The sequence below is a fragment of the Pyxicephalus adspersus genome, chromosome 3 (assembly GCF_032062135.1).
Source record: "Pyxicephalus adspersus chromosome 3, UCB_Pads_2.0, whole genome shotgun sequence".
NCBI classification, from domain to species: domain Eukaryota; kingdom Metazoa; phylum Chordata; class Amphibia; order Anura; family Pyxicephalidae; genus Pyxicephalus; species Pyxicephalus adspersus.
Window position 1 is genome coordinate 87,338,612 of NC_092860.1, and position 134,545 is coordinate 87,473,156.

The window sequence follows — 134,545 nt, forward strand, 5'->3', positions numbered from 1 at the left end:
GATAATCTGTTCTTTTATCAACTTCATTTTGTTTGAACACTGTCCATACCCGAAATTACTTGTGAGTGATTGAATCATAACAGAAACAATGACTTCATGGTTGCTAACATACCAGCTGCTTTAATTTTGGCTGTAGGTAATACCAAAGTAATCTTCATTGTCCTTGAAGCTTGGCTTGGCTGCAAAGGGCAAACAAACAAAAACAACCAGTAGTCACTACATACAGTATGTCGGTACATTCAATTTATTTTACCACTATTGTACACAAAACAAAGCTGGAAGGTCGACAGAAACTCATGTTCCTGCCAGCTACACAGTAAAAATTGAATGCAATGTGCAAGTTAGTTAGAATAAGGCTATTATGTTAGGGGAAACACAGAGACCTGTTTACTGCAAATTTGAATGCATCCCCTTTCACAAATTATCAGCATTTATTCTGCTACATGGATACCAGCCCACATGGCCTTCTGCATTAGGTTGATGCTTTGAATAAGGTCCACACAAATCATTGGGTCTGATACTGGTGATGTCTAGGAGGGGGTGCCAGCAAGTGGGGTAGGTAACCTTCTCTTTTTGGTAAATGATGATGAATAGAATTACCAAATTTTGCTCTTATGGAATTTACCTTGGAATTTAAAAACACATACACAGCATTTCTGAAAATAGTAGAATACACTGCTGTTATTGGGTAGAAATGTTCTTCTTTTAGGTAAAATAGGAAAATTGCTAAAAAGGCGTGGAGAGCCAGGTCATAAACCTTGTATGCTTCAGTACTGGTAGGTAAGGGAAATAAGGAACACTGCTCATTTTACCCAACTATGAATTGTTTTTATGTTCCCAGGAATTTCTGAGATACACATCACTGCCTATATTTAGTCTCCAACTCTTGATTTAGGCAAAGAGAATTAAAAGGGATTAAAGAATGGATAAGTGATGATCCTTTTTTGCAGAGCAAACTAATGGTGGTGTTACATGACTGATGTTGCACTCTTTCCTTTAACATTCTTTGTCTGCATTTCCCATGCTTTAGTGATAAATCTAAAATCAGATAAACATGTGCCAGAATAAGAATAACCCTCTAAGTGTGATAAAAAAGAAAGGAGACAGTGATTCTTTTTTAGAAAATATATAATTCTGCAAAAATATATAATTTTCTTAGGACACTTATTCTCCCTGATTATCATTTCACAAATGGACAACTATTCACAATCTTTGGATTATTTCATTTTGAATTTGTCTGTGTAGAAAACATTGTGATAGTTAATGAAAAAAAAAATCACATTTTTAGATGGCTCACATCACTGCTGTGTGGTTTGACAGCCCAAAACCAATGTTTAGCTCTTAGTTGGTTCAATAATCTGCTGGATGTTTATTTCTTGGTTACTGAATTTGTGGGATCACTTCTGTGGTCCATCCACCTGTGATGATAAATACTGAGAATAATTCTGCACCATGCAGGAATGAATTTAGATTAATAAATATCATGAATGTGCAGGGACATGCAGGCAATCAAATAAAGGAAAATGAGCCTAGAATTTAAGGATATTTGTTCTTTTTGACTGATTTAATTACAGGAGTAATATTACTGACAGCTCTCTCCTAAACTTTATTATAGATACAGTAAATTAAGTTAGCAAAAGTAAGGTAAAAAAGGACCTAGCAAAATCAGAGAAAATACCAGCTATGAAATAATTTACTTTCCAGAGAAGCCCAGACCATGTGACTCATTACTTAATTTAGTTTTCAACATACATTTTAAGGAAATTAAGGATATTCTAGGTTATTTGCAGTTGTTCTAGTTCAGTATTTGCAAGGCACGACCTCTAATCTTCTCAAAGAAACATTGGTAGAACAATGTAATTTAGTACGTAGCTTATTTTATCTTCTCATGTTTCTCACACTAAAAATAGGGCTGTCAACAAGCTGAAGTTGTGTCATGGTTATCACAAGCTCCTGCAGAACAATAATACCACAAATCATCTACAGAATTTGTCATGCATTGTAGCTAACTTCACAGTAATATGAAACTGTCTACTGTTTTTTTTTTGCGATATACAATACCTCATTTTATATAAATATATATATATATATATATATATATCTTGCCCCTACTCTCTAAGTAGGTCTAGCCCAACCCTTGATTGCTATACTTTTTTAGTTCCTGCTTTGGCCTGTGGCATTGTTTACATTCCTCAGCCAGCTTTTTGATCCAAAACCCCCATTTGAAGAGTTCAAGACAGATAGTAGTTAAAGTCCATTTATCATACTTACTTAGTTTATTTTAAGTGGAAATAAACTGTATCCAAGCAGTATCGTAAATGATCCACCCTTTGTCTTCATTTTCTCCTGAAAAATAGAAGTGAGCTGTTATTGTGTTCCCTTTACACTAAAGACCAGAAATGGCTGTTCTTCTTCATTAAGCTATTTTTCTGTGGTTGGAATGGATAGATCGAAACAGCATGGGTTCAAAACACTGATATGCATGACTGTTGGGTGGAAAGGTTTGGCAACTGGATGCAACACAAATGGCTGTAGAAAGAAAAACCCTGGTGACAACTCGCCGGAGGCACAGTTTTTAAAGAACTTTTTTTAATGAATATAATAGGAAATTAATAGAGAAGATAAATATGTTAAATTTTTAGCAAGTTGCTGGTTTAAGTAATTTTGTATGCATACCAATACAAACTCATTCTGAAGATCAACACCTGTAAAACCTATAAAGAGTAATAAATTGTGAAACAATTCAGTAACAAGTGGCTGTTATGCTAAATTCACATTGGAGACATATATAATAATGCTTTAATTGTAAATAAAATTTTTAAGATTTTGTAGAAAAGTATTTCTTTGCAGTACCTGTGTCTGTTGAAGTGACAGGGATAAATGAATTTTGGAATCTGTTGGATGAAGATTTTGTATTGTGGGACCTCAGCTTCAGGGCAGCTGTGTAAAGATTTGAAATTAGTTTGTATTTGGTGTAGTAAATTATTGATCAGTGTAAAAGCCAGACATCTAAGGAAATATTTAATTAAAACTTTTGATATACAGGGACAGGTCCCACCATGGCTATCAGAGGGTCAGTATGTGTGCATCCTGAGGTTTTGTTGCTGTGTTTGTGTTTAACCCATTAACTCTGAAAACAATGCCCTGTTCCCACTGTGTCTCTGTATAGAGCTGGCCATCTTGGTAGAGGCAGGGCTTTTGCTTCCATATGTCAGAGCCTCCAGCAGGAACCACAGTAAGCAGCATAAACAAAACTTAAACAAAAATGAAATGCATTAGTCATATGTTACCAAAACTGGATGTTATACTACAGGCATTGGTATTAAATAAGAACAGACAACATGTAACTTTTACCAAATGGTACTAAAGAGCTGGCCGCTTTATATTGTATCATAAAAAAGAAAGGAAGAGCATAGTCACCAATGCCCTGCTAAGGAATAAACAAATCTTTACAGAGATCTGAGCAGACTGAACATAAAAATCATGAAAAGGAGGGAAGAGAATAAAGAAAGAATCAGAGAAGAGTCAACCAGAGAAGAAAGAGGTGAGGGGGCTGTGGAGCAGTTCTATCTATGGAGCTGCAATGGGACCAGACTTTGGTGGTGTATGCCCCAGCAATTAGATGGTCAAAAGAAACCAAAGTCCCGAAGAAATCAATACAAAATTAGGGATTCACAAATTTTATTTAATGTAGATACTGAATAATTTAATACAGCCAACACTTTTTAATTAAAAAGATACCTATACCAAAATATCTTATGTTTCACTTGAGTGACCCTGGGTGGTTGCAGAGCTCTAAGCTCTGGCTAGCACCTGTTGAGCTACTGTAAAAATAAACACAAGCAATTGAAATTCAGTTGCCATACAATTCGATGGTTTAATATTCAGGAGAGCCGCTTTGAAAAAAGAATTTACCCCGAGTTTAGCTAATTTCATTATGTTTTTATTTTTTTTTGCCGGCTAGTCAAATCAGTGTATTTTGGAACTGTTTACCTGGACCTGTGTACCTAACTTGGTATATCTTGTGCTATCCTCATTCCTACCATGGTGTTTCTTTTGACCTTGTCTGTGGATTCATAAACTATACTTTGACCTCTGTATTCTGATGACTATTTTTCCACTACTTAGGTATGTTTACATTTTATTAGATTCAAGTCATTTTGTTCTACTTTTCTCCTCAGTTGTCCATTCATTGAGTAGATAGTTACTGTATAATGTATCATTTAGTTTGAATAATATTTATGAATACTAAGTATTTTTAAATGTAAAAGCAGTACATGTAAAAATAATTATTATTACAAATTTTACTACCTGTTCCCACCTCCCAGCCGCATGGTCCCGCCCCCCAACCAAGCGCTCACGTTTACACGCCAGGGACGCAGATACCGGCCAGGCATCACCAGGTTACACAGATACTCTGCCGGAATTGCCAGGGGAAGAAGATGCTGGACATCACTGGAGGGCGCCGCGGGCACCACTGGAGGATGCTGCTGGAACTGGGGAACCAGGTAGGACTTTTAAACTCCCTGGCAATTCTGTCCCAAGTGTGGCTTGGGGTTACCGCTTTAGTTCAAATATAATCCACCAATAATGTACACACACTAGATATGATCGTTTGAACGATGCAGTAAGTGACATGTACAGGAGAAAGTGTACTGCAGAACTATCCAGGATCACTGAATGACCGTACTCACAATAGACAGCGAACGATTGTCGCACAATCAGATCCGATGGGGCGGTCGATTGTTTCCTCGTTCGTTGTCGTTGTTGACCAGTCATTGTGCATTTTTTTTGGTAATGATTATCGGCCGATCAGTCATTTATCATTCATTTCCAACGATAATTATTGCACATGTGTATGTAGCCAAAGGATGGTCTTAATGGCTGATAAGCAGGCATTAAAAAACAGCTCTGCATATTTCCCAGTGCAAGAATTTGTATCTAAAACACCCTAAATTTTAGATATTCTTAGGTGCTCACAACGTTGAGTAAAGATATTGCCAGGCAACTCTGAGATTACGACATTGTATTCATGTAGCCACTTGATCTGCATTTAAGTTTGGATGAACTGTACATAGCTTTATAAAACTACAAACCTAGGATAATACACATTTTTAAGATAAAATAAATATGATCATCAATTTCCTTCTCCCTAAGCAAACTTTAGGTTTCCATATTTTTATTACAGTCTAATTATATAAATCAATAATAAATATATATTTTGTGGGCAGTTTACTGGAAGATTATTTACAACGTTAAAAAAAAAAACATATCATATGTTCAGTTTAAGTAGTTTGGGTGTTGATAACCAAAAGTTCAAAAGCATAAATGAACTCAGATACTCTGAGATTTTCTCCAGGGAATAGCCTTCTGCACGCATTTGTCCATTTTCTGGAAATTGATTTTCTGTGATAATCATGTAATCTCATTTATATGCTTTGGGAATTGGAAACATACACTTTTTTATTTAGGCTACAGAGGATCCTCAATAGTTTAATCAGTGTAGTAAGAACTGATTAGTAAGTAACCCCAAACCATATTGCTAAGAAAACATCTAAACAAGAAGAATGTGTTTTTTGTGCAGACTAGTTCAGTGGAGGAGTGATAATCGAACAGCAGTATGTTCTGGGAGGGGTATGCCCATGGGGCATTATTTTTTTCAGAGCTGACACTAAATCCCTTCTTCCTGGTTTCTGACAGCTTGGGAGGAAACTACTGACAGATTTGAAGCACAGCACAAATTGAGCATTCCATGAGTTGAAAGTGAGAGATTATAATAGTTTCCAGAGAATGGTAGTGTTCTATGGCTGCAAGAGGCCATAAGATCTTAGAATGGTTGGACCAAAAATGTCAGACCTACTTTGTTTTCAATATAAATTGTGTAAATTTATAATGTAAAGTGTTTTTGTATCATTTTTTCTTTGCACAAATGTCATATTGTTTTAAGTAGTATGTAAAACTTACCAGTAAACGTTTGATATTTTCTAACTTTTGATCTGTTTAATGCAAAAAAAATACCAGTCAACAATACCAGAAATTCTAAGCGCCTTTTGTCTTGTGCGCAGTTCATGTGTTAATATAATAAGTCTATTCAACTCCCTTATTTGTTAGGAATACATAATAATTAGTCTCAATATTGTGAAGAATAAGGGGGGTAAGTTAGCAAAAGAAAACTGATCAAGGAGGACCCCTCTCAGTCCACAGAAATGCCATGTGTTGCCAAGTCACAACAGGACTTGGCAACACATAGGACTGTACATGCTATGTCTTTTAATGGATAAAACTCAGGAGTTGTGTATGTATTGCATTTTTTTATTTTGCCCTGACACACACTTTAAATAACATTCTGATGTATTTTGTTAATGCATGTCATTCAAAAACCAAAAATTATTCTTAACTAACAATCATTTGGCACTCTGTTTTTATAAATACCCCGATCCATGTTCTTTTGTTATATAAGTTGACAAATGGACAAGAATAAGAGCTAGAGGCACATACAGCCATTTGCAACTCAAGCACAAAGTCTAGTAATCCCACTGATTGGCCTTCAGGTGATCAAAATTCCTTCTGAATGATTAATGATTATTAGTCTGTGACACAAAAGTTGTCTGTGACAACTCAATCTATGAACTAAAAGAGTGCATAAGTTTTCAGCAGCAAAACTCAAACACAAATATTTAATAAATTGCAGTTTGGTATTCTATTTCTGGATTTTGAACTGTATTTTATCCCATTGATCTTACATACTTCCTGCCCTAGGGGTGACAATGCTCACTATACACTACATCTATGGAGGAGCAGCATTGTCACCCTAGGCTGCTCAATTCCATTTGTGTAGTAAGCTGATATGCTGATGCTTGCACATTCATCCTGTGTCCATAGAATGAGATTGAGAAGGAAATGGCCCCATGTCATCAATAATTAAACTGATGAATGAACAGAAATCTGTTGGGAGAAGAAGCTGACGGGTGAAGAGAAAAAAATTAGAGGATGAAAATGTAAAAACAGATGTTTAAAAGATAACTTTAAAAAGATTGTTATTTAGGCAGGGATTTCCAGACGTGATCTACTTTGTTTCTCACTTGCTAAGTGTTTGCTCCTAATAAACTCACATTGTTGAATTAGATGTTGGTGGGAGGAACTACTTCTCCGAGAGAAATTAAGAGATTGATACTTCTGGAAGTACCAGCGGCAGAAGCTTTGGGGGACAACTTCTTTGCGTTGAAGCAACAGGGGAGGGTGACCATTTTGTTTTTTGTTTCTGTACAGCAAGAAAAAATATGCAGTAACTGAACATTTGCTACATAGTTACTATAATAAAAATAAAGGATCTCACTTCCAAACTTCCATATATGATAGCCTGGGAAAGGGACTTGGACAAATTCAGGGAATTAGAGGAGTGGACAGCTCACAATATTTCCAAGCATTCCCCCCAATGCAAACCTGATTGAGATGAACTACAAGGTTATGTTGTGCTGGTATCTTGTCCCTACCAAAATAGCCAAATGTTTCCCTGGTTTTCCTCCCCTTTGTTTCAGGGGCTGTGGAGATATTGGTCACATGAAGCACATCTGGTGGTCCTGCCCGGTGGCACAACGATTATGGTATAACGAAGGTTCTTAACCTTCCAACATCTGTCCCTTAGTCCGGATTGGGCTTTTTTGAGTAAAATTTAGATGTCATTACCTAAATATACGAAAAAAAATTGCTAATATATGTTTCTGGAGGCCTGAATTACCATGGCTAGAGCATTGAAATTTCCTTCAATACCGATGGCTCCTTTATCAAATAAATTAAATTGGATATTGGTAAATGATAAAGCCTTCGATGTATAGTCAAAGATACTCCATACACATTTGAGTTTACCTGAGATCCATGGATCGCCCATTGTTCCTCAGCACAACTTCCATCCTGATGTGGATACCTCCTCCTTAAACATACCCCCCCCCCCCCCCCCCCCGATGTTCTTTCTGCTTTTAGCAGAAATATTTAAATGTCAAAGGATCAAGTACTGCCACATGACTGATTTACCCTTTTATTCTGTGCTCACGTGATGTTATATCAAAAGCTAGCTATACTTTGTGTTTGTACCTTTTATTGTTTGATTGTAGTTATTTGTTTATTTGTTGTGTGTAAAATTCACATTTTCCAAATAAAAATGTATTGAAATAAAAATAAAGGAGGGGGAGGATGTCATAAATGCCTATAAAGAATAATCTGCAATGACAAAGCACAGAAGAACATTTCTGAAATTTCATGACATCAGCTTGTGGTGCAAAGGTGGTGGTTGTCTTTTTTATATTTATTCTAATTCCCAATATAGAACGTAAGTATGCATATAAGAACAATATATGTAAAGTTAGCGACGTAAAACAGATAAAAGAATTGTCATTTAGGAAACATAAATAGCTGCTAGCTATTTTACATGGTAAAACACTAGGCATACCACGCATATTTTTCATATTATTGGTGTTGTTCTATTTTTTGTTCTTTGTTTATTTTTCCAAATACCATTCTAAATATGAAGACTGTGTTTAATGGGGATGAAAGACTAAACATAGAGGAGAAATTGTGTATACAAAACAAAAACAGCACTGCAAAAATATACCCGTTCCAAGACAGAGGACTCTTTAAAAAGATTTTGAATTTGAAATTCACTAAACTTTGATAGATAACGTTCCAGGTCAATGGATTTTTAATGGTAGTGATTGATTTCTCCACAAGGGATTTTTTGGTGAATGTTAAATTCACAACTTTATAAATAAACTCAATAATGTTTCTAGAAATACTTTTCTACAAAATTGAAATCATCTAGCACACAGGAAACCTTTATTGTTTTGTTAAAAAATGATAGAGGTGTTAAATCATCAATTTGGAGACATTCTATCACAAAGTTATATTTTGATGCAGTCACAATTATCTATGCCTACATTTGAAATCTTTTTCCAAGAACCCAGTACATGGTTTTGTTGAATTCTTTATCATGATGTCCCCATGTCACAGATTGGTTGTAAGCCTTTCTGTTATTATTGGCAGGAATTGTAGTCTCAAGATGCAGTCAAACTAAATTGGTCAAGGTTTTGGAAAGTACTTCTTCAAAAACGTTTGGGTTTTTGAATTGTGCTGCAGGTCATTCCCATGTAGCCTACCTTGGGTTTCTTCAGTTGGTGTCAGCTTACAGACTATGATATTGCTAAAATATGTGGGAAGATCAAAGAGTGTAAACAGTAAGAGGAATGTACATGACATTTAGACAGAAGGCAGGGGCTTTTGACGAAAAGATGAGCAACAGGAACCAGAAGATAAGATGAAGTTGTAATTAGGCCAACAGTCAAAATCTAAAAAAACGGAAGAGAACTCACAAGAACTCACAAGAACCTGTGTAAATATTTTGCTTAGATATTATCCCAGTGCACCAAACAGACTTTTTAACGTAAGTGTAGCATGGTGCAAGTGTGTACTAATAAAATAAACCTGACCTAAGAGAAATATGTATGCTACCACTGCTGACCTCCTTTCAAACATTTCAGTTGCCAGGCTGCTCTGGTGGATTATTACTTTTAGAGTGAAATTCACATCACATCAATTAAGCCGTAGAGAAGCTGAGAGTAGATATGGCAGTGTTAAATAGAAAAAAGTACATTTGATCACTGAAAAGGTAATGACATTTTGGCACAAAGTCCTCTTACTCTTCCCAAGAGTCATCAGTTTGGTGTTGTAGCAATGCAACAAGCTGCAAACTTATCCATTGGGATGGTGTTTCCCAGGATTTAGGATGATCAGTTCTGTTTGGTTTGCAGGCTTCTTAAAATTTTGCCCACTTTGTAGGTGGATAGCGGTTAACATAAGTTAAGATGATTTCATGTGATTTATGGTGCTTAAATCTTAAATGAAATCTTAAAAGATTGTTGGCCTAATGAGGTAATAAAGTTCAAAATCCATTTTTATTGAAGCCACAATAAAGGGGAACAAGCCAAAACTTGTCAGGTCTTTCATCATTCTAGTTGTTTATAGTATACATTTTTGGGAGAGGTTAAGTTGGGCATATAACATTCCAATGATATCTAGGGTTACATGATGTTGTTACAAGTACATGGCACAGTCCTATAGAGTGTGGTACCCTAACGTTAACATAGACATACTCCCTAGCTACCATTTAATACCCACTCAAATTGCCACATGCGTATTGCAGATCAGTGATATGAAAAACACTGAAGCTGCTGGATTAGAATGAGCACCTGATAACTAACATTTTCAGAAAGAGGTCAGCAATGAAAGCTTTCATATTTTTATAGTAAAATAGGAGTGCAATTGCTGTATACCTACAAGTCAATGTAACTAAAGTCTCACAAAGGAAAACCATATTTGTCAAAACATTTGACAACCATTTTTTATGATGGGAAAGAGAGAGACAAAATGTAATATAAGCAAAGAAAACACTCCTATTGAGCCCTAAGTAGACCAACATAAGTTCACACAGACTGAAAAGAGGGATAATGGTGAGCTGCAGCATATTATTCATTGTCAGACAGAAAGCAAGCTGTGACTTGCAGGTACAGACCAGTGGGAGTTACAGGTCATTGAAAACAAAGCTGAATATCAAACATTCAAGGTAACACTGAAAATATTTTGAAGAATAATAAACAGAAAAACATAGAAGGAAGGATCAGTGCCCAGGTCAGAAAACTTGTTAGCTTCAACAGGATACATATCAGACTGCATGAAAAACCCAGATTTTCTAAATATATTTTAATAATATCTGTATGTCTGTAAATCACAGAGACCCTGGCATATATGGAAATTGGCTTATGTATGCTTTGCTTTGTATACTACTGCCATACCCTTCACACTCTCCAGCAAATGCTACTGCCCCCAAACACCTTTCAACAGCATTGCTTATTTGCAGCATATAACGCCCCATTTTCATCATATACCTATTCTGCACATGGCAAGGGTAGCTCCCCTTTAACTTTCCCCACCCGCTAAACATTTCCAACCTAAACCTTTATTTTTTTCACTTAACCCCCCCCCCCACTACTCTTACCCCCAAACTCTCACCCCCCCCCACCCCCATTACTTACCAGCCCCCCCCCCCCCCTCCTCAAAAACACACAGACACCTGCTTGGGATTAAAATGGCTGGCAAGCAGCTGTTTATTTAACAATGATAAAACTTCTTTATTAAACCATAAACAACCAATAATATAACTTTATTTAAATAACATATATTAACATGAACAAACATATAAATGAACAAAACGTTATCAAAATATTAACATACCACTACCATTTTCAGATTTGTTAACATATAAAACTTTCCTTATTTACTTATAAATAACTGTAAACCAAACCTCTATTTAATATTTCCAAAAATAACTCCAGTTTTACCCACAAGGCTGCAGGTCGAGGAAAAGTAAAGTCCGCTCCACCAAATGTAATTCACCATTTTGTACCACACTGGCCCTTAGCCGCCCAGCACTGCCTCAGGGGCCCCACCATAATACCATTAATGGGCACCCTACCACTGGGTTGCCCTTTCAAAATTGACCAATAGGACTCCTACCCTCCTAGACCACAACCGCCACAGCGCTCAGGCCAGTTAACTCATGCCTGAGCGCTCCTCCACACCCGAAAAGCTCGCTGCACCCCATCTTCATACTGCTCACTTCCATACCCTGCACACGTATCCCCTATAAATACTCCCTACTACCCTATCCTCCACACTTCTCCACTACACATACTGCCCACTGCCCTATCCTCCACACTTTTTTTTTCAATGATTTTTATTGGTTTTACAATTTTTCAACAAACAACCAATACAAAAGTACAAAACAATAAAGTACACAGAACATATACAATGTTACACGGGGATCAAATAAGACATGTCATGTCCAGACTCCAAACAACCCGAGTCCAGAATCATGATACAATATTTCGGTGTAGCGCCCTGGGGACCCCTATGAACCAATGTGCTAGAGTTTACAGAGCTTGAGAAAAAGAAAACTTGACCTAACAATGGGGCCTGTCTTTGCCTTGATCTAGGACCTCCACTATTTTTTTCTACACATACTGCCTGCTGCCCTATCATTCACACTCCTCACACTGACCACTGCCCCATCCTCCACACTTACTTCCTGTACATACTACCCAGTTTCTCTCCACACTTCTTCTCAGGACACACTGCTCACTTCCCTATTCTCCACACTCCTCTCCTACACATAATTGTCATACCCTTCATACTTATCCCCTGTACATACTGCCCTCTGCCCTATCCTCCACATTTCCATTCTCATTATACTGCCCATTTTCATTCCCTCTATACTCCTCCACTTTGAATTCTGTCTTGCATTATACCCTCTGCATATACTACCCAGTAAGACACTTATACGCAGCACTTTACAAAGTCTATAGTCATATCATTAGTTGTACTCAAAGAAGCTCAAAGTCTAATGCCCCTACTATAGTCATATGTCATTACCACTGTCTAAGGACAGTTTGGGGGGAAGCCATTTACCCTAACTGCATGTTTTTTGAGATGTGGGAGGAAACTGGAGTACCCGGAGGAGTCCCACACAGACAGCGGGAGAACCTACAAACTGTTAGGGGGCTAACCACTGCTTAAGATGGTACAGATCCCCCTATATAATGCTAACCACTGTGCCTACTGCGCTATCAGATTTTTGTTACAAATATATTAACATTTAGCAGGAGTTTTTGTATCTTACATAAGCCGCTTGATGCCAAAGCCCACAGCACGAATTTGTGTTACCTTCTAGAATGGGGCAGTTGCAAAACGTAAGCTAAGTATAAGCAGATCTGGTACCCAGCAAAGAAACAAACAGCATAGGGTTTATGTTCCCTCAACACATGTACTAGTCTGTGTGTACTTTTATGACCATAGTAGGAACATTAAATTGTATCTAGTTGAATAAATACCAGCCCCAGTCACCTGTATAACATACACCAATAGCTCAATGCTCAGTGTTTCATGTGACCATGGCAGTGGACAGTATTCTCTTATGTTTGTGTTTCTCAACATGAGGAAACCCTTGAAATAACTTTTAGGTTTTCAGGGAACCCCCTATATTATTATTATTATAATTATTATTAATAATAATAAACAGTATTTATATAGCGCCAACATATTACGCAGTGCTGTACAATAAATAGGGGTTGCAAATGACAGACAAATACAGACCGTGACACAGGAGGAGGGGAGGACCCTGCCCAGAAGAGCTTACAATCTAGGAGGTGGGGTAAGTAACACACAATAGGAGGGGAGACATGAGGTAGTGGGAAGTAGTGAGAGTTTCAAAAAAAAAAGAAGACCCCCTTTATTATTACTATATCCACAGCTCATAGTATATTGATGTGATGGAGTGGTCATTAGGAAGAATGCCTCTTACATTGCTGGCCAAAGATAGAAAGGCCAAAAAAAATGATTGGTGTTACATAAACTGACCTGCGAATCACAATTTGCTTATTGCTCAGGGAACCTCTAGCGAAATCTGGAGGAACCGTGGTTGGGAAACCAGGCTGATATCTCCCATCCTATTGTGTGTTACTTCCCCCACCTCCTAGATTGTAAACTGTTCTGGGCAGGGTCCTCTCCTCCTGTGTCACTGTCTGTATCTGTCTGTCATTTGCAACCCCTATTTAATGTACAGCGCTGCGTAATATGTTGCCGCTATATAAATATTGTTTAATAATAATAATAATCAATTACATGCAAAAGTATAACTCTGAAACCTGGGAGTCAGTTTTGTGTCCATTTCTGTATTATGCGGTCAAAGTGAATCACCTGGCTTGCAAACTATTTCAGTCTGTGGTTAAATCTTTGTTGAACAGGTGCAGATATCTTATTTTATCGTGTGTTTTATGTATCAATCAGTGTCCTGTATGTGTTGTATTATATATATATATATATATATATATATATTTATATATATACATATCCCGTACGTGTTGTATTACATATCACTGATAATACGCAATGACAGTGGGCTGTACAGGCAGACATTAGTGCCAGTCCCTGTGTATGTTTTATAACATGTATTGATCAGTGTCCTGTATGTGTTGTATTACATATATATATATATATATATATATATATATATATATTTATGGGGGGGGGGGCTGTGTGTCCCCTATCACTGTTAATACACGGTGACAGTGGGCTGTACAGGCAGACATTAGAGTCAGTCCCTGTGCAGGGGGCAGCAGGCATGCACAGACATTGTACCTAGAGAGAGGCGTCGCCTGCCCCAGGTTCCTTGCACCCTCCCTGTCAGCACTATGCCGCCCTCTTTTCCCTGGGAGGGGTTAGTGGACAGTCCCTGCGTGAGGTAGACAGAGGAAGAGAACACCCAAGAGAGCAGCTCTCATATAAAATACACAGGCGGAAGTTGTATTGGAGAGAGAAGGCTGGTGTTGTGTGGAGAGCTTTGTGAAGTTGCAGTGCCCGGCACACAGGTCCTGTTACAGGTGGGTGCTGTACCCTGGTACCAGGTGTCAGGTGGGTGCTGTACCAGGTGTCAGGGGAAGGGTGGCCGCTCATACATTTCACACACAACTTCTACTAAGTACAGCTCGGGCTGGGAGTGCCGCCTGTGCTAGCACCGTGCAGGCATTAGGGGCACTTTGTTACACTGGGGGCTGATGATTGATTAGTCCAGGGGGGTTATGGGTAAAGGACAAAGATCTGCACCCAGCCTGCACAGACATCACAGGGAATTGCACCGAAACTTCCCCTCCCTTTGCCTTATCACTGAGTCATCCATGGAGATAATAGCTTGCTAATAATATCTGAGACTAATACATACTACTGCATGTACTTCTCATACTTATCCCATGATTGCTTATAAAGAATGTGCATCTAATTTACAGCTTTGTGATGTCAGCCAATCACTTTCATAGGTTGAAGATAAAACTGATCGGATTGGATAAAACATTTTGTAACCAGTGTGTAGTGACAGCAGTTCATTGTGTTTCCTTTATTTAATAAACTCTTAGGATGATGATTGGATTACAGCGGACAAATGTTGATCGTTTTGATGCATGATCGCATGATGGTACATTGGTATATGTAGGAGTTATATTAGAGTTTAAGGAATATAACTCTTAGTACGCTGAAACAAATAAATAGTTCACGTCTTAATGGATTTATAACTGTTTGATTATTTGCAGAGGCTAAACAAAATTAAGCCTCAGACAAATCTGTTTTTTCCTAACCCCTTAATGATCTATCCTTGTATGTCAGTGTTGATGTAAGATTTCATTCTTCAAATCACAACATTTCATTTTGGATTGGGAGATCTTGAGTCCCTGACAAGTGAATATTACTGTATGTGTCTCCTTTATTTTTATGGGCAGTTTCCCTCAGAACAGGAAGTGATGGGAAATCACTCCTTTAGGGACAGATGTTAGGACCCTTGTACACCTGTGATGTGAAACCTTGCAATTTGCTGTTCCGGATTGTTCAGCATGGTGCCGCTCTGCGCCCAGGTGTGGCAAACCGCAGCCCAGGTAATCAGATGCACAGGGCTAAAATAGGAAACACGTGGCCAGAAAGGACTTCCCCTCTTGTCATAGATTTATGTGTTCTAGCTGGCTGGGACCCCTCCCTAATTCGCCTAATATATAAGTGAAAAATGTACCTCCAAATGTTAACATTACAATTGTGCTTTCCCCTTTTTTTGGTGTTTGCAGCACCCCAGCAAGGATGATGTCCCCACCCTTTTGTGTACAGGCTTATAAAATGCCGGGCAGGGAAATCTTGTCAGATGTTCTTGCAATGGACTGGACAGGAGATTTGCCTGCCCTGAAAAGATCATTGCTCAGTTAGTTCTTGAAGAGCAGTCAGTAGTTGGAATTTGCCAAGGCAGAAGAAATGGCATCATTGTCAGGATGAAGCATTTCTTAAGGACCCTTTCCCATCTGCAGTGTTGCTGTATAAAGATTTCACGGCATGCCCGGCATGCAAGTGGGTACCTGCGATGTGGCTTACCTACCATGCCAAGGTGGTTACCTTTCTGCCTTTGAAACGCATTTGTGTGCAATTTGTTTTTCTCTTTAGCACACTGCTGCTGTGCACCCAGGTACAGCGAGCCACACCACAGGTAACCACCTTGACATACAGTAACACAAATCTTTATACAGAAACTGAATGGCCAAAAGTAACTTGTGATTTTGAGAACAGTGCCATGATCTGCTGCAGCTGCATGCAAAAAAGATTCCCAACTGCTCCCATTCACTTGACTGGAAGAAGTTGAAACCATAGTTGCATCAATGGTAGATCTGAAATACCACCAAGTCTCCTCTCTTCCATTGATGACACCACAACATTGTCATTTTTCTAGAAGTTGACAAGTTGAGACCTGTATGTGGACAGAGCCAAGAACAGCACAGTCTGCTGGATCTCTGAACCAGCATCTCAATCTGGGACAAAGACTGTAGCATCCTTCGTACTATAATTAGATACATGGATATGTCACCCTTACACATTTCTTACTGTACATACAAACTATTTCTGATGTTAGGTCTTTAAGGCAGCATACTATAAACCCTACCATATACAGAGTTGACCATAAGTACAAAAAGTCCAGATTTGGATGGCTCTGCTCACCGCTCTAATAAAAAGAATAAGTATATTTATTGTAAAAATGCACGTCTCCTTCTTTTAGAAGGCTATTACTGTACTCCAGTGTAAATATGACTTTTTAATCTAATGTCTTGCTGCAGATGAATCCACACATTGTTATTGACTGGCTGGCTCTCACTCATTTAGCCCGTCGCAAACAGCCAGAGATTTTTCAATGACTTCCTCTGACTGGCAACATTATTTTTCTTTAATTGTGCTTGCAGTGCTGAGCTGGAACTTTGGCTTCAGAAAGGAAGTTCCACACATAATGTTACAGGCAGCTTTGTGATATCTAGCAGAAGGGGAAATGTGCGTGCTTTTTAATTGGCAGCAAAATCAGTGGGCGATGGAAAGGAGTCAAAAGGGCAACAGACATGACAGATGAAAATTTCTTCCTTTTTACCTCTGTAAACATTTGGAATGTGGTAGCCTAAAGAGACAATTCATAACAGGTGTGGTGTTTTAGGATTTTCTTTAAAAAGTTTTACAATTTTTATTCTAACTTTATGTATGGTGTTTATGGCATGGCAAAGAAAAGGACCGGAGTCTGTGTTAGAATGCAGTGAAAGGCTACGTTCCAAAGTGTCTGCCTTTTTGTGTGCACTTTTTTTTTCCTCTCTAGTAGCACTTTCTCCTATTTTATAGCTTAACAGCCCATATAATATATGTTGAATGCAGACAGACAGTGAAGGGCAGATAATGGGTGTGTTTGGTTTCATAATACTTTGGCAAAAAATGACTGGGATTAAACTTTATTAACCCCATAGTCACAAAGGTATGTGATAGTTCTATTTTGGATTCTTTTTATGTTACGTTTAGGCGTTGTGCTGAGCATTAGAATATTTGCAGTTACAGTTTGTTCTGATAGAAATGAATGTTAAAGGAGTTGCTTATTGGTTTTAGTTTACTGCTTTTCCTGATCAAGGATCAGGCATCCAAAATTGTATTCTGGGGACATAACCACATAACACATATTTATCAAAAGGTTTTTTTTTAGGGGGAGATAGCTGATTTGAGCTTCCTTGTCTCCACCCCCACCTATTGTGGTCATTTTTATGGATTCCAGTTTTTACTTTCGTGGTATTTTTATATTACGTTATGGCGACTTGCACTTTAGCAGTTGAAGCATACAAAGGTTGAGGGTAGCACCCTAAACTCATAAATGGGTAGAAACTGTCAGAAATTCTAACAAGAAGCTTGTACTGTTAAAATGTTCTATTTCTGAAAGAAGTTGGGGTCTGTTTTGGCCCATAAAAGATAAAATACAATAAAAAATATTTTGTTTTTTAAATTTAAGGGACAGAACAGTTGTGATTTTTATTCTAATGTTCATGTTCCTCACCTAGTTTCCATGTCCCCTACATTCATGTATTCTTTTTCTGCCTGACATTCTATGATCCCACACTATAATATGATGGGCTCATCCTCTTATTTACCCCTTTTTTGTTGTTTTTAGGATATCTTCTTGGCCAAGAAAAGATTGGTTTATGACAGACACTTGGCATTTTACAACTTTCCTATGATCCAAACTATTACAGCATGCTGGAAAGACATATATCAATAATTGATAATACATGTTGAATTAGACAACGTCTCCCAAAAATGAGGACATGTCACAGGGTCCACTCTTCCACTAGTGGTGCAAGACCACACAGCAACATCATACAGGAGAGCCTTCAACTAGTCTTTGGGGAATTGCTCCTTTCTGCCCCTGAATGCTACAAAATTTCTATTGTGAGCATCAGGACGATGATGTTGCTGGCCTCGCTAACAAGGGTCTGGAAAAGGATTTCTTATTAAAGCAGATGAAAAAATTTTGAGAGTCAGGATTGCCTATGTGGCTTGGCCTTCGGTTGTTCAAACTTTTCTAAGTAACAACAACTTTATGCCTTCACATTTGTTTGTAAGGCTTATTCAAAGGCCAGATTTAACCTATGATTCAACCTATTTAGGAATTCTAAAATGGATCTCCTCACTGTTTTTTGTATTTTTATACAAATGCAGTGGGGAATACTTAGAACAGGTTTTCTTGGGCTGCCTATATCTGTGCTGAATAGTTCCTGTATTGGTGACTTCTATAACAGGCAATTGAAATTGGCAATACAATCTGGCAACGTTTCTAATACTTTTTTGCATTTTATGCAAAACATACAAATAAAATATATAGTCTGGAATTCCACTGTGACATTTGTGGCTGTGGAACACTGTCATGGACTTAAAGGTTGGGTATGGGATTTTGGATTTCATGCCCATACTTTAAAAGATGGAGGAAAATAAATATGAAATCCAAGTGAATATTGTTTGGATATAAAAGCATGTCTGGTTTAATCATCCTCATGGCTCAAATATAGTACCAAGTTTCAGAGACTGCATTCTGTGTTTTCCTTATTCTTTTATGTCAGTCTTGGCCTACTGTATTATTGGATTTGTGTTTTTGTTTCTATCAGTTTAAAAGAACTGCTGGCAGTATTTTATTAAATATGATTAGCCAACACGCTCACAGTAGCTTTCATAGTACATGAGAAACCACAAGAATCCCTTAGTGCCTAGCGTTACGTCTTCACATTACAAACTAGAGCTGAAGGGAACAGAATAGAGTTACAGTAAGAATATACTGTTCTGTGAGCTGCATATTTGGGTTTGCTTGTGGAAAATACGTTTTAGGAGATATGTGCAAACTCTTAATCTTTGTAGAAAGCACGATTACATTTGTATTCATCCCGAATGTCAGTCAAAGCTGAATGGGTGCCTTTATGTGCAAGAAAAGTAGTTTTAAGGTGGATTTAAATGTAATTCCTTAGCAGTTGCAGAAGAAAAGGTAAGCGTACATGAGTTTATTGTGTGGAAACAGGGTGTGGATATTGGTTATGCTAAAGTGTAGGGATCTCCGCTAAAGCAAATATGTGAAAAGTGGTTTTCTTGTTTGCCAATTATATGTATATTTTGCTCAAATTCTAAGAATTACAGTTTTATATTTGGGTCACAGAGCACTTCCAGGTTTCAGAATCTGTTTGCTTTTTACATTCATGCTACCCTTGCACAACACACACAGGTATCTGTGCCTTTACCTGGAACTGTACCTGCGTATTTAGTTCTGGAAAAAGAAACCCTGTGTCTGGGCATTGTCAATGGGGATGAATTTGTGTGATCCATCCAAAAGTTGCTAGGGGATTTTAAAATTAAAATAATTTTCAATTGTCCCTTTTAGTTAAAAAGGTTGAGAAAGGCTGCTCTGAAGATATGCACAGTAAAAACACCCTAAATCTTAGTGTGTGGCACAAGAAATAATCACCTACATACTCCATTTGGTTCCCTTGACTGTACCATTTTCCCTGTGTGAGCATTGCAAGCTAGACTTGCAGATACAAAACTGCTCTTCCACCTAGGCAGCGATGTGGATATCCAAAGAGGTATCTCTTCAGTTGTAAATACAGGAAGAGAAAAGACCTGTTGCTGGGTTGTCACATAAGCGGCACGGTGGCTCAGGGGTTAGCACTCCAGCCTTTGCAGCACTAGGTCCCAGGTTCGATCCCCAGCCAGGACATTATCTGCATGGAGTTTGCAGGTTCTCCCCGTGTCTGCGTGGGTTTCCTCCGGGTACTCCGGTTTCCTCCCACATCCCAAAAACATGCAGTTAGGTTCATTGGCTTCTCCCTAACAATTGACCTTAGACTACATTAATCACATATGACTATGGTAGGGACATTAGATTGTGAGCTCCTTTGAGGGACAGTTAGTGACATGACTCTGGACTTTGTACAGCGCTGCGTAATATGATGGCGCTATAGAAATACTGTGTAATAATAATAATAAGCAGGGCTATAATCAAAAAAAACTAATCATTTTGGTTTGGTTTTTATTTTTTCCCCAGCCACATTATAAACAGGAGGAGGATGACAGGGAGATTTTTCGTTTTTCTGTAGATGAGCTTCAAAAAACACCCTCCATAGCTGTGTAGGTACTGTGGGGAAATTCATATTGATAATTGACAACAAAACCACTAAAATCCAGCTCCTGTCCCAAGTTTAGAGGGCAAAAACTTTAAATGTAAACAAATTGCAGGTATTTCTAAGTTGTAAGAAGCTGACTGAAACCTGGCTTCAGTCATTTTTAAGTATGAACTACTTTACATTGCATGCACCTAGATGAGCCACTATGAACCTGGTTTAAAGCCCATTTACCGCATTGTAAAACATTTATTTATAGTCTGTGGGTGAAAGTGAACTTTAAAATATTGCAGATTTTTTTTCTTTTTACTTATGTTCATTTTAACTAGAGCAGGCTAGGTCCTCTTTTAATCCAAGTTGAGTTTTTATCCCTAGCCCCCACTGTGTGTCCTACTGAAGTTGACTGTTTTGGAGATTCAGGAACTGATAATGCTACACAAAGGGGCAAACGTGTCACACGAGTTAGTGGTCCCCAGCCCCACCTGCAGTAGTTACCCCATGTTTATAATAGGTTTGGCTGTGTTGGAAATCCCCTACCCAAAAACCCAGCCACATAATTGATAAAAAAAAGTACATCCAGGAGTTCTGGTAAAGAAGCCATAGACATTGTGTAGCAGCCAGACTGTACAAACCTAACCATTAAAGGCATCTCCATAAACATACATGCTTCAGGTAGTGTTTTCTTGTGCTTATAGAGCACAATAAATCGGAAGACAACCAGGATTATTTTAGTGGTAAAACAATAATAATCTGATCAGCTGATCAGTTGTTAGCTCTTGGCTATAGTTTGTCATGGGAAGTTTAGGAAAATTTGATCAGGTGCTGATGCATACAATAATTTCCCAACCTGACAACAATCAGGTGAATCTGGAGGCAACTTATGTTGATGGATGTACTAATACTAAATAAAGTAACATTTAGTCTTCACAATATCTTTTTTTATTCCAAGGTAAAGCTTCTGAAACCATTACAAGCGCACTAAACATGGACTGTTCATTTAGCATGGTAATGTCTTTGATACAGCTACAGCATCAAACCTTATTCAAGTGCCACTTTTTATCTACGCTTCTCTCATTACCCGTCTAAATTTATCCATCCCCTAAAATATTTTGTCTTTATTTAGGTGTGCACTTAACATTTGTATTAATGGCACTTGAGAAGATTATTTTGGAGTACCCTAATTTTGTTGGCAGGACATCCTATTTTCCTGGACCAGACCCCTTGCAGTCACGGTGCCATGTGTATATTTTTTTTCATTGCCTAGCTTCAAGCATACAGAAGCAATGAAGGCATAACATATCCACTGAAGGAAGTTTCAGACAAAAGAACATTTTTAAAAGGAATTTGGAAAGGACTGTAGATGCTTGAATAATGGCATGTGTTTGGAAGACAGTGGGGAAAATAGTAAAATTGCAGTAATTTAATGTCTTGTAAACTAGTTTTTGGATGGGATATAAGGAGCATTCCGGCTACTGTTGTCAGCTGACATAACACAGTGGTTTCATACAGACATTGCTGCGATAGGCTGTGGTCTATTGGATGAGGATTCTAGTAAATAAAATGTGGTAAAGGTAGGAAACATGCTGTGAGAATAAAATACTATAAACAGTTTTGTTAATGTGTGAAATTCTGGGAATGCATGTTAATGGGAGGGAGTTTATTTATTTTAATTAGTCAGAAGTGATTTTCTCTGTCTGCAGAGCAGAACTTCCTGGATCGCAGACAATGCTGGCGTTGGCTTTGGATGCAGGGCTTCCTGCATCCAGAATATACGTTCTGTGCTAATTACCGTTAGGCTCCTTGAACATAAAAAAGATGCTTTGTTAATGCATCTTTCTCCCTGGTGCCAGCACCATAGATCACATAAGTTTTTGTCTAAATACAGTGTAGATTTATCCTAATGGTTTGACTACTTGGGGGAAGTCCTAAACAAATATACGCACAGAGAAGTGTTGTGACCCCATATGTGGACATGTTTGTTTCTCATGGATGTCTTGCTAAACATTGAAAAGGGTGTAATAATGGCAGCCTCAGAACCTGCACTTTTCAGTACAAATAACCAATGACAATTCTCTTATTTTCCAGATTGCTTAAAATCTGAAATTTTACTTTATAAGTTGTACAGTTTGTGCTCTTGTTACTGATTCACTGCACACATTAGTAGTATTGCAGTGTTAATTAAAAGAAAAACTACAGTGAGTGAATTGGAGCCTTGCTCCTTGCTTGACTTGACCACCAATTTAGTGGTCCGTGACGTCCAAAAGGTTGGGGACCACTGACCTAGACAAATATTTTTTAAGCTTACTGTACTTGTCCCCCCACTATTGATTGGATTTTAGTTTCTTCAATCCCCAATGGTCAGCATCATGGGCACATTACAAAAGAGACCCAGTAAAAATAAATAAAAAAATGTCTTATATAAGGACTTCAGTAGCCTGCTGATGAAGGCAAAATTATTAATATTATTAATAATATTAATAAACAGGATTTATATAGCGCCAACATATTATGCAGTGCTATACATTAAATAGGGGCTGCAAATGACAGACCGATACAGACAGTGACACGGGGAGGAGGAGAGACCCCTGCCCGAAGAGCTTACAAAAATGCAAGCAAATTGAAATTCAAGATGTCAGCAGCAAAAAAAGGTGCTTATGGGAATTGCACAAGGGTTTCTGCCATGTGCACCTCAAAAGGCCAGGCCTTTAAAGGTTAACTAAGCCTTGAGATTAATTAATCTTTTCATGTTTATTTGGCAGTGGGTGGCTATATGCAGACCTAATGTTGCATGCAACATTTGGACTGTGCATTACCATTTACTTCAGTGGTTTTCCCTGATACTTCCTCCCAAATTCCACACTAAAACGGGTGCTGAATTAAGCACTCTAGTGGTATAATCTTTGGGGGAGCCTACTAACACTGCAATTGTACTGTATGGTGTTCACCTCACACCGTTGGACGTTAATATTACATTTTATTGCTTTTTATTTTAATAATAATGTACATTTTATTGATTGCCTGTTAATTTAGGGTTTAAAGGAAGGAATCAGTAAAAAAAATATCACAAATGTAGCTTTAACTGTACATAACATAAAGCCCCCGAAATCTTTGTAATCTTTGTAGAAGCAGAAATAGACATTATCATGTTACCACATAGGCATTTATGTAGGGCAGAAAATAAATAGATATCACATAACCTATAACTTATTTTTTGGGTGCGCTGATCTGGAAAACTGTAGAGCCAAAGAATGAAAATAGAAACAGGTTGTCGGCAGCCTAATACAGAATGGCGTTTTACTGGAAGAGTTCAGTTCCCAGCTCTCGGCACGGCACCTGCTGTAATAATCCTCTCTGCAGGTGGAGTCCGGGGTCGGTTTCCTGCAGCTTGGGACAACATCTGCAATCTCACAGCAGGACACCAACTGTCTAATGGCCAGCTGGCAATATATTCTTATTAGTAACCCTTCCAACCCTAGTATGTGCAAATAAAATATACCAACTTTTATATTAACGGAGAAGTTCAGTTATTGGCCCTGATGAAGGTTGCAGTTTACTTTTGGAAATTGGAGCCTTGTCATCTTCCTGTAAAACCCATACCTGCTGTTTGATCATTGCAAGTGGAGAAATTGAGTTTTCAGAATGCCAAATACTGCTGTAGACAGCCATAGTGTGGAAGGAATTACCAGAATTTTCTCCTGACTCTGCGATGCCCCTAAATGCTGATGCAGAGGTAGGGACAACAGTAAGTGTCTAACGCATGCAGATTTTGTGGGTTAGGAATATACATGTCAGTGCTCAACCCAGAATTTTTTTTAAGCCGGGTGGGAAGAAATTGTAGGTGGGTGGCAGCCCCTGTATTGTGACCAAACTTTTTAATAACCACCCAAAAACAACCTGGTGGGTGCTGAAAAGTGCCAGGTGGTGCACCCAGCTAAAAGAGCCCGGGGAGAACCCTGCATGTGTAATTCAGTGTCTTAGCATTAAAGATCGTTCAACAGTCAGATCATTTCCTGTCATCCCACACACTGCCATCTGCAATCTTGTTAGCTGTACATTTCTCATACTTGAACAAGCCATAAGAGTATTTTTGTTTGTTTTATAAGCATATGTTTTGTTTAGGAGTCTGTGTTTATTTTTGTATTTATTTATTTATTTTTTTTACTTTTGAGGTATGCTAAAATATTTATAGCGGCATTTCCAGCTATCCAGCAGGAATTTTTGCAAAATAAAAAATACAGAGGAACCAACACCACACTGTTTTTTTTCTGTTCTTGCATATCCTTTATCAAATAATATCACCATAAAAACCAAAAGTTTTTTTTCCCTGGAATCCTATTGTATTAGAAAGCTGTGAAGCAGAGATTACATTTATTGGTATTGGTGGTGAATCGGTTATAGATCATATCTATTGCTTTATGGCAAAGCAGCAATATAGCACCTTGACCTTCCCACTGTGAGAGATTTTTAGCATAGTGTAGATATAGTTCTTTGTATAAACCAACTAAGAAGCCTGAAAATATATGTACATGTTTGTAGACTGTGTAGCCTACAGTCTGCCTGATTAGATATCATTGGAATGGACCAATAAAGTAAACCTGTACTTTGTCCTTTAAAGGAATCTTTAATAATTTTCTATGGCCTACCACTTCACCAAAACAATTTGCTGTTTAGATGGTAAAACAGTAAACCAAGACGTAGTTACATAATTTGTCAGGTTGAAAAAAAACAGGTTTAAAGAGTTCAAACCACAAAGAAAATTTTAAAAATGCATAGTGGAAAACATGCTTATACTATGTATGCACAGTTGATAGCAGGCAGAAAAACCTATTACAGAGCATGGTTTTATTTATTCCAACAAGGGAAAAATTATTACCTGATTCCCTTAAGCTTATGAGATATTCAACAGTTTCTGTTGTCTTTCCTTATAAAATGACCCTGATACATTCTATGCATCTCGGACATGCATCCAGCTTTTTGGTGAACTGGTGCCCAAAACTAGACTGCATATTCCAGATGCGTTCTGACTAATGCTTTGTACAAGGACATGATTATGTTTTGGCCTCTGGAGTCTGCATCTCTTTAAAGTATTTTACTTTATTTAGGAATTGCAGCTTGCCATTACATTCTACTATTAACTTTATGATCTACTAAAACATCCAGATCCTTCTCCATTTTTGACTCCACCCAAACGTATTCTCCCTAGACACAGTATGAAGCATGCATGTTGTTGGGCTCCTAATGCATAACTTTACATTTCTCAATAATAAATACCATTACCCACTTGGGAGTCCAAAAATGGTGCAAACAAGTCAGCTTGTAGAAAATAGACATCTTGTAAGGTATTCCATTAGTTTGGTGTCATCTGCAAACACAGAAACGTTTCCTTTTAATCCCAAACTAACTAAATATTTAAGTAAGCGTGTTTATATTAAATCCCAAGGTACACTACTAAAAGCCGTAGATCATTTATAGTATGAACCAATTACTCAGCACTCTCTTAAGCCAGTTCTCTCCACATTTACTGGCTGAATTTTCTATAGACCTGAATTTAGAGATTTCCCATCTGCAGGGTACTGTAAAAATGCTTTTGCAAAGTCCAAGTATACTATATCAACCGATACTCTACTGTCTGTGTTTACTTCCTCATACCAAAAGAGAGAGGATTTGTTTGACTTTGGTCTTTAGACAACTTTCTTATAACTGCATTGTCAGCATGTGTCCTCAGTCTTCTGGGAATTCATAGTCCCTTTTTGAGCCTGGGATATCTGAAGCTGACATCTTCAGCTCTCCAGAGAATGATGGCATTTATAATCTGCTGCAATAGTTGCTACAGTTTGATTAGGTTATTTGGAGTAGTCTTTATTTTTATCTAATACAGCTGATGTGGTTACCTGCTTCAGTAGACTATAATTTACGGATGCTTTAAAGTGGAACTAAACTCTACTCTAAACTTCAAATTAAAAATTGGGACCAAGTAGGACGATACCAAAAAAAAAAATAAAACTTGATTACTACTTATTAAAAACATTCACCTGGCCCCATTCATCATGGGTAACATCATCTTCTTTTGTCTCCTCTTCCTGGTTTTCATCTTTGGCCATGATTGGCTTGGGCAAGATAACGTAATGCCTGTAAATGCACATGAGAGTTCAATTAGTTCCAGCAGCTACAGAGGAAGCCTGGATGCTTTGGGTATCCCGACATCTTAGGCATCGGCAAGTCAGCATTTTTTTGACAGAATAAGACAGCGATCATACTTATTGCAGAAGGAACATGACCTATCCCTTTCTGCAATAATGCCCTTCCTGATACTAAATTTTCAAATTTTGTGCAGTACAACTTATACACCAACCTACTCCTAGCCTGTGATTGGACAGGAAAAGCTGCACCTGGGGAGGTAATGACTCTGCCCCCTCTTCCTCTAAGCCTGATCACACTGTGCAAATCAATATAGTTTTGCTCAGATTTTATAACCTTTGCTCGTGTATGTACGGCTACATTCAGGCATTTATGCTGTTACTAGATACTGTACTTTTTTTATGCTAGTTGATTATAATGCAATTCATCTGTTATTAGTCTCTGTCTATATTATTATGCAAAATGTATTTTTATTGTATTTGTTTTTTCCTGACCCTTACTCTATTTTATCTTGTAGGTTGCATACTATTCTGAAAATTTTGCTTATCCTTCTATAAACCTCAACTAAAATGAGCAACTACAGTGTATCTCTGGTTGGCCCAGCTCCCTGGGGCTTCAGACTTCAAGGTGGCAAAGACTTCAACATGCCTCTCACTATCTCCAGGGTAAGCATAACTGATACCCCTAGTGCATGCCTTGATGCCATGTACGTCATACATCACATTGTTTGCTTCAGAGCCGTACTGTTATTTATAGCACTGGTTGCATGTGGCGATTAAATGTAAAACTATGATTTACTATCACAGACACAAGCCAATAGAGGAACTATAAAAAGCATATATTTAAGGAATTTGTACATTTCTATACAGCAATCCTTACACCTTATAGAGCTAGTCAGGAGTTGAGAACAGATGACAAACGACTGCAATGGAAGTAAAGGGAGGAGAGCGCAGCGGGGTGCCGCTCACTTGTTCTCCCCCCCCACAGGACAGAACAGCGCTGTATGTACCGTGCTCGTTCATTCATCTTTCAGTTCTTTGTCTTTGGAAATGATTGTGAAAGATCCTTTCCAACAAAAAAAAATCCAGCATGTGTATGTAGCTTAAGTGACTTCTCTCAGGGTCATCACATCATACAGTGTTCAGTGGCTACCACAGCACAGACCCATTTAACACTGACATTACTGTATACTTTGCTTTAGAAACGTAAAACTTAATCTGAGATAAAGATCTTTTTCCTACAGTTTCATTGCATTCTTAATTTAGGAAGACATATGTTATTTATTTATGAATATTCAGTCAGTCCATGCTCATAAATAGGTCTTTGTATTAGGGCTGTGGAGTCAGAAACAATTAATTACTGTGTACCACGTTTTTGCCAACTCTGCACCAACTGTTTAGCCTTGGTTTATAGTACATGTACAGGTAATTTTCTATTATAAATGTAATCCTATAAAATGTATTTCTTAATGATATTTATATTGTTTAGGTTGGTTGTGCTTTTGTAGAGAGTACTTTATTACCAACTTGTATAATCAGTTACCTGTTGCCAAGTAAATGGGATTATTCTGAAAGTTGGTTTTTGAGCAGGAATAAATTGCCTCTTCTGTCATTTAGTTTTCTTTTGCTATAAAAAACATGTGCCTCAGACTAGTAAATTATTCATGCATTTTTTTTAAATTTGTGCCTTGGTTCTCAAATGTTTTACATTAGCCTGTTATGTTCAGTGAGACAGCCTTTCCGTTACTGTTTTACTTGCTATAAAGAATTGTGAAGCTGTATGTAAACAGATTAGTTGAAGTTGTTGTCTGCTATACTGACCTTATGTTTCCTTGAGTCTTTACAGAATAATTGGTTAGAATGCCAGTCTTAAAGCACCCATGAAATAGGAACAAAATAAACATTGCAATACTAAAGCTGTGCAGCAGGCATTATTAGTTGTCTACTCGTACCTGCATAGCATTGTCTGGCGCCCTACTCCACTTCTTTAGCTTCAAAGGGACAGACATACCTCTAGGTAGACAGTACTATGAATTGTCAACTTGAGCAGCAACTGTATTATTGGTAGTGAGAGAGTATGTGAAAGGGCATATTCCAAAAATCTGTGTGTTTAGGTTTTCAGACGCTTTAGCAGTGAATCAAGGGGAGAGTTGGCACTGTGAAGGTAGGATGAGGCACCTTTTAGGTTCTTAGTAAGTGTGTATAATTGTTTTTCCTTTCTTGGAAAGTATTTCATGGTGTAATATCGCTTTAGTTTTTAATGTTTCTTAGCTTTGCCAGTGGTAAAACACTATAATGGGTTACTGCAACATATGACTTTCCAGCTTCTGGTTAAAAAAAGTTCCTTTTTGGTTCAGGTGGGCAGAATTTTTATATAGAGATGACCGCTTTATTCATTATTTTCCATAGAATATTATTTCTCCAAATCAGTGATTGTCCCCCACCAACCACAAAAAATGGTATAGCAAGCAAACTATGTACACACAGGTTTTAAAGGACCCATGTATGGCCAGCTTCAGAAAGATGACATATGTTTAGGCAGTCAACAATGAGGCAACTGTCAGCCCTTGGGGTCTACTGATCTTTGATCCCTAGCTTCTATAGTCTGCTTTAAAAAGGTTTTAAGCAGCTGTGTGGTCATGGTTAGACATCAGGCAGGGAGTATTGAAGGTTAGGCACCAGGCATGGGGGATTATATTTGAAAAAATTACAAATCAACCTCATCATCATTTATGTATAACAAGGTGATAAAAGTAAGCAAGTTTGCTAAAGTTTGTCCAACGGCAAATAATTTTAACGCTGGGTTATGAAAAGAAACCAGACAACAGTAGCAGCTTGCCTCACACCATTGCCAAGTACAAATCTCAGACAATGTAGGATAAGTCCCCGTTGTGAATCGTTCAGCTGTCTGTAAATTTGGTTTGAGCTACCACACAAACGCACATATCTTGTTAACATCAAAGGTGTATGCTATTGTTTAATGATGAGAGTTGCAGCAATTAAACTGAGCCATTTACTGACTGGTTGTGCTGTTACTTTTTTCTGATGATTTACTGTCATAGCATATCTGAAGGATGAGACAAAGTAACCTATAAAGAAACTGATACTTACTTAGAAAATTGTAGGTATGACATTCAAAGGCTTTAAAGTGGAACTAAACCCAGAAATGAAAAAAAACATGACCAGGCAGGTCCTTTTTGGCAGGTGGTGTCCCTTCTTCAATAAAATAACCTTAACTCTGATAACCGTTTTTTAAATTGCACTTACCTGTCCTCGCTCCAGTGTGGGTGCAACCATCTTCAACCAATCTTCTTCCTGGAATTGGTTCTTCGGTTGTTAAGATTGTCCGGGGCATGATGACATAACTCCCGTGCAGGTACATGAGTGCTCCTTCATTCCTAATAGTTGCAGAGGAAGTCGGGATGTGTCTGGTAATCTGGCTTCAAATAGAACTAAACTCAATACAAAAAAAAAACACTTACCTTAAATCGCACAGATCTGTCTATCCATTTCTTCGTTTGGGTCCTGTGTTGTTCTGGTATCTGTTTTTGACCTGGCGCAGAGGAAGTGCCAGGCACCAACCTCTTTTTCACTCTTCTTCTGGGTTTTTCTTCCTGTGTCACCCAATCTGGCACTGTGCAGGTACAAGATCGGGTGACGTAGAGGGGGGGAAAAAGATTGCTGATCTCACTGCGCATGCATGAGATCAGCATTTTTTTTATCCATTAACAAAAGGGCTCGTTCATGATTAGGGCATGCGCAGAAGGAGCAGCCAAAAGCCTCCCGGTATACAGGACATAATTATCCCAGGAGGCTTTGGGCTCCCATTCTGTCTTGATCGCCATGTTACAAGCTTGCTTTTTCAGATTTTTGATATTGCATTATGTATATAAAATATAGTTAATTGGCTAGAAAGAGCTTTTAGTGACTTCCAGTTCCAATTTTTGTCTTTATCAACAAGAATAGTACAAATTTTTCTTAGGTGTGTCATTAAAGCTGCATTTCAGGCAAATGGCTAAGCGAGTTAAAATACATTTTGCTGGTAGGTTGGTGTTAACAGCCCTTTTAAACTATAGTGTGTCTTTAATTATTCATTTATAAAGCAGCGGATCTGACATTCACCAAACATTCCTTGGTGGAGGATCAATCCCTTCCATTAAAAGAACATGGACCAGGACGATCCCCCTCCAGAGAACATTTGGTGAATGTCCGATTTACTGCTTTATAAACAGAACCCTAAATGTGCCACATGCTATGTAATTTCTATTATTTGTATTGAATATGTAAATTTTAGTTAACTTCTTCCTAAAAAGAACCTGGCAATGAGGAATGAAACAGTCTGTGTGTGAACTACAGGGAATTCATTAAATTTATGTTAGCTACTTTAAATCAACTCTTTTGTTAGCCAATATTTTGTTACATCAAACCTAGTGAAATGGTATAATTCACACAACTTATCATTAAAATAGCAAGTACACTTCCTTTTTTAGCACTGTGACCAATTTAGATTACTTTTTTTTTTTGTTTGTAAAAATTACAACTATAAATTGGATATATTGTCACCACAGCACACTTAGGGCCTAATTTAATAAATCTCTCCACGACAGGAGAAGGTAGACTGCCATGGGAGAACCTGGGTAATACAGTAAACCTGGTTCAGGATTGAAAGCCTTTGCCAACTAATTGCAAATTATATTTTTAGAAATTCATTCCAAGTTGAGTGGATCCCCAGGTTCTCCCATGACAGCATGACAGTCTTCTTTATTCTTTGAGAGCTTTAATAAATTGGGCCCATTGAGTGTGTACGGTTTAGGTGTAAAGAAACAAACTTGTACTATCTGACTTTACCAGAGACCAGTATAGATCACTGCTTTTATATCTTGTATAGTTCCTGAGTGCACTACTAGCTGCTAGGGCCCGAGGGTCCCACACAGTAGAAACCAAGAGACTGCAAGTTGGCACTGGGCCTTAGACAGACATAAGGAGTTCTAGTTTGAACACTAAACATTACGCTCTTCAATCAATTATTAATTTGCTTTTGTACTGTTCATAAAATACCATTTACTGTGCTACTGCTGCTTCAGTTATGGTGTAAAAAGTGCTTATATTTGCATCCTTTGTGTTCCAAATACCTTGTTAATACACCTATAAATAAAAGGTTTACATTTGTTAGATTTTCTAAGAAATCCTAAATGTAATTATTATGTTATATTCTTTCTTGTGAACGTGAGGAAAAAAATGAAACACATCCAGTAAGGGTGTTGGCTTTATTGTATAAGCCTGACTGTTCATGTTCTCTACAGACTTCAGCATATCGCACATATTATTATAGGGCAAACCCCTTAGGCAATCATAAATCGTCTTGTTCTGAAGCTTTGACTCTGGAAAATTTTAAAAAAAACTGAGGAACGCATTTCACATCTGACACAAGAATTCCTAAAGCTTAAAGTGGAACCAAACCTTTGAAATTAAAAAACAAAACAAAAAAAAACCTGTGACCAAACAGGTCCTCTATTGCAGAAGGGACAGGGATGTGCCTTGTACAAAAAAAATGAATATATGTGCCTGATTGCAATTTTTAGTTACCCACCAATCTTTGCACCATCCTCTATTCACCCGGTCTTCTTCCTAGTGTTAGGCAATGTACACATGTCTGATGATACTTGCTCGATACAAATGATCAGGCGAGAATCTGACACGATTACAATGGTCACACTGACAGATCCATGAATGACCAACGCTGAACAACCACAATGCAAGTCAGTGGAGAAGAGCACAACAGGGTGCCACTCGCTGGTCTCCCACCTCCCTTAGAACAGAATAGAGCTGTATGTACAGCACTCGTTTGTTCATCTCTCACATCTCTCAATCCTTTGTTGCTGGAAACAATCAAGATAGATTGTTTCCAGTGACATATTTAACCTGTGTATGCTGCGTAAATCTTTGGCCATCTTAATTGGCCAGGCCAAACTATTTGGCCTAGGGATATCCAGGATACCCATCATTCTACACGGAGTTGCACATGTGCAGATCAATATAAAAAGCAAGGTCACTATCGGCCATGTATGTTTCCTGCCGCAAACAGTTGTGCAATGCTCCCCAATAAAGGTCTACATGTATGTTCACCAAAAACTAGGATATAGAATTTGCGTTAAACAATGGTTGTGCCATTTCCAAAGTCTGATTTTGTATGTGACTTTTTAGATGACCGTAGCAAGTGTTTAATTTTCACCGTTTTCTTTGTAGGAGGTAAAACTAAAATGGGCAACTGTACAATCTAGGCCACCTCCTGTAGACCTCATGGCTATGTTTTATGAGCTGTCTCTTGGAATGTTGTATTTGTATAGAACATGGCACAGATAAGAAGGAAAACACTGTTTAGCTGCCTGTGGTACTTGGCATGTACATCTAAGGGCCCGGAATAAAAGCTAATTAGTTCTATAACATCTGCTGACTTTCATCCTACTAGTAGAGCAAAATGGGTCACCCTTCTTCTCTGTGAAGTCCTAACAGATAACATTTATATCTTTTTATCCCGTACAGTATCAGGGCTGTTTTACACCACTGTGAGTGGGAATGCTTGATCAGGCTTGACAGTCAGCTTCTTGTGTGTCAGATGTATTGCTGCTTACAGACTGCTTTTTATGTGGCAAATCATTTTCACGTTTTTTTTATGCTCACTGGTAGTGATGATAGAAAGATAGAGATAATTGCACACAGTCTAGCACGCATCTGTGAGATGCAGAATAATTCTCTACCTGTAACTGGTTTCCATTAAAACACATACACACTTAAGAAGTGGCGTGGGCATGTTTTATAATAACTCAAGTCTACCTGCTAAATACATCAAAGCGAAAGGGTGCAAAATCCTACAGTACATTATATTTGAACTAAGCTATAGCCTGAGTAGAAAGGCTTAAATCTCATTGGCATGCTGTAAAGAAAGACCTTTCTGCTTTCCATGTAGAAGTGGTGGTCTCTCTGCAGAGGTCCAACATGCCCCTGTGAGTTAGACCTTAGACATAGTTGGGTCCTCTACAGAGAGCTCACTTCTTCAGCACAAAGAGCAAGAGAACGTTCTGCTGATGCAGGGGCGGGCTTTATTACTTAGCTATCTTTCAAAGAAAATGAATTGTACGACATTAAACACTTTGATACACCTAAAATTTATTTGCAAGGTTGAAACTGAAAGTTTAGTTTTAAGTAATAAACTTATGAATCAGTCTTTTGATGTTACAGTAATTATGGGCATAAAGTGGATCACCGCTCCTATTCTACTCTGCCTGCCTGTGTATTATTTGATGTATCTCCTGTATGCATCTCAGAAACTTGTATGCATGTTTGTTTGGTATTGCTAATGTTTTCTTTAGGGACCTAAATTCATTCAGAATATAATTTTTGGGTAATTGCTCTTGGTAAATAAATCTAAATCATGTCTACATCTTTTGAAATCTTATAAAATGCTTAAGAGTTAACAATGTTGGCAGGAAACGATTAACATTGGCTTTCCTAGAATTCTTAAGTATCTTTATATGCAGCAGAGGAAGGGCCTTCTGATCATTAATTTCCTTTTCCTTTCATTATTTGGGATCTGTTCCCAGTAGTCACTTAACCAATTTTTGACCTGGTTGTGTAGGCATTACAATATAACAGCTGCGTTGCAAATGTTTGTGTGGATATGTATTTGTGCTTATTGCTTTTACATTTTCAGGGCCAAGTATGGTGTAATTACTTTCAATGTAATCACATATATTTTATTTTCTGGGGCAAGGGTGATTTTTTTTTTTATGATCAGGTCAAAGTTGAAAAACAACAACCTGTCATATGAGGGGAACACACACTTTCTGCTTTCTGCTGTAATTCTTGAAAGTTTACTTTTTAAAGAATGAGATACATATAGAAGACAGTATGCTTGTTCAGATTTTCATCTGTACTAGCTCACCACAATAATTTTCAGCAGTATGGTACAAAATGAAATATGGAGGTTTCTCACAGCCACAAATCAGATTCACTTCTGTTTTAGAAGTTTAGATGTGAGCAGTAATAGTGGAAGAAAGTTAAGAGAGGAAGTTGCATAACATTGGCTCAAGGAAGTACATTCCCCACACATCCTAGAAATTAAGTCTGAATATCAGCCAAGGATTACTAAAAATTAAATGTATTTTAGTGTGTTTGCAGCATACTATACATATATGGTAGTTTTATGTTGTATACTGCATCAGAAAAAAGCAGCATATCCATTTCTTGTGCATTGGCAGCCAGTTAAATACAATGAACGTGACGGGACTTAAAATGAGCTATTTGCAGAAATTTAAACCTAATTTAGGACATTTTACAAATGAATCACTGGATGCAAGGAACATGCATTGCCTGTGTTTTGGACAGCATTTTAACTAGGGTGCATTGACCTGCCAGGTGGTCCCCAAACTAATAATGTGAAAACCGATGTGAAGACCACTGCATACAATCCTGTTTGGATTTACACAGTTCAACACAATGTCTGCTTAATATTGGTTGAATACATTTAATTCTAACACTGCTCCCATTTTATCAGGCTTGCAGCCAACTTGTACCCTGCGCCTGACATGGGGCTTACACTTCCTATGTTCTTTTGCATATTGCCCACCAGTCTTTCAGCTGCACTGGAAAAAGCTGGGAACACTTGCCAATTGTACCCTTTTATTGTGAATGTATTGTACACTTTGCAAGATGCTAATAATGTTCTCCAAAGAAAGTAGCACAGCTTTATTTTCCCAACACTTTTTTTTTTTTTTTTTTTTTTTACATAGCTATATACTGCGATGCGATTTTATATTGGGCTTTGTTGAATCCTGTCTGGTAGAAGGCAAAAACTTGCCTGACAAGTTATGTGATTCACCAGAGTTCTAGTCATTTCCTGCATCACTGCTGAATATATTCTGTACACTAAAAGAGTTTAAGGGATTTTGATTTAGTTTTTATGTTGAAAAATGTTTACATTATCATCCTTCACAACTACAAATTATCCATCAGTACTTCATTTATTTCTCCTGGTAAAATTTCTATGTAATATCTGCATGGACCTGTTTAGTAAAGCACAGCAAAAGGCAGAAATCGAGGGGAAAATACAGTGATCACTGAGCAGAGATAGGACTCTTCCTGATTCCTGGAATCTTCTTTATTGTTTTTGGTTATTGTACTTGACTCATTGTGATGCATTGTTCTGCTTTTCTTCAGAAAAGCTTTATGAAGAATGCTTTTTAGCATGGTCAGTTTTAGACAAAATGGGTCCCTGGGCATAAAAGACATCCCTTTGTGCACTTCCCTGCACTCCTGCCATTCTGTTAGGTCACTGGAGAAAATAGGGTCTCTGAGCAATTGCCCTGCTTTTTGGGTACAATAAAATATGAAATAATACAAAATGGTATATTTACTTTACATTTTATGCAAACCTTAGTATTGTAAATAAAGTATACTAGTATAGTAAATAAAGTTTTTACTAAACAGTTCTAGGTAATTACTGCAGTTAAATATATCTACAGCTATTTTTTATTTTACCCCAAAGTTTGTGCATCTTTTGGAACCTGTGACTTATTGACTAATCTGAAGGACACAAATGATTTATTTTTCCCTGGTTTTTGTAACTGGGGCGTTGTAACATTGAATGAGAAATAAATCTCTATTAATATAAAACATAATAACTTTAAGTCACATGAACCTTACTTTTATTACTAATGTGATATCATTTTAATCATTAGACACTGTAGAATCAGTTTTTGCTGTAAAAATGTGGGGTTGCATGGAACCCAGATAAAAACAAAACAAAAAAATTCTCGGAACATGGGTATATAGGCATAAGTGAAGAAACTGTTTGTCGAGTTACATACCAACATTTGTGAACTTAAGAAGAAATCCTTTACAAAGCACCTCTGTTAAAAAAAAAAATTAACTTCTGTTAAATATTCCACTGCTGAATCATGGGTTGTGTAAATTGATCCTTTAAATATTCACCATGTTTCTGCCTTGAATATGTTAGTAGTTTGTGAGTAGGTCAATGACTTTACCTTCAGTGACTCAGAATTTTCTCGCACAGCTGATAAAATGACCTGACAAGGTCCATGCCCATTGTAGAACCCTTTCGCTACATTCACATTGATGTAAACAACCCCAGGTATTGTTAGAATATAAACCACACTTTATCATATGGTAGATGAATGCTGGTAGAACCTTTTTTCTGCGTAGCTGTGGTGAGTAACCTTTTCCTACACGCGCCCCTTTTTGTTAGCTGTATGTTGTCTTTGTTCTCTTTTGTCCACCAGTGACATTAAACTTCAGTGAAATATTCGTCATGGAATCCTTGTGACACAGCTGTGTGTAAAAACATATGGCGTCTTCATTAGTGATGACACATAGTCCTATTGATCATTCAAGTCTAGGCTCATAATCTACACCCACAAGGCATTTCTAAGTTACTCTGACGCACATAGAAAGAAAGCTTTCATATGAATCAGCTATATATGTACCTTTAAAGTTAGTAAAACATCCCTTTTTACTTCCATAGAACAACCCTGTTTAGTTTAAATTATCTCTGCTCACAGCGGGAGTAAAGCAAATGTCCTTTGGTTATATGTAAAAAAAAACAAAAAAAAAAAACTGTGAAATGTTAAACCCTAAAAAAATACTATTTACTGTAGTGTTAGGCTAAAGCATACCCAGACACTCCTCAAAGACCAGAGCAATTTTTAACTTTCTGATTTTTTTTATCTTATGCAACCATTTAACTGTTGAATAAACAAGGCCAAAGTCATATTATACTGAGTATTTTTCATTTTGATCAGTGTAGTAAAAAAAAAAAAAGTTGTCTTTTTTTTGTTGTCATTGTAGTTCCCCCTTATGTTGGTAGTCAGTGTAGTGGCAACCTACACTTGTGGTAAAAAGTGCATGGTTACATTGCTGGTGTGTGGATAATGCTTCACCTACCCCAGTGATCAGTGGATAAGGGTCTACCGCATTGGTGGCTAGTGGAAATGATGCCCCCGTACATTACTTGATACTGGGAATAATGTTGCGTGCATTGGTAGTCATTGGGTATACCCCCTTACACTGGGGGTCGGTGTAAGGAATTCCTCTTACATTGTGGGTCAGTGGAAAAAATATTCTTTTTACACTGGTGGTTCAAGAAAATGTGAAAAGATACAAATACATACAAGACTGAAAATGAAGAAGAAAAAATTTAAAATTGGTGCAAAGATGGTCAATGGTAACTTATATCAAAGGCAAAAATTGTTCATTGCCCCGAACAGCTCCCAAAAAAACCCCATTATTCCACAAAACCTTGGTTAATAAAAGTTGGTGTAGTGTATCAACAGTAACTAAACACAAATACGTTGACGTGCATCTCTAGACTATGTTTTACCAGCTGAAATCTACTTTTGTTTATGTAGATCCTGAAGTATTATAAGGAATCATGTGTGAATAAACCTACCTTGAGGCTAGGGTGTATTCACATGAAAGTATGTTGTGGTGGTTGCCTAGCATTCTTTTTACTTGCATTAATCACATTGCTTCTTTTGTAAACATAGACTCTTGACAAAGACAATGTGTATTTGTGGAATTATCAATTTTTAGATATTTAACGTTTTTAATACAATATCTGTTATGCCTGTGGTCATCTTGCAACCTTGACGCACACAACCACAAAAATGGTTTGTTGAGCTATCAAAATTTTATTGGTTTTCCAAGTTAACATGAGTGTCAGGGTTGTCTGCTGAGTGTATTCAATATGAGCATGTATCAACAAGAATATATGGTTTATAAATTTGTTGAAAGAATTTGTTTGCGTTGGCTGAACGTTATTGACCCGTTTTCTGACAGGAACAATGGTGAACCTTTCTTGCTCAATATGTGTTTGTACACCCATTTGTAGTTTCCCCCAAAGGTGTATGTACCAGGGTGAAAATGCAGAAGCATATTAGGCAGATAATTGTCATATCGCAGGAAGTGGTTAAAAAGTAAAGTTTTTAGAAGGATCACCAGGAATTAAGTAAAAGCTGCAACTTTTGAAATGACAATAACGATAATAAATAATGATAATAAATAATAGGTACTATGATGTTTTAAGACGGGTTTTAGATCAACTGTTCTGATCAACTGGGGATCCCACATACATCACGTGATGGTCTTCAGTTTAGTTTTGATATGTGTCCCCAAAACTGAATGACTACCTGTTGTTGGGGGAACTAGACAATAAGTCCACATCACTATTGTTCCCCGCTTCACTTCCTTTTCCAAGAACTAGTTGCAATAGTTTGGTGACCTCACAGGTTTGTCAAAATTTGTTTTTTTTTTTCTAGTTCTGGATAAAAAAAAATCTTAGGGCTTTCAACTGTTCCATATCCCATGGACATTCATCAGTATTTTTCCTGGTAATCACCAATGCTGGAAAAGAAAATGATAGGGAAATACAACATTTTATAGCTTTTGTCCAAACAGTAGGTAAGAGGAAATCCTAATTTTGATTTCCCTGTACCAGTAATCACTCACAAAGAGATTCCACCTATTTATATAATAATTAATTTTTGTGTGTCGTAATGGGCTGCAGCCCACCATTTAAAATAATTGGATACTGAGGGAGGTTCTAATTATTCCCTACTCAAAACTAAAGAGAAGCTTACGGCTAGGAAAATGTTTTCAATCTTTGGGTATGTTGGAGCAGCTAAGGCTTCCTTTTCATGAAGTATAGGAAGGGCCATTAAAGTGATGTCATTCTAAAATAAGCAGAGTCAACTGTATATTTACAGACTTTTCCACTGAACTTTTTATATATATATAATTATATTTGGGCCAGGTCATTTATTTGCAATGATTTGCCACTCATTTCATCTAGAAAAAAAAATAACCATTTTCTTCTAAAATGTTTTGCAAAATGCAATAAATACATTTTCAGTGCATGAATAAAGTTCCTATAGCTTATACTGGCTGGAAAAAATAGACCATTAATCCTGCTGGTTGAGAAAGTTTGTTCTTAATTTTGTTTGGCATGTGAAAGGGTCTCTTTTGCTTTTCACAAGACCCCTAGTACTTGTACTGCTATTTATTAGCAGTCCTATTTAGAAGCCTTACACTGCATGGAAATATCTGATTTATGTTGCCACACATTCACAGTTGTTCTGGTGTTGGATTTTTTATGAGGGGAAACTGGTGGGGTCTTATCAACACATGCTAATATTGTTCTTCGCTCGGCTTACAGTTTACCACCTTGTTAATATTTTCTGGTTTATTTTCTGTAATGAGATTCCTAAAGGACATTTGTCACAAGGTGAACTGTTTTCTGATTTATCCTCTCACCATTAATCGGCAGTTCTCCCGTGTAGCTACCAGAGATGTATAAGTCCGTTTATGGAAGTACACAGCACACCTTCTAGTGCTTGTGACATAAGCAGTCTGCTTGAGAAAGGACACACATAGATATAGCAGGAAAATGACCCTTTTATTAGCTACAAGAGAAATGGTTTCCCAGTTCTATTGGAATTAGGTGCACACACTACTACAAGGTGGTGTTTTTTGTGGGGGGTTAAGTTTTATCCAGCTAATAAGATTACCTCCTATAACTCCCCTTACTACTTTGTCCAAGGTTCTAGTGTTTTAATGAGCATACTCGCCCAGATCCTTACTTAACAAGGTGAAGAGGTGAAACAAGTCTTTGAGCATTCATTAGTAATCTGAGGTAAGTAATTAGTAATCATTAGTAATTCATGGTCTTTTCCTATTTGAGACTGGCTTATTTGAGACTGTGTTAAATTATTCTCTTAAAGGGGAACTAAACCCACACCTATCCGTGTGTCTATTGCAGGGCACCACCATCTTCCTTCCTTTGGCCGTCTTTAATGGCTGTGCCAGGATGACACAAGGGATTTGTGTTGGAACTCACATGGGAAGCTAGGATAGTCTGTTTTTCCCTGACCGTGTACCTTTCTGCAATATTGACCTGCCTGATCAAGCGTTTGTAAAAGTGGAACTTTTGTTCTAGTTTATTTGGATTTACCAGTTTAGTAATATTTTAGTTATGTCTTTTTATGTCCATGCCAGGTAAAAGTTACTGACAATGTCAACTGTGTGTGCTTCTCAAGGTACAGACAGCGAATGAAGTGCCTTTCCCAGTGATGTAATACCTGATATAGGCACATGCCAGACTCTGGAATTCTTTGCTGATGCTATAGGTATTAGGCAGAGCCCCCTCCTGCCCCTTGTCTGGCAATAACAAGGTATAATTACTATTTCAGATGTAAGTGCGGTAATAGCTGCATATTTAAATATTATTACATGGGGGAAACACTAGGCATAAATGCCAAGCCACTACTTTAGTAATGTTTTCCAGGGTCCATCATAAATATATATTTTTTTACTGACATTTTTTGCATTATTTTTGCAAAGCTAACCAGGAATAATTTCTAATTTCTAGAACTAATATTTTCAAATTTCAATTCTTCAGCAAAATTTTATTTTCTATGCGTTTGGCAATTCTTATAATAGAATCAATTGTAAGTTAAGCTGTTTAGCATTTTAGATGGTGTAAACACTGTACCTGTAGCATTTGTACTGACAGATTCTTTATCTTAATGTGTTATGGTCATGGATTTAAGGGGTGGGATTGGGATAAGGGATAGTTTTTAATTAAGGATTATTAGGTGTGGCGGGTTAATTTTGTTGGCTAAGTTTAAGAATACCTGTCATCACTGCACACTTAAGTACTAAACAGTTTTGTATCATCAGCACACCCTTTGCACTCACACCCTTTTCACCATTTTCATTGTACCTTTTACTGAAGTGTCCATGTGTTAATTCCCACTGACTCTGTCAAGTCCAAGTTCTCTGAGATGTCTCTACTGCAACTTACTTCGGTCACTGGTTTAAGTCTTTACCAGCTCCCTCCAGCATTGCTTTATCATCACCAAATTTAAGTGCACTCATTTAGGTGGGTTTGCGCCACCAGATATGAGTCATTGACAGTTTGGCAGTGTGGGAACATTGAAACAGCGTCCAGGATGTGGCCCACAATGGCACAAATTAGGTGCACGGCTAAAAAGTTTTAACTGAAGGTTGTTTTTGAATATTGGCTTTTTGTTTGATTCTGATGTAATTTGAGTCAGGTGTTCTTACATTGTTTGAAAGGCTTCAATGGGGATGGTTTAAACTGCTCCCCCAACCTTTCACGTACAACCTAAAGAACTACTACTTTCACAGGCCACTAATCACTGGTTCTTTTGAATTGCCACTAAGGCCTACCACCACATATTTCTTTTGGGCCACCACTTTGTTGGGAATGTGCAGGAGACTCAAGCAACTTTCCATTCTATTACAAAGTTCCAAAGCGATGTCTGCTTGAAAAGCCTGAAGTCTGACAGTGAATTGTTTGAGGTTATTGAAAATAACACCGCTAGGTGTCTGTACATCATACATGTAGTTGTTTTAAACCATTTTCTATACCCTTAAAAAGACTTTGTTGAATTGGGCAGAGAAATGCAGGTCTTTGAGAGGGTATGAATGCTTGCCATAAGGTTTACTAATGTATTTTCCTAAAAGTAAATGTACCTCACTTAGGTTTTCTATTGCTTTTCATCATTCTGAAATGTCCTATAGGAGAGGAATACTATACATTCACTCTAGTACAGAGGTCGGCAAACTTTTATGGCCACTAGGGGTGGCAGATGCACACTAGGCCAGACTCTCTCTCGAGTCCTGCCCTAATGGCTCCGTCCCCACCAGGAACACGCCCTGAAGGGAAATCCTTACCCTTTTATGCATTGCAGAGGAGATGGATTTCCCTTCAGGGGGCGCTCCTTATGTACCCCAGCGGTGGAAGTGCTCTAGTGCATTACCCCTGCTCTAGTGCATTACAAAAATTGAATATAGAAAATGCTTTATACAGACTTGGCTTTAACTATAGACATTTATAATACCAAATTACTAAAATGATCCCTCTTTCAATAATATAATTTACATGTAAATGCTCTAAAAAACTTTTTTTTTTTTTTTTTTTTTTTTATACCTTTTTGTAACGGGTATGTATGGTTGTTGCATTCCTATTAATAACTCTATTTATTTTTTGTTATAAAAGAGAGATTTGTATTATTGATGTGAGAAAGATTACCAAGCCTTTTACTCATCTTAGTTATTATATGTGATGTAGTATATTTTCCTTGTAACGTCTAAGTAATTTATTGTCCAATGTATTTCTATCACAACGTAAAATGATTGTTTTTGTGAAGAATTGCTTATACGTGCCAAACTTGAAATCCTGGATTTTTGCCCTAACCATGAGCAATATTTCCTAGTGTATAATAAAGTCTACAACTGTTTTTCTCAATTTAACCTATTCTATATTGCCTGTATGCCAGACATTCCTGTGTAATAAATCTGTGAGGGAATTAGTCTTTGTGGTAATTTATCAATAAGCTCAGAATTCTTTTTCAGCTTGAAATGCACAGAGAGCATAATTCAGAAATTCACCACAGGCTTGGTGAGATTTCTTTAGAGAAATTTACTCTGATTTGACATAAGAATAAAATAAACATATACAAATGATAAATCACAGATGACCGTGTAGAGTATGTAATGTGGTTGTAAAAGTTCTATTCAGCCAAGAGCGTTAAATGAACATAGAACATGCCATGAAAGACTGAGCACATTACCAGACAGTTGTTTGATTTTGTTGAAAATAAATAGTACCATTTACAGGGATTGAACATGCCTGTAGGAATCATTTAGCGTTGTATTGTGGATAGTTTTCTTGGGATCTATCATTTCATAGTACAAGACAGGGGGTGCAAGGCCTCCAATGTAATGATTCATCTTAAATCTCAAAATGCAAGGCATTTGCAAGGTTTTATATTCTTCTGAGTTCAAAAACTTCTAGGAAGTGGCATGCAAGGTGTTGCATTCACACCTTACTAAAGTAAGGTGTAAGATATATATTTGTCATGGAGATGTATTTTAAAATTATAATACAGTCATTTCCAAGGGTTTTTTGTATTGGGACAGAATTTTCTGTATGACTTTTTCAGTCTCGCATCATTTTGGAAGAATTTTGGAACCCTCTTTGCAACATTGTTTCACTTGAGGTTTGTGTGCATTTATTCATGCACAGTTCTCTTAGGCTGGGTCTGCACGTTTTTAAAATGCATGTAAACATTCCTACTGTGTTTATATGCGTTTTTATGCACTTTTATTAGCATTTTAAAGCTTGCCTTCAAAATGCTGGAGAACGTTAACACCCAAATTTATCTGTCCACCCCTGACCTGTCTCCCTCAGTCCTGGATAAGGTCTCATGCTGCCTGTCGGCCATCTCATCATGGATGTCTGACCGATTCCTGAAACTCAACCTGGATAAAACAGAACTCATCATCACCCCCCCCTCAAATTCCAAATCTCTCCCTGACATATATCTAACTGTTAACAACACTGTTATTCGGCCCTCCCCTCAGGCACATTGTCTGAGTGTCACCTTTGACTCTCTCTTTGTCACCTTTGCCCTCTCATTTACCCCCCATATTCAGAACATTTTCAGGTCCTGTCACTTTCACCTACGCAACATCTCCAAAATCCGCCCCTACCTGTCCCCTGAGACCACCAAACTCCTTGTACATGGTCTTATCATTTCTCGTCTGGACTACTGTAACATCCTTCTCGCTGGTATTCCACTAACCCGACTCTCTCCTCTACAATCTATTATGAATGCTGCAGCCAGACTCATCCATCCTTCGCTCCGCTCCTCTTCCGCTACATCTCTTTGTAGTTCTCTCCATTGGCTTCCTTTTCACCTTAGAATCAAATTTAAGCTCCTGTGCTTTGCCTTCAAATCCCTACACAGTGATTGTCCCACTTACATCTCTGACATGGTTAAAAAATACTCCCCTTGCCGCTCTCTCCGCTCCTCCAATGACCTACTAATGACTTCCTCACTCATAACCTCATCACACGCACGAATACAAGACTTTTCTAGAGCTGCTCCAACTCTCTGGAATGGTCTTCCTCATCCTATTCGGCTTGCTCCTACTTTCTGCTCATTTAAAAGAGCACTCAAAACCCATTTTTTCAAACTTGCCTACCCGGCTTCTTCTGTCATATGAAACCATCACTACTTCCCACACTACATATCTCCCATCCTTTTGTGTGTGAAATTCCCCCACCTACTAGATTGTAAGCTCTTCGGGGCAGGGTTCTCTCCTCCTGTATCACTGTCTGTATTAGTCTGTCATTTGCAATCCCTATTTAATGTACAGCGCTGCGTAATATGTTGGCGCTATATAAATCCTGTTTAATAATAATAATAATAATAATAACGTTAATGCCGCGTTTTCCCCGGTTTTTCATTTCAAGTGCTTATATCAGTGAGATCAATGGAAGCGTTTACCCGCATTTTTTTCAGCTTTAACCCCACATTTCAATTTTTTAAACGTTGAAAGCAGCGATATAGATAACCCTCATAAACGTGCCTCAAGGAAATGTCCTGGTGTAGATTAGCCCATTGGAATGCATGGGAATTTCGAATATGGGCTTTTAAAGCCTCAGGTTAAACTCTGGAAAACATCCATGTAGACTAAGCCTTAAGGTCCCTCCACAGCATTTCAATTGGATTGAGATATGAAATGAGAACTTTTAGGCCAAGCTTTAGCTGTTGCACAGATATCTTTGCATTTGACTAGTTTGGTATTTGTGGTTGACTCAGTGACTGCAAAACAAGTCCAATTTATCGTCCCTCCACCACTGTGCTGGATACCTATACTATGAGGTGCTGTGCATTATGGCAAGACATCTCCACTTTGGCCTGGTCTGTCAAAAGAAAATTGTTCCAGAAGTGTTGCAGTTTTAGTCAGATGCAACTTTGAAGACCTTACCCCTGCTGCTATGTATTTTTAGGGACATGAGGCTTTCTCCTTTTTTTGCTTCTAAGCTATACTTATTCAGCCCATTTCTAATTGTACTGATATGAACTGGGATGACCACTCTTGGAAAAATTGGCAACTGTCTGGCATGTTTTCCACTTGTTAATAATTTTTCTCACTGTAGAATGATGGACTTTAGTTTGTTTGAAAATGGGTTTAAACCCCTTCCAGATTGATGGGCAGAAACAATTGCTTCTCAGCAAGGTGGTCACACTTATAAGCCTTTTTATTTTGCACTGTGCATTTTATCGGGCTTCATAAAGCTTTACATTTTGCTTGTAATATAAAGTTTAATTTCATTACTTCTGTGTGTTCAAGGAAGACCAGACCTCTGTCTGGCACATTTACAGTAACTTGTCTGTAACACGATCAGTTGTTGTCTGGACGAACCAGTGGAAATTGGAAAATAGTAGAGCTGAGGATAAAGCACCTGTGTTACTTGTAGGGCTCATATGAATTCATTTATAGGCATATGAAAAGAACTATTAACCATTGTACTTGTGAAAAATCTGGGTATTAGGTTTTATTGCTTACCGTGAAAATGTAAATTTATCCCTCTGCATAGTTTCACTAAAGAACACTATCTGCATGTAGTTTGTACTTTCTTCCCATGATTGTTTGGGTTTTCCTTCCACATCCCCAATAAAAACTGCTACGTTAGCTGGCTGCCCCTGAATTTGGCTTTAGACTATGGGCCTGATTTATTAAAGCTTTTCAAGGCTGGAAAGGATACACTTTCATCAGTGAAGCTGGGTGATCCAGCAAACCGGAAATACATGTCTTCGAAGTAATTTCCTATTTGCTAGCAAATGTTTCAATCCTGGGCCAGATCCATTCCAGGTTTGTTGGGTCACCCAGCTTTACCCATATTTACTCCTGCCTTGGAGAACTTTATTAAATCAGGCCCTATAATAGAGACATTACATTTTGAGCTTCTCTGAGAGGTTTTTAGAAAACATGTCTATGGACACTCTAAAGAACTTAGTAATATGTTGGCGCTGCATGAACAAAATATATTATTTACGGTCATAATTTTTTTTTTTACATGGCTCTATTAAGTGATACTGTTGTGCTCTGTTCAGACGGGCAGTCAATTTGCAGTTTGGGTACCCCTCCGACATGCCGATGAAAGTAACTTTTATCTGTGTCAGCCCCGAGCACGTGAATGGGGGTAGCAAAGAGTGGTTTAGTACCGCACACTGCCACCTGCTGTTAAATCTGCAAACATTCGTTCTTTAGGAACCAGTGCTGCGGTGCAAGTGATTTAGTGGCTGGCAAAGCACAGGATCACTTGATCTTAATACAGGTCCAATTCTGGTGCCTAATACACAATCGGGAAAAGGGTCCCCTTTTACAAGGCTTTAACAAAAGGAAATGGATCCCTTTAAATCATTATAGGACTCTCCAGAAAACTATCCCACCAGTAGCCTTATCCTGGTATTCTACTTTATTCTGCAGATATGCAGGGCTTTTCACACTGACTGCCTAGTTGTGAAGATTCACTGTAATTTTCTGTACTGGTGAGTGTATGAGCAAAGATGTAACTATGTGATCATAGATAGCATACAGCCCTGATAACAGTTGTCACAAACAAATCCTAAATGTTACAGAAAACGTAGTGTTCCTGAAAATGATAGTATTGGACGGAGATGCTTTGGAGATCACATTTAGAAGTGCATTCCCCATGGATTAAATTTCCTGATTCATACTTGTTTGGTTAAGCAAGGTATCCATTTGACATTTGGCTTGTACTGTAAGGGTCATTTTGTTAATGCCTTGAAGCACTATGTCATTGCACTGTAATAGGGAAGTTTTAAAATATCCTTCCCTGCACAGACAGCTCTCAGCAGAACCCTGAGTGGGACCTGTGATAAAGTGATATTTACAGTCTGTAATGTTAGCATGCAAAGTGAAACCTGCTCTGAACAGATACTGTTACTGTGTAAGTAAACATAATTGCATATGTCTGTGCCCTTAAATCTTTTGCTTAACCTATTCAAGACCCTGGGGTTTATTACTAGACATATTTCATGCTGTCATAGTGCAGATACACACGCTTATGCAATACAGCCACATTAAAACATCCATTTAATGTGCCTGTGCGGCACTTGTGTGTTAAATATTTAAATGTGTTTTTACATTCAACTGTCATAAGCACTGAAATGTGTCTTGATATCAAACTCCTGTCCTTCCTTATAAAACCACATACTGGGAAAGTGAGGGGCTGCACAAGGAGACGATTGAGATCTGCTTCCTGCGCAGGTGATGAAGGCATTGATAGTTTTATTAGTCTGTTTCTGCTTCTATAATGCCCACCATTGGTGACTATGTTTCTTAGCTCTATATTAAAAAGTGATGTCACCTGATTTGATAAGGGCGTACAAATCTTGAATGTGGCTGGAGAAGATTATTGAACTTTTAACAGATGGGACCTTTTACACACTAGCTGTTTGCATGGATATTAGCTGCCTGGATGAATTCCAAAAAAGTGCAAATTATAAATGTACATCTGCAATACATACACATGTCCCCATGCCCTCAATCTGCCTGAAATGCACTCTGCTTTTAACCGCTCACAACACAACTGCATTTTTTGTGAACCAATTGGTGTCAGACTTTCCTGACTTTTGCAAAGCTACTTTTCCTCTACCAATCTCAGATCTCTACAACATAAAAGCAACATTTTCTGCAGTCCAAAATCAGATATAACATGGGAAGTGTGCAGAGGACACAGGACAGCTCTGAATTTCTGACAAGCACAAGTTTGTTCCTACCTATCAGATATAAATGTTTTACTATGTTTTTGCTCCCTGGTCTGGTAAATATAAGAAGTTTTTTGTTCGGTTTTACATGCACATAAGGAAATATTTCAAAAAATTAGTGCTGCCATAGACCTCCTTCTGAAAATGCTGGTTGTTCGTCTGCCCATGACTTTATTCATACCCTGAACAACTATTCAGAAAGTGAAGTCCAGGTGGCAGGAGGAAAAAAATCTAGCATTTTCAGAACAGGTTAATATTTTCTCAGTATTGGTTTTCTGTACTATATTGTAGGTGAACATGTACAGATTAGTATTTGTTTGCAATGGAAGAGGGTGTGGGATTCCAGGTATGCACGGCAGCCAGATGTGATGGGATCCGCCTGGTTTCATGTTTGGTAGTGGGAAGCTGTGTAAGGGTTACGTGATCAGGATTGTGTTCTGTTAAAAGTTGGTGAAAGTTAAATAAATATTTTTTTTTTCTTCTTAAAGCAATGTTTTACCCTAACTGTCGATCAAAAGCTAGTGTTGTTTTAAGGATAGATGACCTTTGTGATAATCTTGTGACTGGAGCCCATTTTGCCATTTATAGCAAACAATAAAATATTTAATGTGAAAATGAACTAGGACACTTATGAGGTCTATGTTAGACTTTTAGGTTTTCCGTTTGTTGCTTTTACTTTGCCAGGTTGATTCCTCTAGGTCTTTTTTTCCATAAAAGGACTCGATTGTTTATATATATATATATATTTGTACAAGAAGAACTCTTTTTGTTGCTAATTATTATTCATTTTTGTAACCCCCCTCACTAAACTACTCACACATGTGTTTTACCATGCTTTACTGTGTTGTAGGGACAGTCAGTCCATTCATTTTCGCTGCAGTATTGCACAGTGTTGTGCAATGCATAACAGGTCAGCACATTGGGTGCCATTTAGAATGAATAACTTGACACAAGCCTTACAGTGTGGTCACATGTGTCAATCAGGAATTAAACTGCTTTTCTGTTGGCTTGGTATGACAAGACCACACACTTTCACTGATGGGCTGCAGAGTATTTCCCACCAGTGAAAGCATGGCCTGTGCAATTGGATAAATAATTCTCTGCCCTGCCATATCCTTCTTGCTGCACACTAGCCAATAAAAATGCATCTGCCATGTACTTATTACCTATTCCATATGTATACAATTTAGCACTCAGTAGATATTTACTGGCTGTAGTAATACATTCCAAAGTAATATAAATAACTTCAGTTGCAAACTAAACTAAAAAATAGTTGTACCATTAAATGTTACCTCTTGTAATAACTGTTCAGTTTCTGTGCTTATGAATCAGTGTAGCTTAGTACTGGTAAATGGTACAGCTCTCCTTCAGTGGTGCACTTTCTCTCTTTGATCAATCACAGATTGCTTTGTATGTGAATGGCCATTGACTGGCTAAGGAGAGAAACAACAACAGATCATCACTGAATAAAAGTCTTGGCCATCGGAAGTAAAGCAAAGTTCTGTTTGCCTTCACTTAGCTGGAGATCTTTCTACCAATTTACAGGGAACATATTTGTTAGTAAATATTGAAGAAATCGCAATGTCAAGAAAAGAATGAATACTTTTCAGTTTAGAGGTCATGATTTTACTTTGTTGCCCTAATAACTTTATTTTTTTTATTCTGTCTTCTAATTAGCTTAACGATAATGGGAAGGCTGCTAAAGCAAATATCGGGATTGGTGATATCGTTCTTACCATTGATGGCATCAGCACGGACGGAATGACTCATTTAGAGGCACAAAACAAGATAAAGGCGTGCACTGGATCACTGAAATTGAATTTGCAAAAGTAAGTATTTGTAAACCTATTTTGCTGAAGGATGTAGTGTAAAAACAAACCATTACTGTACATTTTCTCGGTCCACATATACAGTCTCTATGTTTATGTGCAGTACAGTGGTCAAGGTACCAATCACAGGCCCACATTCTAGTGAAGGGACTGATAACTATTACTGCTCATTATTTAGAATTGTATGTTTAAAACTTCTATAATAATTCTTGCATCAAGAGGAGGGATCAGATGGTACCTAAGATAAAGTCATGTAGCTAATTCTAATTCCAGAATGCATGTGTCCTCATACTTAACTTTCCTTTCTCAGACTATGAATACATTCCACTCGAATTTACTCATAGACCAGGCAGTTATAATAAACGGTATTTATAGAGCAAGCAGCTATGTAAGATCACTACAGGGTAAGCAGTGTCTGAGAAACGGATGCCTTGTATGATTGTAAAGCAGAAAAAGATATTTGGTCCTTGGCCCTAGTTACAGCTTTGAATCATTCATTTATACTTCTATAAATATAAATTGAGGTGGGTAAAGTCGAGCCAGGACTTTTTGTGCAATCTGTGATTAACTTCATCCGTCTGATTCTGCTGAGCATCCATAATAAATTCTCCAGTGAAAATCTTTTCAACCACAACATCGAATTCCTGTTGTAGTAAAGCGGCTGCTCCACACATGGTTTGCGTTCTTTCATCCAGCTTGGTTTGGTGTTAATTACATTCATTGCTTTCTATAATCTACTGAACTACTTTTTACCGCACTGTTTACAATAGATTGTGTGATCTCTTCAGTTTCCTTTACTTTTGTCTTTTCTTTTCTGGGTTACAAGTGAACTGTATCAACATTCTATATAACCTAGCTCTATAATGCAGTTTAGATACATTGTCTCCAATACTAGACTTTAAATGCTTTACATGTATTTAATAGCTTTTAGGTATCCTTTAATTTCCAAGTATTTTACATAAAGTGCACCTATAGTTACTGTATAAAATGTGTCAATGGGCAGGATTTTTATTGCGGAAGGGATAGATAATGTCCTTTTTCTCAATAAAACATACTTATATGCCTGTCACAGCTTTCTTTTTCAAGAATACTGAGCTGCGCATACATGAATAGGATTCAGGGATAATCATCATTTGGGGAGTTACATCATCTTAGTCTGCACAGTGGCATATACTAGTGTACCAAAAAAAAAGAGGAATTATATTTTTTTTACACAGTTGATATTGCTTTGGTGCAAAGGGAGCGGGGAGATTAGTTCTTATTGTGTGTATATGTTATGCCATACTGTAAGTAGAGCTTGGCAACAATATCTTGTCCTAAATAAAATGCAGAATGTTAGAATATCTGTCAGTTTAAAATTCGAGCTCTATCGTTACAGGAAGGAGTTTCCCTTATGTGATTGTTGTGCTGGCCAGACTGATTTTTCCAAATAAAATGACTATGTGATACTGATCCACCTGCTATGATCACCAAATATGCTGTAGGCAGTCGGCACAAGGAGATTGGCATTGATCAGGCAAAGGACTGGGGCTGGTGGTCACCAGTGTCCTTAAAGTTAGATATCCTTAAAATTCGCAATAATCAGTTTTTAAAATGCTGTGCCGTTGGTCATGTTGTGGTCACCCCACCAAAAAAAAAAACAAAACAAAAAAAAAATAGGTGCTAGAACAAGTACAATTGGATACCATGCATGCAATGGTTATCAGTCATTTTGCCACTGAAACAACTACAAATTTTTAGACATTTACCACCAAATTCTGTTAAACCTCTAAACTTTTGAAGTGGTCTGTGGTAAGTTGCGTTGATGTGTTTTTGCACAGCAATGTGGCTATCCCAACATTTAGTTAAAGCCAGCTCCTTATGCTAACCCAAAAACCAACCTTTACATTGAACCTGCTCCTGAATCCTCAAATTTAATAGTAAATGTAACTCTCCAAATAAACTCTGTAAAATTAACGGTTTCAATGTCAGTAAGCCAAGCTTTTTGGCAAATTTTCTTTTTCTTTTACTGCTGGTTTTACAATTTATCAGCAAAATGAAGCTGGGTGCTAAAATAAATAGTAAGGTTATACTGTCTATTTGAAGGGCCTTGTATACATTTCTTTAAGACTCCACTCTATATAAACACACCGTTGGATGAACTTTTGTTCATATTAAAGATGATGGAATATGATTTAAAAGATGTGTTCTTTATATAAAGTGAGCCATATGTGTCTGTGAAACAGTCATGAGAGAAAAGTGGCTATGCTGGTTTTTTAGGTCATTTTTCAGTTCTCAGCCAGTAAAGGTCTTCGACCAAAAACACATTGCAAACTCTTATTGGAGGTAAACGTCTTACTTATTTTCACAGTATTTAACTAAAATCCTAGCTGTTTTTTGGTTCTATAGTAGATGTAGATTTTGCTGTAGATCTGAAAAAGTCCCAATTTTAAGTGGATTGGTTGATGGTATCTGAAGTAACTATCAAATTGCTTGTTTGCTTTTACCGTTTCCTTAAACATTGCTTTTAATTTAAGATTTTTTTATACTGCTGTGTATAATCCTGCCGCATACAATAATTATAAATATATACCAATTACTGTGTCCTGTATTGCCTGAAAATGTTGCACTGCTGCAGAGAGATAAGCCGTAACGAGCATAATGAGTTCCAGTGAACAATGCATGCAGCAACATTGTGTTATCAATAGGCGTGGAATAAAGGACAAGATTAAATAGAGCTTGAGCCTACAGTATTCACTCTGCATATACATCATGGTCTTTAGTTTCTGTACCACAATCAAATCCACGAGAAAGTCCACCGCTCCTGTGTCAGTGACTTACGCACGTGCAATAATTTTCCTCAGAAAGGATCTTTCAGAATCCTTTCCAACAGCAAAAGACTGAAAGATTAATGAACGAGTGCTGTACATACAGTACCGTTCTGCTCTATGGAGGGGTGAGGGGGAGAACAACAGAGCGGCACCCCATTGTGCTCTCTCCCCTTCACTTTGATTACAATCGTTCATGAATCTACCAGGACGGATCCACGAACGACGAGCGTTGTACACGCACCAGATTTTGTTTTGTTGTTGTTGGAATTATGCAAGGTGGGTGAATCACTTCTTCCCAAACTTCCTGCTGGATGGGTAATTCTTTAAATTATATCAGCCCTAGATTTTAGGGTTGTGTTTTTTACAGCTTTATTCAGTCCAGCCTACACTTCATTTATCTTTTTGATGTATATGTATGTGTAGGTGTTTGCTGATCAAGATTTTGGATGCATAAACTAAAGCAAGTTTCTTTTTTTTCAATGGAATATTCTGCAAGATCACAACAGCCAAAAAGTCTGTTAGCATCACCCATTTGTGTATATTTCAGCTGCCTATTCTATCCTAACAGAAATGTAGCAGTAAAATCAGTGTTTATTTGCAGGATGTTTATTTAAATGCACATGATGAGGTCTGCCTAACATTTAACATCTTACACATGTGTGCTGTTTGTGTAAAGTTTTGGATGTGTTTCTGCTTTCTATGTCAGAATTAATAGTCTTTGTAGGTGAGCCAATATTGGATAATTATATCCTGTGTCTGAGCAATAACCAGGAATATAGTTTTCAGGACACCCACCCTATTACATTTTATATAACCATTGACTATGGGAGCCCTCAAACTAAAACTTCTCATTCTGCAAAGCCATCTCCAGCTCTGAAGGCAGTCTTATCTTTCAACAAATTCGTATTGACTCTTCATCACTGGTCACTGAAGTAATCCTACACACTAAGTTGAGCACGGTGGGAATGTCCACAATGTTGTGTTTTGCAGCACCATAGAGAACACGTCTGCAGTTATCTCTTGCTGTAAATTTATTACACTGAATTTTGAAATAACATTGTGGAAGAAAGCAATAAAAACTCTAACTTGTTAATGCACTTTAGTAATAAACATTTGGTGTAATAACATTTGAATGCTCCTTCTATTCTAATTGCAACCCAATGTGGTTTTGAAGAACTTCAAGCAGTTCTGTGGGTAAAAAAAGATACCACTCTTTACTGCACCATTATGAAACTAACTATTATAGATGTGTGTATATTTTATTCTGATACATGTGAAGTGCGGGGAATGGTTAGAACCTCCTGCCAAGTTTTATTGCTGCTCCTTTTGGGGAGGTTTGCTTTCCATTTCTGTGATGGTGAGGTCACAAAAAGAAAATGTGGCACTGGACAGTTTGCCACTTTAGCAATGATCATTTCCAAGTGAAATCATTCCAGCATAACTTGTATAATTATATATATCATTTTTCACATATTCAGTGGCAGTATTCTTTTTGGGCTAAGTACAAACTACAGGGCTAGTGATATCTTAAAGGAATCTGAAGATCTAAAGATGAAGGATTCCTCTCTATTGTCTGTCACTGCCATGTTGTCATTATATCATTCATGACTGAAGATATCTCAATTTTCCAATGAATGAGCTATAAACAGAATGGTGCAATAATGTTTTTGATCTATGACAAGGAGCCTGGAAGCAGCACAAATAAAGTTATTTTAGGAAAAAACAGTTCCTTCCTGCAAGACAACCATTAAAATCTTTTCTACTTGTCCAAATTCTGCATTGCACATATGCTTAAAAAAATCATGCCTTGGTTTGACCTAGCTGGTTTACCATTAATGTACAAATAAGCTCATTTTTGTTGGTAAACAGTATCATCCCAACACTCTGATACTGAACTTCTAGTTACATTTTATGACATTATACCAGAGTGTCACAGCTTGATACGTAGGGAGCATGTTGTCATCCATATGAGCAACGTGTCCTGCTCTATTTTTATCCCTGTGGTTTAACATATTTCAGCACCTTGCAGTAGAAACTCTATCCGGCCAACTGATGTCTGTGAAGTCTTGCACACTTAATAAGACATAGGGTTCTGAAATTGTACAGTATGTACACTGTCTGGCACTGTGTTTTTTGGATTCATTTTGAGGAATGCTTGGAAGTTGTTTTTCACAATAAAAAGCTCTGTGTTAGTTAATGGTTGTATTAAAACACATAAAGATATGTGTTTTAGGTGTAGATAGGTAAAGATATTTACTTATATATTGGGAAATGCTATTTATGAAAACTTTACCTAATATATTCAGTTGAGTAAAAGGCATTCTGGGGGATATGCAGCCATCCTTTATGTGCAAACTAGTTGACTTGGAGCTAATACGGTTCTAAGCTATAACCTATGTCCCAAGAAGAGATCAACATGGTTCAAAAATCCTTTCTTCAGCTGAAAATTAAACACATACCAGTGTAATACTTTATTAGAAAACAAGAGTGCATCATCTGAATATATAGGTTAGCCTTTATTATTGCCTAGTACCTGATGTAAAGTGCAACCAAACAACTACAACACTTTACTACATTGCCTCACAATATTAAATATATAATTACAATTTAAATTTTGTTTTCTAAACTCCGCATTTCACGGAGCTTCAGTCCACTTCCTTTAGGAGACTCATACATTAAATTTAGAAAATTACATTATACATTGTTACAATCAAATTTATACATTTTAGGTATCAATTTTTATTTTTTACATGATTCCCCTCTTACATTATTATAGTTGATTTCCCCTTTTCCAATACAGCCGGACATATCTATCGGCTATCTGGCTTCACTAGTATTCTGGGTATGTCCGTCTGTATCTATCTGGACTGAAGCTCTGCGAAACGTGTCAAGAGTGTGTCATCATTTAGAGTACCCAAATTAATCTGAGTTGTACACCCTGATGATGAAATGTTTTTAAGGTTTTAAAAATTGATATAAATTAATTGTTTTCTATAATATCTGTGTTCTCCCCAGCCCCTTTTAGCTGGGCGCACCACCAGGCACTTTCCAGTAACCACCCGGCTGTTTTTGGGTAGTTACTGATGAGTTGGGTCATAATACAGGGGCTGCCACCCGCCTACAACTTCTTCCCACCCGGCTTGAAAAAAAGTTGAGCACTGAATATGTTAATAAAATTTGAAAAAGCAATTATATCTTATGTGATCCATAACTGCCTTTAAAGTCCTGTATGTACTACACTATTTGCAAGATATATATATATATATATATAGATATATATATAGGCACAAACACACATTAAAATTTTAAATGTAAAGGAACCAGTTAACCTGCCAAAATATTTTTAATTTTCATAATTATCATAGATAATATTTTCCCCATTCCTCCCTTCTATTTTGTGGCTGCAAAGAGGGAAGGTGACACCCTTTTTTGGGTATATAGTTTTGTAACTTCACTGACCTAAATTCCTTCTGCCTGCTTGTTAGTCCATTTTGAACCACCCTGTTAGAATAGCGACACTCAGTTCTTTACCTTCTGTATCTCCTCCTCTAATGCATCACTTAATAGATCAACACTCCCTCTTGCACCTCTGATTTCAGATTTCTGATGGTGTCTGATAAAGACATGTTTAGGTAATTGTACAAGCTAAACTAATGTTTAATAACTTTTAAGTAACTGCAATAAGTGATGCTTTCACATACATGATGATATTATTCTTTAACACTATCTGCATTTGAAGCTGTCCTTAGTACTTCAAGCTTGCCCTAAGGTTACATAGAACGTTGTATTCTAAATCCCACAAAATCATAATCACCTTCTAAATTGGAGAGGCTGTAAAGGTCAAAAATATGTGGAATTTAAAGGACTTGTTAGGAGGCATTTAGCATTATGCAGCCCGGTATATTTTTAGATATCAGTTGGTGAATGATGTAGAGGAACAATGTGAAATTGGCCTCCACTTATCTTCCCTTCCCAGAATAACATATGTAGGGCTTTACACATATTGGAAGCTTTTATGGAATTCTGACTTTGTAATATGCTTTCACGTTCTTTATGTTTGGGGAGTTCTCTAGAAACACAACAGTACTTTGACCTCTTTACCCCTAAGTAATAAGCCAATAATGTATACTTAAAAAAGAAATATGGCATTTTACGTAATAAAATGGGCTCTTGGTAAAGTGGAAGTGTTAAGTTATTTTTGTACCTTTTTTTTTTTTTTTTTTTTGTAATTTGGTGCGATAAAAATATGATTAACAGTTTTTATGGTTTTAATGATTCTGATGTGCAACACATGATAGTCTTAGAAATAGTCAGGGAAGCTAAATTTCAGGTTGATGTCAAGTATCCTGAAATAATGTATGTTGAGTAAGCTAATTTCTCTCCAAACAATTTTTGATCCTGTGCAATCACCCTTATGATTCAGGATTCCCTTTCTAATGGCCTAGCCAAGTCCTGAATCCGAGACCTCACTACAGACTTTACTATTATTAATATTGTATGATATATATATTTCCTATTATTATATCTTTTCTTTTCCAAAACAAAATCATGTTACTTTTTTTCTATTTCATTTCCTGGGTAAGTTGGTATTGAAGTTATTTTTTTTGTACCCCTAAATGATGCTTTGTTGAAATGTGAAGTAGAGTCACGTATAAGTCTACACCTATGTGCAAAAAAAAAGCTCATCAGGGATCATTGAATAAGGGCTAATAGGTATATATACCCAGTGTTGTGTATTTCAAGCCTACCCAGTATCTGTGGATCTTTACTTTACTTTTCATAGTCTTTAGATCCTTGGTTAGAAATAATATAGTAAAAATAGTGACACTAAAGAATTTTTATTTGATGTGATAAAAAAGTGTTCTCTGTTTCCTTCTTAATTCCCTATATGGTATAAATGGTATGCTTGATCCAAATGCTCCTCATCAAGTATGACTTCATTTAATTTGTTTAGCAAAGAAATATGTTGACTATATCCTTTCTCTTAAAGTACATCCTAGGAGGGGAAGGAGGGATTTTCATAAGGTCATATAAAGTACAAGTGACTAAGAAGTTATGTAACACTTTTAATTGGCATTATGTTAATCAAGGTTTTGCCTAGTAGTTTTCTCTCAAATTAAAATATATTTATTACAAATCTACAATTAAGTGTTATCAAAAATGCTTTTATCTTTGTTATGTGTATACATTGTAAATTACAAACAAGATTGCCCTGCCAAGTATTTTCCTAAAATGTGTTTGCTTACATTTGAAGTTCAGCCTGGTTATTCTAGTGAAACAAATAATTGTATGGTTAACTTTAAACTGATGAGCTATAAAGCCTGCCTCGAGACACCTCATATATTTTCCAAAAAAATGGGAAATTTGTGCACTAAAATTTTAGTGATAAAAGTAGATTGGATAAACAGTAGCATTGTGTTATACACCACTATTTTATTCTACAGAGTATGCAAAATTGGGAGGTGGGGGTGGAAGGCTCTGTCAAAGAATCTTTGGAAATAGAGTTGGCACAAGAAGATTTTATCTGGCCATATGCAGATCTGAATGTGTTCTAGATATGGTCTGTCGCATAATCAGATTTACCAATAACTGAATAGTTTTTAGATCTACCTGACTGTATCCTATTTAAATGGACAGTTCAGGTAGGCTTAAACACTGCATAGCTGTTAGTAATTTTTTTTTCTGATTGGGCAGATATGAGCTGGAGGGTATAATTTAGGACCTAATGTTATCTGGTATTGAAGTATTAACTGTAAATAATAATTATAAAAATGTCAAAGTAATTGACTTTGTATGGACTTTAGTATCATAAATTTCCCACAGGTATGTTTAAAAAATAACCTTGGGAAATGAAAGTTATCTAGTTTCTGTTTATGTTGTTTACTATGTTACTATAGCAATGCAATACAAGTCCATCGAGTTAAGCCTTTGCCAAGATTTTTTCTGTTGATTCAGAGAATGGAATCTCAAAAAAAAAATACTTCTGGTTAATACCATTACAATTTAAAGTAAAGCTGTCCGCACATTATTTTTAATGTAGACTTTTTAGCTCCAAGGCAGATGTGTATGCATTTACTTTACTATTTTTTACTTTTTTTTTTATTATATTTTCTACTTGCTCGTATTAAAAGAGGAATAGACTGCAGAGATGGAGACCTAATCCTGCCCCTGTACAAAGCATTGGTCAGACCACATCTGGAATATGCAGTCCAGTTTTGGTCACCAGTTCACAAAAAGGACATTGTTGAATTGGAGAGAGTGCAGAGAAGGGAACTAAACTAATAAAAGGAATGGAGGAGGTCAGCTAAGAGGAGAGATTAGCTGAACTGAATCTATTCTCCCTTGAGAAGAGACGTTTAGGGGGATATGATCACCCTGTATAAATATATGAATGGTCCATATAGAGAATTCTCTTCCCTATTATTCACTTTGAGATCATTACAAAGAACAAGAGGGCACTCTTTGTGTCTGGAGAAAAAGAAGTTTAAGCTCCAGATGAGGAAAGGATTCTTCTCTGTAAGGTCTGTGAAAATGTGGAATCTGTTCCCTCAGGAAGTAGTTTCAGCACATACAATAAATTGCTTTAAGAAAAAGCTGGATGCTTTTCTGGTAGAACAGAATATAACTCGGTAATAAATCTTTAAAGTAAAAAAAACTGGAACTGTTGATCCAGGGAACATCCGATTGCCTCACGGAATCAGGAAGGAAACTTTTCCCCTGTTGAAGCAAATTGTACCAGGGTTTTTTTTTTGCCTTCCTCTGGACCAACTATGTCTATAGGGTTTTTTATCTGGGATATGTTTTTTTCCCTAGTGGTTTAACTTGATGTCTTTTTTCAACCTGACCTAACTATATTAGTGCCACGAGACTGCTCATCTCCATACTTATACTCCATAGTTATAGGATCTTGGTTAGGCATTTTGGTGTATAAAAGTAGGCAGAAATTCTCTTCCACATCACTTGCTCCCAAGCATGCCTTCTAGCCAATCACTACCTTGACTGGAATATAAAAAGAGAAGATACATTGTATTAAAAGTAGCTATAATTTATAAAGTCGCTTTTAAAAACGAATTATATACAACAGCATTACTCTGCTGATGGCCTCCTTGGCTACCTTATGCCCTGTGTGTATATGCCTAAAGTCGACTTTCAACTAAAATGAAACATCTGCTTACACTGGCTGGGGCACCCATTTCCTGTATCACCTACTTATATATAGGTGGGAAAAGTACTGGTGAAGGAAAAGGTTGAGATTGTGCTTATTTTACCCCCATCATGCAGCTCTGGACTGGACACCATGATTAGTCTAGGTGTAGTGCTTTGGAACGGGTGAAATCCCGAGAGGAGGAACCATAAACTGCTGGTATGGGTCTCAGTCCCTGCATCTGCAGCTTGTTTCACAGCTGCTTTTATTCCGGAGGGGATTTGGTAGTTTTGCCATAAGCCACACCTAACTATGAGTATCTGGCTAAACCAACACTTAAAAGATCTTTCTTTATTTCTTTAGAAAATCTGTTTGGAGCCAGGTGGCAGAATGAATCACTTTATCTGTGAGTCTATTTTGAGCTACTGAGCTTTGTGAACAAACTTGTGAAAGATGCACAGAGCACCATATGCTGATGGAAAATCATAATTTTTTATTTGTAGTTCTGCATGTAAAAACATTGCAAATCGTAATTTTCTGCATAACAGCCCATAAACCAATTTCCCTACATGGAAACGTCCTGTCTCAAAAGTATCTTAAACAAGGGTACAGACTAGGACACCATGGGAAATGTTTGGCTGACTTGTGTTTATGTCAAATGCACAATTTACAGAGATATGTGGGAACTGTGTGTTTAATACAATACATACAATATGTGAATTTTATCATTTGTATGTATAGATGGTAAGAAAGAGCACTCAGATTAGGAATAAAGTAATGTATGGAGCTTTTATATGTATCAAAATGTCCTGTGGGAAAAAAAATGACATTATGCATTAGTGAAACATTTTGCAGCCTAGACTCCCACTGTGGACAATGTCTGTTATTTCAGACATAGAGGGAAATGCCTGAGCTAAAAAATAGAAAATGAAAAACACAAATATGTGATGCAAAATGTGAGGTTGGCTGGTAATGCATTCGTTGTGACCAGCTTTATTCTCATTGTTTCCTAATAAGGCAGTGTGCTCTGATGTTTGGAATTCCTTATGATACATTGAATGGCATATTTGTGCAGGGAGTTTTTCTAAGGAAATTGGGTAGGTTCAATAAATAACATAGTCATATGTGACTTCTGCAATATACTCTTTTGCTTCTAGATAAATAGGATTTTTATAGTGTTAAAATAGGCTGTTTGCCTTGGAAAGTACATCTTCATTTTAAACCTATTGTGTTCCTTTACTGATTGGATTATCAGTTCATGTGCATTCCAAAAAGCATATGGCCTTTTGTGTTGCTTTTGCTGATTTATTTTTACTTTTTATCAGCTTTCTGTGTTATGATGATTAGTTAGTGTGATGGTTTTGTTAATTTTCTTTCTAAACTAAAGCATAATTATGTATGTATATTTCTTCCTTCCACATCACCAACATCGAGCTGACTTGCTTCTCCTTCTAAATGTACTGCTGCCTGTTAGAGAAGTTCTAAAGGTGTGTGGATTCTAGTACTTGGGCACCATATTTGGCAATCCTTGCATTGTTAGGTTAGTCTTGTAAATGTTTACACAAAAGAAACCTTTGCTCCTAGCTCCGACACTGGCCTCTTCTTCCTAGTTCAGGTCCTCGGTGTAAGCAGTACAATACCCCGGCAGCCAGGGATATCCCCGAATACCTGGCCAGCCCAGTGTACATTTCAGAAAAGATTGTGAATAAGCAAACAAGTATTATTGTACAGGTAACATTATCTGTCCTTGTTTCAATAAACAACCTGCCTGCTTGCCTTTTTTCTTTGATTTCTTAACAGCTTTACCACTGGCTAAATAGTGTAAATTTGCAACAGCCACATATAATATATTATATATAATATTAATATTAATAAATACTATTACATCTACACATTCCCTTAGATAGAGCCCCTATAAGAGATCCCCTGTTAGATAATTACATTGTATTGAGCTTGGGATTCCTTGGATTTTAAACTTCCCTGCCACCCTCATGTCCACAATTTTTTTAATTTAATTCCTTATCAAAATGGAAAATATACAAATTTTAAATATAAAAAATAGCAGAATGGAAATGATGTAGTAATAAAAAAAAAATTTGGAGACCTACCAGCCATCATCTGTCACCAGTCTCATAAAGCACCACTCCGAGGTCTTATTTTATTTATAGTAATGAAATATATGGCATAGTTAATCATGATTTCTCAAACTTATCATACTTGACATTATGCAACAAATATCCCCTGGCATATGTAATTATTCTAGGTACTCCTGAGCTCTTTTTATGCTTTTCTAAATACACTGTAATGATTTTTTAACAACTAAAATACTCACTTAAATATGTTGTCTGAATTTGTTAAAATAAAAACTGCTCTGGAATCCATTATGTTAGTAATTAAAAGGAATTAGGGATATTAACCCTACAGCATCAATTTCAAATTTTCTTTATTTAGTCATCCGTTTTATTCTGTGTGAATTACATAACTAAACTAATGGAGTATTGCAGGCCAATTATTTCTGTGTATCTTTGTGTTTTCTGGACTTGGACTTAGATGAGGATGTGCAGACCGGCATGTTTTTAGGTGCATTCAGTTTGCGTTTAAATTCCACGTGTGATGTTTCTAACCTTCTTTTAGCTACTTTAACTTGCTTTTGTATTCTCATTGACTTTTATAGTGAGAAAAGCAGTTCCTGTGCAGACATATGCATATGTCTTTAAAACTGCGTATCAATAGGGATTGTAGGTACTGTATATAAACCTCTGATCGGCATTGATCATTGGGAATGCATAGATTTTAAGTTTTGGTCCAGGTAAAAAAAAAAAACTCCTAATTAAATCATACATTGGGCAAGAGAAAGTCAAACTGCTACATTTTCTTTTCATCACTTTATATGTGGCATAGCCATTTAAGAGCTTCTGAAAAGTTCTTTTCGGCTTTTCTATTCTGTTGTATAAACATATCTGTCAGATTCTTAAATTTAGTAGATGAAATGGAGCATGTCTTTACTGTACAGCCCCACTGGGGCTAATAACATCCATGTGTTATGGCAGCAGAAGTAATGGCGTATCAAATGATATAATATCTTATATGGACACTTGTATCAGCTGGTCACAAAAACTTACCAAATGTGAAATCAAAGATCATTCTGTCCTAAATTTCCAGTATTTTAAATCCCAGGCAACAAGAATAAAAGCATCATAATTCAATCTAAATATTTTATAGGTAAAATGAACATGTTTCCTAAATTTATGACTTCCATATCCAACTGCAAATCAAGTCCTGTCTTAGATCTATGAATATCAAGTTTACATTTTCCCAGAATAAAGTTTCTCTGTGTATCATTTTATTGTGAAATCTCTGTACACTCCAGTTCCCAGTTCCCACTGAAGAGTATGTGTTTATGTAATGTGCCCTAATATTAACTCTGTCAACTAGAATCACTTGTTAAGTGTGTTTAAAAATGTCTACAACTTTTCCCAGTATGTTCCACAGTAAACATTTCACATTCACTTTTTGATGTACACGATTTTTTATGTACATTCTCAAACATGTACACATTTTTAGCTGCTTGGCTTTTTTTTTTTTTTTATATCTGTAACAAAATTGTTAATGTTGTATAACAAAACGATTTGAACTTGGTGAAATAAGCTTACATTTTGGGTCCACAGGTATTTTAAATACATATTTCTGTGAGCAAATCTAATACCGTTATATGTGTGTTAAATTGTATGTGCTGACAAAACATTTTTCTTGTGTCTGTATAGTAGGAAAAGGGGTAGAACCCCTGACAGGTTTCATTGCTATCCAGAGCTTTTCTAGGGGGTTTACCTTCACTTCTTTTTCTGAACTTGGTTATAACATTTAGATTTCTCTTCTTTCTTTTGTAGAGCCTCAGCTGCTGCTCCAAAGACCAATGCAAACCCTGCACAAACTGTAAGTTCTCCTGAAAGCTATTTTAGCATGTACTTTGTATGCTAGCATTTCATTATACATGTAAAATATATTTTGATTGTGTGCAGCCCTACCAGATGCTGGCATGCAGTGTTACTGTAATAAAATCACTAACCAGATGTTTTTTTTTTTATTGCTATAAGGCAAAAATCATTCATTAAATAGCATATTTTGCTAGTATTTAGTCAGTAGAAATCTAAGTAATTGTAAATCACTGCTTTTTATTGGCCCAATTTACTGTAAGGGTCAATGTTTGACAATAGATAAAGCATTTTTTTTTATATTGCTTTAATGTCAAACATAGTAGTGTTATGGAGTGTTCTACATCTGACTGAGCTCTGGCTAAAGTCCAGATTCTGTGATTGTACTTTTAAATAGCTAACGTTTAGAATGACAGAGCTTGCATAGACCTGCTGAGCAGTTGACTAAGACTAAATTGTGTTTGTTGCTGCACAACAAATGTTGCTAAGGGAGGAGCAAAAGACTTTTTACTTGAAAAAGAGTTCTTTGAAGATCTAAAATCATTGATATGCCTAATTAAAAAAATAGCTATTTAAAGGTAATGTTCTAGCTTTGCACTTAATGTGTGTAATTTTTATTCCCACTGGAATTTTCAGCTTCTTTAAAAGTAAAAGTGGGACAGTGTTAAAGAAAACATAAACCAAGAAACTTGCAGGGAGACAATGGTAAATGTTACCTTGAAAATACCTTGCCATATGTCATACTGATCCTGTGTCTTCTATATTTTAATATTACTGGTCCGGAGAAAGTATGTACAGCAGAAGAGTTGGAAGCCCATCATCATTTCAACCAACTCTACTTTCCTGGAGCTCCCCTTTCTGTTCATTTATCAGAGTGTTAAAGTTCTAACCCTGTGTAAGCTGATTTTCACTTGGTGTTGAAGCGTATATAGGTTGTCATTCTCCACACTGCTGTGTCAGTTTTCAGTTTGGTGATTTTCATCTTGGCCAAGCACTGCATCCTGGGAGGTAGTCATAGGTTCCACCATACCCAAAAACACCTGCTTTTTCCCAAGGGATGCAAGGTGGGAGTGCAGCAAAGGAAGGGAGTCAGAAATGGGCAAGCAAGGGACTTTAACTTTACCCTAATTGGTATGTAAAGTCTCTTTAAAATATTAAAGCTAGAGAGACAAAAAAAAATCTCTTGGAGGGATGGTAAAATGGCAGCCCATTTTTATTTTTTTATGCTCACTACTGTCCACTATCACTGTGCAGATGGGATAAACACTTACTGACAATATACTTTTGTTGTGTGTTTGAAAAATTTCCATAAAATTGGCTAGTTAATTTCATAGCACAGGCTTCTACTCACACACGTCATAGTCCTCTGCTCCTCGGGGTTGTCTCATATTCTCTGTTCACTAAATGGGAGGGTTTCTCATTAGTTAATATTGGTATATTAGTTAATAAATATTTAAATACAGACAGGAAATTAAGTCTTTAATATTTTTCTTCAGTGTTTCACAAACTCTACTAATAGGCCTGACATGCAGAGTTTGGCACACCATTTCCAAAATGATTACCATTAAAACAACACAATAGATACTGCTTAGCAAGTCTATGCAAAGCTAAGAAACCTTCAAAGTTGTCAATAAAAGGCAGTTTGTTTTAAATTCAGGCTGTCCAGACTTTACAATGAACATGTTTGATTGCGTAGATGTAGCAGTACTCAGTGCACCATCTGCTTTACTATAGTGCAATAAAACCATTTTTTTTCAAAACATTCTTCGCATTTATTTTGTTTTACTTGTTTACCATCAGATGGTGCATTGAGATTGTGGAGACATCTGTGCATTTAGGAGATGCTGTTTTGCATTTTTTTGCATGTGGTTGGAGTGTGGTTTTTGTTTTTGTTTTTACATATAGGAAGCACCTAAAGAAATAATAAAGCCTGTGCCTATTGCAACTCCCACTATGCCTGCTGCACCAAAAGTCACAACTTCAGTCAATATGACCTACAACAAAGCACCTAGGCCATTTGGAGCCCCATCCTCTTCTAAGCCTGCTTCAATCCCATCACCGTCCTCCGCCTTTTCCCCAACCTCTGCGACCCAGTCCTCTGCACAGCCCTCTGCTTTATCCCTGCTATCTGCCGTCAACCCACCACCCCCTACCACATCTGGAGTGCATGTCAATTATAGATCTGCCACTGATGGCCAATCACCTGCTTTGAGTGCAACTAAAGCTGCAGTTAATGTCCCACGGCAGCCTGCCAGCTACAATTCAGCTGTCAACCAGTATGCTAATGAGGCTGCACAAGATGGGGCTGATGTGCAGAGAAGAAGACAAATGGAAAACCTGGGTGATAAACCGCAAAATGGGTAGGTAGATTTTGCACGTGCTTTCATTTTTGCATGTAATTTATTATTTTTTTTAAGTTTACATTTTTTATATTGTGACATTATTCCATTTTTATATCATGCCACAGAATGTTTTAAAATGCTCTAATGACACTAATGGCAGGAGTTTATCCATTGTTAGGGATTTACTTTTGTGGTCACCATATCTTGTTCAATCAGCCAGTTTACATCACTGCGCAAATATAAAGCAGGTGGTTAGACTGACAGGTTTATCTCTGCCCCATTGTTAGAAGTCCACCAAATAACTGATGTCTCTATTTCAGCCCAATGAAAATGATAGACATTGGGCACCTTAACCAAGCTTCCATTTTTTTTCATGTGACGTGTGCAGGTATTGTATAAATCTCTGGACATTATGGTATTGCTGAGTTGTAATTCTTAAATTGTGTGGACTTTCGACTTTACCAGAGTAACATAGTCTCTCTTCTCTTTTTCTATATTTTTGTTTAAAGGATAAAACACATTTAATATACAAAACTAGCAAAAACAGCCACAATGTTCTTTGACTATGTTTACAGGAATGGAAATCCCAGACTCTACCCTGGAAATCCCAGAGTACATCACTGTCCTGCCATTTGCCCAATGTACACATGTGCAATATTTGTCGGAAAGAATCCTTCACGATCCTTTCCAACGACAAATGGCTGCATGGAAGCACCATTGCTATTGGCACGTTTCATAACTATTTTTTCATCTTCATTTTAAATACATCCTAAAGTTTTGAACTTGTTCAGAGAGCGGAAAATGTTGCTGTATGTTTGCAATATACCAAGGAAATGTGATCCAAACATAAACCATATTGTTTTAAAATCCTAATTTAATGATGTGTGTAGTTACAAATGCAAACATATTCCCATCACTGCTCTTACATAGGTCAGAGTTTCAATTTGTTTTCTAAAAGAAGACCATATGTCAAGTAAATGTATATTTTTATCATATGACCAATATACAGCTTTAGCTCCGAACTGAAAGCACTGAGAAATATTATGATAAGAGACATTAGCCTGTAAGCTAATAAAATAAATATTCATTGATTAAAGTTTGCCAAAAATCCATGCATTGTGTTTAGCTGATCCAGAGCCTATCATTCACTCCAAGGATTCATTGTACCACAAGTACTGTCTGTTTAAATTAGGGATCTCAGTGGGTCCCAGCTTATACAAGGATGGGTGGAGGTCTTTTGGCTTGTCATTTTTTTAAAAACTGCATGTCTACGACCTGCAGAAAAAAAATAAAAAATGGCTGTGGTTCAGTATTAACTTAAGCATTGTCAAATAGTACACAATCTACCCATTCACAAGAAGTACTAAACTGATTTATGACCATCAAAAGCATTTCTTTTGCTTTTGGTTTATTACCATCATAAGCATTTCTTAGTGCAAATAGGCCAAGAAGATGTAAGGAAGCCTGGTAATGTGAACAGCATTTAGCTTTGACATTCTCGGCTTCACGTTTGTGCACTCCTATCAGAAAGCCAATTGGAATCTTATTTTCCTGGCTCAGGAAGACCTTTGTTTCCAATTCAGTAGAACACGTTTCTAGCTTATATGATACCCACAACTGGCAGTACCTAGTCCCAGTTTCCCTTTCCTATTCACAATTTGTGTTTAATAAAATAACAGTCTACACCACTCTCCTGAGAAATTCAGTGGTTTTTCTGGGTATTTAACTTTCCTGTGCCAGTGGATTTTAAATATTTCCATAGAAGGCAAAACTCAGAAACCCTTTTGTTTATGCCAGAATGAACACTAGGTGAATCAGATTTTTTTTTTTTTTTTTAGCTTTCTGTAGATTGTAGTGGCATTAGAGCATTCTTAAACATTTTGTACTGCTTCATTTTTAGATTGATTTCTTACCATTTTAACTTTCCTTCCTTTCTCATACAGGGAACAACAGTGGCAAAGTTAGTATTCAGTAACTACCCATGAATGAACTGTGTGTGGCAACAGCATGTTTAAAGCAGCTTTTTTGGCTTGAGCTGAGATTATTTAGGCGAATGTTGTATTGGATTGGAGTTTATTGGATGAGCCATATTTAGAACAGTCTCTTGTTCAATACAGAACACTCATTGCTTTAAGAGTACATTTTGGCTTCATGCACCAATGCAATTATACAGGTTTAAAAAGACTGCCAGTGGGATTGGTACACCTAATCCCTAACAATAAAAGACCAATATTCTAAATCCACCCTGCCTCTGCATTGCACATCAGCTGACTTCACAAGAGCAGAAAAAAATTATTATAAAAAAAACATGTAGGATTATATAGAGATTTGGGTGATAATAGACATTTTAAAATAGACTAAAGGTTGAAATAAAATCAATGACCACATGTGAAGAACTTTTCTAGGAAGAATAGAGATTAGACTAAAGGCTCAAACATTCATGATTGCTCTTGTAAAACAGATTAGGATTTAATTGTGGTAAACAAGCAGTGTGTAGCCAAGATGAGACCCTTTTATTCTTTTAGATGCATATGTGTATTACAAACATAGTCTATTGCCACTCTGAAGCCAGAAAAAAAAGTCGGGTTGTGTGAGCTGCTAAATCATGGGACCAGCCTTCCAATCATAAAAGGTTCCACTCATTGTCTTTTTATATGACCATAACATATAGTAATACTGTTGTGTATAGTACAAAGTGAATTCAGTATAAATGAGTTCATTAATGCACCTGCCAAACATATAGTAAATACAAATTATACATTTTTTATACAAGTGGTCCCTGGGTTACATACGACATAGGGACTGTAGGTTCGTCCTTAAGTTGAATTTGTATGCAAGTCAGAACAGGGTACCCTACATTATTTTATTAAATGCAATTAGCACAAATGTTTGTCTCAACATATTATTAGGCAGCATGATGTCAGTTACTGTATAAAATCCTCATGGTGAGATAATCACAAACCGCACAAGTTTGGAGCAGAAGCTGTGCTTTGATTTGCTAAAAGAAAAAACTGCAGAACCTCAGCTGTGTTTAGCAAAAGATTTCTTCTGCAAGTCATGCAAACCGCCCCCTCCCCCCAGGCCTTTGTCCTGCACACGAACAAGCAGGGAATCCCCATTCGTATCTAGGAGTCGTCTGATGTCTTTACCTGGGGACTACCTGATTATGATTAAAATATGTAGGAAAGCTGTGTAATAAAAAATGTGTTTATGGTGCTTCTTTGCATTGAAACTGATTTTGCTCCCATAGAACTTAGTAGAAGTTGCCCTGAGTCAGTTTAGAAGAAGGTCAAAAACTTTAGTGAAGGATCTCTAATATAAATTGATTGATATTTTCTATCTACATATGCCTTCTGTTAAACTTGATGACATGCCACCACCTGCTGGTTAAATAATATTCATACAAAAAGTGTCCTACAAATATATATGGTTTTTGATGTTTACTTTAAAATAATTTTTTAAAGTAACATATACATTTTGCATGTCTGCTGTTCTGTGTATAAAGCACCACATTACCTATTCAGATGTAGAGATTCTCCTACTTATAGAAGAAGTGGATTTCCCTTTTATTATTCCAAACCTTCCTGATCAACAAGTGCTGAGACGCACTCTCTATACAAATGAACACTGCAGGGAGACAAACCCAACAAATATGTAGGAAAGTTTCCTTAATAAACCTATAATCAATGTTTTATAGAGCAAAAAAAAAAAAAAATAAACAACTAGCAAATAGTTCAGAGGAAAGAGATTAAAGGTTATTGGATGGCTCATTTAGGTATTCTCCTGTTTTGTGTAATGTTAGCAGATTGAGCATGTGTGGGGTTTGAAGAATTTTACCTGCATTTCTTTACTGTGAAAAGTAATCTTTTTTTAGATTGATTTTTGGTTTCTCACACAGAGAGCATGCGAACTACCATGTGACTGAATAATGTATTTGCCCTTATTAGTGCTGAGCTACTAAAGTTACAGCTGGCTGGATATGGATGAGAATCAAAACATTAGATTTCATCTGATATGCATTTGCTTTTTAAATGCCTAGTCCGTTTGCAAAAACCTAAATAATCCATTTGGGAGGCATTCCTAAATCTCTGTCCTGTATGTGTTTCCAGGATGTGCAGAATCTGTGCTTTTTTTCTCATGTCACTTTTTTCTTTGTTTTTTTCTTTACCTGTCCTGTCTTGTCTTTCCTGTCTAAAGGAAGCCTCCACCAAAACGGTATGAAATCAGGCCATGTCTCTGAATGCATAATATAATTCCTCATCATAGAATTATAATATTCTAGACAAAGCAAGCCTGCAAAGTTATAACACGCTTGTTTGGATCCAAGGGCAGGGTTATAATAATAACACTAACCATATCCAACATTTTCTGAAGATTATCCAAAAACAATAGCATTTTGATATGGAATTATGACTCAGTAGTTTCTCAGCATATGAAAGCCAAATACTCTGTGCTACCTCTATATAATCTTTATTAGTATCCCAAGTTGCTCACATTACAACCAAGCAGTATAGAGATATCACATCTTTAATTGCAGAATAGACGGGCGTTATCCTTCCTGCAACGAAATAAACTTACCTGCCTGATTGCAATTTTGTTTTATTACAATCACCTGTCAAGGCCTTTCTACAAGTTCTGGATCTTTGCCCATTTTAATTGGCCAGTCCAGAGTAATATAGCCCTCATGTATGCACATGGGGGTTTCTTCATTACCAGCTATGCAGCTCAATGTATTTTAAATGAAGAAAAAAATAGGTGGGTAAATATGGAGCAGAAGGGACATTTCAGGCTCTTCTGCATTTAAAATCCTAAAGTTTCATTTTAGGAACAGTGCATCCCTGGGCTCCCAGCTGTTTTTCCATTCTTACTACAATCTACTGAAATTAATAAATATTTTATACATGTAATCAAAATATCAGACTAGTAAATATTAAACTTGTAAATATTTTAAACAATATAAGCAATTAAGCAACCAATATAGGAAACAAAAATATTTTTTCAGCCAATTATACATCAGACAGCAGCTTTTAGTTATTATGCTTTTATGTTAGAGCTCTTCTGCCATCTAGTGGTCTCACAGTGCATTACTAGTATATTCCAATATATTAATGCCCTACTGTGTCCTACAAAAATGTCTACAATACGCTCTTCAGAACATCACGAGATGTCAGGGGAATATCTATGGTATAAATGCAATGCACACAGTGCAAACTGCTTTAATCTTTTCATTTTGAGTAAATGCAGTAAGTCTAGCAGAAAAGTATTAGTTTCATTTAAAGGCAGTTTCTAATATTGTAATTTTGTTTTAAATGCTCCAAATACCTATAATTTAGGTTCTCTGTGTGAGAAGGTTACGTACTGCCCCCATACATTTACAAAAATTGTGAAATGTTGCATCATGTTTTGACTGCTGTATTGAGCCATTATTTCCTCTGTAATGAATCCTTTTTTATTGTTGTAGTCTGGTATTATTTGCCATTGTTTAATAATAACACATAAGCCATTATGATCATTAGTAGCATATAACTGTGGCTCATTGTGCATGTGTTTTTTTCCCCGCCACTCTGTTGAATAGGTGTTGTGTTTTTACCCATACCCAATATGAAAGTAAATTCTTCATACAGCAGTATTGGTGTAATCTGTAAAACACACTGTTGGTTCTTAAACTGCATATTAATTGATGAGAAGAGGAATGTTGTTGCTTTCTATTGTAATTTGTCCAATAAAAGTTTTTGCTTATTTTTTTTTTCTATTCTTAGCCCTCCTCGGAAACACATTGTGGACACAAACACAGATTTCTACCATACTCCGACTTTTAGCGATGCCAGCAAAAAGCGTCTCATAGACCAAACTGAAGACTGGCACCCACGCACTGGTACTACTCAGTCACGTTCTTTCCGCATTCTTGCTCAGATGACTGGCACTGAAAACCGTAAGTAATAGCAGCAGTTTAATGGACAGTAGTTTTTATTCTCAATGTGTGTGCAATAAATGCATTTTTAGTGTACCTTCAAAGTCCAGAAAACTAGAAATCCACTTCTAGCTTTTTTTTGGACTTTCTTTGACTATAAAGTTTGCTATACAGCGTGTCGGTGTTTCAACTCATACCTTTAGTGTTTACCTTCACCAATCCAGCACCAGTATACAGTACAGTGTCCATTATTTCTAGTTATAGGCTTATCTAAAGGGTGTAAAAATACAAAGAATATTCCCGTATTGGAGGTGCAGTTAGATCCTGTACTAATCACAATACACATAAGACTGGGGTGTGTTGGGCATTGTTGGGCATAGATCACGTTGTGATGTTAATGGTATATTGTAAACAAATATTTCTTTTCATAGCTTAGACATTTTCAAGCACTATCAAGGGTGAATGTTTGGAGAGTTGGCAAAACTGGCACTAGCAGGGGGCGCAGGCCAATTGGGGGTGGAAAAAACATGGAAAACATGAGGATTTCCTAAGCTGGTGTGCACTGATCAATGTGGATCTGTGTAGGGAGGGTGGAAAAGCTTTTGAAGATGCCTTTACACACATTCTGTACCTAAGCTGTATGTCCTCTGGCAAGGCCAAATAATATATGGCGGTAAAGTTGTTTGAAAAAAATCTGTGAGTGAGCATGGCAAGTTGGTCATGTTGGAGTTGTCTGGGACAGCAAGGAAGGTGAGGGTGTCCACTTTGGGTTGTAAAGATCACTAGTGATGCTGTGACTTGGGGATACACACTTATTACAGCCAGTGGGCCTCCATGGACAGTGCTGGGCAATGTAAAAGACATAGGTGAGATCAGCCTGCATGTTCCTCGAGTGGTTTCTGCCTTCTGAGTCTCCATTCCTCATCATACTGTTCAGCTTTTCATGTGCTGTTTTGATTTATATGCCTACCATGTGTCTATTTTTATTTTGGAAGGCATGACTTCAATCAAAGTGTGCTATCAAGTTTGTGCTAGTTCAGTCTGTTACTTGTTATCTTGTTGACCTTTCCTATGATGTTTGTGTATAGGACAAATCACATCATGGTTTTGTTTTTGTCTAGTGCTTCCTATTTTCTATATTTGTACCAGGCAAAGTTAGTTTATAACAAACATTTGGCATTAGCACTCTTTCTAATTTAGTGATCGTTGCTCTATCTGTCTGCCTCACATTGGCACACAATAAACACCACATAATATTGTGACTGTTGCTTTACATTTTTTGGGTATTTTTATTTTCAGGTGGGGGGTTAAGGTTGGCACAAAGATCCCTAGCTAAGCCACTGTGGATATTTTATGACTGATTTAATAAATTTGATTGTGCAGTATTGGGGTATATTTTTTTTTCAGTAAAAAGCTTATGTACAAATGGCATAGGACAAATGAATGGTACAACAGTTTTGGTAAAATATATTTGACATTTAAGACTATTTTGTTCTTCCACAAATGAAATTGTCAGTGATGGGCTACATACTTAAAAAAATTCTGTCCCCCTAATTTCTCAACCAGGGTCCTTCCAGGGTTTGCTGAACAATGAGACCATTTACCATTGACATTAATGAACTATTTGGGTATCTGTAAAAGTAGGATTCTTCCCACTAGACAACAACATAGGAGACATTTATCCCAATGACCACTAGTCCCATGTACTACAGTATAAATATTGGCAGAGGTTCCCTAAGACCTGAAAGTTATTTTGAAGGGTTCCCCCAAGTTTGAGATAGTCTTTCCTAATCCATAGTATATAATACAACTATATGATGTTATAAGGGTGTCTGCCTTTGTCTATCTAAGTTTTAACTGTTTGGTTGCTGTTTTTACACATTGCATTTTAGCTGGTAACTACTTTTTTCTTCTTCATATTACAGTGACGGAACCAGAGCCTGAAAATGTGCAAAAGTAAGTGCTTTTTATTCAATTTGTTTCTTCGTTTAAAATGAAGATTAAAAAATACTTTAATGAATGCTTCTTCTTCTTGTGAGCACCCTATGGAATTGTTGTGTGGAATGTTTACGTAAGCGGGATATCTTTTCTCCCTGTGTTTTCTAACACATCTGATGTGATGCCAGCTTTCTATTTTAATTTTTTATTTAAATTAACATAACCAGTAGCTTAATCATTTTAGGGATTTAACAAGATGATTTGGCATTGATGTTTTTTGCATTTACCTTGTGTTTGTTATCTATGTTGTTTACATGGTCCTTAAATTTGTGGTAATAACCGTTTTGGTTTTTTTTTGTTTTTGAGTGTATTTTTATTTCTGTTTGTGGAGTATGTTTTCAGTGGCTTCAGAAAATGGCATACGGCATGCAGTCATAAAGGCAAATATCTGTGCATGTCACTGGAAAAAGCTTTGTAGTTGTAGTGGTTTTATTTCTTGATCAGATTTCCTTTCCTTATTTCTTTCTTTTTTTCTATACTTTGTCTTTGTAGGGAAAGGATTCCTGTGCCAATAATTAGTCCAAAATATACAAAATTGCGTGATTGGCACCATGGTGTCTCAGCTCGTACTTTAAATGTGCAGTGATTTCTCTTCTCCTAAATAATTTTTTCTTTTCTATACTTTGTTTGCTGCATGAAATTGACAGAGCTGTATTGTTACAAGTCAGATAGAGGCCATTGTTAATGCGTGCATCATTTTCATGTTCTGTTTAAAAAAAACACACTTTGTCATAAATAAGCTCATATATTTAGTAATATAATGCATGCTCATTTGGCAAATTGCTTCAAACTGTTGAGGGTTTGTTCTGTCAACTAGTATATTGAGGGAAGATTGTAAAGTGTTAAAAGACTGGTTAAATGAAGGTGTAATGTGGAGTGAATCAATAGAACTTTATTTTATGCTTTGAGTGGATTGTCACAGACATGTCTGCAGCATATCTGTGTTGCCTCTCCTAGTGTATTCTTTACTGGAATACATGGAAAATGTATTCCCAAGTAGGGGAACTAGGAGGGTCCGCTCACAGCTCAACTTCTCATGAACAGGGAGTGAACGATCTCCTTAAGCCAAACCACTTCATACAAACTTTCAAGAAATGTATGGACCTACCTGGCACTAAGCTGGGGAATGCTCGATGGCATATGATGAAAAAATGTGCTATTGCATTTAGTGGCATGCCTAATCAATTAACTGATCCAGAGCTGCAGAGAACTTCTATGCAAATCTCAACATTTATAGTTATGACTGAGCTAAAAGGTATGACACTAAATAGTATATTAGAGCTGTTTTACACAACTCCACCACTCAGTGTAACCTGGTGAAGAGAAATTTTACCTGAAGAACAAAAATGTAACACTATTTATTAGATGCGGTGGCTGCTCTTTTTCTGAAAAAAGGAGACACCTTTGTAGTTTCTTTGTACATCCTCTAAGATGAACTGGAAGCATGCAACTCAACTAATGTCTTCTATATCTTTAAGTGAATTCTAAAAGAAATGCTGCCTAGGCATCTGTGAACTGGTAGGCTGCAATATATTACATCTTTGTTTTTCAAGTTGGAGATATGCTTTAAGAAATACAGTAGTACCTTCTTTCCATACCTAGGCTGTAGACCGGACAGTAAGAGAACAAAAGACCCAATAGGTCATCTCTCTATTCTCTCCTCTTGTCAGCATGGTTCTTGTCAGCACATATGCATGGACTGCACTGGATTAGATCCAGTTCTACCCCTACCCCTACCAATCAAAGTGCTTCTGTACTGGGTATTAAAACATACTGTCAAATTCAGGTACTTACATTAGATTACCTACATTACAAAAATCATCTGAACTTTCCACCCTTCTTGTTGGGCAGGAAAGACTACAATGATCAACAGAAGGGGAACTCAAGGCTTAAATTTTGCTAAAAAAAAGACTTGTTTATAATTTCATCTTCCTATGTCTGTGCCTCTAATGATTATTTTGGCAAGCCGCGTCACTGAAGGCAGCCTCTAACTTTTTCCATCATATGCTTTGTTTAAAAAAGTTTCAGACAAGTTTACATTACAGAAAAAATGTGACCCACACCTGAAAGCTTTGTTTAAAAATCAAGTAATTCTGCTCTTGTGCCAGGTATGCCCTCCATTGCATCATTTTTTTTTTCATTTCAGTATTGCTGTAATACAACCAACAAAAGTCAATTTTTAAAAATTCTTCTACTTAGTTTCAAGTGGAAGTATTTCCTTGGTTAGGAGATGTCAGATATTAGTATTAGTACCAACCTAATACTGTAGATTTACAACCCAAAACCTCGTTCCATGAAAATGTTGTAATATAATGTAGAATTATGTAAGCATCCTAAAAGCTGATCCTAAATGGTTAAACCATAGCTCATCATTTATGAAAACTGAAAAGTTTTGGAATGCTTTATATGATTGATTCTGGAAAGTACAAGTAGTATTGTGAATATAGTTACTGCACTTCATAAATTGGTGTAACACAATAAAAAAATGTTACATCGATACACGTTGCAGGAAATATTTCAAGAAGGTTATTTGGAAATGTATTGCTTTTCTCTTCACAATTAAAGTTGTGTATCTAGACCTTTTAGTTGTGCTATTTGAACAGTATTTTTGGGCCTAATAAGTGAGAAAAAGCTTTCTTCTGCTTCTAAAAATAAAACTGTTCACTAGATATATAAATATAGAGCTTTACATATTGTGAAACAATTGTATTACTACATAAAAAAGCTTCATTCAACGCATATTGTTATTAAGGTGAAAAACTGCATTGTGCTATATACAAGTTTGTTACATTTGTACATACGTTCATCACTATATATCACATGCTTAATCTATGACTTGTAAAGGGTATATACTTTAATATTTAAAACAATTCTGGTGCTACTGAATTACTCTAATAATTTCCAAAGTATGGTCATTTTTAAGTGCCTTTCTCTATCTTTTAAAATGGGCATGTATGGGGTCTTTTTTTATTGACATTTTTTTTTTAAATAAACCCCATGAGCAGTTATTCACCAAGCTTATGTAATATAATGTATCATATGATTTTTTTTTTCTGACTATGCAATAAAGCGTATTTCCTTGTTTTCTGTGTGTGATTGCTAAACAGTTCTTTGCAGTCTATGTTTATATGTGTAGACACAGACATTTCATTAAACACTCCCTACTTACATTTCTTCATCTCGTCTTTCTAACAGGCAAAGGTGTTTTAGCACAGTTCGACAATATAGTTTAACCACTAGGGAAAAAAACATATTAGAAACCTGCATTATTCTGGATACAACCATATATGCACAGTTGATCCAGATGAAGGCAAAAAAATAATTTATAAAACATGGTTCAATTTACTCTAATAGTTCCTGATTCTGTGAAGCAATCAGATGTTGCCTGCATCAACAGTCCCTGATGTCATTCCTTTTAAACTCTAATACCCAGTTATTTTCTGTGCTTCTAGAAAAGCATCCAGATTTTGAGCAGCAATTTGTTGAATGTGCTAAAACTACTTCCCGAGGGAGAAGAAACCCTTAAATTTCTTCTCCAGATGCAGAGTGCCCTCTTGTATTGCAATGACTTTAAAGTGAAGAATTTTTAAGCAAGATGTCTATATGGAACATTTTTATGTTTATATAGGGTCTTCATATTCCTCTTTAAATTCCTCTTCTCAAGGGACAATAGATTCAGTCCAGCTAATCTTTCCGCATAGCTGAGCTCTTTCATGCCTCTAAATCTTAGTATATTAAAGGTAATGAAAGTGAAATAGCTAAGACATGCAAGTTACTGGTGTTATTAAGTATCTGGTTGTGCGGGATTCCAAGGTGTTAAAAAAATGTATTTGTAGGAACGACTTTTAGGGTGCCTAGTTGTATAGATCCAATATTAGAACTGGACTGGAAAGGTCAAATAAGTGACACTAAGTTTGTAATATTCTATAGTTAATGAGCTATTGCCAACTACCCAGATAAGATTCCTAGGATAGAGAAAGCTTGGGACTGAAAGGAGTAAGTAAGTGGACATCACTTCAACTACTTCTGTGCAGACTGTTACAGTATTTTAGGTGTTACAATTCCTTAATGTTTTGTAAAGAAACAAAACAAACATTCTTCTCCCATGACTGATTACATATGCTTTGTATTGATTTTGGTACTTCAGACAACTTCTGATGTCTAACATAAAAACTCTCTTTGTATCCAGGGACAGTAAAATTTCTAATGGGAAGATCAGGTAACTTTTTCAAGAAATGATTGTTAACCCAAATTTGCTCAAATAGATGGTCTATAACCAAACTGATCTAGTGTCATATGATTTATTTATATTATGTGGATTACATTTACTTATCACCACCATATTGCCTAAGGTTCTTCACTAAATACACAATTTGCTGTGAATAGTGACACGGTCATCCAACTTTAATAAACTTCATTTCTAAGCACTTGCCAACCATTCCGAATCCCTACTGTGGGCTGTAAAAATTAAGTATTTTTTGAGAAACTTTTTTTTGCAGATGATGGAAGGTTAGTGTACATGGGGTGTGAGTAACCCAATTAGCCTCATTTTTTGGATTTGGAATGTTGGCAAATGTCCCTTCCATTATACTCCAGATATAACTCAGCATTGAAGAAACATTAGAAATTATCTGGATACAGCTTTAGCTTTATCTTCATAGATCATTCTTTTATTTTCTTCTGTGCATACATTTTCCACATCATGCATCTTCTTAATTTCACAAAAAAAACAAACAAACAATGGTACTCACTTTAATATTTGCTGTGATGTTTTGTCACATACATTGTTTTTTGTTTTTTTTATAATCGCATATAGATAAAATATTTTTTTTTTATCTATTTCACATTATGCCTGAATTAAAATAATGCCTGGGTTATTTTACACCTGCGTTAAACCGCAACGTTCTGCAGCACATTTATCAGCTGGGGTGGAACATGGCATGGTTCAAGCACACATGTTGCTTTTTGGCAGTGCAGTTACTTTTCCTCCTCTTGACAAAGAATCACATGGCAGTCGCAACTATGTTCAAATGCAGTTACCTGCAGTGCAGTTTGCTATGCGCCTGGAAGTGGCAACCTCCACTGCATATAAAATAGGGGTCTTATTGATGGAGCAGAGAAGATGAGGAAATTCCTCCCTATTTCCCCTGAATATTCATCAATCAGTTATGCTGTTGCTGTATATTGTGACATTGTTAGCAATTCAGTGATTTATTATTTTATTTACCAGGGATTTACCAAGTGGCCTATCTTAAAAAACATAGAATTTATTAATATCATGTTTATTCATTTGTAACATTTACATTGGATAAATACCAAAACTTCCTCTGAAAGAGATATAATAAACCAGTGGCCGATCCAATGCCGTCTAACAAAAAGTGAAATATCAAGTTTTGTGTTTCACACTTTCCAGCTGTGGAGCTGCATCAGCAATGTATTTAATTCCCTGCAAGCTCCCAATGCTTTTAAGTCTGATTGGTTTTGGTCTGGTAAAGTTTTAAGCTTGAAGCAAAACTAATCCTTTTGGCTCTGCTAGAAGCAAAGTCATAGCAAGTTACTGAAAATGGGCACTGTCTGATTGGTCATTTTTCATTCAGTGATATATTGTCTGCCAGACAAAACAGTTACTGACAAGCTCAAACTCTGTTCAATTCTGTTCAAGCATGTCCACAGGTCTTCCTATTCAAACTGAAGGTCAAGTGATTCCTGAGACTACAGCGATGTGTTCAATGGGTACCCAAACAGAGAATATACTTTATACAGATGAAATGTCACCTATAATTCCTCCATTGCTAAGGTCTAATAGGATTTATATAATTACTAATACACCTGCTGGAGAGTGTTTCACTGATTTCATTCAGTGTGACAGTATTGCACTGCTGCTTTTGTATAACCTGTCACTTGCAAGTATAGCTTCTTTGTCATCTGTTTTTTTATATGTAAGAAATCCCTGAAAACTAATTTCTCATCTATACATCTTACAGCTTGAAAGCGCTTAACCTAAAACTAAATAGTTACATTCAAATAATGTTTTTAAAGTAAATTCTTGACTCCTAACTTTATGCAGTAATATCAAAGAATAGTTTTATTTCTAAAGAACGGTTCTACTTTAGTTAGGTTACTTTGCTATGGTATATTTTACCTTTTAATTTTTATTCCCCACAAAGTTACATGGTAAGCAAGTCAGGTTGCAAAAAGACATAGTTCGGTCCATAAATATTTGGACAGACAACTTTTTTCTAACTTTGGTTCTGTACAATACCACACTTAAGTTTAAATGAAACAACTCAGATGCAGTTGAACTGCAGACTTTCAGCTTTATTTCAGTTGGTTGAACAAAAAGATTGCAAAATGTGAGGAACTAAAGCCTTCTTTTACACACTCACCTCATCTCAGGGACTCAAAAGTAATTGGACAAATTAAAAAGCTGAAAATGAAATGTTCATTTCTAATACTTGGTTGAAAACCCTTAGCTGGCAGTGACAGTCTGTAGTCTTGAACTCATGGACATCACCAGATGCTGGGTTTCCTCCTTTTTAATTCTCTGCCAGGCCTTTACTGCAGCGGCTTTCAGTTGTTTTTTGTTTGTGGGCCTTTCTGTCTGAAGTTTAGGCTTCAACAAGTGAAATGCATGCTCAGTTGGGTTCAGATCAGGTGACTGACTTGGCCATTCAAAAATATTCCACTTCTTTGCTTTAATAAACTCCTGGGTTGCTTTGGCTGTATGTTTTGGGTCATTGTCCATCTGTATTATGAAACGCCTCCCAATCAGTGTGTGCATATAGCTGGGTTTGAGCAGACAGTATGTCTCTGAACACCTCAGAGTTCATTCGGCTGCTTCTGTCCTGTGTCACATCATGGATAAACACTAGTGTCCCAGTGCCATGGCAGCCATGCAGGCCCAAGCCATCACACTGCCTCCGCCATGTTTTACAGATGATGTGGTATGCTTTGGATCATGAGCTGTTCCACGCCTTCTCCATACTTTTTTCTTGCCATCATTCTGGTAAAGATTGATCTTGGTTTCATCTGTCCAGAATGATTTTCCAGAACTGTGCTGGCTTTTTTATAGAACTGTGCTGGCTTTTTTAGATGTTTTTGAGCAATGTCCGATCTAGCCTTTCTATTCTTGAGGCTTATGAGTGGCTTGCACCTTGCAGTGCACCCTCTGTATTTACTTTCATGCAGTCTTCTCTTTATGGTAGACTTGGATATCGATACACCTACTTCCTGGAGAGTGTTGTTCACTTGGTTGGCTGTTGTGAAGGGGTTTCTCCTCATCATGGAAATGATTCTGCTATCATCCACCACTGTTGTGTTCCATGGACATCCAGGTCTTTTGGCGTTACTGAGTTCACCAGTGCTTTGTTTCTTTCTCATGATGTACCAAACTGTGGATTTTGCCAGATTTTGAGCTCCTTTGATCGCATGTTGTCTTCCACATAGACGCTTCCCCTCAAATCAACTCCGGGCCTTGTATCTGCTTAATTGATAATGACCTAACAAAGGAATTGTCCACACCAGCCCATGAAATAGCCTTTGAGTCAATTGTCTAATTACTTTTGAGCCCCTAAAGTGAAGTGATTGTGTAAAGAAAAAAAAAAAAGACTTTAGTTCCTTACATTTTTATGCAATCTTTTTGTTCAACCCACTGAATTAAAGCCGAAAGTCTGCAGTTCAACTGCATCTGAGTTGTTTCATTTAAAATGAATTGTGGTAATGTACAGAACCAAAATTAGAAAAAAGTTGTCTCTGTCCAAATATTTATGGACCTACCTGTAAGTACATCAAGTTCAACCATAGCTACATATAGCTACATCCCATTGACATTCTAATGGCGGCAACAGCAGTAGTCTTAGGCTGCTGTTGTGCTTTCATTTGTGGCTTATCAGTGTGTTAGGTGCATTTCTCACCCCATGAATAGTATAGTGGATACTTTGAATACTTTAGTTGTGTATTTAATAAAGTGTAATGGCACCATCCAATCCACCACATGCCTTTTGTTTTGTTCTGTTTATTACTGATACCAAGTAATAGACAATGGTTTTAAGGAGAATTTCATAAGTGTCATTCTTGGGCCATTTAGATAGGTAAATGAGAATGAGTGCATTCATTACTTTTTTTTTGGTCAGGAATTGTACGTGCTTCACATTTATTCCTAGCATTAAACTGACACTCATTGTCAAATCTCACTGCAAAGTTGCCCCTTCATTCTGTCACAACCCATTAAATCCTTTTATACGGATTGCAAATCATCTTAAATAACGGTTATTTTTATCACTGAAATGTATGTTTGCACTTTGGTGTCAACACACTTCTAACTTTAACAAAATCCATCACTTGACCAAACCCTGTTTTTTATTCATTTAAAAAAAGCCTTTTTGTGATCTGTGTTTAAAACAAAACTGGTATGTATATAAATCGTCACACAGCAGGTCAGAACCTGAACCCACAAAAACAGCTGGAAGTGCCGAAACTTGTCCTGATTTTATTCACACAAATTTGCCTGATAAGATGACCGTGGATCCTTGTTCTTCAAAAAATCCACATGGCAGGTAAACCATTTGTTGTGGTCATTTGGTGTGCTTTTTTCACCTGTGTTTGAAAGTAACCACTGACATTGTTATAAAAGGTATAGCTTAGTATGATCCTTGCTAAATACAAAGAAAGATTTATCAACTTTGCTATATTGACTTAGGACACATTTACATTAAAATTACAGCTTTTGCTTCTCATAAACAATACCTGCTGTTGTAAATTTTTAAAATAGGACCTCTGCCTAAAGAAGAATTAAAACTTATTACAAGAAGAAAATTCTGTCTCTCTTCTGCAATAAAAAAAACTTACCATCCTGTTTTATAATTAACTAAACTCCCTTTCCTCATTCCAGCACAGATATTTTCAACTAGTCCTTCTTTGGGTTTGGAATTATTCATCCCAATTGACTGTGCTAGAATGACATAACGTCCACACATGTGCAGGGGGTTCATTCATTCCCAGCAGCCAGCTTTGCCAGGATTGTTCACTGAGCTGCATAAGCACAGCTCCATGTACATTAAACAGATTGTGAACAGGTAAGGTAGGTTTGTTTTATTACAGAAGTAATATAGCCTGTCTCTTTTGCAATAAAGAACCTGCCAGCTCGCATCTTTTTTTTTATTTTTTTTATTTTTTAGGTTTACTTACACTCCTTATGGAGAAAACCTCTTTGCCCCGCGGTGCATTCATCCTGCATTTTCAGTTTCCTTTCACATTTATAGCATGATTTCAAATTGTACACTTCAGTCCAGCAAACAAACACTTTAAATGCCTTACAGTAATCATACTCTGGTCACAAGCTTTGCCAAATATCGATATTTTCAATTCACTTGTACAATCCACACATTTATGACGTATGAGCAATTTTGCTGAAAGATGGTGGATATCCAATAGTTCTGGCCTTCAACAGAGTTTGAAGCTCACATCTGACATTCTAGTAAATTGGTTGTATTTATTTTTTTGGATCAAGTTAATAGAAGATGTGCATATAATCTCATCACAGTTTTGACCTGTCATGATCAGATTTAACATTAAAGTAAAAATAAAGATAAAACAAAAACACAGCAGGTTTTAATTTTTACATAAAAGTTTCCATTCCTACTTTAGAAGTTTTTCCCTTGAAGATTTTACTTTGTTTAAAAGCTTTTATTCATACAAAATATAATTTTACAGTACATTACAATGGTAAAGTACTGTGACCTAGATCTTTACAATTACACTGAAGTGTAGCAAGCTTCTGTTATTTGTTAAATTAGGGATAAATGGAGTTATTTTACCTTGCATGAACTTTTTTTCAATTTCTGGAAAGAATGGAAATTTTATAAATCTCTTTCCTTTTTCTTATATATATACTTATGTTTAAACCAACAATGAAAATTGTAATAATATTTTTGAGGGTTTCAGCTAAGAACCTAAAGGGTTTCTCTAATCAAGCGATTATTTAATTAAATAAAGGTCTTTGGAATTAGAATTAAATTGATATAAACCTCTATAACTGGTGTTCTTATATTAAGTACAGCTGCTTCTGGGGAAGTGTAATTAGAGTACCCTCCAAGATAATTCAGTTTGAATCCTTGAAGTTAAATGAACCACAAAGTAGAATTTCAGAAAAAGACGTGAAGTTCAGAATAAGTAATGTGCCCATCAACGGCTATATCAAAAGCCCCACCATTCTCTTTAAAGGACTGCTAAAAATGTACCTAAAATCAATAAAATAATATATCGGGAAATGCATTTTTAAGCAAAACTACTTATTAAATGGAAGTATGGGAAAGCTGCCTAATATAAGATTCCTTTATGTACTAAATTTTTGTAGTTAAAATGAAGATTTATTTTGAGGAGTTGAATTAATTACTGGTAATCATGAAAACTATTTTGAAGCGGAATTCAATAAATGAGCTTGATAATTCTTACACAGTTACAGAAATAAAGTTTTTCCCTCTAGCAAAATGTAAACCCTTTTCTCTTGTCTATAAAAGAAGCCAATCCAGTGTTTTAAAATTAATTGAAGGAGCAAATACAACTGAATAGGCAGAATTAGGTCCTCCCCCCAACAACCAATCTTAGCCATGCTGAGACCAGAATTAAGTTTGACATTCATATAAACATTTCTAGTGAAGAATTAATTACTGCCAATGAAACGCGTAGATGCGCAGGATTCTCTATCGGGGAACGTTTCAGTGATTGTCAGATTCACTGCTTTATTTATAGACCCTTTAGTGTTGATTGGTTAATCATCATGCTGAAACATTACATGCATCCACACTTTGGGCCTGATTTATTAAAGCTCTCCAAGGCTGGAGAGGATACATTTTCATCAGTGAAGCTGGGTGATCCAGCAAACCTGGAATGTATCCAGTCCAGGATTGAAAATAGTTGCTAGCAAAAAACTTTGAAGAAATCCATTCCAGGTTTGCTGGATCACTGATGAAAGTGTATCCTCTCCTGCCTTGGAGAGCTTTATTAAATCAGGCCCATTGTGTTACATGTGAAATATCTATTAGATATATGATCAGATCAGTCCTAATTTAGATCAGTTATTGAACAAGTAGGTGATGCATCAAGTATTTGAAGCTGGTCACAGGAATCAGTTGTAATTTGATCATGTTAATAATCAAAAATAACATTTAGACACAATCCCTAAGTGTAATGCAATTGCAGGGTTTACTTTTTCCTGCTCTAAAAAAAGTTAATTTTCCTTGTGAATTTTCTATTTGTTTTATCTATTGGCTTGCCTGCTTCTCATTCTTTCTTTTTTCATTCTTTTTCATTAGAAGGGCTTTGTTTGACAATCCTTTGGAGTCTCTGCCAAAATGTGCACCCTTTCCACCTGCTACTATTAGGACTCTAAATGTCAATAGTCAAGTAGCTACAATATCTAAAACTGCATCAGTTTACATGAGGTTAGACTTTTTTATTGCTCAATTTTTACATCTGACACTGATAACTAAATACAAAGAAACTAATACTGTACATGGATATGTCACATGATGTTGAAGTTCAGTCCAATAGTGAATGCTTCTAGTACACAGTTTATTGTGGTATTCATTACCGCCCAAATGAATTTTTTAAAGCTTTGGTACCTTTTACTCTCCTGAAGGCTAACTTTAGATGTGATATGGAGCATATCACAGCAAGCTTGTGCAGTTTAAGGATGTTCCCTTTAAAACACCTCCACCTACACTATAGAATAACCAGACACTTGTTGGAAAGACAGCAATCTGTACTGTAGGAATGTTTGACAACCCAGACTGCCCAGTGCATGATATTGTGATGAAAGTTTTTCTTATGTTTACATATTTTCAGTAGAGAGTGTATACAGGTGTTTTACATTTACCTAAAGTTCTTCTTTACTCTTGTGCACTTTTAAGTAATGAAAATTGCCTCCAGGTTGCAAACTGGTAAAACAGTTGTGCCTGGTCCAACACTTGTTAATTTTTTTAAATTTACTAATGTACTAATTTACTAATTGCCAATTGTTCTAGTACATCCTGCCCTTTTTAGTTTTTTCTTTCCAATTTTATACATGAGGCCCACTGTCATATCATTGTTGTGTACATATGGACTTTGTTGGCCGTATACCTGCTTACCCTTTCTCAGGTTGGGCTTCTGCCCCCCCTTTTGTATTGCTGTCCCCCCTTTTGTATTGAATGGCACTTTATATCTTTACATAAAGTAAGGTAACTCTTTGGTTTTATTGATACAGTAGGCTAAACAGGAAACGGTGCTGTCTGTTGCTGTTAGTTTATTTGCTGTAACTGGCTAACCTGCACTTGGATGATAATTAGCTTTAATACCCCCACTGTGTTTTAAATGCAGATAAAGTGGCAGTTTTTTACCTCCGTTACTAAATATAGCTAGTAAAGTACTGTTTGCAATAAAAGGGATCTTCATGCAACTTAACTTTAGCACTTGGTCCTTTCCTCTATATGTAAGGTTGCTGTATTCATATACAAACTATTTCTAATCCTTTAAAATTAAAGGTCTACCACAATTGTTCCCAGTACTACGCTGGAGAATACCTTTCTGGAGAATGGAAAAGGGGAAAAGCCTAGTCCTAAGGAAAAATGCAGCATTGCTACTCAGACATTTGAAGTTCTGCCTCCTTCACAGGTTACTTTGCAATCAGCTGCAGGGCAGTCTGTTATTATGGCTTCTGCCACGTCACAAACATTCAGGTATTTTATGCACAGTAATGCAATCTTTGCTTTTACAGTAAAAAAAGGTGTAGATTTTTTTTGTGCGTTTTTATGTTTTTTTTTTTTTTTTTGTTATTGTTTACTGAAGTATGGAGCGGGTAATACTTTTTTCCTTGTTGCCCTCTTGTGGACATTGTAAAAAACTGCAAAGGACCAAACCTTGTCTGTACTGTTGTTGAGCATTACCTTTTGAAAAGACAAGAAAATATTGGTGGGGGGCTATTTGCATATAAGACTCATATATACTAGGGCTGCACCAACACTTCTTGCAAGTTCAAAAGAACAACTATGTTACACAAGTTTGAACTGTCTCAGTACACATTGGAGATTTCAGTTTAGTTATGTGAATGTTCACATTCAGGGAATAATTTACAGTGAATTATTTCAAGCTCTGCATACTTTATCAGTCCAGTTGTGCAAAGATAATTTACTTTGCTGAGTAAACAACTCAAAGTCTTTTAGCCTATGTTGAGCAGTTCTTTGTGTGACGCTATGGATGGCCGGGATATGCCAGGAAAGCTTGTTCCTGCAGCAATTCTGAATTTAGCCTTGGTTAGGTGTAGAGAACTAACTTTCACATTGGACATCCTGACAGTAGTATACTGTCAATGAAGTCTGGCAAACTTCACCAAACAAAGTGTTTTCTATTAAAATTCAACAACCTGCATATATAGGTATTAAAAAACAGACAGTAATGTAATATAATCATAAAAGTGGAAAATGGAATGTTTTGTGTATTTTAATGCATTTTTAATGTCTGTCAAGGTAATTATTATGTTAAAATATTTAAATTGTTACTCCAAAATTCATAAATTGTATGTAAGAATAATTATGGGTTTTGCACAGTTTAATTGCATTCAGTTTTTTTTCTACTCTCATTCCACAACTGCATCGTTCAGTGTTTTATATTGTTTCTTTTGTTTGATGCTCTTTCCTTTTGGTTAGGCATGTGAAAGCAGGTACTTCGGCAGAACAGTCTCCTGCCATTCAAGAATCATCATTATTTACACAGTCGTCTTTGACTCAGGCAAGGTACAAATCAGTGGTTTCCAGATGCAACATATGCTGAGCAATCATGGTGTAAGCTCATACAGTAAACACCAAATGATTGACTTTACACACAGTTCTAAGTCACTGTAAGGGATAGGTGACATTTTCCTATTGCCGTCACTTATTTTGGGGCTTTTTATCACAGGACCCAGCACTGGATACTGTTTGTTATGCAGATTATTTAATATAGTTGTTCAGGCTTGCTGTTATAACTTCAAAACACAAATATGTTTAAAGTTTTAGGAATTATATACTTTGTTTATGGCCTTGAAAAAGACAGGTGGTCTGATTGCTAATTTTCAAGGTGGCAATTTAAGTATAGAAAAATGGGAGCACCCACTGGATGTTTTTGAAGGTATATGCTTGCATTACTATTTTCTGCTGCTGAAGGTTGAGATAGCCCAGAATTCATCTTTATTAATCAGCTTCCAAAAACATTGAACGGCAGATGGTTGAGTGTGGTTTAGGTTGAACTGCAGTTGACACAACAACCGCTGGGTTGAACCCTTTCTTGTTGAGGGGCGGCTAGGAGTGGCTAACACCTAAAGTCTGAAAAGGGCCTTACCAAATAGTATATCAGTAATGAGAATATTTACCTGGAAGCCTACATTTAAATCACCAGTTATCAAGGAATATAAGTTTAGCCGAGAAATACTCTTTACTGAACAAAGGTCACACCTGTACAAGTGCACCTATTAAAACACATTGAACTGAATACTAGGGGAAGCTCACTGTTACATTGATGTTCCTGGGAACAAAGAACATTGACTTTCAGCTGCTGGTAACTGGGTTTGTGTTTAGCTGGCAAAGCATTGTTACCTAAACAAGAATTTATCATGAATATTTGCTTCCATTTGCCTTTACCTGTCAAGGGGCAGAGAAAGACAGACTGCATCTTAGTTTAAAGCACTTAAATCATAAATCGTATTTATGGCTAAAGGCAAAAAATAGTCTGGGTTATAAAAAAAAAATAAAGGATGTATTAAGGCATTTAATTATTAAGGTGACCCTACAGTTTTGCAATTTATTAACGCTTTCTTTTTTCTTAAAGTCATATTATCTTTTTTATTTTATATTTATTTACTTTTCTTGTGTCAGTGTGCAAGTAAAGAAAAACATAATGGAAAATCCATTGGACAGACTACCAAAGGCTGCCCCCTGTCCTCCCCCAGTTCTTGGTACTGTTCCAATTCAAAGTTCCAAGAGTAAATCCAGCGCAGTGGCTGCTGTGACTGCTGTTGTGGGTGCACAGGCCAGGTATTATGCTGGTGCTTTGCTTGAGCATGATCTACTATAGTTGGAATTAATCCCCTTTTCTAACACAGTGTTTTACTGTGGATTTGCAGTGACTAGATATATATATTTAAATCTTTCTGATCTATAAGTTTACTAAACCATAATACACATTTATCATTTCACCTTTTCACCAAGTGTAAAGTTCATGCACTGGGAAATCTTATCAAGTGAACATCTGAAACATTTATTTTAATTTAACATTTTTACTTGCTAGGTGTATAAGGATTAAAAGAGAAACTTGTCTATTTGTATGGGTTGTCTTGTACAAAATTGTCAACCCCTTTTTATTTCTACTCCTCATTCTCTTGATTTCTTAGACTGTCTGGTCCCTTTGTCTATCGTTCCCTCTTGGATGCTCTTCTTATAGAACCTATCATTAAACCACCTTTTCCAAAACCAGCAAGAAGGTCCACTGGTGTGATAACCAGTGAGCAGTCTGTGAGGTGAGATACTATTGTGGTAACGAACATACAGCCAAGTAACTTTGATTGCATCTGTTTGGCACTGTGCCTAGGTGTAATAGAAAGGTTATACACAAACTGGAGATTTAGAAAGCATCATCAACTTCAATTTTCCATTTCTTTGCTTTTATCTCTGAACCTACTGATCATTTTCTCTTGCCATTTTCACTGAATGGGACCTCTGTTTGTATGTTTTATTTCCTAATATTATCTTTTTTTATGTTTGTGATGGTATGCAGCAGGTTTACAGGGGTTGCATATAATGAGTATTTGAGCACAATTTTATTGTTGTGTGTCTCATGTTTATGCTGTACTAAATATATGTTGTTGCCAGATTATTTGTAATGTCATTGTTGATTATGAAATGTTTTGCATACATTATTTTTTGGGACGCTGCATCTGTTGTATTCTTTCTGTGTATTTCATTTTTTTGTATTTTAATACTTTGTTGTGCTGTTAAATCTCTGTTATAAATGTTAAAATGTATGTAAAGCAAATTTTTTAAAGTTTTGGATAGTGTAGTGAAAAGTTTGAAAACAGGCACAGAGGAAATCTGCCACTGTGGACTCTTGTTGTGACAGCTGTGCATGGGTCCATACATGGGGTAGATAATCATTTGTGACCTTCTTGAGTAAAACTCTATACAGGTATCCCAAAACATTTTTTGCAATCTGCCTTGCTAGGTAAATAAATAACCAACTACCAATGAAAACTATTATAGTTTCTGCAGTGGGACGTCTCCTGTGCATCTCCTTTCCTTTCCTCTCTGTAGAACACTACAGGTTTCTAGCACTACAGAAATCATTTCTAAAATTGTCACCCAAAACAATCACTAATGGCTGTTCTGAGCAACAAGGTTTAAAAAAGAATTTTCCTAGGTTGAAAAGATATCCTCTTTTGTAGTGTATCCTATACAGAAAGAGAAGGTATATTCTCTTCAGTGAGACACAGACAGCATACAGCCATTCCCTACTCAATTAAACAAAATAACAACATTGTACTTTAACCGTGTTCTAGTATAGTAAAGAAAGAGTAGGTCTTTTAACAAAGTGTAAAATTTACCCACATGGTTGGATTTAAGGCATCAGGCAGTCCTTTCTCATGGATTATGTGGCCTAAGCCCAATTTTCCTTTGATTGCTATGTTTTGAGTTTAATTTAAAATTTAAAGTTACTTAATTAATTTTTTTTATATGTACAGAGATTCACTGGAAGCTCCACCAGTCACTGCCTTTTCTGCTGAACCAGTTAGGAATATGCCTAGCTCCTATAAACCTGGACCAGCTGCATACAAACCCAGTGGTTCTCCAAGCAATGCCAAGCCAGCAGGCCGACAACAAGGTAACTTTTTTATGTGATACAAAAGTAAATGTATAAAAAAATGGTTGTCTTCAGTAAGGGTCAGAGGTGAGATTTTTTTCTAGCTTTTACTCTGCACTTTTCTCTAGTTTCTTTCATGCTTAAAAAAAATCTACTGCTGAATGTTGTCAAGACTATACTTCCAGGTGATAATTCACTGATTACTCATAGAAAGAAATAGGAAAGTATGTAATAAATATAACCTGTTGAATTATTTCATAACTGTTCTACAGCATAGCTAGGTCCCTTTCCACAAAGTATCTGCTATGAACCTGGGCTTGTTAAAGCTGGACACTATGAGCATCTGTATGTGCTAAAGATGGATAGAGTTAATTGAAACATGCAGCTGATATATCACCTACCATGAGGGATCATTAAGGCTCTAGTATATTAATACTGAAAACACCAGCAGTAGGAATCTTCCCTGGCGCTAAATGACTTTCAACCACCACAGACATATATATTGTGCACCTCAAGAGGCTGTATTTGAGTTCAACTGCAGTCTCAAAAATGTGTGCTTCAAGGGATATATATATACACACACACAATTACAAAGATCCCTATATTATAATGCAGTTGGCATTCAGTGTGTTACTGTACAGTTTTTATTTTGTGACATCATCCTATAGTAGATCCTGACTTGAAAGTTCTGAATGCACAATGAGTCTCAGTGTCACAGTTATAGGTTACACAGCTTGTAGTTTTATAGCACTATTTATACAGTACACATACAGCATGTAAAAGAGAACAAGCGAGAATGAAAATGCTTACTGTACAAGTAAAATATTGTGTTTTGTTTAATAAGGTGCATAGCTTTTACAATACTTTTGCTGTAAGTCTTGTAAATAGTCTGCAATAATGGTGTTTGCCTCCGGGTGGTACCATGTTACTTAGATATAGTTCAGTCTGAAATATGTTTCTTATTATTGAAAATAAAATCCTGCAATTGATGTATTAATGAATCAAATAGGAGGCTTATGATGTATTTACCAGTTGATCACAGCTATTTTAGGCAGAGACTATAAAGCATCAAAGGTAGTTAGGTATAGTTCAGGTCTAATTATTTATGTATTGTTTTTTCGTGATACGTTTATGGTCGATGCGGTTTCGCTAGTTAGCTTTTCTGCTCGTTTCTATCTTTCTCATGCCCTTCAATTAGACAGACCCTACACATTCCTAATACTGTTTGTTTTTTGGGAAAGGACCAAATTTGTGTGATCTTTGTCTTAAATGGCTGTTTTTCAAGTGCATGTTTTCCCTAAAGGAAATAATGAAGAAATAAGATATTGCAAGAAAGTTTAAACACTGCACTTCCCCTTAGTATTTAGCTACAAAGTAATACTATGTCCTGGGAAAACGTAATTATATGTGTGGAATGTATCCAGCTATTGCTGCTCATTTTTGGCCAGAGAGTAAAAGGCCGATTGGTCAGAAGTTCAGAAAGTACAAATGTGATGTAGCTGAACCATTCAGACTTTGTAATACAGGATGTTTGGACTCTGCTCCCCAAAGAGTCAGGTCATTAGAATCGCTTTGTACCAGATCCTCTACTTGTTTCCATGCATAAGAATTTTATGTCATGTTAGGGAGGCCAGCATCATATGCCATCAAATTACAGGCAAGTCATTAGTATGAAACTTGAAATAAGCACAGTGTAATCGTTAATTTGCAGAAATACCTTCTGTACCAGATACTAAAAAAGCAAGCCAGCTAAGCATGGATAGATAAAAGTTAACTGAAATCCTTATAAAATCTACACTTATTCTTGATGAAGCAATTTGAACTGCACATGATGAATACATGGGCAGTCACAAGTCAGTATTTTCAACGATGCAGGCAGCATAAGTTTTATGTAAATCTACATTTCTTCTGTAAAGGTGGAACTTTCTCTGCTTCTGCAAATTCAAATACTCTTACTGGACTTTTAACAAAATAGTTTATGGCCGTGAACAGTAAAAAGGCTCACAGGGAGGGAGCAGACTTCCTTGGAAGCTTTTGGTTTTCCCACCTTTGGCTCTGATTTATTAAAGCTTTTGTTTATTGGAAGGGGAAAATACAACTGAATAGGCATAATTAGGTCCCCCCCCCCCAACAACCAATCTTAGTACTGCTGAGATCAGAATTAAGTCTGACATTCATATAAACATTCCCTAGTGAATAATTAATTACTGCCATTGAAACACATAGGCCTGGAGGATTCTCCATCAGGGAATGTTTCAGTGAATGTCAGATTCACTGCTTTATTTATAGACCTTTTATTGTTGATTGGTTAATCATCATGCTGAAACATTACATGCATCCACACTTTGGGCCTGATTTATGAAAGCTCTCCAAGGCTGGAGAGGATACACTTTCATCAGTGAAGCTGGGTGATCCACTAAACCTGAAATGGATCTAGTCCAGGATTCAAAACATTTGCTAGCAAATGACTTTGAAGAAATCCATTCCAGGTTTGCTGGATCGCCCAGGGTTTGCTGGATCACGCCCAAGTGATGAAAGTGAATCTTCTCCAGCCTTGGAGAGCTTTAATGAATCTGGTCCTTTATGTTTTCTAACATCTACTGCAGCAGAGAAATTAGGATCTCTTTATACCAACCACAACAGGCATTTTATAGTTATTTTTTTCAGATATGAATCTAATTGTAACATGGTCTGGTTAGGATTTAAAGCTAGATGGCAGCATAATCATATAGGTCCCTTATGTGCAATGCAAGTACACACTCACAAATATCTTTTGCAGATGTTTTGGGTGACAACTTGTGATGGCTGTACAGAAAGGCTTCTAGATTTTTACCAGAGACTTTTTTCACATTATCGTGACAGACAAATGTGTGTGTGTGTGTACCCTTATAAGTTTTATTTAGTTAACTAAATCTACATCTACAAGGTAACAGTTCTGATGCTTTTTTATTGTTCGAAATAAATTTGTTATTATTCACAGTGTTTCTTGTTCTTTTTAACACGAGGGAACCCTCGAAAAAAAAAGTTCAAGCTTTCTGGGAACCCCTGCTGAAAATACTATAGCCACCTATATTACTAGAAACCCCTAGCATCCTCTGGTAACCTAAAGTACTACTACATTTTTATGAAATATACATCTAACTAATACTATTAACTACATTATTTAAACTTGCTAGAAAACTGACTACTTGGGGGGCGGGGGGTAACAAGCTGCATTTATTCTCACTCCTCCGCGTTTTCTTTGCTCACTTTTGGTCACTTTTGTCCCCTCCCTACAAATCCTTTTATGTGGCTTTCAGAGTATTAGTGAAGGGGAATACTATAGATTCTTGAGTAATGAGTCTGCTAGGGTCAGCAGCAGACTTGTAGCTTTTTATTGCCTACACAGTGAGGGGGTCTACAGGTAAATAGGATAAAAATATATTACATGAACTTTTATCCTATGGGAGGATTGGTGGTAAAATAAATGGTCTCCTTACAATTAAGTCTAGTCTTCCAAAACTGCTAATGTGTCCCACCTTTGTAATGCCCAGATGAAGAAACCATAGAATGTTTCTTTAGAGGTGAATCTTTGTGTCCAGATTATATTACAGTCAATTATTGCAATGAGTGGAATCATTTAAACTCTAACCCATAATTTACTAATAAGGGTCAATGTACTAATACCAACTTGTACAGTAAGCTGGAATTATCCCTTTTATTTGTTTACTTTTTCCAGAACTTCATTAGCTGTAAATGATCTTATCTGAATGGAGTTCAAAACCTAATTTGGCATTTAGTTCAGCAAGTTGTTTTGCATGAGGGAAAGCAAGAAACATTTTCATTTTAAAAGCTTGGAATTACAGAACTTCCTTTGTTTTTTCTCAAATGACAGTAGCATGACCATACTCACCAGAGCTGGCAGGCTGAAATTACACATTTGGGATAAAGGTTTTGTAGCTTTCCTTTATTTTTTGTGTCACAGGACTCATAAACTGCGGTGAGAACCAGATGATCAAAAGGCAATGTGTGCCTAATCCATTTTAAGAATTGCTTGTGATTGAAAAATGATCCTTACAGCTATTTCTGAATACGTGCAATTTGTAAATGTATGTGAGGCTATTGCTTGTAGACACACAGGATACAAATTTAGTATCCCTATGCAGCTGAGCTACTAATATTTATTGTATTATTATTTATTTTGTGTATTATTATTAATAAACAGTAGTTTTATTACGCCAAAATATTATGCAGCGCTGTACAATAAATAGGACATGGTAAGGTTTATTAAATTTCAGCATATCTATGAATGCCACCAAAAAACATTGACATAAAAACATAAACCTGATAAAAACAATATATTGAAATGTATTTGAAGATATACTTTATAAGTGTATCTGCATTTTTAATTTCTGCACTCCTGTGGGACAAACCATACTTTTTTTGCTCTTGCTGGAGAAGGGAGTGTGTCTTATGTAACTAAAATGATTTACGTAATTTATAGGTTTGCCAATCTTGTAAACCAGGCAATCCTGCCAGATACCACAGCCATGTTTAGCATGCTGAGACATCACTGCAGCTAGACTGAAGTTGAGCACTGAAGCTTTATCAATGACCTGCCCAGGCTGTATTTGAGTAAAGAAACTTTAAAATTCTAATATGATTAAGTATTTTCTCTTCTCGGGAAGCTCCTCAGCTGACCATGAATGGGTCAACTTTCCAGTTTGATCAAGAAGTCCTTTGGATCATTCAGTTGAATCAACAATAATAATATTCCATTAGATCAATAGTGATCAATATTGATTGTAGAATCAAAATAATGATAATCTGTCAGGTCAGAAAACTTCAAATCATACAAGTATCTGACAAATGAGACCTTTCCTTTGAATTTTGGAGCATGTACACCTTTACTTCACAGTGCATTTATCCTATTGAACTTTGCAATTTACCAGTTTTTGATATCTATATTAGATTGATTGAACTGAACAGTGATCAAACTCGATTTGTGTGTAGGTAGTGTTACAATAAAATGGACAACACCGGGACACTGCAGCGAATACTGATTGTCCGCTAGTGCCAGTCCTCCCTCTACAACCATGTCTTAATAACCAAAATAATACAGTTGGGTTATGGCAAGAGATTTGAATCAGGTTCTAGTGAAACCATAAAGAATAGGTAAATATCCTTAAAAGGGATACAGATAACAACCAATCTATCCCCCTTTGTACCTTGTGTATATTGCATGTTATGTTCACCCTTAATTAGCCTGATTTTTTTAATTGTAATATAGCTGTCAGTTGAGGACATTATGTTTCCTGCTCGCTTTAGCTAAACACGTCTGTCATTCATTTGTTAATTCTTTCTTTATTCTGATCTTTTTTTTTTCTATCAGTGACAACAAGCCACAGGAATGTAACCTGTCACAACTGATACTAACATTGACTTCATCAAGCAAAGCCTATTGTGAGACAAATGCTGGTGATATGTAAATGTCAGCCATTCATATAATGTGCTTACAGCATTAAACCCAATTTCAGAGGGTGGAGTAGAAAATAATAGAAAGTTAAATATTAAATGTTAAAGAGAAACATGATCTTTATTTGGAAAAGGTGCTGCTAGTTTATCTGACCTGCACTGTAAAAAACTATGCACTAGTGCAGTCTGTTCAATTCTGAAAGATTTTCATTCCATAAACCATCACCTAATTTTACCTTTTCCTTTTATATTGCTGTCACTGGATATGATAGATCCTTTTTAGTGACAGATGAATGAATGAGCATTGTACACATAGCACCCTTGCTCTATAGAGAGAGGGGGGTAGGGGAGGACAACCGAGCTGCCCCCCGCTGTGCTTAACCCCAAAGAAAAGCACATTGGTCGCTCCAGATTGGTTGTGTATCAATCTGTCATGGTGGATCAATGGGTGACATTGGGGTACCACTGTACACAAATGTTTGCCTGGGGCAAGCACCACCATTCATCTCTGGTTACATTATCTAATATGTGTAAATAGCCTAATGGACATCTTATCAAGCAGTTTCCTCAAATATTATCTTGAGATCTTACCTGTTAAATTTACAGTTGTGTCAGAAATATGGTCTTTTTGCATGAAAAAAATACTGACACCTTGGAAATGTATTTATAAAGATTCCAGCACTTATATGCAGCCTTCTTGCTGTTATGAATAGCCAATTTACACTAAAGGAGCCTGCATACAGTGTAATTAAAGTATTTGCAGATATAAAGTGCCAGCACCCAGAGGTACTGCAATATCACCTGTTATTCCCAACTAATGGAAAGTTCTGTACAGTTAACAGTAGTTAAAGAGTTTTCATTTCCTGTTGACTTGAGTAAATATTCGTTTTGGCCATTAGGTAGCCCACTAAACTAATGTGCCAGTAGCATGTTTCTTTTTTTTTTCCCCCCAGTGACTACCACGCTAATGTACTGTGAGAAAAATTGTATTATTTTGAGGGGTTCCCTAAGACCTGAAAGGTTTTTTAAAGGTTCCTCCATGATAAAAAGTTCGGAAAAGGCTGCTATAGTGTATTGTCAGGTCTGTGGTCTCCTTTTGCATTGCACTACATTTAAGCAATGCAGCCTGTTGAAGAAAAATGTTCACAGTGTTAGATGGTTTAGATTTAAGTGCTGATCTGCCTCTTCTACTTTTATGATTACAGTTGCCTGATATCAAGACTGGATACATAAGCAAGTCGGATGTTACGATGTATAATTTTGTAACATAAAATTAGAACAAATATTATATCTGCCTGGAGTTTAGCATTTTGTTTTTCATTTGGAGATCATTATTTCTTGATTAGATTTTGTCTTGCTGCATTGAAGCAAGGTGTGTTAGCAATTTATTTTCCTGGACCATTGGTTTTTCAGTCTCTGTTCATCTAACAAAACAGCAACTTTACTCCTGGACTTTATGCACCATCAGTTTTTTTTTCATCTGTATGCTTAAGTTCGGCAAGCATTTCCAAAAGATGACACATAACGCAAGCACTTGTTTAAGACAATAAAAAATTGTACATACCAGTGTGCTATGAAAACAAGCATTGTTTGAATTCTATTCAGGACAGGTGGGGACTAGGCAGGGAAAGATTGTTCATACAAGTTAGAATTTTTTCTTTTTGTAAGTGTACAGCTTTACAGAACCACCCTGATCCAAGTATTTAGGGCAGTGTTTCTCTACCTTTTTTAACAAGGGGAAACCATATGGACATGTACCCCATGATCCATCATCCTGAACATGACATAAAGCAGTAAAAGGAGAACTAACCAAGCTACTACAATTAAGGACTTGAAAGCTGAAATACATTGCAGTCATGTTTTTGGGTCTAATTACACTTTAACGTGTATTTAAAGTTGTATCTGGGGCTACTTGTCTACTAGTCATATTCTAGAACTATATTTCATATAAACATTTGGATGTGTTCCTTCTGGACTTTGGTTTTCATCTTCCCATCCCTATGGTGCAGCAGACCCTGGAACTGAAATATCTTGTGATGGCTATAGCCTGGTGCTCTTGGGTAATACCTTCACCTTTGTCTTGTAAATACCCTGTTAGATGGTTTCTTTTCAGTCCTGTCTTGGTAACTCATTCACATTTAAAACAAACGGCACAACATATTTCAGAAAGGTTATAACCCTTATGCATTTTTGCCTGGAACTCCAGTTTGAAGTGTACTTGTTGGGAAAAATTTTATTGCTATGACTGTCGGCATTTTAAGGGCGCAAGTTTTTTAAAGCTGTCATTCTGCTCCATAACCTGAGAATCTTGCCAAGAACAAGCATGCAGCCAGTGAAATCTGAAAAATCCTGACATGCCAGGTACAAAAAACAAAATCAAGACAACTACCCAGTAGCTTATCAATAATGCTGGAAGCGGCCATATTTCTATTAGTCCAAGTTCACTTTATGCAATATAAGTATATAATTTACCTTGACAGCTTTCTGTATTTCTCATACTGTGTAATTATAACATGACTAATTACAGTTGGAGCTATAAAATAAATTACCATAATTGTAATATAGCAACTTAACTGTCTAATTATATTTTTCAGCACCTTTAACTGGAAAGATAACAAATCAGCCTCTTACAAGAACGCCTGCATCAGATAACAAACCCTTTGCACCACCTCCTATGGATGATCAAGACACATTGTTCCAGAGAGCAGAGCATATACCTGCTGGGACACGCACTCCCATGTGTGCCAACTGCAACCTAGTCATTAGGTAGGCAAAAATTGTATACTTGTGTTTTGCTTTAAATGGATATTATAATGCTCTAGATTGTAATGCTCTAACTTGTAATTGAGTTTGAACAGTGTTCTGGAATAATAAAGGCCATGGCCAATACATGTACATATTACATTGTAGGTTAGATCTTTTAGTATTACATGGAGCATTAGGAATACCCCATTCACCCTGATATGAACTAAACCAGAATGGTAGTTTTTTTCCACTAACCACAGATGATCATGATAACCAGATCTATATCCATAGATAACATTGTATGAACATGTTTCTTCACAGCTGTTGCCACCATGCCTGTTGCTCCTGGTGCATAAGTCCTCCTAGTTTTATGTTTTAGTGATTGATTGCAGGTCCACGAACCACAGATGATCATGATATCCAGATCTAAATTTGATCGTATTGAGATCCTACATGGTTAATCACAGCTATGGCCTCCATGCCAGTTGCTCCTGGTGCATATGGCCTTCTTGTTTTATGTTTTAGTGATTAATTGCAGGACCTTAAAAAGTAACAGCTGTGAGATTCCGCTGCTTAATTTTTGAGTGCATCATCAGCATTATTGTTTGTGCTGCATCTTGTTATCATCTTCGTTACAAATGAAGTTTAATAATTTTCTCCGACTTGAATTAGATAAAACACGCTGGTCCATTTCCTCTGATCACATTTTAATGGCTGCAGCTGGTGGTTTTAATGTAATTTAAGTTCATGCCCTTGTTGGCAGGAATACCTTGAAGAAAGCGGGCACTTGTATCAAGTGACAGACTACAACACCTGTTTAAAAGTCAAAATACATTCAGGACATGGATGCCTTACTTAACAGAATACAAAGCCAGACATGATCCCTAAGATAACATACCTTGCTTTTGTTAGCACTGTTAATTATTGATTTTTTTTCCCTTTAAATTTGTTGAATATTTTACAGGTTCTCTATAGCTTGTAGTAAGGCTAGCATCTAGTACAAGGATTTGTGTTCACAAAATTAAACCCATGAGTGGTGCATTGAAAAACAGAATTGTTTAAATAAAAGAGAGTTTAAATGTTCGACAAAGTCCGCTAAGGTTTTCTGTAGTGAACTAATGCCAGTCAAACTATTCCTAGTTGTTATACAGTATATCCAGCTTTCTTTACAGGACCATCTTACTGACAAGGGATAACTTTATACAGTCACCGTGCATCTCATAATCTGTCCAGTGGCTTAGGTTACCTATACCATAGGACTGTTTAGAAATCATCAAAAATGTTTGTAATCATTCTTTGACAAAGGTGGTAGTAAAATCGGCTTTAAAAAAGTTTATATTCAAGGACAGTGGTCACACAAATTAGGCTGCAGACGTGAAAAAAAGCCATTTCTTTACATTTTTGTATGTTTATTTACCTATATTAAATGTCTGACCAGTTATATATGATATACGCTGGCATATTTCCTGCACCTGCAAGATTTGGTTAGATGTTATTGGTCACTATAACATTTTTTTAAATTCTAAAAAAGTTCGTGCTTATATCTGAGGATAAACCTAACAAAAAAAAAAAAACCTAACTACCTAACTAGGTGCCCTAGTCAAGATGGCAAACACTAATGAACTTGCAATCCTGGTAGGATTGGCCCCAAATGTTAACACTCTAGCGAACCTGAAATGGATTGAAACATCTTCCAACTAATAGCAAAATTATTAAGAAATGCAGTTCAAGTTTGGTGGATTTCCCAGGTTCTCCCATGATGGTCTATCTTCACCACTATCTTAAACATTTGAAGTCTTTATTTCATCTTGTGTTTTAAAGTCACAGTTACACTTTTTCTAGGTACCCTAGTTTTGTGATAAATGTAGCTAAGAGAAAGAGAACTGTAAAATGGGGCAGGGATATCTATACATACTCTGCAGTCCACCTTCTAAATCCACTAAGTTGCATTTAGGTGAACTCATAGATGTTCAGGTGACTGTGTGTTTATGTTCAAATATCATCAATTGCATCTTGCTCCACAATATGTAAGGGTGGGTGACATAAAGCATGATACTGATTATTCTGCATTACACATAATCCCTTAGTCACCTGCAGTTGAACTTTGTATGCTGACCAGAGAATGTCAGAATTGTAATCTTTAAAGAGCCATCATTGTGCAAGGATTTTGTTGCTGAAGGTTTTTTTTCTTTCTCTCTTGTATCCCATATTACATCAGGTAAACCTCCCATAGCATTTCCACGCTCTCAAGGTTCCATTTTGTAGGTAGCAAATGTCTGTCTTTTTAATAGAGATAGAAACTCAATCCTGTCTGGAACAGGGACGCTTGTCTTCTTTAGTGTCAGTCTTTTGTTAATGAGTCCGTTAAATTAGCCTGTGCTGACACTTGGAGAAGAGAACATTTTGTTGTACATAAGGGCTGCTATTGTTGCACTTCTACAGAGCTGAGAGGATACTAGTGGATAAAGGTGCTTGCACAGAGCATGGAGGGTATCAGGTTAGGTCAGCGTTTGCATTACTCACTTTGCCTCAAGGGATTTTCAGCTGAAGTGCAGTTATTATTGAGATTTACAATATACAGTAAAATCCCAGCAAGGCCTTTTTTTAATGTTGCACTGTAATAGGCTTTCTGTCTTGAATTAATGTTTACATTTGCTGAAAAACAAAAAATGGCCTGGTAATGCTAAATGCAAATGTATGTTTTAAAAAATGTGTTAATCCCAAAAAAAAAAATGTACAAATCTGTTGCTTTTATACATGTTGAAAGCAACACAAATTGCCTGGAAGGAATGGTATGGGGTGCCCATGACCAGTCAGAATAACCAGCTTATGTGAGGTGACCCTCAGTCTTTGTAGAAGTCACAAGAATATCGGCTGTTTATAGGAATGCGTTTTTGACATTGCTCCCTATGCAGTCATTTCATTTTCAGAAAAACTGTATCTTCTATCACTCAAATGCTGTCTTTTACCGCTAGTTAGGTGACTTGAACTATAACCAGATGATGCTGCTCTACGCGGCATTCAAGGTAATGCATTTATTTAGGATAATGGGTCTGGTCTATGTCAGGCATTTGTTAACATAGCTGATAACTGCACAGATTTTTCATATATGAGTAAGCATAGAAAGCAGAATCTGTCTCTGGATGACGCCTGAACAAAGATGGTTCATTTCTACTAAAGTGAAAATCAAATGAAGGCAATGGGTAATCATTTGATTTCTAGGTGTTAGATATGGTAAACCTACACATTCTTTATAATGCATGCATTTAAAGTGGGTAAAGATCCATATATATTTGTCATTTTCAGTACCTATGTGCTAATTAATGTGCAAGTTTATCACTTACTGGTACTTTATCTGCTCAGTCAGAGATCATTCTGACTATTACCACATACATTGAATTACAGAATTACAGAGTTATCTTTTGTTCAGGCACTGTCCAGGGTCAGCAGCTACTTTGTGGACTGGGATACTGGTTCTGAGAAGACACCACCAACCATTCTGCAACTTCTTTCTTGCTAACAAGCAACACTGTTAAACTGCAAAAGAAAAGACTTACCAAATGTTTCCTTCCGCCTGCAGCAGATGGATGACATTCCTGGCTGCAGGATGGATAACATAACAGCCTAGGCAATGTCAGAAAGCTCAAGGACTGCTTTTTAGTAATAAAAGTTAGAGAACTTTTCTGAATAATAACACTGTTACTATATGTTGTACTGTAATGTATTCTTGCAGAACTTACTGAAAGGTCAGCTTTAACATAAAATATATCTTTAAGATTCTGTTCTCAATTAGTATAATAGATGACAAAGGAAAAGGTTTCTCTTGAGGTATGTTATATTTCCTTCATAAATCCATTTATGTAACTTCTTGATGAGTGCAGCTGTTTAATGCACAGTGCAACTATTTCTGTCATTATTTACAAGATGATGGAAGATTATGTTCCTTTTAAACAATATTGTTTGTAAAAATGATTTTGCAGATGCAGTGCCTCTGAAATATTAGAAAATCCTTTTTCTAAGTGTGTTTTTTATGACTCGCCGCCAATTTTTACTCCTCGTTACCGTCTGCTTAAGTTTTCTCCATTTCCCTGCTAGGCTCAGTGAGCACAATCTTATGTACTACCTATTTTCTTTCAGGGGACCATTTTTATTGGCTTTAGCCAAATCGTGGCATCCGGAAGAATTCAATTGTGCTCACTGCAAGAAAAATATGGCGGAGATGGGCTTTGTTCAGGAGAAAGGTGCCCTTTATTGTGAAATTTGTTATGAGAAGTTCTTTGCACCAGAATGTGCTCGCTGTCAAAGAAAGATTCTTGGTGTAAGTTTTATTTATTTTTTATTTTAAACTGCAAAGAGAAACTTGCTACCATTAAATTGTCATCAAAAATGAAGTCGGACCTAATTTCATAATTATAACTTAGACTACAATTTTTTAGGTTGTTGTTTAAACCTGAGATGCTTTACCACTTCATTTGATTTGTTTCTTCATTTGATTTATACATCTTATGCCTGAATAACTTATTACCAGCCGATCTTGTTTTATATATCTCTTCTATGACTTCCATTGCTGCTCCAGTGACTGCTGTTAGATTGCTTTCTGAAATCTTCAAAATTTAAAGCACCATTGAACATCAAAAGTGCTTTGAGGCTAAATTAAAGTTGCAGTCATTCTTTGAACACTGCTACAGGAAAAGACTTTACCATGTGGGTTTTTAAAAGGGAATGTTCTTGTTACAAGTTCATTGCAGAGTGTGGAAGAAACAGATGTATCCTTTCCCATCATTCTCAGTGGGGCACATTCCTAACTGAAGCCAGACATTGGGGGTCCATGGTTGGATCTTTGTTCCTACTTTGATTATCACATGCTAGGAGGTAGGCTGTGTGGACGAAGTAAATTAAAACTATTTATAACCACCACACACAAATTAATAAACCAGCTGGAAAAGCTTTGAAAAATTAGACCATGCTCCCACAGGCTGTCCTTGTGTGCTACCATTGTTGGCAGTGCCATGGACAACACCTTGGGTTCTATCAGCAAAGTGATGAGATTGAGGTCTAGGAAATGTATCTTATCTTGGCTTTTTGCAATTTAAGAATGTTTGTCGTTTGAATGTTAATCTGGATAAAAAGGGACTGAAAAATTTACCTACCCTGCAGAAGTCACATAGAGCTCCTTATAGCAGATTATGAATACTTACTCCTCTAAGGAGTAGCTAGTTCAAACCCCTCTGTCTTCTAGCACCTAATTCTCCCACAAAGTCTTTACCATTCAACTCTTTTGGGATTGTGCCTGAATCCCCCACCACTCTCTGTGGTTTCTTCCTCCAGCATTTATCCCAATTAAGAAATTAGTTTAACCTGTAGGTAGCAAAAATCTTAGAAAGTGGTAGAGGATGCAGAAACTTACAGAGTTTGTGTCTGGGTAGTGAAAAAAAGTAGGACTTAACCAATAAGGGCATCCAACTTCTCCTGCCTTGTATGTGCATACAGTTCTTTTGTATGAAGATTTGCAGGAGTCCAAAATAATGATGGAATTAGATTTTTTTCATGTAAAAAATTGCCCTAAATAGTCTTTAATGTGAGCCTACAGTCCTTAGATTCTAAGTCTAACATTTTATGAACTATATAAAACTATACCTAGTATTTAGACATGTTTTCAAAGCCATTGTTAACTATAGCAACTGAAACAGACAACATAGACATTTAAGGCTATCTGCTTTCTCTGTGGAGACATTTGATCCACAAGTATCTGGTGCTTGTGTAATGATTTAGAGGATCTGTGTAAGCCAAAGTGCCTTATCTGTAAATCGACTGCTTAAATAATAGGGATTTAATTAGGTAGCTATGTCTCCTGAGCTTGCTGCAGAACCTTTTCAGACAGAACGTCCATGTAATTTGGGACAATAGCATAAGGTATATTGTACATTTATTGTACATTACATGATGTGAATCCATTAGCACTGCTCCCTGGTGCTTGCTTTTATACAGTAGATATATGACAGTTCAATGTGTCTTTTGCTGGTATAGCTGGAAATGATCAGGGAGAATCTGTAAATCATACAATAAATAGGCCCTGAACTCTTTTACATGGATTGTGTGTTTTATAGATAAGTCAGATGAAATCTGCAAAGATTTTGGCCAGTTCAGTTGTGACGTTTATCAACTGTCTGCTACTAATGTTTATACGACAGAATATCCAGCCCAGCTGGAATAGTCATCTGTAATAGTGCAGGAAACTTGTAACACTTCATTTTTCTTTCTACCAGTCTCAACACATTTCCTAACTATTTGACCAGTAACCCAATGAGATCTATGTTTTTTTAGTTGCAGGTTAAGATTGCAGCAAACGCGCTGCAAATTGGTAAAGTTATATAGCACATTAAAAATTTACAGTTTTTTATTTTTCAACATGCATTAGTTTATAGGCATCATAATAGCCCTTATAGCTGAACTGAGGGTTAGCCAGGCTACACTGAAAAGCCATTCAACCTTGAACATGGCAAAAAGCAACTGCTATATATAAATAAACCTTAAATAAGTCATTTTCAGGTGCAGGTGTGATGAAGGATCAAAATACCCGGACCTATTGAAAATACTTTTTATTTTGTGCTTCTCCCTGAATCCAGACTTTGAAACTCCATTTATTATTTTTGTAAATATTTTTACATTGCATTGATTACCATCCAGTGCACTACTATTCTTTTTTTTTTTTAATGCATTTATACTATGGTATGCCAGGGTTGGTATTGTCAGGTGTTGGTCAGATGCCCCAAGCTGAAATTCTAACTCTTACAATTCCCATCCCAGTCTACGTGTTGCTGACTGTTTTCTCAAAAAGGAAGCATAAAGAATTTTCTTTTTCTTGAAAGCAAGTGTGCCATCACTCACGTTTCATCTTCTATATGATTCCAATATTTACCAATGGTGCTGTAAGAATTTTGCCTGCTTTTTGGTACCCGCTGGAGTTATGACACTAACTGTGCCCTAAATGTTTAAAGATTTGGCATGTGAATTTAAAACTTTTGGCACAATACAGAAAGAGAAGCACTTCAAATACAACTTCTGTATTTTGGCTCCCAGTTAGAGCTATAACAATAGTAAAAAGTCTGTTGTATTGTTAAGAGTGATAAGTTGTTTTTACCAGTTTCTAAATTAGTTTAAGTGGAAAATACAGAACTACAAAATATAGACAATAGGCTTACTAAAGAGATATTTCACTTAGCTATGTGAATACTTTGAAGTTCTGCTGACTTTAAACACCCAATCATGTGAATCAAAAATCCTTTTTTATTTTATGTGATTTGGTATTCTTTGCAAAGTGAACAAAAATTAAATTCCTTTCGTAAGTCAACTCCTTAGGCATTAGGTGTCAATTGCAAAACTGATAAAACCCACACTAAACCAAATATATATATGCGCCAATTTTGACAACAAGAAATAGCAGAAGTTGTAGTACTTCTTCTGTATTTTCCTTTTACCTTAAAAGTTTTTTGTATTAAAAAACAAAAGCTATAACCACACGTAAACACAGTTATTTGTTTTACTATGCTGAGCTTACTTTTAGGGGGGCTGGCACTTTCTTTGCAGGTGTTGACTGCTATTTCTGATAGAAGATCCAGACATACTCTGTCTATTTTAAAGGAGAGGGAGTAGGCATTTTCATCTACTGAAATATTGAGAACAAATATTGAAATATTGCAAACCCAAAGCATTACCTTAAAATAAATGTAACTTTAGTAGCTGTTTAACAATGTAGACTAACATTGTACAAAGTTTAGAATAAATGTAAAAATCTTTGCCAATTTTAGCAAGTTATTGAATAGCCATTATAGGAAAGTAGAATGGTGGCCACTGAGCTCTCAATGTCTCTATGCCTAGGATTGAAGGGTTACAATTCTACATGCCAGCACCTTCACAACCACATCTTTATTGATTCAGAAAATTAATCTGCACAATTACCAGAAATAAACACTTTTTTTAAAAATGAGGAGTCAGCTGGGCTGTGGATACTTCAATTATTAATTAGATTCTCATATAACTGGTTCTTGAGACTCAGCAATGAAAGCCGAGACTTTTGTCTATAATATATAAAGTGCAAAATACAGTAAACGTCCACCATTTATATCATAATCATTTATTGATTAACACTTATTTTTTTACTTGACTTTAATAGGAAGTTATCAATGCTTTGAAACAATCTTGGCACGTCTCCTGCTTTGTTTGTGTGGCCTGTCACACTCCTATTCGAAACAGTGTTTTCCATTTGGAAGACGGAGATCCTTACTGTGAGAGAGGTAAGTGTGTCCAGTAGGGCAAAACCAAACCCTTGTAACACTCAAAACATTTTAATCCATTATGTGTCAGTTTGTTATTCAATTTACCAATAACGACAGAACCGGGTTATGAAATTTATGTGAGCCCAACATTACTACACACATCTCTATAGAAGGAACTACAGTGAACACATTGGTTGTAAAGATGACACCCTGAGTCCCTCACAATCTCTACCGCTATCTACACAGTAGGTTGGGGAAGAAAGTGAGCCAATGCCTAAGATTCCTTAGCATCATCATTCGTATGAGAGATTAATCCCCTAAACCCCATACACTAGATGTAAACCAGTAAAAACCTCATTCCCTTTTACTGACAACTTCACCTTTTTTTCTTATGTTCTGCTGATTTTTTTTTTTTTTGTTTATTTCTATTATTTTAATGTTAAAGAAAAACAGTTGACCTATCACATTGTGCAGCTTTTGACCTTGGGAGAAATGTGCAACCTATTTTGTATTCAGTGTTCTCAAAAGCATGGCCAAAACCCCAGGTCCCTACTTGCAACTGCAAGGTGCATTGGAGTTTAATATTATACACTGTGGAAACTAGGAACGCCAGGCATCCTGTCAACCAAAGATTGGGCATGTACAGTGTCAGCTTTTTGCCAGAAACCAGGAGTGATCAGACGGTAAACAGATTGTTACAGAAGGGACCTGACCTGTCCTTTTCTGCAATATCGTCCAGCCTGATCATGTATTCAAAAGTAGACCTTTTTGTTCTGCTATAAGTGAGTTAGGGAAAGCGCTCTTGGACCTTAATTAGAATCGCTGCATTTCTTGCATTGTTTATCAGTCATTTCATTTATTCACAATGATTAATTTGAATACTTATTACATGTTCATATTTGACCACAGGAACATGTTTAAAATGAGCCTGCTGAAAGCTTAGGCAATTAAGACCAAGCGTGCTATAAAAATTGTTTTATCAGAGATCTCGCTTTAAATAAAATGGGTCCAAACAATAAAACAATCCAGAGATATAGGTAATTAAATGTAGTTGCAAATCTAACTGAATGTAGTTGCAAATATAAACATTTCTGTAAAATGTCACTTTACCCTGTCCCTTCCACTTCTTAAGCCCCCTCACAATTATTAAATAGATAGCCTCAATGACCTTTAGGGAGAATGGAAAGATCGGGGCAGTAGGGTCAGGGTTTTACAGAATAGACATTTTATATGTCTGTATTTCTGCATCTCTTGTATACTCCATGTAAAGTATCCACATGAATTCCATATAAGTTTGAATTGCTTTAACTTTTGGTTTACAGTAAATATTCTTGGCAACTAGCATAATAATACTAGAAAATATTAATAATAGAAAAATATAAGAAAGAATATTTAATAAAGAATATCTTCAGCAGGTGTAATTACCCCAAATGCATTTATGTATGCATATCATGTATTTATATGCTTTTTATGTTGCTTTTTTTTTGTAATCCACAATAAAAGATGAATTATATTCCCCTTTTTTCACATTGCAAAAAAAAAGTGTTACATGTACTGGGCTTTGTAACCGATGCTAATTTAACATTTGACTTTGTTCTGCTTCTGGTATAGTTCTGAAATAACCCTTGATGATTTACTGTTATAGGGAATAGTATGTTTCCCCCGAGTCTCTTAGGTCCTGGTATAAATGTATTTGTGTTTTCAGCTCGACCACTGAGAAAGAGCAGTGCATGTTTTCCATATACATATGGGATTATAAGTTATAAGCACAATGATATTCTACAATGATATTCTAGCTATAAAACACATGTCTGTATCTCATCATGGTTATACACTCTTCAGATAAAGATCTAATAACTACAAATATATGTGGAACCCAAACTAAAGTAACCTTGAAAGCTAATCCTAGAACAACAAGGTTCAACATTACCACACCACTTCCCTTTACTGACTGTTTTTTGTTTAACAGCTGACTTTCCTACCTAAAACAGAGCTTTAAATCTTATAATATCTGTTCAGTACTAATATTCATATAATATTTGACTTCTATCCTGTTTAGATTATTATTCCTTATTTGGTACGATGTGTCATGGATGTGAGTTCCCTATTGAAGCTGGAGACCGGTTCCTGGAGGCATTGGGACACACCTGGCACAACACCTGCTTTGTGTGTGCGGTGAGTGTGGAATATTTAGTTCATAATAAATGTGATTACATTGTATGTCCTTATATACATAAAAAAAAATGGACCAAAAGTATGCAAGTTAGTTGTTTCAATGTTTTTTTTTATTTTATTTTTTTTTTTATACAGTGAAATTAGAATATCAAAAGTATTACATGATTTTACACATTTCCCTTCACAGTACTGCTGCTAATAGGTTATTTTTATCAATACAAAATGCTGTAATCTAAGAATTGCATTTTTCATTTCATTGCTTATTTAAAGATTTATTTGTTTAGCTATTAAAAAGAATGTACGGAGTTATACACCAGTGAAAAATTTACTGTTTTCCGTTTTTAAAATTCTAGACTTTTTCATTAGGATTTTTTTTTTTTCTTGTAGGTATGCTGTGAAAGTTTGGAGGGACAAGCCTTTTTTGCAAAGAAAGATAAACCACTATGCAAGAAGCATGCTCATGCTGTGAATTTCTGAAGTTTTTCCAGCTTCATATTTTGCTGAAGATAAATGTTCTTTGATATGTTAATATCAAAATGGTTGCCATGATGTAATGGTATTCCTGTTTATATACTATATTACATATAACAGGATTTTTTTTGAAAAAATAGAGTGTATAATGCCATAGAGTGTGAATACCATCTTTTTATTTATTAGGATTTAAAGTGACTCATGCCATTCTGATGTATCTGCACAGAGGCTGTTTTAAGTTCTTAATTGCTTAATTCCCCATATCATAGCGCTCTAGCAAACCCTGTATAGTAGCTGCAAAACTAGCTTCCTTAACCTCCTGGGAGGTTCATTTCTGTCCAGATTTATGTCTAAAAGCGGTACATTGTTTTTCATGAAAATTTATTTTACAGTATACTATAATAGTATGACTATAATAAAGTTTGAAACACAAAATCAAGTCAACATAATAAATAAAAAAAAAAAAAAAAAAAAAGTTAATACATTTAATAATAAAATTTTTGTGATTTTGTGTTTCAAACTTTATTATACTGTTACTATGATAATATACTGTAAAATAAATTTTCATGAAGGACAATGTCCAGCTTTTAGACATAGAAATCCAGTGTATTGCATTCAATACAGGTATTTTGTATTGAATGCTATACAAAATAACTTTAAATTCCCACCGCGCCCCTAGCGGCGGCTGTACACACTGACGTCACTGGTAACTCCCGGGGGAAGGTCAAAGCACTCGCTGGGAGACAGATCGAGGAAGAGGACGCAGTCAGAGGGTGGCAGGAGCCTGGAGGACGCCGAAGGTACCAGGTAAGAATTTGTTTTTTACTTTAACTACCCCGAGTGTGACTTACCACTTTTAGCTTTTTTTTTTTTTTTTTAGTTTTTTTTTTTTACCCCGAGTCACACTCGGAGTTACCGCTGGGGAGGTTAATCCCTCCTCTCCCTAGGTCAGGAGGGATTAGCAAGAATGTTAGTCTTTTGGAAAAGGAGGGATGATATCATTGTATCCAGACCAACTATGTAAGTGGTAAGATTACCTTCAGCAGTCTGAGTTTTCACAGCTGCTACCTAGGGATTGCTAGAATGCAATGAAATGGAGAAGAAGCAATACAGGGTTTACAATATTATCTGTGCCACAATATTGTTAGATGGGATAGCAAAAGTAATTACATAGTTTATTTTAAAGCTGATCTCTGGGATACCACCTACAAACCTTCCAACCTTTTTTTTCCCTCCCTAAGCTTACACAACTGCTGGCATGATGTAAAAAAGTGTCTGTTAAAAAAATCTTGGCAGGTATATAATTATTTGGGACCCTCTACCTTCATCTAGACAGGCTTTGAGAAAGAGTAATGACTGTTACCGTTATTGTTGCTTTACAATATTGTTGCTCCCAATGCAATGGGAGGAAAATAAGGGCAGTTGGTGTTATTTGGTGGGTCTATTGGTGGTGGCAATGGAGTAAGCAACACTTCTGTCCCATCCCCAGAAGCCTCACAGGAAACTTCACCAAAGGCATTCTACTCATGGATGTGATGATGTTGGCAACAAAGTACTTGGAATCCATGCTGTGAGGCTGGAGAATGGCTCACCGAAAAGGGTAACAAATATGTCCCTTCTCCACAATAGACACTTTGAAAGCCAGTATTAGATAATATCAAACCACAGAGGTAAAAGATATATCAATTTCTGTTCAATTTTTATTTTTTGCCCAAAGATCAGCTTTAAATTTCTATCTATCTATCTATCTATCTATCTATCTATCTATCTATCTATCTATCTATCTATCTATCTATCTTATCTATCTTATCTATCTATCTATCTATCTATCTATCTATCTATCTATCTTATCTATCTTATCTATCTATCTATCTATCTATCTATCTATCTATCTATCTTATCTATCTATTATCTATCTATCTATCTATCTATCTTATCTATCTATCTATCTATCATTGTATATTTAGTTTTACAAGGTTTAAAAAGAATTTCATTTTTAGGAGATGAGAAATAATTTTCAGTCTTTTATAATTCTAAGCAGTGTTAGTTTGTGCCATTCCCTTGCATATTGCTAAATCTGCTTGATCCCAAAAACATGCCATGCAGTCATCTAGAATATTGCTGAAATTTGCCAAATATATTTGATATTAAAAATGATTCAGATAATTACAGTTATGTTGACACAGGGAATATTGAATTTTCCTACATACTTGTAAATGTGGATATTAGATTTTAAAAACCTGCATCTAGGTAATAACTAAATGGCAAATTTACAATGCACAGGAAAAGTTGGGTTATTTTATTACTATGCAGATTTTTATTACTTTGCAGAGGTAAATTTCCTATGATATTTATTTTTAAAAGAATTTTTGTATAAAGCAAAGGCATTTTAAATTGTAACATGCCTTACAGCAAACAGATGATATTAATATAATTCTTTAGAAAAAGGCATTAGTGTGGTTCATTTAGAAATAAATGAGCATAATGAAACATATTCATGTAATTTCACTGTTACAGCAGTGTGACTTTTTTTTTTTTAGCACACTAGCTAACTAAAGCATTGAAGTGAACCTAGAAAGGAACCTATGCAAAGCAGACCAGGACATATTTTTTTCATAATCAGTCATTATGTAATGGATTGGTACTACTGGCAATCCAATTTTAAAGGTCAAGTGTACAATACTCGTAGAGTATTCTTCTTTTTTTTTTACATGAATTAAATAGTGCCAAAGTTATTTCTAAATATAGAATATAACCAAATATGCCGGACCCTCTGGGAAAAGCCATTTGTACTGGCGTGCTATTCTTGTGCTTTTTTAAAAACTCAGACCACAATGGCACACAGACACAAAAAGAAAAGTTAGTTTGTATGTGCTCATATTATTCATCAAATCTTATTAAAACATCTGCACTTGATCAGATTTTCAGAGTGAACACACATACATTTTTTGGTGCACTTGTCTTTAAATTACATGGATTCATGGATTACATGGATTCATTTAGCAGCCATATCTGGTAACAAGTCACATCCACTTATAATATTCCAATTAGGGGTCTATTTCTAAAGCTGACATTCACTGAAACATTTCATGGTGGCCATTACTGCCATTGAAACAACATTCTCCTCCAGAGAATATGTTTCAGGGAATGACAGATTCTATTCTATAATTCTACACTTTTCTATAATTCGACCCCCTAAGCAAACTTTAGAGTATACCAAAGAGTAAGAAAACAAAATTACCATTTTATAGTGTAAACCTTTTACACAACCTTTGGAGCCCTAAAATGCTAACAGTAGGAATATGTGTGCAACAAACTTCACAGAAGACAAACTTAAGCCTACAAATGTAGATGGATAGCAGGCTTCATCCACATAATAGGCAGCCTACATAGAAAACTAGTTTTGTTGCACACATTACATGTATTACCAGTGGCATAAGTGTGTTTTATGTTTACTTGTTTTGTGTAGTGGTCTTCTAGGTGAAACTGATCATGATTTTTGGACATGTATATACAAAATCAGAGATAAAATGTTTATAATCATATTTACACAACAAAGTGTGGGTAGTCTCAGATGTTTGCTACATGGGTCTACACTATACTATATGCATGTACTTGCAGATCTCTCATTTTAGGGAAACATATTCCTTCACATTGTGTCTTAGAACATTCCTAGTCTTTTTGTTTTTCTGAATGTACTTCTTCGGAGAAAAATGTTTTAGATGTGTTTAAAGAGCCTGGCTTCATCACATGCTGCACCTGATTGTATCCCTATTGTCTTTTTTTATAATTGGTGTGTTTTTAAGGGAATTAAATAGTGGTACATAATTTATTACGGTTTAAGCCATCTCATTAAGATGCACAAATAAATCAGGTCCACTGTTTATGCAATTTCTGTATGAATTAATTAGCTGATGCCAGGAAGTGCCTCCATAATAAATGGAAGATATGGATATTCTTGCCAGCAATAGTTGCTCATTCTTTTAAATTAAACTGACACCTTGAACAAATGTAGTATGCAAGGTGAGAGTGTCTCTTTAATGTTTAAGGTCAACAGGATGGAGTAGACTGTTGTCCAGTGAGCACCTCAAAATGGTCTATGGCCTAGAGACAAAATGGTCTATGGATAATGATAACCATGCTTTAAATGTTTCATTGCATTTTAATGTTTGCACTATTGTAGAAATTATTACATATCTTGATTAAAAAAAAATTATGATTGTTCAGTTTGTTTAATAGTAATCATGTAAAGTGTGTTAAAGGGAAGTTATAATAATAAATCAGAGGTACCCAGCTTTGGTCACCTTGGCCACATACATATGTAATAAGTATCTGCTGTTACGATGCCTTGAACAACGTCAGCTAGCCAAGACCCACATGTGCCTCCTGAATCGCTGGTTGGGAAACCCTGCTGTGTGAATTTTTTACCTGTGTTAATAATACATGCTTTCATGCTTTCTCTACTGCTATTTTTATTAGATGTGTTTTCACATGTCATGCCAAATTTGACAGTCTAAATACATTGGACGGGGTTTATTAAAACTCCCCAAGGCTGGAAAGATTGACTTTCATAGGAGATCCTGGATGATCCAGTAAACCTGGTATAGATGTTCTTAAAATCAGTTGATATTAATTGGCAAATGTTTTCAATCAATACCTGGTTTGCTGGATCACTCAGGATCTTCCATGATAGTCTATCTTCTCTGGTCTTGGAGAGCTTTATTAAATCTGGCCCTTAGTATTATTAACTTAGAATTTTCTATGAGAAGTGTCCTTGTCATAACCAAAACTGATACTGTGTATATTCAGTAGAATGTATTTGTTCTTCCCACCTTTTTCACACAACTTGCTGCAATGCTCCAATCAAGCTATAAACTAAAAATAAACAGGATACATGTAATCTGATCTTTGAGCCTCGTTTGTCCTATCTTTTGCTTTTGTATTCATAAGGTCTTTGTTCAGTTCACATTTTCTGTTTGCAACCTGAAACTGGTTACTAATTTTAAAACACACAACTCTTGCAATTTATTTCATTTTTGTACCCAACCTTTTTATTATGGGAGGAGTGTTTTCTTAGTCATTGATAAGCATACATGGTCAGACTAGTAAGCATATAATGGGATGTTACATTTTATGACCTGTATTTTTAAATAGATCTAAATGTAAAAGGTGTTTATCAATCATTTAAAGCCTGGATTTTGTAAAAATGACCCAATGATCCTTCCATGAAGGACTTTTTGCTCTTGCTATTATGGGTGACATCCACTTCTGCTTATTTCTGTAATAAAGCTATTAATGCTTTCCATAGATAAGGTCTGTGACAATGCTCCAGGTCTATACTACGGCTGTGGCAGGGTTATTTTAGAGAATGCAGTGAGAGAAAAGGGGAATCCAAGGTGGGCTGGCACAGGACTTAAAACATAAATGAGAAGTTCTCTCTTTGCTGTTGCTTCTGTTACCTTTAAGTACATGTTTGTCTGCTGTGTACCCCTGACTTTATTTGAATTATTTGCATCATATCTTCATTTCATGTAATTGGTGGTACTAAAACGTACTTTTAGATGATTAAAACTGCAACAATAGGTTTGCACCTCAATTCAATTTGATATTCAAATTTTAAAAGTAATTGTGAAGAGTGCGGTTTTCATAACAAACTACAATTATATTTATTGTACTAGTGAATAGAATCTGGAAAAGATACACACACTGTACCTCCATATTTTCATACAAAGAAAAGATCAATTTGCATAAAGATAAGGAAATATATTATTGAAAGTCTTGACACTGTTTTATCTCAAAAAAATGTTCTTTAATATCCATTCTATTATTTCCACATTTTATGTTTTACTTTTTGATTACAAAAGTGGATTATGTAACTGTCCTTACAGAATCTGTGAAACAGAGTTTTATTGTGCACAGTATTTCATTAAAAGCTTTGGTATCCCCAGTGTTGCTGTATTTTTTTAGCCTGTTTAAAGTACATCTACAACTTTATAAAGTTTTTTATACTCTCAAGTGTGTATGGAATGGCTGTGGTATAAGTGGGAGCTTGTCTGTACCATGACCAGCAGTAAAGAAACTTGATGGTTATAGTTTGGTCCTCCTGTGCAGATTGGAAATCGCTGCATGCTGGTTATAGCATGTGTAACAATAACAATTGGGACACTTTTTATTTATTTATTGTTAGTGCATTTTTGATTGATGCTTTTTATATCAAGCCTTCCAACCAACCCAACTCCTTTTAGTCTTTTATTAATCTCTGTGATGTTACAGTTTTCTTAAGGAGACCTGTCCACCATTCATTTTAACAAATATTTACCATAGCACTGAACACAGAAAATCCAGAATATTAAAACCATTGATAAGTAAAGTGCATAACGTTGATTATCTCCATACATACACATCTGTCGTAGGGTAGGGTAAATCAGGCAGCAAATAGTAATTTTATAAGGTAATGTGTGAAAAACAAAAAAATGAGCAAACGTAAGGATCTGAGCAACTTGACAAGATTAGGATGTCTCAAAAACCTCTCCAGGTCTTGTGATGTGTTCCTAGTGATCGTTGGTTAGTGCCTACCAAAAAAAGGGGCAAGGGAAAGATAACTGGTGAACTGCAGACATGGTCATGGATGTTGAAGGTTCTCTGATATCTCAACAAGATTTCTACCCAAGGAACTGCTGCTCCCTGGATATTTTCCCATTTTGGACCATTATTTGTAAACCCCATGGATAGTTGTGTGTACAGGTCCCAACCGATTTGTAATACTCAGAACAGCCCATCTGGCATCAAAAAACATTCCATGTTAAAGTCTATCTTTCCCAATACTTTTCCATACTGATGCTACGTTTCAGCAGGTCATCTTGACAATGTCTACATCCCTAAATGGTTTAAGTTGCAGCCATGTAATTGGCTGATTAGATATTGAGATAACCAGGTAAACAATAATATCTAATAAAGTGGCTTGCAGTAACTTGAAAATTTGCATAAAAGATACTGTGTGAGAAAAACAAAAGTATATTTACCCAACACCCAGCTTCAATCTGCGGTGCTTGGGTAAGTCACTGAACAATTCCTGACAACGTGGAGAATGTAATTTTCAGCACAATAGCATCTTCTCATGAGATCTGAGATCCTTAGAATTCCAAGAGACTTTCTGCACCCTGCCTAGGTACTGTTTATTACAGTTGTCTTCCATTGAGCCTGATTTATGAAAGCTCTCCAAGGCTGGAGAGGATATACTTTCATCAGTGAAGCTGGGTGATCCAGCAATCCTGCTAGTGGATTTCTTGAAAGTCATTTGCTATTAGCAAATGTTTTCAATCCTGGATCACATCCATTCCACATTTACTTGATCACCCAGATTCACTGATGAAAGTGTACTCACTTTAACCTTGGAGAGCTTTAATAAATCAGGCCCAATGTGTCTGGGTGTTTTTTCAAAGCAGAATTTTACAGCAGCACTTATTAAGTATTTATTAAGTGATTTTTGAATAAGCAGATGTTTACAGCAGTGCCTAATATATAAATAGTCAATACCAGGGTTCTTTACAGCAAAGTACTACATCACAAGATACTAGGGCAGGGGTCCTCAAACTACGGCCCACGGGACGAATACGGCCAGCTGAGGTTCTCCATCCGGCCCGCCGGCCGCCCAGGCTTCTTCTCCTGCTTGAGCTCTGGCTGCCTGGCATCTGCACTCCAGGGAACCCGGTCACGTGACACCACTGTTGCCGGGGTAACGCTGGAGCTGTCGGGCTGAAGCCATCAGGCAGAGAAGGTATGAGCAAAGCAGAGACTCACTGCTGCCTTCATTCCCTGCTCACTGCAGCACAAATGTACATGTTCAATGTACATTTGTAAATAGTATAAACATACTATGCACATTGATCATGTACACATGTGCTGCAGTGTGATCCAGCCGATGTATGAAGGCAACAGTGAGTGACAGGTAGCAGACACTGACAAAGTTTTTTTAGCAGCCCTTTTTTAATTAATAAAAAGTGTGGGGTAGTGTTGGGTGTAGGGTAGGGTGTATAAAAAGAAGCAAATTAATGAATTGCTTGAGATTATTCATTTGCATGGAAAATGCAAGATAAATTTGCATTTTCAATACACACAGTGAAAATTGAAATTTATCTGAGCATTTTCCATGCAAATGAATAATCTCAAGCAATTTTAAAGCCAAAGTAAACGCCACTTTTTTTTTTTAATGATCGGCAAGTGTGCTGTGCATATAGTATTGTTCTTTCATGTTTTTTATACAATAAATACGTTTTGTGCAGTGTGCATAAGAATCTTCTCCTGTTTTTTTTCAAACTATAGTACGGCCCCCCCGACAGTCTGAGGGACCGTGAACCGGCCCCCTGTTTAAAAAGATTGAGGACCCCTGTACTAAGGCGTAGTAGAAAAAAAAAATGAAAAAAGTTAGATCCAAAACATGTTAGTGATTTGGTTTATTGCTGTAAAGTGTGCATTAACATGCTTGTGTCACAAAGCACACACTACTTATGTTATAGGATATATTTATTGCACGTATGCAAGCCAAACACCCCCCAAAAAGTCATCTAATAAAAATCAAATATAAAGAGTCAAAACTCTTGTAACCCAGAAATACCAATTTATGGAAGTCAACAGTACAGAATGAACATTGGAGGCATGTTGCTCCCCAAGGAGATAAACACTTGTGTATTAGTGAAAAAGTTTGTTCTTCTGTAATGAATATATATACATATATATATATATATAAATATAAATAGTGTCAAACAGTCATGATCAATACACAAGAAAAGATAAACACTGAAAAACTGATAAAAGAAAGTGGAAGTTTAAAAAAAATAAAAAATGTTAGTAAGAACACAAAGTCAATGGGTTCAAAACATTGAGCTGAGCTAGATACTCCAATTACAAAGAGCAAGGACAGGAAAGTGTGAATTAAAAGTATGAGTTTAAAGACTTCATTGTTTTTATGAAAGGCTTAGATTAGGCACGACCAAAGTGCAGCCCAGGGTCCAATTGTGGCCCATGTTCAGATTTCTACTGGCCCATAGCCTCTGTCATAAAACTAATAATATGTGGCCTGCCTGCACTGTTGACCACAGTATAAAATACATGCGTACAATAAAGCTAATTTATATTTCATTAGTGTTGATCAACCGCCTTGCAATTATCGGCCTGCTACCCAGCGGGCATAATCGGCAGGACGGGAGTCCCCATGTGTGCACAGGGAATCCCCTACGTCATTATAGTTGGCGTGTGCGGGACCCGCAGGGAGCAGGCCCACTCTGATTCCAAGAAGGTGCTCTGCATGGAGCCCTCACTGATACAGGATAGCGGGCATAATCGGCAGGACGGGAGTCCCCATGTGTGCACAGGGATTTCCTCACGTCACCCTGGTGGGCGTGGGCTGTGCGCAGACCACGCCCACACTAACTTTGAGTACGTGCTGAATGGTCACCCCCCACACATTTTCACCTCACCTAATCCGGCCCTTTTTCCAAAAAATTTAGACACTCCTTGCCTAAATAGTCAATGTAGAAAGTGTAAGACAATGTGGAGAGCGATGCTGCCAGTAGGGCTTAGCATGGTTGCTGTACCCAATGCTCCAATCCCAAAAAGGTCCCACACCCAGCTCTACTCCTGTTGTTGGTTGTTATCTGTATGTCTAAAGCTGCGTACACACGTGCAATTTCTGTCGTTGGAAAGGATCTTTCACGATCCTTTCCAACGACAAAGGACTACACGATGCATGAACAGTGCTGTACATACAGCACCGTTCTGCTCTATGGAGAGGGGAGGGGGAAAGCGACGGAGCGGCACCCTGCTGCGCGCTCTCCCCTTCCCTTTGCTGTACGCAGCTTAACTAACCCCAGCTTGCCCCTTGCACTACTCTGCACTGAGAGCATATTATTGTTTGTTTGTTACTGTATTTCATTATTAGAAGTTACTTTATTGCAATGTTACTGGAGTTTATCTGCAGTTTTTAAGAAATGTCCAGGTACTGACTGTGCTTAGATCACAAATACTTTAGTAGGTAAAAGATTTCACATACATATTCCAATAGATTATTTCATTGTTAATGATGGTTTAATGATTGTTTATTGTGTAATACATAATATGGAAATAATCCTGTTATGAGCATGCACTTGGTATACATGTTATGACTGAACTGACTGAAAGTTTCATTTTAGTTTGAAGAGAGCTGTCAACAACCATTCGTATTAGATTGACATTTATGTGGCAAATGTCTAAATTCTGTCAGAATCTGGTGTCTTAGAAATCAGAGGGCAGCATTACAATTAATACTGCTGTCACTCATTACTTCCAAAAATGTAATACTTTACAAGATTGATGGGCTCACAATTTAGCAGCATGTTTTCATCATAAATCTACAGTCAGCTCTGAAATACCAGATCTTCAAATTGCCTAAATACTTTCTTCTCAAATTTCCCCAAATAGGCAGCAACCAGGGTGTTCTGACAATTTATATATTTACCTGTGGATAATAAGTCTGTTAAAGCTAAATTTAGTTTTATTTTCTATTAGTAGCTAATTTTCTACGACTATGACAAAATCTTGTTTATATCAGAAACACATAGGTCTAATATATTAGTGGTCTGGTGTTAATTAGGCAGAATTACCAGGAATGGTTGGCCTTGCAGAAATTTATCACCGGTACCCACATTACTGTTGGTAAAATAGGAGCTAGTGAAGGAGTGCAGCTTCAACTCATAAGCAACCTATTAACAAGGTGTCAAAAATTCCTCGGAGAATTGCCGCAGTAACCCTGGAACCATGAACATGGCTAAAGCACGCTGTGTGCTTCTGGCTCCGAACAGGAAAGTGTCTGCTACATAAGTCTGCCCAGAATGTAGTAGTATAAACATTTCCAAACAGCAACATCTTTATTATTTACAGATATATATACGCCTTTATAGGTTTTGTTCCCTTTTCAGCAGAGTTTAATGTAACAGTGAAACTAAACTAAAGCTGATGTAACAGAACAACCAATAACTTTATTAAAAAGTTTTGGAAATATCTAAAAAACATATCCAAATATAAATGATATACAATTATCTGGAGAGAATACATTTTTCTTCATGTGTGTATACTGCAAAATTCAAATAAATAGAAACTAATCAAGAGGTCAGAATCTTGTATAATTAGAGGTAATATTTCCACCTGACCAAGTGAGTTTCTTTCAGTTCTACATTCAATATCAATCACATTGGGTTTATCAAATTCAGAATCAATAATGATTGATTCAATGAACCAATAGAATTAACTGCTCAGTTGAAGTGGAAAAATGACCGGAGTATGGCCAGGTTTACCAAAAAGTTATATAAGAACTGCGTATTATTGCTCTGGATGTACTTAATGATTGTAGTTCTTGTCTGTTTTTTAACCTGCTTGTCCCCTTAATCAATAGACTGAGCATGTAAAGAAACCTTCTAAGGGTACACAGGCACAATAAAAAGTTTAGAGTAGTTTCCCTTTTACATGCAAAACCCTAAAAGGAAACACTCTGACACCTTATATGTCCTTAATATAAACCTATACCACTGGTATCTTTCTGCTATGCCCCCCTCCCTCCCCTGTATGAATAAACATATATGATAAGCTTTTCACATTTTAAATTTTGCCTAAGAATTGGGCTACAACATTGAAAATGTAAAATTACTCAAAAGAAAGAGAAAACTCTAAACTCAGTAGGAGGACAAATTGTGAATATAAAATATATTAAAAGAGGGGTTTATCTTGGGAGGGGGTCTATACCTCCCTACATAACCTGCTTTAGAAGGATTTACTAACTAGAGCCAAATGTCTGGATTTCTCACACCAAGTGATTGTACACTATGAACAGCATTTCATTTTTGTATTTCTGTCTGTTTCTTTTTTCCCAGATCATTGAGTCTGCCACAGTTTTGCTAGAAACATCTACTTTTGATAATTCTCTAGTTATAGTTTCCTAATATGCTTTTTTTATTTTGCCTAAATTTTTAACAGGCCTACTTCAACAGAAAGTGTGAATAGTTTTGATTAAATTTGGGTTTATTTATAAAAAAGGAATACATTCTAAATGTATGTTTTATATCTGATTCACTATTATATATTATGTGTTTTACATCACTGGTTTTCTAAACACAGCAGAACCTGTTTTATTCCAGACTATCTGTCTAACAGTTGTGTGTGTGTGAGTTACAGTGTAAGCCATTATGGCTACAAAAATATATAATATCAAATATTTATATTTACCCTTTTAAATGAGAGACAATTTTTAGGTGTTATTTTTTTAGTCCCAACTATTAGAAAGGAAAAAATTTAATTCAAAAAAGCCAAATCACTATACAGTCTCTGACCTAGAACATTGCATTTAATGTCTTTCCAACAATCTTTCCAACAAGGCCTGATAGAAAATATGAGAATTTGTATTCCACCACACTGTAAAAATTAAAAACATTGGGTTCAGTGAACCCATACAAGTGTTTATTTTGATATAAATAGATTTGTACACAGATTTAATGGCTTGATAAATAATGAGGTGCTGAAGCTCCTCTGCACCCTCTATCAATAAGGGATGTAAATACCAGAACAAAGGAAAAAGTGGAGCTTTTAGAGCAAAGTCAGGGAATACATTTCATATAGAGGATCAAGTAACATATTTTTTCACTGCACTAAATGTACATTGTCTAGGTAGAATAGATGTTGGAAATGTTTTCATTGATAATTATTTTCATATGTCTGGCAGTGTATGTCATACTTAACAAGACTTAGAAGCATAATATTCTGAGCACAGGAAACTTTATTTCTTTAGCAAAATATTCAAATTAAAATCGATTTGTATCAAAAGTGTAATACAATTATTATAAATATTATACTGTGTTTATATATAGTGCCAGCATTTTACACAATGCTGTACATTAAATAGGGGTTGAAAATGAGAGACATATAGTGACAGTGAAAAAAGAGGAGAGGACCCTGCCCAGAAGAGCTTACAATTTAAGAGGAGGGGGAAGTAGCGCAATAGGAGGGGGGATATAGAATGGTGAGTGAGTAGTGAGGGTTTAAAAGATTTAAAGGTAACTAGTAGGTGAGTGTGAAAAGATGGGATTCAAGGACTCTTTTAAATGAGCAGAAAGTAGGAGCAACCTAAAAAGGACGGGGAAGACCATTCCAAAGTTTTGGGGCAGCTCTAGAAAAGTCTTGGAGCTGTGCGTGTGATGAGGTTATGAGTGAGGAAGCCATTAGTAGGTCATTGGAGAAGCGGAGAGAGTGACTAGCAGAGTATTTTACTACCAGGTCAGAAGTGTAAGTGGGACAAGAACTGTGGGGGGATTTGAAGGCAAAGCACAGGAGCTTGAATTTGATTCTAAGGTGAAATAAAGCCAGTGTAGAGAACTACAAAGAGATGCAGCAGAAGAGGAGCGGTGGGAAGGATAGATGAGTCTGGCTGCAGCATTCATAATAGATTGTAGAGGAGAGAGTCGGGTTAGTGGAATACCAGAGAGGAGGAGGTTACAGTAGTCCAGACAAAGGATAAGAGTGTGTGCAAGGAGTTTGGTATTGAGGTTTTCACATATATTTACCATTTATACTACTGATGAATTTTGTTGTAGATTTGTGCTTGGCACCAATGTCCTGTTGGATGACCCAATTTCGACCAAGCTTAGGCTGTCGCATGGATGGCGTGTATTGCTGTTCAGCTAATGTTGTATTTATCTAAGTTTAAGACATGCTAAGAACCAAATGATTTTTATATTTCCTGATACACAAAACCTTATAATTGAATGAAGGACATATTTTACTTATAATGCATTTGCTTGAATTCTCTGGTATAGCATTGATTATTATATTCACACACTGATCTATTTTAAATTATGGCCCACTGTATATTTTAATGAGTTAATTACCAGTCTCTTTTAAAGTATATGTAACCTGAATCACTAAAATTACATATTGGCTTTCAATGTTTGAAAACAGCAGTTTCCATTAAAATATTTTCTGGTAATTCTGACATAGAGGTCACTGTTCAGGGATGTTCTGGTATAGGGTGGCAACACATTGACACCCGTCTTGTTGCACAGGCTTCTAATGCAGACTACAAGTATCAGCACATTATAAAAGGTAAGACTGCTGTTACCATAAGAACACTGATCCCATAATATGTCAAGCAACCATCACTAGAATGCATACATTTATGTATCTTTCAAAAATAGAAGTTGTTCTCTGTTAAAGTTTACATACTTTAAATGTGTTATTTTCATCCTTTTCTGTGTATGTTCCCTTTATTTACTTAGAAAACACAGAAAATGCAGTGGGTTGTCATTAGAGAAATCATCGCGAGTTACCTTTTAAGTTCCAAGTTCACCTTTAAAAAGCCAGGCATGAAATCACATAGATAAATGTTTTGAGTTCCAGGATATATACTAGGCTTTTTAGTTGTTCCAAGTGATATTGTTTCCAGAACATTTGGCAGAGAATACTAATTGTAGATGATATGTGACACATTACAAAGTGATTGATGATGGTATGGTTCTTTAAAACATAAAAATGACTTCACTAAATACATTTTCGACACTTCCCAGTGGACTCATACCACAACATATTGCACACATAACTGTACATTTTTGTAGCTAAAATAATTCCCTATACCATAATCTATAACAATATTCAAAGGCTTGTTTTGGCCACAAGATTTAACCAGATACGTTTTAGGGGCCGAGAAGATTCACACCGCAAACTTTTTTGATAGCTCAGATCTTTTTAGCAATGGTATGGGCCACGTCAACAACATTCTCCTTCTACTGTAAAGATCAAATACAATATTCTGATGACATACAGCATGATGTCTGTGTTTTGGGATGTGATCAGTATCTCATTAGTAAGCAATCTTTTTATTTATTTGGGTACTGTACATTAGTGCGCATTTATAGACCAAACAATGTGTATGCTTACTCCACGAGCTAGAAACAGAAGTGAAGTTGTTTTTGTATTCATAGACAATAAAATTATTTCTAGTAATGATATGTTTTGTTTTCCTCTTAATATGCTGACATCAAGTCTTCAGTTACTGATTGTGTGTAAGATCCCCAACAAGAAGGGGCGCTTTAAAACTGGGAGACAACACATGGGGGATGTGAAGGTATACCAAAGGTTCACAACCAATATAGAAAAAAAAAAATCCTAAATATGTTAAATCTTATGAAGTTTTTTATTACCTTCTTTAATGTTATCCTAAAGTCTAAAACAATGCACACGAGAGGCCCAACAATGTAAGCAAGTACAAATAGATTGTGCAAACTGACTTAAGTATCAGAGAACTTTGATCCAGGTTGTCCAGATGAATCTTGGATGATGGATGACATCAGGCTTCTTCTCTCTAGTTCTTCTATATACAGGTAGTCCCCGAGTTAAGGGCATCCAACATACAGACGTCTCCTAGATATGAACGGGGCTTCCCTTCTCATTCTGTGCAGGATGGAGGCTTGATGGAGGGAAGGGGGTGGTTTGCATGACTGGCAAAATAAATCTTTTCCTAATCACTGAGACTGAGCTATTTTGCAACCTCTTGTAACTCTTTAATGACCAAGACAAATTCTGCAGTTGTTTCTTTTTGCATATCAAAGCAGAGCTTGCTCCAGAAGTTATTGAATGTCTAGGCTCCATAAAGCTTTTTAATTCTTGCTTTGTTTGTGAATTATTCACAGTGAGGATTTTTTACAGTAACTGACACCATGCTGCCTAATAACATGTTGAGACATCTATCATAATTGCAGATAATAAAATAATGTACCAGTTGCCAATTGCATAGGAATTCAACCTAAGGACAAACCTACAGTCCCTGTTTTGTATGTAACCCGGAGACTACCTGTAGTCCCTTAATTCTCTCTATCCCATGAAAGAGGTTCTGTACTTTGCCTCACCAAGTTGCTTAATAAACTTTAAATTTACAAAAAGAAGAAGAGAACTGGAGAAGGCAGATTTGGATTTCAGAGCAACAGAGCCAGCTTGGCCAGGAAGTTGAAAGCTCACTTGGTTTCTGGCAGACCAAGGTAATTTTCTGTATGGAATATGTATGGAATGTTATTTTTGATTATTATTTTAATGTATCCAGATATACACTATAAACTGGCTGTGATTAAAAAACAATATATTTTTGCCAGTTTGTCAGCTATAAAGTTCTTTATTTTTTTTTATCAATTTCGCCCTTAACTATAAAGTACGAAGAAGCATTTATGTCACATAGCTAAACTTGTGACTGTTTCATCTCATGATCATCTATGAACTGCATCTAAGGATTGCTAATTTTTGGCTCTCTGAAGGAAAGAAAAGTTCTTTGTGCCATTTTATTCCTTGTGTGTCAAGCAAGGGAACTCACCCTCAAGGGCTGAATTAACTAATAGCATTAGCACAAATACGTGTTTCACAATTTGCAAAGGACCATTAAAACTGTCTGCAGATTTTTAGAGCGTCTGGAAAGTGTTCTATATTTAAATAAACAGAAAATACATCTTAAATGAAACTCATTGTTGAAATGGTATGTGTTTATTAAAATTGATGTTTTTTGATTAGACTGCTCAAACCAATATTGTAAACATAATTTACATTGTATTTTTATTAGATCTGCATATTAAAGTTATATATAATTATATGGAATAATAACCACTTCAGTTTTTGTACCTGCAAGCCAACTATAGACAAAATATTTTTTTCATTTTGACTATGAGCCTGTTTATTTGCAAACACTTTGTCATTACCCGAGATAACAAAGTTACGCATACTTTAAAAAAAAAAAAAAAAAAAAGAAAAACTAGGATTTTGGGCACTACTGTTATTATTATTATTATTAATAAACAGGATTTATATAGCGCCAACATATTACGCAGCGCTGTACATTAAATAGGGATGCTAAAACTATTTTATTCTCTATAGAATTCTTTTTGATAAGTATTAGTAAAAGTAATGTTTATTACCTTTTTTATATAAAATGTATTTGCAAATGTAGAAATTTTTTTTCAGTTTTGTACATTTTCTTAATTTAATCTAACAGTAAAAAAACAAATAGAAGTAAAAAAAACTCAATGGAAAAATATTAACCAAGAGGAGGAAAGAGTTATTTACGGCTGATTAGGTTAACTAATGGATATTAAAGGGTTAAACTTGGTACTATTCTGTTGACAGTCATAGAGGAAAATTATACTATAAGAATCTAGATCTAAAGGTTTTACCCACCCATACCATCATTTTATGATTATGATGACCATGTACTGTAAATTATATTTGTCAAGTCCACCTTCCTGTCATGTGACCTGCACTCATTCGGCCAAATAGCTTTCTGTGCTCATGCGACCTGCTGTCCTCAAGTCATTGAATTCTATGCTTCATTGCGCAAAAAGCTCTGTATTGGTTATTTTATTTTTTTTTCTACAAAACTTTGAGATCTAAAGGTTGCAACAACTTTGGGGCCATTTTCAGGGCACAGCTATACTGATGCTTTAAAAAATCCATAAGTTTTTACAGGTCAAGAAAAAAAAAGTGCAGAAGGTTGACTGTGGGCAGCACGGTGACTCAGGGGGTAAGTGCTCTTACCTTTGCAGCGTTAGGTCTCAGGTTTGAATCTCAGCCAGGGAACTATCTGCATGGAGTTTGCAGGTTCCCCCGTGCTTGCATGGGTTTCCTCTGGGTACTTTGGTTTTCTCCCACTTTCCAAAAATATGCAGTTAGGTTAATTGGCTAACCTCAAAAATTGACCATAGACTGTAATAAAGACATTTGACTATAGTAAAGGCATTAGATTGTGAGCCCCTTTGAGGGACAGCTAGACTATGGACTTTGTACAGCGATGCATAATATAATGGTGCTATATAAATACTGTGTAGTAATAATAATAATAAAAACTCTTCCTAGTCTTCTAATCTTTGATTAGGGGTAACTGGCTCAGAGTGTGAAGGTTGAAACATTTAGCCTTTTTTTCCAGCATGCCTTGTGTGACCAAATGTCCACATGTCTAATACCTCGGCTACCCAAGAGACTGGGAAAAGAAGGGGCACTTACATACAATTTGCCTCAAGGATGGGAATTAACCCGGACCATGGCTTCAACCTGGAAAGCACTAGGTAAATACTTGTTTTTAACTTTTTACAAACTACTAGGCTCAGCAGATTGTATCTGTGATTGTGTATCTAATGACTGCCACAGATCAATGCACAGAAAGTTTTTACTTTAGTGATGGTGGAAAAACACAGAATTCATATTTGAACTATGCAGATTAAAAGTTCTGTTGTTTAACTGATAGACTCAAACACAGTTCAAGAGTTCACCGATATACAGGCATTTGGTAACTGTCTGCAAGAATGGCCAACCTTTATAGATGTTTTGTTTCTTTCCCTAAAATAGTTATTCACTCAGGGAATTTCACAACTGTTGATGCTGGCTGGAGATATAGCGCTGAGGGCCAGAAGATAGAACAGGACTACAAGAAATGAACAGAATCTTCTAACAATATAATATAACCTTTTGAGAGTAGCATATTGCCAGTTTCACTTTTGAACTTGGTCATTATTTTTAGATAAAAAACATATAATTTGCCAGAGCTCTTCTTGGTAAATTACAAAAAATCAGCATTGGATATTTAAAAAAAGGAATATATATGCAGGCAGTAGTGTACCTTGGTACACCTAGGTACCACTGTTTGATATATTCCAGGGGCTTTAAGTGTTGGGAGACACCTATTGGGCTAGAAATGTTGATAAGAACATCCCCTGCTTCCCTTTAGCCGTGCAGCCTGAGATATACTTTATCAGCATCCCTAGCACACACTGAGGCTGTGCACAGCTGAAGGGGATTTTAGGGGCAGATTAGTCCCTGGTCATTGGCTGCTAGGACCTAATAGCCTATCTGCCTCCAGTCACTAGTGCCTGTTGTAGTGTTAAGATGACTTGCTGCTGGTGTGTGATTTCGTCTAAATTTCTGTTGCTGACCTTGCCTTTTTCTGACCCTACCACTGTATGCTGCCTGGACAGACCGATTGCTTGTGACCCCAACTCTGCTTTTGTCTTGCTCTTAAATACCTCATCTGGTGGACTGATTATCTGTGAATGACCTCTGGCTCTGTATTCTTGACTTGGCATTGCTGGAATCTTGGTACTTTAATATCTTGGGGCACCAGATCCTTTGCCAGCCCTTCCCCATACACCTTACGCACAGAAGTCATGGTGGAAAACGTGTGCTTGGATGACGCAATTAGTTTACCGAGGCTGAGCAGGGGCTTGCTATAGACAAAGAGTGTGGGGTTAGATTGGGGGAATGGCATCAGGACATTATTGTTGCTTGACCAGGGCCTTACACTAAGCTTCAGTTTTACAGCCACAGCTCTAAATGTCAGTAATTTAGGCAACATTCTTGTCCTCATAACCACATGGCCTCAACTATAATAAATCCCCAGTTTGCAGACCATGTGATGTCTTCTGCAGAAGAAGTAAATTAAGTGCACACTTTTTGAAGGTAATGGCCATGGAAAGGACTTACCTTAGGTTAGCTAGGTCCAGCAGCAGACCACCTGGTTGCAAAAGCAATCCTTATTATCATTGTTCTGATACTGCTCTGGGTAGTTATGCACGTGTATTACTTTAGTTCTGATTTTCCTGAAGGGCACAATTTTCATCTAAAGAATATTTTCATGCCTCACTAATATTTCTCGGATATATTTTAGAAAGCAAGCAACAGATCATAACACCTTTTCCCCATAACAGATATTGACGTGATCCACAGCCCATGATGTTTATTACACATATTCCTAAGAAAAATTCAGCAAGGAGTCAAGGTCAAGGCCAGAGACAAAATATTTGAGGCATTCTGATATTCCCGAGCATTCTAATGAAATATGTAATAGTTTGGGGTTATTTTATATGTTATTGTTTCAGGCTGCAAGTTTACAAGTTCAGTCATCACAGTCGCCCACACATCCCTCTGTTCATTCCTGCTGTCTGGTGCCTCTTTTTTCTGTCCATAATATGTTTGCAAAAGATTCCTCACTATTCTGCAGCCCTAGCCACTTTTGAAGTTGCAATTAAGATGAATGCCACCTTTATACATTTTGTGATTGGCTCCTTTTGCTGCTTCTTCCTCTTTCACTTTTAGCCCTGTTGCACAGGAATCACAGGAGGCTGATATTAGGTTGTCACATTAATTATTGAATATAAAATTGCATTATCTGCGCCTTTTATTTTTTCCTGTGCTATAGCTTTAAAAAAATAGGAGCATATGAATTCTAGATGCAGTGCAAAGTATGAACATGTCTTATAACTGTATCACAATAGCAATATACAAGTCAGTTGCTAACAATGGGAGCTGAACAGCTGTTCACACATTGGATAAACACTTTGTTGCTATGGTTCAGCATCAAATAAACTGTTAGTGCTGGGATGAGGTTCATTATTTTAAATACGCAGTGTAGCATAATACTTTACTAAGCTCTTTTGTCTCTCTTTAACAGTTTGAAAAGAAAACACTTGCACTGAAGTTCAACTCTATTAATATTTGATCATGATTTTTTTTTTAATTAGATGTTGCTTAGTAAGGTAAACATGGATATATATAGCTGAAATTGAGAACTTTATTTTAATACTAGGGGAATAAAATGTAATTATATATAATTATATGAACCTGGTACAAGTGTCTGACTTTAATTATTGCTTAGATAATGTGATCTGTGTATATTAAGCAATTATTATTCTAACATGCATAATGTATATATATATATTTACTGTGTGAAAGTTATTAGATCATTATAGTCTACATTGTTACTTGCATGATGTATTATATGGCATGATGTGCCATTTTATAGGATAACAGCAAAAACCTTAATGTTGTTGACCTGTGTTTTGTTGTATTGTTTAAAAACAGGCCCAACTTTTTTTTCTACATTTCTTGTACTGATAAGGATAACTTTGCACATAAAAATAAAACCATTGGTATTAGTGGCTTTGATCTGCCTGGATTTCCTTATCAATGCAATGCTGTGGCTAATCTCTCTAATAAATGGTAAGGATGAATTAACATGACATATTCCGTTTTAGTGCAAAGTGCATTTCTAAACAAATTTATAACAAAGTTATGGCAGCTTCCTTGGGTTACACTACATGAAGGCCATCTGAGTTGTGCTGTATGTGGAGCTCTGAAAATATATTATGTAAAGGTATTTAACCCAGACAAAATTACTCAGGAAAACAAGGCTAGTGCTTGTACTTTATCTCCATGGAATAGATAATTCAGTTATGACATATGTCTAATGTTGTTTCAATGAGTGTTATACCTGCATTTATTGTAGAACACTATTGTCCTTGTACTATAGAAATTTACACTGCAGTGCTGAATGCAGACTGACTCTTGTAGGCGTAGCAGCTGAAGCTTGGCGATTCAAACCATAACATTGTTAAATGCTTATCCACACTTCAGTTGTGTTATTTTCTTCTGGTGATTCTGCAGTTATGGAACACACACAATACTGTATGCTTTGTACAACAGTTTATTTGTATTTCGCATAATACCATTAAGGTGGAACAAACACAAGCCATGACAGTGCTGTAGAAAGGAGAGAGTAAACATGTAATGTTGTTCACACAAACTATATTTCTGATTATTAGAAAATCTGTTTGATTTTATAATCTAAGTTTCTCAATTTTCTCCCCTTAATCTTAGTTGTTTGTCTATTTATGTGTGCATACACAAGATTTACGGGACTGATCATTGTATATTTGTTTTGGTTCTTTGGTTCCAAACCCTAAATTCTACCCTATTTGCTCCTGACCACTGGCCTCTTGTATCATTCTGCTTTGTGATTCTTTTTTAGTCTTCCACCTAAATACCAGTGCCTTTAAAAGTAGTTGATAAAGGTGAAAAGTGCTGTTGAGTGGTGTTGTACCTTAGATAGTCAGGACTCTTCCAGACTTTCTGTTCAGACTTTTCATTAATCTTCTTTGATGAATGAAATCAGTGTAATGTTTTAATTACTTTGTTAATTATTTGTTTTCTAAAGCTGGACCATGAATTCTATAATAAAATTTTTTCTTTAATTTAGTTGTTAAGAACAAAACTGTATGAAAACTAGCATAAATGTATTTATTGTTTTTACTTATTCTTGAAATAATAATGTGGAATTTATAAGCTATGTAGAATGAAATTACCTACTAGTAAGAAGGGTACAAAAATGTGGAGCCCACCCATTTTGGTCACTTAAGGTCCAATCTGGAAACAGTTTTATTTTTATGGGCACTTCTCCAGACTTCCCCTAGAACCCTTTTAGCCATCTACCCTCTTATTTCATGGACATAAACCTGTATGGTAAGTCAATTTAGGTGCACAAAATTGTGTAAAAAATACATTTTTTAAAATCCAGATTATATTTCCACATTCCACTGCCACCTGTTGTTTGTCCTTAGCTTTCTTCTATATACTGAAAGAACAGTCAAATAAAGGTAATATATGTTTACAAAACCAAACCAGCAAACAGCTTCCAAGGTAACAACTTCAAAACACTTTGTAACATTTTCAGGTTTTGTGGAAAATAGTTAATTTGGTTTTCCTCAGCCTTAAAAAGTGTAACTGTTCACATGGAGATAAATCGGAATCTTAGATCCCCTTTATCTCTTTCTTCTACTCAAACCCTGCTCAGTCCTCTAGATAAAAGTATATGATGTCACAGTGTGAAATATTCTTTGTTTGTCTTAAGGTGCGTACACACTTCCAATTTTTATCGTTCCAATCGAACGACGAACGATCGATTGGGCAAAAAATCGTTCGTAAAAAAGTAACCAACGACGCCGACGAACGAGGAAACTCGTTGGAAACGAACGACCGGACCGGCGGATCGGATTGGACGACGATCGTTGAACATCGTTCGTGTGTACGGTCGTTCGTTGATCGTCCATGTTCAGAGCATGCGTAATGAACGAACGTTCGTTCACTTTCCTGTCGTGCACATAGTTCCTCTATCGCTCAAACGATCGTATCTATTGTGTGTACAATATCTACGAACGATCGTGTCGTTATCTCCATGTGCTGGATCGGTGCTATACGATCGTTCGTAGATATCGTGCAGAATCGTTCGTCGTTCGTTTTCCAACGATAATAATTGGAAGTGTGTACGTAGCTTTATTGTGATTTTACTAAACCTACAGAGCACATTATTTGTCACTGCTGGCAGGTGTACAACAGACTAGAAAACAACAGGAATCGGTAAAGGAAAGCTTCTGTTTTTATATATTACTTTAAAAAAAAAGTCAAAATACAATCATTTTAAAGTGGAACATGTTTTAATAGACACACATTCTATGTTATGGTAAATTCACATTACCTAATGGGAGGTAAATAAACTAGCAGATGTTATTTGTTTTGGGCTTTCCTGCAATGAAGAAAGCATATCTTCCCACACGGTCTATTAGTCACACTTTTCTGTTATCAGTATAGGATAATGTTGTATTGCTATCTGAGATCTTGACAAATCTCTTGAATTACAAAGACTGGGACTCTCCCATGCTATACAACCAGTTTACCCAGCTGGTAGATATGAGAGTTGAAGGGAAAAAGCCTACAATACTTTCCAAAATAAAGATAATATTATTCCTCAAAGTGTATGTAAACTCTAACAATGAAACCATTTTGTTTGCTCACCTTTGTTTTTTTTAAATCCAAAATCCACACTTTTTAAATGGTTCCATAACTGATTTTAAATTATAAAAAGTTATCATCGTCAATCAAACCCCACCCCCCTCCCCCACCCCACAATTTTTGTTCAACCAAAAAACATAGGGCATCTTGGGAATTCAATGGCTCATGGGCCTACCCCTAAAGTAGCATTACCATGAAGTCCTGTATTTACAATGCATTGATGAAGAGAGAGACATTGCCCCTGATTCATCAAGCAGAATCGGATTATCGGTCGCGCATTCGTATTAGCGATCCGGAATCGTACGCGGTCGCGCTATTCAGCAACGGAAAAAGCTCGCGCACGGAGCCGCGCTTATCCGACAGCTTTTTACTGGCGATCTTGCATTAAAAGTCTCTGTTCCCCTAAAAAATCATTCTTTCTAATGACACACACATTACCCATAGCCCTAAAAAAAATGTTTGCGCTGTTTAAATGTTTTTAACATTTATGTGCGCTAAGAAAAAAGCATATTTTTAAATCACT

General features: G+C 36.4%; 1 protein-coding gene across 10 annotated transcripts; it reads left to right on the forward strand.

Moving 5' to 3' along the window:
- The first annotated feature begins 14,337 nt into the window (after positions 1–14,337).
- On the forward strand, positions 14,338–111,578 carry PDLIM5 (PDZ and LIM domain 5). 10 transcript variants are annotated; one of them, XM_072405574.1, is made up of 22 exons: positions 14,338–14,483; positions 27,241–27,388; positions 50,086–50,237; positions 64,079–64,124; positions 66,029–66,483; positions 70,663–70,680; positions 72,225–72,397; positions 74,302–74,332; positions 78,564–78,593; positions 80,037–80,171; positions 82,807–82,929; positions 85,687–85,815; positions 86,896–87,090; positions 88,057–88,143; positions 89,260–89,418; positions 89,775–89,900; positions 91,119–91,258; positions 99,286–99,457; positions 103,574–103,754; positions 107,610–107,730; positions 109,772–109,887; positions 110,275–111,578. In XM_072405574.1, the coding sequence occupies exons 2-22, from the start codon at positions 27,293–27,295 to the stop codon at positions 110,362–110,364; spliced, it is 2,775 nt and encodes a 924-aa protein (XP_072261675.1). In that variant the 5' UTR covers positions 14,338–14,483; positions 27,241–27,292; the 3' UTR covers positions 110,365–111,578. The 10 variants fall into 10 exon arrangements, with proteins under 10 accessions (XP_072261675.1, XP_072261677.1, XP_072261681.1 ...); XM_072405576.1 differs by having other exon boundaries at positions 82,810–82,929; XM_072405580.1 differs by having other exon boundaries at positions 66,371–66,483.
- Positions 111,579–134,545: the final 22,967 nt, after the last annotated feature.

Excerpts from the sequence above, each read along its gene's own strand:
- PDLIM5 (XM_072405574.1), top strand. The coding sequence starts at position 27,293 with ATGAGCAACTACAGTGTATCTCTGGTTGGCCCAGCTCCCTGGGGCTTC. Across the intron at positions 50,238-64,078 it reads CTGAAATTGAATTTGCAAAA|AGCCTCAGCTGCTGCTCCAA; the intron begins GTAAGTATTTGT and ends TTTCTTTTGTAG. Across the intron at positions 85,816-86,895 it reads ACTGCATCAGTTTACATGAG|GTCTACCACAATTGTTCCCA; the intron begins GTTAGACTTTTT and ends TTAAAATTAAAG.